We start from the raw sequence: 144,179 nt of genomic DNA, 5'->3' as shown, positions 1-144,179 counted from the left end.
TATTGTTGTTATACTTTTACATGGATATATTTCTTCATGCAATTCATACTCTACAATTGTTTATGCTCTATTTATCAAGCTTTGGTGCTTACAGTATGTTTGTGCACCCTGCAGGTTGATATGCATCTGATGCGTCTGCTAAATGGTATTCCCGGCAACGTTCTCTCGCGGGTACTTACAGGCTGAAAGGCCATGCGGTTCTAGTGTTAAACATTGGATTTGCCTATTTCTTCTGCATCCGTAGATACCAAGTCTGTGTGATTAATGGGGGCTGACCTAGAGCAGTATTTTTTGAGACAAGGGCAGATCCCGAAGGGGGCCGGGTCTTTTATACAAGATGTCTATTGAGTTCAAATGGTTTGAGCTACAAACTATTAAAAGCTATCTATGAAAATATGAGACTCTCACAAACAAGCACATGTAACACAAGTCATTATAAGGTAAGGGGTTGTTCTACATAGAAGATAATTGGAAATAACATGATATTGTTTTTATAATACTGTAATAAACTCACAATCTTCACACATTTGTCACTGACTAGTTGGATATGAATTTCGCATTTAGCAAATAATTGATGTACTTACAGCATTCATATAAATTCATTTTATTAGGTTTATACTTTGGCAGGCCTTATTTTCTATTGGCATTTGTCAATAAAACGAATTTATGCAACTATCTATGTCAAAATGTTTTGTGTTCTACTTGTTCTGAAAATAAAATGGTAAAACACCTAATTGTTAGGCTAAATATAAGGGCTAGACATGCAGATGAATGAAAGTCAGATAAATTAAAAGACCATTTTTGCTGGAATCTCGGGACTGATAGTGTTGGTGGTGTGCTTTGGGAAAGAGTCTTTGTCGATGTCTCATTAAGTCAGAAAACACCACAGTGCAGTACACCCAGATTGAACGTGCTGCTTACAACCAGCTGCTTTTCCATAATGGTTTACTATAATCATACATAAAAACAGACTTAAAGCAGGCAGGTAGATATTCTCAGATTGTCAGTAGCAACTGTTGGGCTTTAGAGAAGCGCCTGGAATTTCAAGCCTTGGAGGTAATAAATTGTCTCCTATCGTGATGACCTTGACTGGCAGTAGTGGATTACAGTACGATGGTTGTAGTTTCCTAATTTCCCGTGATAAATTGTAACATTTTCAATATCTGACTTTCTATGGGGGGGATACAATATAAATTACCACCGTGGCTTGTCAAGGTAATGTCATTTTTGGATGATTCATCCTATTCATCATTGGAATATTCTCAAGATTGTGTGATGTCATAGTTAAGTCACTGTAAAACATAAGTAAGTAGCAGGCAGGATAAATAATAACATGAGTCAAGTAGACAGTTGTGACGCTCATGACTTCATGCATGCAAGTTGACGTTACCATGGACTGAGATGATCTTTGCAGGCAGTTCCTGAGCATTTGACACAGGGAAAACACAGTCAATGTCTCAGGGCCCTCAAGAATCATGTATGTCTGTTACTTTGTCAAGATGGTGGATGACTACTTCTTTAGAAATCAATCTTTACTTGCCAAGAGGAAAATTGATAAGCCATTGATGATTAAAACCATGGCTGAAATGTTGTCCAAGTTGCAATAAACAAGTATGTCCTTGCTCTAAATGGTGTATTGACGCCAAGGATAGTGAAGTGGTTGTGTTCTGTAAAAGCGATCACTTTGATATGCTATTACGGGCTGCTTTGTAGATGGACAGCGGTGATGACTTGTCTAGCCGAGACTCAGAGCCACTGACATGACAACCCAGGGGAACTATACACCACCCATCCTCCTCTCCCTTCCTGAAGGGATAGCAATAGATAGCTTTTGACAGTTACACTCCCTCAATAATATATATACACATATATATATATATATATATAAACTCAGCAAAAAAAAAACGTCCGTTTTGCAGGACCCTGTCTTTCAAAGATAATTAGTAAAAATCCAAATAACTTCACAGATCTTCATTGTAAAGGGTTTAAACACTGTTTCCCATGCTTTTTCAATGAACCATAAACAATTAATGAACATGCACCTGTGGAACAGTCGTTAAGACACTAACAGTTTACAGATGGTAGGCAATTAAGGTCACAGTTATGAAATCTTAGGACACTGAAGAGGCCTTTCTGCTGACTCTGAAACACACCAAAAGAAAGATGCCCAGGGTCCCTGCTCATCTGTGTGAACGTGCTTTAGGCATGCTGCAAGGAGGCATGAGGACTGCAGATGTGGCCAGGGCAATAAATTGCAATGTCCATACTGTGAGACGACCACGTGTTACAACACCTGCACAGGATCGGTACATCCAAACATCACACCTGCAGGACAGGTACAGGATGGCAACAACAACTGCCCGAGTTACACCAGGAATGCACAATCCCTCCACCTGTGCTCAGACTGTCTGCAATAGGCAGAGAGAGGGTGGACTGAGGGCTTATAGGCCTGTTGTAAGGCAGGTCCTCACCAAACATCACTGGCAACAACGTCACCTATGGGCACAAACCCACCGTCACTGAACCAGGCAGGACTGAAAAAAAGTGCTCTTCACTGACGAGTTGTGGTTTTCGGATTCACGTTTATCGACGAAGGAATGAGCGTTACACTGAGGCCTGTACTCTGGAGCGGAATCAAATTGGAGGTGGAGGGAACGTCATGGTCTGGGGCGGTGTGTCACAGCATCATCGGACTGAGCTCATTGTCAGTTCAGGTAATCTCAAGGCTGTGAGTTATAGGGAAGACATCCTCCTCCCTCATGTGGTACCCTTCCTGCAGGCTCATCCTGACATAACACTCAAGCATGACAATGCCACCAGCCATACTGCTCGTTCTGTGCATGATTTCCTGCAAGACAGGAATGTCAGTGTTCTGCCATGGCTAGTGAAGAGCCCGGATCTCAATCCCATTGAGCACGTCTGGAACCTGTTGGATCGGAGTGGGAGGGCTAGGGCCATTCCCCCCAGAAATGTCTGTGAACTTGCAGGTGCCTTGGTGGAAGAGTGGGGTAACATCTCACTGCAAGAACTGGCAAATCTGGTGCAGTCCATGAGGAGGACATGCACTTCAGTACTTAATGCAGCTGGTGGCCACACCAGATACTGACTGTTACTTTTGATTTTGACCCCCCTTTGTTTAGAGACACATTATTCCATTTCTCTGAGTCACATGTCTGTGGAACTTGCTCAGTTTATGTCTCAGTTGTTGAATCTTGTTATGTTCATACAAATATTTACACATGTTAAATTTGCTGAAAGTCAACTCAGTTGATAGTGAGAGGTTTCTTTTCTTTGCTGAGTTTATATATATGTCCTTCCTTATTGTTTTGTCAAAGTCAGTGAGTTACAGCTGTGAAATAGAGTAATAGGAAATTATGGTCTGGAAATTGCGTTCACTTACAGTGGGGAGAACAAGTATTTGATACACTGCCGATTTTGCAGGTTTTGCTACTTACAAAGCATGGAGAGGTCTGTAATTTTTATCATAGGTACACTTCAAATGTGAGAGACGGAATCTAAAACAAAAATCCATCAAGATTTTTAAGTAATTCATTTGCATCTTATTGCATGACATGAGTATTTGATCACCTACCAACCAGTAAGAATTCCGTCTTTCACAGACCTGTTAGTTTTTCTTTAAGAAGCCCTCCTGTTCTCCACTCATTACCTGTATTAACTGCACCTGTTTGAACTTGTTACCTGTATAAAAGACACCTGTCCACACACTCAATCAAACAGATTCCAACCTCTCCACAATGGCCAAGACCAGAGAGCTGTGTACTCATCCTTCTTCTTCCTCCAAACACGGCGAGTGGAGTTTAGACCAAAAATCACCATTCTCCATAGTCTCCATCCTCTCCCCAGAGTCCAATAATCCACTCTCTCCAGTGTCACAGATGGTTATCCACTCTCCCCAGGGTCACAGATGGTAATCCACTCTCCCCAGGTTCACAGATGGTAATCCACTCTCCCCAGTGCCACAGAGGGTAATTCACTCTCCCCAGTGTCACAGAAGGTAATTCACTCTCCCCAGTGTCACAGATGGTAATCCACTCTCCCCAGTGTCACAGATGGCAATCCACTCTCCCCAGTGTGACAGATGGCAATCCACTCTCCCCAGTGTCACATATGGTAATTCACTCTCCCCAGTGTCACAGATGGTAACCTTTTACCTTTGGACCTTCCTGAATCTACTGATGTGAGATGGATAGGGCTGGACATAACTTGTGCTTGTTATCACCGGATGATTCATTGCCTCAACACAGAACACAGCGATGGCACCAAAAATCTGTTTCCAAGCACAATCCGCCCGCCGCCCTTACCATGATCCATCACTACTACCCAGCTGCAACCCTGCCCACAGTGTTAATCAAAGTGGCCAACTATAATTAAGCATTTCCAATTCTGTTTTCAGCACTAGAATTTTAAACACAAGTATATGTCTCAGCACAGCTATCCAAAAAGAGTCTCTATCTCAATTAGACTAGCCACAATGATAATGAAGGTCGCTGGTGTTGATTGCTTAAGTGGCGTCACTTGGAGGTAGGGAACTCTTCATTTTGGGCACATAAAGTAGTACTACAATAGCAAGGTAAGTGTTAGACATTGAACAGAAGACTCAAATCCAACTCAATTGCAATGCAACCTAGCATGTCCCCATGCTGGTTTCGCGCTGGTTTTGCTATTACAGCAGAATCAACATGGGGATATTTTGTTATCCCAGAAGATATTATGTGATCCTTTTTAAGGAGGATATATTATTTTTCATTATTGTATACCACTCAGTGTTGGATTTCCCTCAATTATCCATAAGATGTGTTGTTAATCTTTTAATGCAAAGGGACACTGCTTACATTTAATGTTAGCTCATCATGACTTCCAAATTCATCTTACCAAATGTCTACAACATATTATGAAAACCAGGGCAGCACACATTTGTCTGTTCATTATTTATATTGATCAACATTAACAAATCCTACTTAAGAGGGATGTAAATTAGAAACATATATCAAAAAGTGATTCATTCTAAGATGAATGTTGGATCTAGGGTTTGAAAAATAACTTGCACTCATGCATGACATAAGGTTCTGTATTTATGTTCTTGTGTCAACCTTGTGTTCTGTTTCTTTGTGTTCTTGAACATATCCCTGTCTTTCATTGTTCATTGATTTCACCTGTGTTAGTTACTCACCTGGTCTCATCAGCTCCTTATTATGTTCAGTTCATTCTGTTTGTGCCTTTGTGAGGTATTGTTCATTTTGACTCTACTAAGCCTTTTTCTAGCTCGTTTGCGAGAACGAGTTATAGCCTTCAGTCCTAGTTTTGATTCACCTGCCTGTTTGCCTACCTGTGTAGGACCATTGCCGGCCTGGGACCACGATTCCTGCCTTCTGCGAAGGCGAAATAAACACATGCCGTGCTCTGTCCGTGAATCTACACATTTTTCTCCCTGAATATTCATTACAGAAATGGTGCTAGACTTCCATCTGACCTTTGTACTGTATGTATTCATTTCTATTAAATACTTTTTGAATGAAAGGCATGTTGATTGTAGAATTAGCCCTGTCTCAAGAATGGGACTAATAACTCAGATCTCAGTGCAGTTATAAAGTCAATAAAAGCTCAGCACATACAGTGTATTGGCTTGTGGTTGTTTCCAGTGTGGATATGAACACATTTTCATTCAGACAAGAATGAATGAATAGTACGTTGCTCACCACCTACTCTCTTTTTGATTTTCTTGTACACAAAGATGCACCATCTTGTCTTGGTGATGAGATGCAACCAATGGATGTGATCAGATGCAACCAGCGGTGCAAAATGTCCCAGGAAATCCATAGAGTTCAGGGCAATGTGAAGCTGTGAAGACCCCAAAGGACCCGGTGGATGGGGGCAAAGGTGGCTGCGGTGATGCCTGTCTTGGTCAAAGGGGTCCCAGGAGTTTATCTTGGTTACTGTTCAGTCTTATCATTCCTCCTCTCTGACTGTAGAGCAGCCACCGTTGGCCTCCTGTCCTCTCCCAGTGCCCCTGTATGTGACTCTTCAATTCCCTTTTCTTCACAATAACATCGTGACAAATTGAGCCTGCCATTGAACGATCTATCATTGCCTTACATCTCATCCTCCTTTGCCCTCTGCTCTCTCCCCCGCTCCTTCTTGCAGAGTTTTCCTTTTTCCAACAGATGGCTCTTAATGTAATCACCCTGTTGCAGGAGAACTTTCCTGCATGCAAGAAATGTAAAACTTATGGTGTATTTGTAATTTCAGAATTAGATTTTTTATCAAACCCAACAAAAATGGCCGTTAATTATAATCCACATAATAATTCACTTTTCCTGTTGCTGCAGGATTATTTTCCTGCTGTAGAAAACTGGCTCAAATTAAGATTCCACATCTGTACATTCTTCAGAATGGTTTCATGTGTCGCCCTCTGTGCTTTGTATATTTCCCCTTCAATATTGTGATATTGTTTTGACTCTCGTCTCCTTTTGTATCAAACTTTCTCATATCCCTCTCTCTCTCTCACCCTCTCTCTCTCTCGCTCTCTCTACACCTCTCTTTCTCTTGCTGTGTCTCTCGCTGTATCTCTCTTACTGTCTTTCCACATACATTACTGCATATTATACCACTCTCTACCTCTCTATTTCTCTCCCAGTTTCACCACATCTCTATTTCATTCTCTCTCTCTCTTTCTCTGTCTCAGCACCCCCTTTGGCCTCAATAAAACACGATAAGACAAGGTCAATCTCTATCTCACGGTATAATATGTGGTATTCATCATCTTGCACACTGTAACCTGGGGAGAGGCTGACATAAAGGGAGTAGAAAAGACACACAGATAAAAAAAAAATGCAGACATTGTGGAAATCAACCTTTGGCCTCCATTAGTTTCAGCCTTCACCATTCTGAGAGAAAAACTATTTACTTCCCCAAAATGTTAAAGTCCATTATGCTTGTTCAAGAATAATGGATTTTTGTTTCCATTTATATCTGAGTGGGTGTCCAGTGTCATATAATTCTACCTGAGTCCTGCGGATATTATCAATACCCTAACATGTGGTGTAAATATAATTTTATAATTATAATAATTTCTAATAAAGCAGGAGTTGCCTATCTGCATGATATAGACAGTCAAGTTGTTAGTTGCATAGTCCCGTGTATAAAAATATGAAATGAACATTCTCCTATGCTGTTTATTTCTCAAGTGGGGAGCTATAATCAAGAAAAATGATAGTATATTCAAGTTCTGGTATTAAAATGGAAATGGCTGCAGTTGGAAAGCTGTTTACATGATGGATTGCTATTACTTATGGTATTATGAATCATATGGGGAAGTAAAATAACTTTTCATAAATAATTTGCCTTTTCTTAAGTAATCTCTTAGAACTGCGTGAGAGGCCTGTTTCATACTGTTCATTTAGGGGAAAGGGTGTGGCCAAAAGCATGATCTTAATAGGACAGGGGACACTTCAGTGACATATGTTATGGCTTATCATCATTACGTTGTGATGATGGTGATTTGTAGCAGTAGAAGTTATTTTGACATGTTGATTTTGTTCTGTTTCACCCTTAGACATACCTGTTATACTAACTGTACTGCCCCCCATGTGTCCCCATTGATTATGGCTTCCAGGTATTGTTTATGGGAAGGAACTAGTGCACCAGGGGGCAAAGACAATTTTCAACCATCACCAGTACATTACAGTGATATACCAATCTTTTTTTTTTTAATGTATATCACTCAATGGGATCTCACTGGTCTACAACCACCATTTTCATCCATTAAGTCACATACAGTGCCTTCACAAATTATTCATACCCCTTGACTTATTCCACATTTTGTTGTGCTACAGCCTGAATTCAAAATGGTTCAAATAAATAAAACGTCTCTCACCCATCTACACACAACACCTCATAATGACAAAGTGTGAACATGTAGAAATATTTGCACATTTATTGGAAATTAACAAAAATCTATGTAATCCATTTTGAATTCAGGCTGTAACACAACAAAATGTGGGATAAGTCAAGGGGTATGAATACTTTCCAAAGGCACTGTACCTGGTCCCTATTTTAGAGATATCTGTCATATCATAAATCCTCTTTCATAAAGGGAGGGGTAAATGTCACCCCGTCCTATATCACAGTGTTCAGTGCACAACATGAACTCATGTCCGGTGAATTGAATTTGTGCATCTCCATGGCGATAACCAAAAGGTATTCACATCTTGACAGAGGGTGATACATTCTCATGGATGTGTGTGATTTCCAGACATCCTTAGTGTTATTCTTAGTGTTACCTCTTGGACACCTTTTCTTTATTTTTTTGAACCAGGATGGACCTTCACAGTCAGCACCAGTGGCGGATTTAGGTATAGGCGACATGTCGGCTATACCGACACGTCAATGATATCATGTAACCGTGTGGGATTGTGGGTCAATTAACCTTGTGGGTGCCCTGATTCTAGTTTGTGAGCTAGACAGGCTACTGCCTGGGAAGGTCTCCCATTCAGAATTACGAGATGGGGAGGGGGCCGGGGGTAGGTTGACCTCAGGTCTCTCCACTGAAAGCCCGAGGTAGGGGGAGCGGGGTAATATATCAAATAGAGCTCCTCTAACTTTGTACAGTACTAATGCAATTAGTGAAATCAGTTACACTACGAAATGCTACCAAAAAACACACAATTCATTCATAATACTGTGAATATATAGTTTCACAGACATATTGTTGCATTTTTTTCTGGTTTGTGCGAAATCGTAAAGAATAATATAAAATCAGCTTTAAATGTTATGATTATTTATTTGTGTTGTTCCAAATGTCTGAATAAAAATGACAGTTAGTGCAGAATGGTGCTTTGTTTTTGTTAAGTGGGAGACTCAAAGTAAGAGTTCTCAGGGTAATTGCTAATCTAACCATTTGGTCCCTTACTACTACATACTCTGAGCTCGTAGGAAAAAGGTAGAATCAGTTGAAGGTCACTACAGCTACGGAATAAAATAAAGACTTGCATTAGATGAGATCTACTCTCTACCACCAGCTTTGATTCTTCTATTGATGTTTAAAGTCTGTTATTTCTTGTTAGTTAAACATTTCTGTGAAATTTTTCTCAAACATTGCTGTATCAGAGACCGTAAGATCCCTATGTAGAGGGAATATAACACTACACCAAATCGCCAAATGTAATTCAGTCATATCATAACTTATTGTACCAACATCTTAATTCCCCGAAATTACACTAATTTGATAACACTCCGTTATTTAAAAACTGGGAGCTTTCCCATAGAATCTCTAGAATCAAATGATGCTCATTTTCACTTGGGTATGGCTGCTTTGTAAGTAAATGAAGATGAGCTGTGCATAGCGGATGATTGAAATCCTTAATTGGTCTCCATGAAACTCTGATTCCAAGCCTCATGTGTGTGAGAAACACGGTAAATGCTGACTGTGTGAGCCAGAACTTAAATTCAGATTTATCACACTCAGTATATAAAAGTAAGCTTAGATTGTGATACCTTAAGTTCCCTTAGGTACCTTAAGCTACTTGTAGGCTACGACTGTGATTATGGCTGGTCTTTGACGTTTATTTTTGACATTGTTCAATCTGTGCAGACAGTTCATAAGCATTAGTTATAGTTTTGAGGGCTTATGAGGACATGGCATATGAGGTTTGCTCACTTATTATTAAGATCGTGTGTGTGTGTGTGTGTGTGTGTGTGTGTGTGTGTGTGTGTGTGTGTGTGCGTGTGTGCGTGCGTGCGTGTGTATGTGTGCGCGTGTGCGTGTGCTTTACTGTAGGTAGGGAAAGTCGTGCTCAAGATCTATGATATTCTCATCAACTCACCCACTCACTCACTCAGGTCACATGTTCTGGAAAACCTCCTGGCCCCAGAAGACATTAGAAACACGACAAGAAGTCTAACTCCTCAACCCTGTAATTTAGCTTAAGCATACTCCTAACTTGGAAATGTCCAGGGATCATGCAAACAATGCAGAAAGGATTGCAAAGGCTCCGTCCGAATCATTTTCAGTGTGGTTTGTTACAATATTTTTTTTCCAGGACCCCCACTTAAGACTTGCTAATACACTAATACTGCACACTAGCCGCTGGCTGTTCCACACTCCTTCTCTTAAAACCAATCAAAACAGTTAGGCATGTAAGTCCCTAATTTTGAGAAGTAGAGTACAGTAGTCCCCTGCTATTGTAATGTTTTTAGAACAGCCTTATTGTTTAAGGCAACACTATAGAAGAAAATGATATGTCATGTGCCACTTTTCTTTTTAATATGCAGGAAACAGTATGTCAATGTATGTCACTCAACATTTGTTTACATTTATGCCATTCAATATACTGGTAGGAAGGTGAGATGGTCAAACTACCTTTGGGAAGGGGGTATAGTTGGATGGAGGGATGAAGACTTTGTGGGCGATGGAGAGATGGTTGAAAAGGGAAAGCATTCTCTCCAGGATGCCCTGTAGACTCTCCTCCAGATACTGTACCTCTCTCCAACAGGCCTTTTCATTCCCCCATTCAAAAAGCTGTAATTGCATCATTTTTCAAGGCCCTTGCCTCTGTCTGGGGACTATGCTGGCCCCATTAATCAAACTAATGGAGAAGTAAGTGATTTCAAAATATAGGCTTTGATCATGTTTCCCTCAGCCCACCCTCCCATCACTCACTTTCCTCTGTCTCGTCGTATGCCCCTCATGTATGCGTGCTGAAGCGCTTTTATAAAGTCTATATGGGTTGTCATTAAAAGGGAGATCATATGGTATGCTATGCTTTGACAGCACCATGTTTCTCTGGCTTGATGGGAGTCTCTTCCATGGCTGTACGCTGTTGCATAGGCTTCACAAAATCACTGTCCTAAAAGCACAGTGCAATATTAAAGAGCATAATGTCCCCGAGAGCCACAATTCAGACCCTTTTATTGATCATGATGAGAAAGGTTGAATGAAAGTGCTCCTCAGGTGTATTGAAACGTTCATTGCTAGCAATAAAGCCTTGTAATCATTACTTACGGCCTCTTCTAGAGCATACTGGAAATGAGATTCTGCACAAGCAGGCATTGGACCACAGTTCAAGAAAAACTATATATCCTACTGTTTTTTGTCCTCTCTTTCTCCCTCTCTCTCTCTCTCGCTCTCTCTCTCTTACACACACACACGTGGAATAGATACTGGATGGCCACTGTTTTGCAAGCTCTGACCCAGCTTTACTATTTTGTGATTCTTTCGTCGTTTATGTTTACTTTACTTTCACGGAATGTGACCCACCTCCTCGATTCGGTACTATGTAGCAAAAAATGTTTTTATTTTTATTTTTACATTGGATAAAAGTAGAGACACAGAGCTACAAAATGGTATATCATACACTGCAGTTGAGGAACAATGGGGAAGTAATTCTACTTTTAAAGTTGATAAACTTGTAACCCTACATTTGAGAAAATGGCACTAGAATTATTGGGTACACCTACTGGAGAGCTCGTCTTTGTCGACACCCATTCAGCATCGTTTACACCCTCTTAAGCCTTAGCCCCACCCATGTCTTTAAGGATTCACGTGAGGCCATGTGCTAAACACAGGGAGTAAGGTAGTGTAATAAACAACCTAAGATTATGACTAGAAGTGGTGAAAGTAGTAGCCTACAATAAGGCAAAACTCCAGGTAAAAATGCACTTGATCTAGTACCTTGACTATATCTTAATCTGACTTTGGTGCAGGTCATGTTATTCTTCACATTACAGTCTCTGTAAAAACACACTATATCAAATCAAATCAAAGTTTATTTGTCACATGCACAGGATACAGAAGGTGTCAACAGTACAGTGAAATGGTTACTTGCATATTTGCATAGGAGCAATATCAACAATATAAAGTGTCCAGATAAAATATTTTATAAAAATGTTATAATTACTAGATGATGCCTACCCAGACACACTTGTCTAAATTGATGGGTCATGTTGAAAGAAATACTGTAACCAACCCCCAGCCACATGTAAGTGGATGGGTCTCTACAGAAGGTGTCAACGGTACAGTGAAATGGGTACCTGCATATTTGAATGTGTATAAAGGCACTGCAGATAGTCCAGATGACTGGGAACTCGGCCCCAGTAATTATCTGGTCCGTCAGTTCCATGCATGAACAAGGGAATCTAAACTCAGCAATTAAAGAAACGTCCCTTTTTCAGGTCCCTGTCTTTCAAAGATAATTCGTAAAAGTCAAATAACTTTACAGATCTTCATTGTAAAAGGGTTTAAAGTTTAAACTCTGTTTCCCATGCTTGTTCAATGAACCATAAACAATTAATGAACATGCACCTGTGGAACGGTCGTTAAGACACTAACAGCTTACAGATGGTAGGTAATTAAGGTCACAGTTTATGAAAACTTAGGACACTAAAAAGGCCTTTCTACTGACTCTGAAACACACCAAAATATTGATGCCCAGGATCCCTGCTCATCTGTGTGAATGTGCCTTAGGCATGCTGCAAGGAGGCATGATGACTGCAGATGTGGCCAGACTTGTTGTTAATCCCACCACAGTGTCCGATTGCGATTATGTTAGCACCTAGTCACAGAAAAACACAGCCATTTTTCCAGCCAAAGAGAGGAGTCACAAAAAGCAGAAATTAATCACTAACCTTTGATGATCTTCATCAGATGACACTCATAGACTTCATATTACACAATACATGTATGTTTTGTTCGATAAAGTTCATATTTATATACAAAAATCGGAGTTTATATTGGCCTGTTATGTTTAGTTCCAAAACATCCAGTGATTTTGCAGAGCCACGTCAATTTACAGAAATACTTATAATAAACATTGATAAAATATACAACTATAAAATATGGAATTATAGATACACTTCTCCTTAATGCAACCGCTGTGTCAGATTTCAAAAGAGCTTTACCGGAAAAGCACACCATGCAATAATCTGAGTACAGCGCTCAGACAACAAATCAAGCCATACAGATATCCGCCATGTTGTGGAGTCAACAGAAGTCAGAAAAAATATTATAAATATTCACTTACCTTTGATGAACTTCATCAGAATGCACTCCCAGGAATCCCAGTTCCACAATAAATGTTTGATTTGTTCGATAAAGTCCATCATTTATGTCCAAATACCTCCTTTTTGTTTGCGCATTTAGCCCAGTAATCCAAATGCACAATGCGTGATCGCTTAGTTCAGACTAAAAGTCAAAGAAGTTATATTACAGTTCGTAGAAACATGTCAAACGATGTATAGAATCAATCTTTTGGGTGTTTTTATCATATCTTCAATAATGTTCCAACCGGAGAATTCCTTGTCTTCAGAAATGCAATGAAACGCAAGCTAACTCTAACATGAACGCGCATGACCAGCTCATGCCACTCTATCAGACCACTGACTCATTCAGCTCCCATTCCCCCCTCCTTCACAGTAGAAGCATCATACAAGGTTATAAAGACTGTTAACATCTAGTGGAAGCCTTAGGAAGTGCAATTTGACCCCATTTCCCACTTCCTGGTTGGATTTTGTCTCAGATTTTTGCCTGCCATATGAGTTCTGGTTTACTCACAGACATCATTCAAACAGTTTTAGAAACTTCAGTGTTTTCTATCCAAATCTACTAATAATATGTATATATTTGCAACTGGGCCTGAGTAGCAGGCAGTTTACTCTGGGCACCTTATTCATCCAAGCTACTCAATACTGCCCCCAGCCATAACAAGTTAAACATAGATGGGACCTGGCTGCATAGGGTCAGAAGGATAACGCACCTGCAAACAACAACAAAAGAACATTAGAGAAATGTACATTAATTGTCAGCCTACACAGGTCATTGAAAGATGTATACTGATTCTCATTTATAAAAATGGGAAGCAGGCTCGCGTCAGGGAGTCAAACTGAGACCAATGTCTATTTTGCAGATCAGCCCTGGATTACAGAAATAACTGAAAATACACATATCAATATAAATACTAAATGCAAGCAGGAAGAAAAACACTGTCATCAAAAAACAAACACATTCATCCGTAATAAGGTCCTCAATTAGTATAAAGGAGAAAATGTTGCTTACCTGTTGAGCAAAATCAAAGCTGTAATTGCTGGGTCAGTAGGTCCCCCCAGAGGTAACCATCTTCTGGTAGACAGGCCGCTCACTCAGAACAAGCAGGAGATACTGCTCTTGCTTCTTTAGCTTGGCTGATTTAACAGCTTCTGACAGATTGGCAGATCTGAAGACCTGATAGTTGTTCCTCTGGCACTGCCAGCAGAGGTCTGTCCTGGGCTTAGTGTTTGAGATGTGGGGCAGCAATTTTCTCCACAGATTCCTGAAGACAGCATGACTGCACATTCCTCTGAAAATAATGTAAGATCAATACAAGTAGTGCCAATCATGTCGGAGGTAAATTAAATAATACATAACGTGTTGTTTATGCTAATAAATACCAAATGTTGTCATTGATTCCTTGTGGAGACGCCACACCGCTACTATTGTCACCTGAGATGTCAGAAGCTTTCCACCAAAGTGTCACGTTTTGACCTTTATTTCCTTTGTTTTGTCTTTATTTAGTATGGTCAGGGCATGAGTTGGGGTGGGCAGTCTATGTGTGTTTTTCTGTGTTGGAGTTTTGAGTTCGGCCTAGTATGGTTCTCAATCAGATGCAGGTGTCGTTAGTTGTCTCTGATTGAGAATCATACTTAGGTAGCCTGGGTTTCACTTTTGGTTTGTGGGTGTTTGTTTTCCGTGTGTGTGTTTGTTGCCACACGGTACTGTTTCGTTTTTTTGTTCGCGGCACGTTTATTGTTTTGTAGTGTTCAGTTTATGTCTGTAAATAAACATTATGGACACTTACCACGCTGCGCATTGGTCCTCCGATCCTTCTCCTCCTTAGAGGAGGAGGAATGCCGTTACACAAAGTGTTTGTGTTCTGGGTGGCATCCTGGTAATACTATTGCATTATCCTCTGGATAGTTGTTGTTGAAGTTCACAACTCGCTGTAAGTACTCATGCTTCAAGTGTAAACCTGTGCTTGCTTGGGCCGGCTCTCTTTTTGAAGGGAGGCATTAGACCATTCTCCTTGTATGACTGGTGGAGGAGAGTCTGGCCACTAGCCGAAAGGGTCAAATATCAGGTAATATCTTAATCGCTGTATATTCAGATAAAATAAGTTTTTATTAGAAATAAGGACTACACATGCTTCAGATACGCATGTCCTTCATTTCATATATTGAGATAGGATGTTCTCTGTAAATACTCTGCATGATTTCAATTCGAACCTCAGAAATCTGCCTTCTACCGTATGAGTCCAAGGAGATATCTGGGGTGAGATCCCTTCAAGACACGCCCCATGCACCACTTACATATTTATAGAATATTTGTGTCAACATGCTGACATATCTAAGCCTTTATACATAGGCATGAACAAATCCACATACCTACAAGGCAGAGAAAAGCAAACATCCTCATATTTAGTCCAAAGCACGTCTCTGCTATTTCTGTTTTAAAAATGAAGCATAACAAATCCAGAGCTCCAATCACATCTGTTTTCTGTAAAGATGCAAATGTTGGCCAATCTTTGCTAAAAATGCATTTGAATTATTTAACAGAAAATAAAAGTTGCACATCAATACCCCTGCCGGCACTTTGTTAAGGGCGATGGATGCAGATTGGGTTGTCAGCGGCGCCGGGGCAGTCACTCGCAGTCCAGACCAAACGTGGTTGTAGTTTTGGTCTATGATCCACTCCAAACTGTCAATGCATGCGTAAATCATTAATCAAAATTGTGTTAATATTGGAAGAAAATAGCTGTAATTTCAGGTAACCATACCACAAGGTAGCTACTCTACCTGCTTCATTCATGATGAGAAAATTGACTGAAACAAGCTACCTATCCAATTGGCTAGCTAGCTATATTATTCACCTCATTTTCAACAGAAATATGGGTGGGGTCTGTATTTTTTTTTGTGTTTTTTTAAACTTCCGGTTAAGCACTTCCGACCAATAGTTTGCAGCTAGCTAGCAATATAACTTAGTGTCGCTTCTCACAACTTTCCAAACATGGATTCATGTAAAACAGACCAAGAGGGAAGACCACTATTTACGAAATGCCAGACTTGTTTTCTTAATGTGTGCCATTGAAAACCAAACCCACAATAAAACTGAATGTCACACCCTGACCATAGTTTGCTTTGTATGTTTTGTTTGGTCAGGGTGTGATCTGAGTGGGCATTCTATGTTGTGTGTCTAGTTGGTCTGTTTCTGTGTTTGGGCCTGATATGGTTCTCAATCAGAGGCAGGTGTTAGTCATTGTCTCTGATTGGGAGCCATATTTAGGTAGCCTGTTTTGTGTTGGGTTTTGTGGGTGATTGTTCCTGTCTTTGTGTTTGTTACACCAGATAGGGCTGTTTTTGGTTTTGCACGGTTCTTGTTTTTGTATGTTGTTCAGTTATCTTCATTAAAGATGTATCAAAATAACCACGCTGCGTTTTTGTCCGCCTCTCCTTCAACAGAAGAAAGCCGTGACACTGAAAACACATTTGAAACCCTTAGACATGCTTCCTCGTCCTTCATTTGAAAATGTTAAGTATCAAAGAAAATGTCAACAAAGTTGAATTTCTTAGTGTTTTTATAAACACCATTTGCCAAGTGCAAGATGCATTATGGTATGCTTAGATAAGTTCAGGAAGTGTCATATGAAAAGCGCTATACAAGGTACAATAAAAATATTCATAAATCATAAAGGTAGGTATCCGTAGGCATTAGCTGTACAAGAAAAAATAAAAAACACCAAGAATTATGCAAATGTTATCAGGTAAATGTGCATATGAAGAGAACTGTGAAAGACCACACCAATCAAGAGTTATGCTTAGATACTAAGGTAGCGATGACAGAGCTTTACAAGGCACAACATATAGGAACTATTTAAAAACACAAGTATTAGGCCACTACATACCACATAGATTAACACATTTGGAGCACAGAATTAGTCTGCCTGACTGGAACTCATCTACTATCCTTGTTAGCATATGTGTGAAATAGAATGGCTTCAGTTTAGGGATAACATCAGCACAGAACTTCACATCAAAAGGCACATCAATAAAAACCTGCTCGGAAGAAGCCCTGACAAGCAGTTTGCATCTCTCCAGTCCTGTGCAGAACATGAAGATTTTCACCTGCATGTAGTACCCACTGGCTCATTAGGTTCCAGCTGAGGAACCCCATCCACCAGCTTTACGTCAGTGAATTTACCAGAGAACAGTTCAGTCAGAGACACACTTCTTACTCAGAACAGGACATTTGATATCTAGAAGTTCTTGAGAGTTTAACACTCCATCTGGGCTTGGAGAAAGCCATGGCTCCTCGACACTCACTACATTGCCTCTCTTCCCAGACTAAACCCACAACTCTCCATCCATGTGTAGGCCACCTGTTTGTTCTCCTTGCCATATGACATATGGCATATGTGGTTGCGGAGTTCCCATGGAACCTGGGGATAAGATGCTTCCTCACAAAGTTGTTGGGATTTGTTGAGGTGCACACAGGGACCTTCTTTGCTGAGCTAGCAGTGATCCAAAGTTTATGCGCATCATACCACGCATGGGAGGCAATCTGTGCTTTTTTTATTTCTCCAAACTGGCAGAATTATACTCCTCCAGCTTAACATAAACGTCATAAAATGACAAGCATTTCTGACACGGCATGCTGATGCCGTGTTCACCATGAGGCTGCTGTAGAAGGCTCCCCTTCCAAACTCTTCTGAAATGCGTTGTGGGAGTGATACGCAGCAGTTGGAGGTAGAGATGGAGAAGCGGCTGGGGTGCTGTCAGAGAACTCATCACTTGGTTTGTGACGTTTGAAACACATCTCGCTCAACCTTGGCATTGCACATCTGTACAGACAGGACACCCCTGTCAATCCTCCATACACAGCATTCTGTACCTTCAACAAAACACTACTGTTAGAATAGTCAATTATAGCACAGAGCACTAGTATACATGGTGTTCACAGCTGACTCGTTTACACAGTTTCCTTTTAACTAGTAGGTTTAGGTTATGTTGGTATTTTCCTATTTGATTGTAAAACTCACCTTGATTCTGTACCTACATCTTTGCCATTTGAGATTGGACTGATATACTTACAATGAGCCATTGAAACCAAAAACTGTGTGTGCCTGTTGTAATAGTTAACATTATCAGTTCTGGTCAGTGATTTGGTATCATCACAATTAGCTAGCTAGATAAGTAACTAGCTAACGTTAAACGTATCAGTCATAGGAAGGGTTATGATAAACAAAAAGCCAGCAAGCTAGCTACCTTCCATAGTATTGCAGCTGCATGACTGCAAGACTTCCCCTGCCCTGCAACACAAGAAGACCCTGCCTTCTCTACCATGCCTACAGATGATACAAGAATCCCGGCAGAATGATGGTGTGTTTTGCTCTGACTGAGCTGGACATCTGCTTTGAAGAACATCAGGTGTCATCCTCAAGATAGTGAATAAGCACCCGCCAAAATAGGCCGCTGTGGAGGTATTGATATGCCTCTATGCTTTTGTAGCTCCTCCGCGAGATGAGACTAAATAATTGAAGATGTCTTCGAAGGTGGTGTGTGGCCATTTTTTCATATTGTCCTCCCACTCTTGAATAATCCGCGGATGTTGCACAGACTTGCCATTTGATTTTGAAAGGTTTTTCTTGGTATGATCCCACAACATTTTGAGCTAGCTAGCTAACGCTCGCAAAATGGCAAGAGCGCCATAACAAAAATCCTCCACAAAACATAACGTTCGGACATTGTTTTGTTTCAGGGTTCTTAAATAAGGTGAATATGAACCAGTAATATAAAATACACCCAAACGTTTTAAAACGTTATATGTCACATTGAGGCTTGTTAGCTAGCTAGGCAACACTGCTATCAAGCCTAGCTGGCTAGGTATCCCTACTGGCTGCTGGCCAAATTAGCTAAACATTCTTGATTCGAGTTACTAAGATAATTAAAACATCTCCAATTAGCTACTCATTTTAGCGTTAACCTCTGAGGTATTTTCTGAAAATATTCTCACCTCTTTGCTTCTCCAATTGTCAGTTCGAACTCTAATTTGTGGCATCCAAATTAAAAAATAACAGTTGGAACTCCACAGCAGAAAATATGTGATTCTTGTTTCTAGGCCACCGGTTACAGTGCTTTTAGCCTGTGGTTTGCACGTGCCTTTATGCAGATGGAATACAAACATTTAGCCTATGTCTGAATTAATTATATGGATTTAATATTTGTCAAATTATTGAACATGTTCTCAAAACTCAAATATACATAAAAAATGTACATTTGCCATATAAAATGTAAATTTTTTAGCATATCAGAAAGCAGTGGTGGAAAAAGTACCCAATTGTCATACTTGAGTAAAAGTAAAGGTACCTTAAAACCTGTTATGGCAAGGCGATCCCCGAAGGGAACTCCACCCCCCCATTCGGCTGAAAAGGTGGCGCAGGGATTTCAAAAAATATTATTTTGAAATATTTAACTTTCACACATTAACAAGTACAATACAGCAAATGAAAGATAAACATCTTGTTCATCTACCCATCATGTCCGATTTTAAAATGTTTTACAGCGAAAACACAACATATATTTATGTTAGACCACCACCAAATCAAAGGAAAAACGCAGCCATTTTTTCCAGCCAAGGATAGAGTCACAAAAGCAGGATTAGAAATAAAATGAATCACTAACTAATCATCAGATGACACTCATATGACATGTTACACAATACATTTATGTTTTGTTCGATAATATGTATATTTATATCCACAAATCTCGGTTTACATTGACGCCATGTTCAGAAATGCCTCCAAAATATCCGGAGGAATTATAGAAGCTACGCCAGATAACAGAAATACTTATCATAAACTTTGACTAAAGATACATGTTCTACATATAATTAGAGATACACTGGTTCTTAATGCAACCGCTGTGTCCGATTTTTAAAAAAACGTTACGAAAAAAGCCTACCATGCAATAATCTGAGACAGCGCTCAGACGTAAAAGTATTTCTCCGCCATGTTGGAGTCAACAGAAATACGAAATTACATCATAAATATTCCCTTACCTTTGATGATCTTTCATCAGAATACAGTGCAAGGAGTCCTAGTTCCACAATAAATCGTTGTTTTGTTCCATAATGTCCAATACTAGTGTCCAATTAGCTGCATTTGCTATCACTTTCAGCTCACGTGCCCAAAAGCTGACGCTGGTCCAGGACAACTCGCACGAAAACTTCAAAAAGATATATTCCAGGTCGAATAAACTGGTCAAACTAAGTAGAGAATCAATCTTCAGGATGTTATTTTCATATATATCCAATAACGTTCCAACCGGATCATACGTTTTCAGCTGCAGCCAAATGGAACGACGATGGCACCAACACAGAAATGCATCACAGGGAAATTGTATTCTGCCAAGACCGTGACTATTTCCCCTCCCATTCGGTCAAAGTTCACACCAAAAGCTCCATTCCACGTGCAACTGAATGAGGACATCTAGTGGAAGGCGTAGGAAGTGCTACGAGATCCATATCTTGTTGGGAAAGGAAGGGGCGATGACGTCAAAGTTGACCCACATTCAGAATTTCACTTCTTGTTTGGAAGATTGCCTGCCCTATGAGTTCTGTTATACTCACCGACATAATTCAAACAGTTTAAGAAACTTCAGAGTGTTTTCTATCCAGTAGTAATAATAATATGCATACATTAGCAATCTAGGACAGAGTAGGGGATGCAGTTCACTATGGGCACGCAATTCATCCAAAGTGAAAATACTGCCCCCTATCCTCAACAAGTAGAAAAGGACTTAATGGAAAATCACACAGTAAAATATTACTTGAGAAAAAGTCTAAAAGTATTTGGTTTTAAATATACTTTTAAATATACTTAAGAAGGAACCTGTCTTTTTCCATGGCTAAACCAACTAGGCCTGTAATTTTTCCATTTTATTTTTATTCACAAATGGCATACACGTTTCTTATTAAGGCACATGAAAGTTCACATGTTCCAGAAGACATTTCTGCTGAAAAACGAATTTTGTTCAAAAATGAAAAGTTTACGTTCAAATGCCTCTCCTTTGTAGTGCAGTGCAACACATGCCAAGCTTGCTGAAACGGGTCACCAATGTATCCGCTATAATTTCTTACAACCGACAATAACTTTTGAACATCTGATCGGCAGTTTCTTTACCTCAATTCCGGCTTCAACTTCGACTCATCTGCCCTGGGCTCTTTCTGTTATTCTGACCCAATTTTCGGGCTACCCGATAGGAAACGCCAATTTTACAGAGGCAAGAGAGGGGGATCCTGGCGAGATTAAGGCAATGGGAGAACAGGCCACCTCTTCCTTCCATTTTACCGGCCAGTCACTTGATATGCCCTCCAATAACGGATTTGCTACCAACGGGATTCTCAAATCTGCAATATTCTCTGCTTTTTTGAAACATGGCTCTTAAACAAGATACACCCCATGGCCATCCAACTCGATGCACTCTCTAATCACCGTGCGGACAGGACAGTGATGTCGAGGAAATCGAGGGGGGAGGGGTTTGCCTCTTCATCAACAAAAACTGGTGTGCTGACTTGAGAGCGGCGGAAGTGTCATTCCATTGTTCACCTTTCTTCTTTCTACCTGTTAGTCAAATGCAGACCCTTCTTCCTCCCGAGGGAGTTTTCATCTGTTATTGTTACTCTTGTAAACATTCCAAATCAGGACAAGAAGAATGACAAGCTGGCACGAACGGTACAAGGCTATAACCAAGCAGGAAAACCTTTTTGGGTTCTTTGTAGAACCCTTTCCACAGAGGATTCTACCTGCAACCAAAAAGGGTTCTCCTATGGGGACAACTCAAGAACCCTTTTGTCACGCCTGCTCCCGCTCCCCCTCACTGGAGTTCTAGGGTGCCAGGCTACCCATCATCATACGCACCTGTTACCATCATTATGCGCAGCTGCGCTCATTGGACTCACCTGGACTCCCTCACTTTGTTGATTGTCCCTGCATATATATCTGCTCCTCTGTTGTTCCCAGTAGTAACATTGTTTGTCATGTCTTGATTATGTACAGATGCTGTTCCTGTCTCGTTGCAGGTCTGTCTATATTAAATGGTTCACTCCCTGTACCTACTTCTCATCTCCTGGATTGGGCGCTACACTTTTGGATCCATTTTTTCTAAGAGTGTAGGGCTGGAGAAATGTAACCACTCTCAAATTCATAGACAGCTATGGATGCAAGGACTGACCATCTTTGATATCAAAAGTGTAGTTTTAACCATGTTGAGGCTATGCATTGTTTGTTTACATTGACTTTGTTTGCAAAGTGTTCTGATGGGTTGCGTCAGCTGAACTAAGCTCCTGAGGCATTCATACTAGAGGTCGACCGATTACGATTTTTCAACGCCGATACCGATGTCGATTATTGGAGGACCAAAAAAAGCCGCTACCGATTAATCTGCCATTTTTAAAAATATATTTGTAATAATGACAATTACAACAATACTGATTGAACACTTATTTTAACTTAATATAATACATCAATAAAATCAATTTAGCCTCAAATAAATAATGAAACATGTTCAATTTGGTTTAAATAATGCAAAAACAAAGTGTTGGAGAAGAAAGTAAAAGTGCAATATGTGCCATGTAAAGCTAACGTTTATGTTCCTTTCTCAGAACATGAGAACATATGAAAGCTGGTGGTTCCTTTTAACATGAGTCTTCAATATTCCCAGGTAAGAAGTTTTAGGTTGAATTTATTATAGGAATTATAGGACTATTTCTCTCTATAACATTTGTATTTCATTAACCTTTGACTATTGGATGTTCTTATAGGCACTTTAGTATTGCCAGTGTAACAGTATAGCTTCCGTCCCTCTCCTCGGTCTTACCTGGGCTCGAACCAGGAACACAATGACAACAGCCACCATAGAAGCCGCTTTACCCATGCAGAGCAAGGGAAACAACCACTCCAAGTCTCAGAGCGAGTGACGTTGAAACGCTATTAGCGTGCACCCCGCTAACTAGCTAGTCATTTCACATCAGTTACACCAGCCTAATTCTAGGGAGTTGATAGGCTTGAAGTCATAAACAGCTGCTGGAAAACGCACGAAAGTGCTGTTTGAATGAATGCTTATGAGCATGCTGCTGCCTACCATCGCTCAGTCAGACTGCTCTATCAAATCATAGACTTAGTTATAACATGATAACACACAGAAATACGATCCTGAGGTCATTAATATGGCCGAATACGGAAACTATCATCTCGAAAACAAGACGTTTATTCTTTCAGTGAAATACGGAACCGTTCCGTATTTTATCTAACCGGCGGCATCCATAAGTCTAAATATTCCTGTTACATTGCACAACCTTCAATGTTATGTCATAATTACGTAAAATTCTGGCAATTAGGCGGCCCAAACTGTTGCATTTACACTGACTCTGCGTGCAATGAACGCAAGAGAAGTGACACAATTTCACCTGGTTAATATTGCCTGTTAACCTGGATTTCTTTTAGCTAAATATGCAGGTTTAAAAATACATACTTCTGTGTATTGATTTTAAGAAAGGCATTGATGTTTATGGTTAGGTACACATTGGAGCAACGATACACACCGCATCGATTATATGCAACGCAGGACATGCTAGATAAACTAGTAATATCATCAACCATGTGTTGTTAACTAGTGATTATGATTGATTGATTGTTTTTTATAAGATACATTTAATGCTAGCTAGCAACTTACCTTGGCTTCTTACTGCATTCGCGTAACAGGCAGTCTCCTCGTGGAGTGCAATGTAATCAGGTGGTTAGAGCATTGGACTAGTTAACTGTAAGGTTGCAAGATTGAATCCCCCGAGCTGATAAGGTAAAAATCTGTCGTTCTGCCCCTGAACGAGGCAGTTAACCCACCGTTCCTAGGCCGTCATTGAAAATAAGAATGTGTTCTTAACTGACTTGCCTAGTTAAATAAAGATAAAATGAAGGTGTACATTTAAAAAAAAGAAATCATCCAAATCGGTGTCCAAAAATACAGATTTCCGATTGTTATGAAAACTTGAAATCGGCCCTAATTAATGGATCATTCCGATTAATCAGTCGACCTCTAATTCATACGATATTTTCTTCAACAATCAATGGTCATGTTTCATTAATTCAGACGTAAAGAAAAATGGATGAAGCCCCTTTAAGGTGTATTTGAAAGATCTTCTCCAGTCTACTCTCTGACTGACATGCTTTTGGCAAGTCACCTGAAAACACTTGAATACATTAAAAACATCAATTTTATCATTCATTCCGAAGGAGAAATTAAAACAAAAACACTTAAATATCAGCCATGTCTAAGGGTGTTATCTGTGGACTTGGTTTGGCATTTTGCTGGCAATATGCTATCACCTGACCTCTTCTCTCCCAAAACTCCCTGCTTGGCCAACTGTCAGCTCAGTTTCATATTACCAGTGGGAAGAACTCTAGTTTTCACACTCCCACTCTCCTCCAACACCCACAACTTGTGCTTTTCACACTATCCTTGCATCTCGCCCATACAACTGTATGTAATTAATATCAACTTATTGTTGAACTTTGGTCCCCCACCCTGCTACATCATTTCCTCTGTACTTGTTAAACCCACTCATCCATATGTAGCGAAGCCCACCATCCATATGGACAGCATGTCTTCTCTGGGGGAGCAGAACAACTAGACCTGAAGGCCACGCTGTGTTGATCTATAGTACACAATAGTTTAATTTAATCTGGAGGACATTTTAAGAGAGAAAAGCAGAACATCATGTTCTCAGTCTACCTGTTCATCAAGCATAATGGACACTACTCTTTAGTATCTGCATCTTAATGTTCATTTCATTCAACCAATATTGGGTGTTTTTTCCACCGAAATGGCCTTGTTTGTGTTATTGCCGACTATAATGGCTATTTTGAAGTAGAGTTATTCAGTGCTCTGTTCTAACTCCTCTTAGCACTGCCTTTATAGGTGTGATGGAAGACACTATAGATGGTTCATACACAGGTGGTTCAAAGGAAGTGTTGAAAAGGAGAGAGAAAAAGAGGTGGTGGGGACGCCAGGAGTCGTCTGAGCCTTAGGAGTCTGTCTGACGCTGTTCTACTCATCACACCCTGACAAGGCTGTCACAATTTAATAGCACCTTCCCTTTTCCCTCTGTGCTTCAGCTCTGTGCTTCAGCTTTGTTTTTCCTCTGCCTCTCCTGACAGCTCTATGTGGTGCATTGACTTCTTGGCAGTCTCACTAGTGAGAGAGTGTGAGTGTGTGAGCCCATAGCCTGCGGCAAAGATTAGAAGACTACCTATGCCTACCTGGTGGGTAGTGTTGTCTCCTCAGAGGCAATGTGAGAACTGTCCCCCAGTGCATGATGGGATTGAAAGGCTTCGACAGCCACAAGTACTCTACAATGACACAGAAGCACAGGGGGGCTTTGAATCCCCCACATCACTGCAATGAAAAAACTCCCCAATGTTGCCGCTAGTATCTTCACCGACACAAGCACGAGGCAAGTAGGCACATTTTAGTGCTGATTAAATGTAGGAATGGAGTGAGACTCTAAATTGGTATTAGTCAAAACTTTTCTATTTCATTAGCTATACCAGTGTTGTTCAACTTTCTGCAGAGCAATCTCTTTGTCCATTGGGAATCTATCCCATGCCATTCTTCACTGAATGCTGTTGTGTCAATTAGAATGCTGTTGTGTCAATTAGTTGTGTCAATTAGATAGCGTAACATCCTTATAAAACCTTTAGATTACTGTTTATCTGCCATAAGCTTTTTTAAGAGGCTTCTCATGTGTATTACCCGCCATCCCCCACCCCCCCGGCAGTTTCAGGAGAAGAAGATGTCTTTGTACCGCTGATCCGTTATTCCAGATGAATGGCTTTAAAATAGGGAGAGTGCCTGGGAAACAATTACAAGGATCAACTCACCTGAAAGCACTCCACCAGTTCTGTATACTGATGGTAGAACATTTCATTTTAGCCTGTTGTTTTTCTGTTGTCTATGCTGCTGCCGTTGTTGCTTTGTGGCAGTGAATGCTCATGATTACTTTTTCTTGTGAATCGTGAATGACTGAGCAAAGTCATTGTGTTTGTTTGAGGCTTGCTGAACGACCATTTCATTGGTCACGAAGATAAGGCCTTTACATGTAGGTATGTACAGTATGGAATCACTATATGTGATATCAGCATCATATTTATTGGGTAATTTCGTAACACTTGTAACTAGCTCCCCTATGTGTAGCTGTCACGTTCTGACCTTTATTTCCTTTGTTTTGTCATTATTTAGTGTGGTCAGGGCGTGAGTTGGGGTGGGCAGTCTATGTTTGTTTTTCTATGATTTGGGGATTTCTATATTTCGGCCTAGTATGGTTCTCAATCAGAGGCAGGTGTCATTAGTTGTCTCTGATTGAGAATCATTCTTAGGTTGCCTGGGTTTCACTGTGTGTTTGTGGGTGTTTGTTTCCGTGTCTGTGTTTTTCACCACATGGTACTGTTTTGGGTTTCGTTCATTCCACGTTTATTGTTTTTGTATTCAGTTGTTCATGTGTACTATTTCTTATTAAAGGAACCATGGACTGTAAGGGATTTCCTCCTCTTCTTCCGAAGAGGAGAGGCGAAAAGGATCGGAGGACCAATATGCGGCGTATTGGTCCTCCGATCCTTTTCGCCTCTCCTCTTCGGAAGAAGAGGAGGAAATCCCTTACAGTAGCATTATATCCTTTTCAAACTAATTACAGATAAACACAAGGTATTGGAGTATTAATGTGTAAACCCATCAATTTTTTCAATAAAAATTCAATTGATGTAGCATCATAGATTCACAACATAAACCCCTTGCCGGTGTAATGCAAAGTTTATGTTCCAGCTGTACGAAAAGGCACCTTGTTGATGTGTTATGTCTATCTTCCTACTGTGCCAAGACACTTTACATGTTTATCTTCGAGGTAAGTCTGACACTTTACATGTTTATCTTCGAGGTAAGTCTGACACTTTACATGATATCTTTGAGGTAAGTCTGACACTTTACATGTTTATCTTCGGGGTAAGTCTGACACTTTACATGTTATCTTGGAGGGATGTCTAAGACACTTTACATGTTTATCTTCGAGGTAAGTCTGACACTTTACATGTTTATCTTCGAGGTAAAAGCCTGACACTTTACAGGTTATCTTGGAGGTATGTCTAAGACACTTTACAGGTTATCTTGGAGGTATTTCTAAGACACTTTACATGTTATCTTGGAGGTAAGTCTAAGACACGTTGTTAAAATGCAACGTATGTTCTTGTTGCTACAGATCAGCAAGTTCGACTTGACATTGAAGTCACAGCAGCACACGTTTTACACCATTAAATAAAGAATTTGACAACAGAGGGGTGCTAAATGACTGCGGTCATAGATATGAGAAGATCGAATTTCAATATTGAAACTATGTTGCAAATGTCGAGTGACAGACAGCAATGTTTGTACAACCCAAACGAAATGTTAGGCTAGAAGCAAGGGGGAATAATGTCTAGATGCCTGTTACAGTGGAGATCAAGTTAATGAATTGGCTGGATGGGAAAGTGGATGACCAGGGATTTCTCAGATGGAACAGAAAACCAGATTCCCATTTTTGTATCAATTTTTAGTATAGCTTAAAACGCGTCTTGTTTTGACCGACTCATTGTAGAATGATGTTTAAGGACGGCTCTGTGTTTGATATACAGCCTTTCTCTTGTCACGTATGCAGAAATGATCCTTAATAATGTGCTTGGAGGGTTAGAAGGCACACATGGTCAAGACTTTTGTTGTGGCATGCATAAACAGTCATATCGGTGTTCAATCTGCCCACAAACACGCAGCAATCAACTCAGTGTTTGAGATGCAGTTTTCTGACTGTGTGCGTATCAGAGGAGATCGGGGCTTCTCTTTCGCCACCATAATTGATCACTATTGTGTTTATTGAGGGAACATTTGTTATTGTATTATCGTCCTTTTTGTTTCCACTGCTCATGTTGTTTATCATGAGAGGGGCTTTGGTTTTCATTTTGAGGCTGACCTGCCAACAGACAGGTCTCTTGTTACTGCATTGAGAGCAGAGCATTAGGGATTCAGCTCAGGTGTAGCGTCACGAGCTACAAGCTGAGGGGAAGAATGCCTGAATGCAATGACAGATGGGAGCAGTGATTCTGTTTAATGTCACATGTGCACACTCTTCATGGGAGGCCTGGGTGGTCTGGAATACTGACAGGGAAGGACGTGGGTTGTCGCCACAAGTAAGCTATCACATACAGTGCCTTCAGAAAGTATTCACACCCCTTGACTTTTTCCACATTTTGTTGTGTTACAAAGTGGGATTAAAATGGATTTAATTGTCATTTTTTTGTCAATGATCTACACACATTCTTTGAACAATGCTTGGGTCAACATACACGTTAGTCCAGCTTCTCTCACATGAATGCCATTAGAAACGAACACTCGTTCCTCCATATCAAACGTGAATCTTCATCACTGCCAGCGGGTTGTCCTGACTTCCTATGTGCCAAACATTTCTGCTCTTTCCCAATCTAAAAGTGCAATTAGAAGAGAAGCCCTTGTGTGTGTGTTTCTTATGTTGAAAAGGTGTAAGACAGGAAATAATTAAATGAATAGATATAGAACAGAATGGCCATAATGATGGTCATTATGGCCAAACAGTTATATTTTTGTTTCATCAGACCAGAGGACATTTCTCCAAAAATGTCTCTCTTTTTATGGTGGTTGTGGAGCAGTGGCTTCTTCCTTGCTGAGCGGCATTTCAGGTTATGTTGATATAGGACGAGTTTTTACTGTGGATATCGATACTTTTGTACCTGTTTCCTCCAGCATCTTCACAGGGTCCTTTGCTGTTGTTTTGGGATTGATTTGCACTTCTCGCACCAAAGTACGTTCATCTCTAGGAGACAGAACGCGTCTCCTTCCTGAGCGGTAGGGCGGCTGCGTGGTACCATGGTGTATTGTTTGTACAGATGAGCGTGGTACATTCAGGCATTTGGAAATTACTCCCAAGGATGAGCCAGACTTGTGGAGGTCTACAATTCTTTTCCGAGGTCTTGGCTGATTTCTTTTGATTTTCCCATGATGTCAAGCAAAGAGGCACTGAGTTTTAAGGTAGGCTTTTAAATACATTCACAGGTACAACTCCAATTGACTCACATGATGTCAATTAGCCTATCAGAAGCTTCTAAAGCCATGACACCATTTTCTGGAATGTTCCAAGTTGTTTAAAGGCACAGTCAACTTAGTGTATGTAAACTTCTGACCCACTGGAATTGTGATACAGTGAATTTTAAGTGAAATAACCTGTCTGTAAACAATTGTTGGGAAAATTACTTGTGTCTTGCACAAAGTAGATGTCCTAACCGACTTGCCAAAATTATAGTTTGTTAACAAGAAATTTGTGGAGTCGTTGAAAAACAAGTTTTAGTGACTCCAACCTAACTAAATCCGTCTGTGCGCGTGCCCCATTGTGCGCTATCGTGCATAAAATAAAATAAATCCCCTTACATCAAACGCGATCACGATACGCAGGTTAAAATATCAAAACAAACTCTGAACCAAAGACATTAATTTGGGGACAGGTCGAAAAGCATGTATAGCAATTTAGCTAGTTAGCTTGCACTTGCTAGCTAATTTGTCCAATTTAGCTAGCTTGCTGTTGCTAGCTAATTTGTCCTGGGTTATAAACATTGAGTTGTTATTTTACCTGAAATGCACAAGGTGCTCTACTCTGACAATTAATGCACACATAAAACGGCCAACCGGATCGTTTCTAGTCATCTCTCCTCCTTCCAGGCTTTTTCATCGTTTAACTTATATGGCAATTGGCATCTAAACTCATAGTTTTACCATGACAACCGTCAACAGTTTGTCTTTCAATCACCCACGTGGGTATAACCAATGAGGAGATAGCACGTGGGTACCTGCTTCTATAAACCAATGAGGAGATGGGAGAGGCAGGACCTGCAGCGCGATCTGCATCATAAATAGAACTGACTTCTATTTTAGCCCTTGGCAACGCAGACGCTCATTGGCGTGCGCGAGCAGTGAGGGTACAATAATTGAATAACATGGATTACTAAATGTATTTTGTGACGCACGCGACCTGTCCGGTCTGGTCAGCATGTAAGTGTATGTAAACTTCCAACTTCAACTGTGTGTACATGTTTACATTATTATTTTGATTTTCGACTGTTTTCTAAGTCAGAAGACATCCATCTAGAGTTTTCTATGACCGTGTAGTAGTGTGTCCCCCCCATAACTACTACTGTACATTAATAAAATATCTCTTGCTGGGATTAATGACTAAAACCATAGCGAAACAGTGCAAAACGACTGTCAGCTCAACTTTAAAGCACTTCAAATTTAATTTTCATAAGTGTTTTTTTAGATTATAATTGTGTTTGTGCATTGTTTTTTATACCAGTCTTAGGAAGAGTAATCAATCCCAAATGTGTGTCCCCTGTAATTAAATAGTTGAATAGCCCTGCGCTAAGTTAAATAGGCTTTTCACTATACTAATGGAGATGAGTAGGCTCAGGTCTGAGCTCGTTTCCACAGCAACAGAGGACTATAGGAGATAAGGCCAGGGTCCCAACCATTGTGAGTATTTCATGAAGGGCCTCATTACGGCTTGGGTGCCTTTGTAAGACTGGCACAGAATTAAACAGTGAGCTTTTGACAACTCATCCTGGTCTATCCTTTCAAACGACTGTCTGATCTAAAGTTCTCCTGAACCCTTGGGATCACTGAATGGCTTCATTCAATAGAGAGATCCTCTCATTTACATTACATTTACATCCTCTCATTACTATATAGCAATACCAACGACCTATGTTCCAATTACTAGTAATACTGGTTGTGCCGTGTTACAGCGCATCATTACAAAACAGTTCTCACACAAAATCTACATTAATATGATAGGAGTAACACAGTTCACGTGCCGTAGAAGAACCATTTATTTTATACCAAGCCTAGTATCCTAATGTGTATTTTTTTTTACCAACAGTACTAACAAAACGTTCATTATAACATGTTGTCAGAGTAAGATGGATTTTTTTTGCCTGTTGAATGCTCCAAATGAGGCGGAATACCTCTTAGCTCAAGGTGGAGACCATAACCCTTTATTCCAAGAATATTCTAGGAATATAACAATAACCTCCCTGGCTTGATTTATAAAGGTCCAGTAAATCCATTATTATACTATCATTATTATCATATATTATCATTATTATACTTCCAACATGAATAAGCTTACTGTGCTGTAATGTGCCAGATAACAAATAAATAAAGAAGTAAACGTGTTAAACTTTATAAATTGTTGTTTGAGTCTAGACTGTGTATTCATACAAAAAAAAGGATTCACAACAGATCCTAATTTGAGCTAATAAGAAACTTTAAACAGTTTGATTGACACCATATGGGAAAGCAAAACATGTTATTTCCACAATTATTGCCAATTAGACCATTTGTTTTGCTAATTGCCAATAATGAAGGGAAACTGTGCTTGTCTCTATGTGTGAAACAAAGAAAAACAAACATTTTCCCTGCTTTTGGCAGGTAGTTTAATAAGCTCTGAGAACAACAAATGTTGCTGCTGAAATGCATCTGTTCTGACACTAAATAGAAAGTATGCAGCAGAGTTGTGCCCTTTGCCTTTTGTTTAATCAGGTTTCCTCTCAACCATGGGATGCAGTGATCCAGTTTCATTTGTAGGCATAATGACTTGTTGCACTTATTGACCAAAAGCAAAACACAGACAGCCTGAGTGATTCTGGCTGTGTTTACAGATTAGACAAACAATCTGGCAGGGTTTTGTTTTTATACTCAAACAAGGGATCCACAAGACACAGAGACATTTAGAATGTACAGTACATTCGCTGCATTTACATAGGCAGCCAAGCTCTGATCTTTTGCCCAATTAGATCTCATTAGTCAATAGACCAATTAGTGGAAAAGGTCAGAATTGTGCAGCCATTGCATAGTGAATATGGACACAATTGAGGATTCCGTACCATTATATTCAATGTGAAGATGCTTCATATATAATGTTATAGCTTCACTCACCAACCTTTGGGAATTCATCTCAGTGCATTATTCCATAAGGAGGTCAAATACATACAGAAATGTGAGTTACCATCCAACTCTGAAGAACAATAAATATTTGCTTTCCTGAGACCTTATATCCTCAAATGCTCAAATCCGCCGAACATTAATTCTCTTTTTAAATCATGGAGTTCTATATGATGTTCTTCTTAGTGTTGACTAGGTGTAAAGCCAAGCCTCAGAGCCCTCACTTATGTCACTAGATCTAACTGTGAAACTCAGTTACATTAACATTATAGCATATAATCATTCTCTGATGTTGCTTCTCCTGAGTATGCATTTTATGCCAAAACCTTATTTCTCTACAAAGCTTAATTTAGAATAATTTCCTCAAGTGGATGGAAAAATGTAAAACACAACTGAATTCTCGACAAGATGTGTTGCTGAGATGTGACGGGTAGGTCACTAGTTCGTGTTGTTGCCATAGTGTGATAATGTGTGAAACTAATCAAACTGACAGTATAAAGGACAAACCACATAATGATGTTTGAGTCCTAGTTGAAGTTATATAGACAAACAGCTGTCAATCCCACACAGATCATTTGTCCCCCAAAAAGTCCATGAACCTCATAACCTTTTAACTTGATGACGTCAAATTCCTGGTGTGACTAAGGTCGACGTTGTTTACCATACTGTTGCTATTGCTGGAGCTGAACTGAGGCTAAACTAGGAGGACCGTTTGCCCCAATCATAACCTTTACCCAGCTGGCGCACTAACATAGCCCCCTTCACTTTGTTATTTACATTATAGAATGTGACAGTTTTCATAAGAAAAGTACAAAGAACTGTCTGCTCGTTCTAACATCAAGGTTATCCTTGGGGACCAGACCAAGGCTTTTGCTGCCAGGCTTTCATACGCACCAAACAGTATGTATTGCATGTGCCTAAATGGATTACTCAGATGCACAAATGGGTTTGTTGATTTCTTCTATGGTAAGGACTGTTTCACTGCAATTTATGTTTTTCCTTCTGGAACACTCGAGCATTGTGAAATCACTTATATTGTCTGGTGAGTAGCATTGTGCTGTGTAGGTCAAACTATGAGAACCTATGTGATAATCTACCTGCCTGTTCCAAGACCCTATTGCCTACATCTGGGTGGGAGATAGTTTGGCTCCAACTCTCAGACACAGGATATGATCCAATGACACAATGTTCATTGTTTGTACATTGCTGAATAAGTCTGTAGAGAGTCACTAACTCCAGCAGCTGTTTGCTATATTTCTTGTGTTTCTATCGATAGCGACGGGCTGTCTGTTTGAATGCAGGTGTGTTTGAATGGCATATGGCCCGTTAATTTCAGAGTGAGTAAGAGGCAGACCACTTCAATCGTGTAGGTAAATATTACTCTTGTGTTCAGGTGTCTCTGCAATATTCACAGAGACCAAGCTGGAAATGAGGGACATTAAAATCAAATTATGACTCTTGCAAGGTTAGAAGATCGATCGGCAGCTTTCGGGCTGTGCTGGGTGCTGTTATTGATGAGCACACTGTTGTTAGGTAAAATGGTGAAAGCTTTGCAGTTATATGTAAGGATGATATGGGGCTATCAATCTTAGTTGCAGTATAGCAAAGGGGATCATTTGGAAGCTAATGACAGCAATTTACAGAAGAGGACAAGCGTAGAGATGGTAACCATGACAGATGTCATGCGTGAATAGTCATGTGATATGTGATAGAGCCATTACGACGGAGCACTCACATTATGAGTGCACATACAGAATATTGTGAAGAGCCTAAGTAACGGGGAATGAGTAACCATGGTGAACCATTTGAGCATATGCACTTGAGTTCGGACTCACTACTCTTATAGTTGTTAAAATAATATTTTGTGAAACACAGAAAATATTAATGTCCCCCCCCCCTTCTTCTCTCTGTATACAGGCTGTGGAAACCAACCTGGCATCAAAGGACAGCCACTGGGTTTATGCCAACGAGGTGAGACCAAAACCAATACAGCATATTTATACATTTCATATGGATGAAAATCAATAATGCTCTCACTCTGTTCTCCTCCATATTTAGACTCATAAACAGCATTAAAGCTCTCACAACATGCCACTTCTCTTCTGTCTTTCTGAGGACATTTATACAATATTGACACAATCACTCTTGTTTATTGCGTATTCACAGCACTTTGGAAGCCAAAGTCGGTTTTTACATGTTATTTGTTGATATGAGATTGGCCTAAATGGTCTTCCAAATGGACTTTAACATCACTAAATGCCAAGCACTTTGTGACTGCTAAACACTCTCTATCCTGCCTGAGAGCAGCTGGGTACATTGATTCAGGCTGATTTGCAGATAAGGACCATAATCCATCTGATGTCCCAATGCTAATGGGAAAAAACATGTTCCTACCATACCTGGATGTCTTTTATTAGCATGTATGTACTTACAGAGTACACTGTAAAATTGACCTAACCACAAAACCACAGTGAACTCACCCACACATACACATGAGCACACACATGCACACACACACACACACACACGTGTTCTTGCGTGCGGACGCACGCATGAATGCGTTACAAATAAAGTAAAACAGGAGGTTAGTAAGCACCTTAGTTGGATAGGAGGGGCTCGTTGTAATGGCTGGAGCAGAATGAGTAGAATATCATCAAATACATCAAACATATGGTTTCTAGGTGCTTGACACCATTCCATTCGCTCCATTCCGGCCATTATTATGAGCCATCCTCCTCTCAGCAGCCTCCTTTGTTATAAACATTGACAAGGTGCACAAACGGGCTGATCTTCATCATTATACGAATGACAAGTCCTTATCTTGCAACTCGACTCCAACATCCTAATCATGATGCATGTATTGATCTTACATTCATCTTGTGAATTTGATTTATTAATGTACCTCATAGTATCTTCCTATTTAGGCTGCCGTAACTCCTGTTAGACGAAGTGGTAAAAAATTAAAAGTTAATCTGTTATTTATTTTGTGGCAGGCAAACACATTCCTTTTTCCTTTAAGACAATTATGATAGTGTCACCACCAAGACATTAGATTTAATAGCATCAGACAGCAGAATGTATGAGCTAATTGCATGTTAATTTCTCCATCACTTCCTTAATGATTGACACGATGTGGCATATTGTTGAGTTATCACTCCTCACTATATTAATGAATAGGACAGGCTGTACCTGAGTACTTTGAAATGACACCCCCTCTTTCTTTCTCGATGAAAGTCAAGCGTACACTACCGTTCAAAAGTTTGGGGTCACTCAGAAATACAGTGTAGACATTGTTAATGTTGTAAATGACTATTGTAGCTGGAAACGGCAGATTTGTTATGGAATATATACATAGGCGTACAGAGACCCATTATCAGCAACCATCACTGTTCCAATGGCATGTTGTGTTAGCCAATCCAAGTTGATAATTTTAAAAGGCTAATTGATCATCAGAAAACCCTTTTGAAATGATGTCTGCACAGCTGAAAACTGTTGTTCTGATTAAAGAAGCAATAAAACTGGCCACCTTTGAAAAAACAAGTTTTAATGACTCCAATCTAAGTGTATGTCTTCCGACTTCAACTGTAGATATTCCGTTAACAATCAGCAGTTTCCAGTTACACCAGCCATTTACAACATTTAAATTTTATTTTACCTTTATTTAACTAGGCAAGTCAGTTAAGAACAAATTCTTATTTTCAATGACAGCCTAGGAACAGTGGGTTAACTGCCTGTTCAGGGGCAGAACGACAGATTTGTACCTTGTCAGCTCGGGGGTTTGAACTTGCAACCTTCCGGTTACTAGTCCAACGCTCTAACCACTAGGCTACCCTGCTGCCCCATTAACAATGCCTACACTCGGAAATAGACTATTATGCTATTTTAATGGACAAAACGGTAGTGTATCTGATGCCGCTGTGATCACCTTGAGGAGGGAACGACAAAGGCAAACTATTTTTCAATCGGCCTTGTTCGATGCTGGCAATGTATTTTAGCATGGAGTACACAACATGTTCAACTTGGAAGAGAAAAAAGGAGGTGGTGTAATACTGAATACTGTAATACTGACGTAAAACCTGTAAAAAATACAGTGATTGGCTATTTACCCCAAAAATACCATATGATTTGATTGACCTTCTAATTAGGAGAGTGGGAGCTGAAATGGTGCACTTAATAAGCCTACTTATAGTTCACTCTCAATCACTATATACAGTGCATTCTGAAAGTATTCACTTAATAAGCCTACTTATAGTTCACTCTCAATCACTATATATAGTGCATTCCGAAAGTATTCACTTAATAAGCCTACTTATAGTTCACTCTCAATCACTATATACAGTGCATTCCGAAAGTATTCAGACCCCTTCACCTTTTCCACATTTTGTTACGTTACAGCCTTATTCTAAATTGGATTAAATCTTTTTCCCCCCCATCAATCTACACACTATACCCCATAATGACGAAGCAAAAACAGTTTTTTACAAATGTTTGCATACGTATTACAAATTTTAAAAACTGGAAGACTTGTCCCGAAGCCACTTCGCGTTGTCTTGGCTGTGTCTTTAGGGTCGTTGTCCTGTTGGAAGGTGAACTTTCGCCCCAGTCGGAGGTCTGAGGACTCTGGAGCAGGTTTTCATCAAGGATCTCTCTGTACTTTGCGCTGTTCATCTTTCCCCTAATCCTGATTAAAATATATTCCCCATGCCCCAGTATGATTACTATGTGTTGTGACTGGGCGGGGGCAACCATTTTAGCCAGGCAATCTCCAGGCCCTGTGTTCTACGCTTCTGTGTTCCACTGGTCCCTGTGATGCATTTAAGCCAGACAGGCTGGCATCAGGAGAGGAGGGGTTGTCTCTGTCAGTTCTCTGCCCCCTGGGCCTCGGCGCTAACTAGGACATGGAGGCTGCAGCGAGGTCTCATCAGCCACCACAACCAGCTATGATAATCTATTGTCACTGCTAACAAAAGTCCGTTCAGAATGAGTTCATATGAAGAGTTAAAGGCCAATGCAGCCATTTTTATATCAACATCAAATAGTTTCTGGGTAACAATTAAGTACCTTACTGTAAGGGGCGGCAGGTAGCCTGGCGGGTAGGAGCATTGGGCCAGAAACCGAAAGATTTCTGGATCGAATCCCCAAGCTGACAAGGTAAATATCTGTCATTTTGCCACTGAGCAAGGCAGTTCACCCACTGTTCCCCAGGCGCCAGTGACATTGATGTCAGTTAAGGCAGCCCCCCGCACTGCTCTGTTCAGAGGGGTTGGGTTAAATGCAGAAGACACATTTCAGTTGAATGCATTTAGTTGTTCAGCTGACTAGGTATTGTATTTCCCTTTCCCAATTGGATTTAAATTAAAATGGGCTTTTTAGCAAAATACTATTTCTCAAGCAAGGATTTAGCTAGCACTGTCTGGGAGTATTCTGAGTGGGAAGGGGAAAACTGAAAACAAGCTGTTATTGGCAGAGAGTTTTGGAACTCTTTTGTTATTGGTCTAATCAATTTAACCACGTGTCGATGTCACCATGGAAAGCCGAAACCCATGCAAACCTGCTGATTTAGAAGGTCCTGTGTAGATTGTATTTTCAACCAGCAACTATCAGGAAATTACACTTATACCTTTACAGTGTTAGTTTCATCAGCTGTTGTACAATATGATATAAAACACAGGAAAAACTGAATTAGGACTGCACTGGGTCTTTAACTGGTGAGAAAGGCACTGATAGGAGAGCTGAAGTAGAGAATGGATGGAGAGGAGAGAGGGAGAGAGAGAGAAAGATAAAGAAGAACATTTACTGAAAAGTTTTGAGAATTATAAAAAGAATGGTGCAGAGTAAAAGAGATGGTTTGTCATGTTATACTTCAGCAATTGTTGATACCAAATTTGGTCAATCTTCCACTTTCTTCACCACAAGACAGGATCAGTTACAAATCATTGATTGATGTTTGTGGGAGGAAGTAACAAGGCATCCTTCTCTCTAAATCATCAGCCAAACCAGGGTGTGATGTTGGCACAGGGGAGGGTGGTTGACACTCTCTGGTGGTTCTGTCTGGATGGATGGATGACGCAGTCAAACAGGATTTGTTTTTTTTCACAAAAAAAGAGAGGAGGTGACACCTGAGTCTGTGTGTGATGGATTAGAGTCACGCGGCGTGACAGCCAGAGTCAAGGAGGACAGGGATGATATGACTGATTGTCCGTGGTAACTGCCCGATAATAATGTTGACACTATCTGTGAAACAACAGTGGGCATAGTAGAGGGAAATAAAACAAATTCTACTATCCAAAGACATTATTTTTTTATTAGGTATGTGTATTTTACATTAACATAGTTAGACAAAAAAACTGTAATAAATCATTGAGTCGGAAATAGACAAGCACTTTAGTTAACCATAGTAATGTATGCTCCATTACATACTGTAATTATCCACTGCTTTGAGTTGCACAATATATATATATATGAGAGAGAGAGAGAGAGAGAGACTAGGGTTGAGGGATCATCCTGGCTAGGTTAAGAGTACATCCCAGAGATCCCCTCCCAGTCCTTCCCTTAGTCTCTGAGCTGCTCAGCATACATGTCTAAAGTTGAAGAACAAAAAGCACCTTAACTCCTAATTAAATCTCCATGGTGATTACCAGGATTTCTTTATTTATATATCTTGAAAGATTAATAACATGATTGAGCGGCTTATTGAGGATAATTTAGCTGTCAGCCAGGCTTGATTTGATTAATGTATTTAGATGATGTGTGTCATTGAAACTACCCTCTGTTGAATTTTGGGTTTCCTGTCTTGACTAGGTCAATTTACCTAGGTCATTTCTAGGTCATCTGAATGTTGCTATTGTTTTCCCCTCAAAGTGTATGTCCACACTGAATGCATAAACAGCTGATCTCTCTCACATTCATCCATTCTGCTATGTATTAGCTCTCTAATAACGGTTTTGACCTGTACTGAAATTGTATTACAGAGTAACACGATAGTGGATGTTAGTCACATTGTGTTAGAGTGGTGCCATACGAATCAACAAACTCAAAGGGTAACCCACCAATGTTCTTTCCTTGCATACCCAAACTTCCTCCCACCCCGTTAAAAATACTAAGACCTTGCCATTTGAAGCATAAAGCGGCGATCAGCAGTGGAAACAATAGCAAAGCGTTTCCCTGCACTTGTTTGGGTAAAAAGCTGAGGGACGGGGCTGGAAAAATGGAACCGCTCATCAATTCATAGACAGAGCTATTGATGCAAGGACTGACCATCCGTGATATAAAAATTAGAGTTGTAACCATGTTGAGAGGCTAGATAGTGTGTGTTTACATTGACTTTATTTACAAACCTTAGAGTAAAACAAGCCGTTTTACAACAGTTGAACTAAGCTCATGAGGCATATATAATAATCGCTTGTTTGTAAACAATCAATATTTTGGTTCTAATGGGGTACAACACTTGGACTAAGCTCATGAGGCATTTATCATTTATATTCTTCATTAATTAATGGGTACATATCATTCATTTATAAGTCCAAAAATGGACAACTGAGTGCCCCTTTAATGATCCATGCATTTATGTAAAACCCCTAATCTATGGTCATTGTTGTCTTGTTAGTAAAATGGCTTCATCAAGGTCACTGCAGTGTCAAGTGATGTCACAGACGTAACCTGTGGTGGTGGTGGAACGTTCTGACAGGTCAGGACAGGAAGGACGGCCCTGAACGTGAAGTCATACCTCCATCGATCCTGCGGCATATTCCACCCGATTAATGCAACACAGCACCTCATGAATAGCCATTGTTTACAGTTGACTGGCTGTCAAGAGGAAACTTAAACACTTAACACCTACAAAATTCTGTTTGTATGACTCATAGTGTAGTGTGTTTGTGCTGTATAAAAATACATGTACATCTTTCTAAAAGCAGTAAAGTACACAACCAGTAAATTATTGATGAGGTTGTATGCTTGTTGCATAACAGTTATGCATTTCTCGAAGGAATGAATGAGCTTGGATGGTGAGATAGAGAACAAAAGGCCAAGGAGAGCGAGATAAATCGACACAAAGTTAAAAATAAAAAAAGGGAGAAAGCGAGACAGAGAGACAGCTAACGGGAAACAGAGGCTTGGAGATGTCTGAGAGAGAAAAATTTGACTTGGCCAGATCGAGAGCGAGAGAGAGACGGAGAAGCACAAATACGTTTGAACTGTCAGTTGCCTCATTACTGTGGTGTTTGACCCCAATGCTGGTTGATTGGCAAATCATTGACTGCTGTCCTGCTCTGGCTCTCATTACTATTGATCTGACCCTTCATAGGTCATCCCCTGTCTGGCCCTGTACTCATTCCTCTCACCCATAACTGTATCACCCCTGTCTGCATACATGACTTATGAGTTTCCTTCATACCCACAGCTGTTTGGTGTATGCTCTATGATTCTAAGAAATTGAAGGAGTGTTGATGTTTATTTGTCAATTGATCAAAGCAGTGGTTCCCAAACTTTTTATAGTCCCATACCCCTTAAAACGTTCAACCTCCAACTGTGTACCCCCTCTAGCACCAGGGTCAATGCACTCTCAAATGTTGTTTTTTTGCCATCATTGTAAGCCTGCCACACACACACAATATAAGTTTGTCACAACCCAGCTCGTGGGAAGTGATAAAGAGCTCTTATAGGACGACGGCACAAATAATCATATAATAATAATCAATAATTTTGCTTTTTATTTAGTCATCTTCGATATAAAACTTTATTTGTTATTCGAAAATTGTGAATAACTCACCACAGGTTAATGAGAAGGGTGTGCTTGAAAGGATGCACATAACTCTGCAATGTTGGGTTGTATTGGAGAGACTCTCAGTCTTAAATCATTTCCACACACAGTCTATGCCTCATGCTAGTGAGGGCTGAGAATCCACTCTCACATAGGTACATGTTTGCAAAGAGCATCAGTTTCTTAACAGCGCGATTTGCCAAGGTAGGATACTTTGAGCGCGGCCCAATCCAGAAATCTGGCAGTGGCTTCTGATTAAATTCAATTTTCGCAGAACCGCTTGTTGCAATTTCAATGAGGCTCTCTTGTTCAGATATCGGTAAGTGGACTGGAGACCGGGCATGAAAGGGATAACAAATCCAGTTGTTTGTGTCATCCTTTTCGGGAAAGTACCTGCGTAATTGTGCACCCAACTCACTCAGGTTCTACGCTATATCACATTTGACATTGTTCGTAAGCTTTAGTTCATTTGCACACAAAAGAATCATACAATGATGGAAAGAACTGTGTGTTGTCCATGTTAATGCAGACAGAGACAAGCTCCAACTTTTCTTGATCATAGCCTCAATTTTGTCTCGCTCATTGAATATAGTTGCAGAGAGTCCCTGTAATCCTAGATTCAGATCACTCAGACAAGAAAACACATCACCCAGGCAGGCCAGTCGTGTGAGAAACTCGTAATCATGCAAACTGTCAGACAAGTGAACATTTTGGTCAGTAAAGAAAACTTTAAGCTTGTCTCTGCTTTAACGAAGTTAACCATTTTCACTGTAGTGTCCAAAATGTCTTTCAAGCTGTCAGGTATTCCTTTGGCAGCAAGAGCCTCTCGGTGGATGTTGTAGTGTACCCAAGTGGCGTCAGGAGCAACTGCTTGCACGTGCGTTACCACTCCACTGTCTCCCTGCTCCAACAGTACAGCTACCAACACATCTTGACCACCAAAGTCCATTTGATGTCACAAAGCTGTCCAGTACATACAAAATATCCTCTCCTGTTGTCCTGGTTTCCAGTAGTTTGCAGAAGAGGATGTCTTCCTTAATTGACCCCCCACAATAGTATGGGGCTTGCCTGTCCTAGCCACTCGGTAGCTCACCATATAAGACGCTTCTAGCCCCTTCTTATTAATGGTATCTGTTGCTTTTATACATGTCTTCCTACTCGGAAGTCATCTTAATTCTCGCTCCAAAAACCCCTGTGGCTTATTTTTCAAGAGTGAAGGTTTCATCGAGTTGTGAGGTAGTACTTTTGCACATATAACACACTGTGGATGAGGAAAGGCACTACTCCCAAGATAAGTGAACCCCAAATCAATGTAGTTCTCATCATATTTGTGCCTCTTTGATGGTCCGACGTTCCTGTCTGTTGTTCGGTGCTTTCCCGGGTAAGGGGCCAGTAGCTCTTTGGCTGCATCAGATTCACAGCTGTCAGTGTCCATGCTAGCTGGGCTAACAACAAATGTAGAATTACTGATGTTAGCTTTGGACGTGCTCGTGGAAGTAGAACAACTTGTGTCGTCGACAGGTGAAGGTGTAGTACTGCTGGTAGGAGCAGTACTACCAGTAGAGCTGGAATGTGTCTCTATGGACGTGGGCCTTACTTTTTTTTTAAACCAATGTTCAAGCAAACGGAATGAGCAGCAGCTACGTTTGGCTACATGCGGACCGTTAGTGGAATTCCCGCGAGAGAGTAAAGATTAATGTGGTTGGATGTTAATTATTTGACTAGGCTACCTGTATTTGACATTGTGTTGTTATTTCTCTGAACACTAGATCATTTTTTATTTTTTGGGGCAGTGAAACGAGGCTACCAAAATGTATAGCCCAATGTATAGCCCCATTGGAAAATATAAAAGGACTGTCTGAAAATGTGAATCACATTTTTATTTGGCACCCCCCTGAACGCATTGTGCATACCCCAGTTTGGGAATACCTGGATCAGAGGAACGGAGAGATATCAGACAGTGATGATCCCAATCCATATTCAGCTGAAAACTAATTGAAAACCTGACTTTGGAAAGAGTGTTTATTGCTTGCATTTATTGATTGGTCTATTGATTAATCCTACTAATATTCAACTGTTACACGAACTGGTAACAAGATTCACTTTATAATCAATACCTGCACTATGGTTACCATGTACCTAGTCCTATAATGAATGTGTGAATAGACCGTTTTTTAGACCACTTTCTACAGAGTGTGAACGTTTTAGTAAATTATTAGATTTCTTTTCATGGTTTTGACCATGAACCCTCCTACCCCATCCTCTCTTCTTTGCCGCAGGAGGTGAGTGACACAGAAATCATGGAGTTGGTCCACAGTTCATTGGGCCGGATGACCGTCATACGTCAGATCTTCCCTCTGTGGAGAGACACCAACATCCGCTGCATGAGGAACAACCACCGCATCTCGTCCCTGCTCTGTGACCCCCAGGAGGGCTACCTGCAGTCCCTGGAGGTCAGTGTGACTGAGATTACTTTATTAATGACCGTCAGCCACACCATATATCCACACCATCAGTGAACTCCACAGAGTACTTTGTCATTCACCCAATATCACCCCACGTACTGATGAAACATGACCATGACCAAAACAATACTGAAGGGCGACCAGAGCGAGTTGCCTGTCAGCGCCATGACAACATTGAACGCTGTCATCATTCTAACACGGTGTCATTTCCTTCAATGTTAAAACCCTCAGTCTGTCACCATCACCAGATTACACAGGGCTGCACAGCCACACAGATTTCCAACATTACAAATGTCTTAGAAATGTTCTCTGTATTCCATCTAGTGTGCAGTGACCGTGACTTACTATGCAGGCTCCATAGCTAGTGTAGAACACTGTTTAGGACAGATAGTAGCCAGGCTATATACAGTAGCAAGGCTATAACAGTAGCCAGGCTATATACAGTAGCAAGGCTATAACAGTAGCCAGGCTATATACAGTAGCAAGGCTATAACAGGGGCCAGGCTATATACAGTAGCAAGGCTATAACAGTAGCCAGGCTATATACAGTAGCAAGGCTATAACAGTAGCCAGGCTATATACAGTAGCAAGGTTATAACAGTAGCCAGGCTATATACAGTAGCAAGGCTATAACAGTAGCCAGGCTATATACAGTAGCCAGGCTATAACAGGAGCCAGGCTATATACAGTAGCAAGGCTATAACAGTAGCCAGGCTATATACAGTAGCAAGGCTATAACAGTAGCAAGGCTATAACAGGAGCCAGGCTATATACAGTAGCAAGGCTATAACAGTAGCCAGGCTATATACAGTAGCAAGGCTATAACAGGAGCCAGGCTATATACAGTAGCAAGGCTATAACAGTAGCCAGGCTATATACAGTAGCAAGGCTATATACAGTAGCAAGGCTATATACAGTAGCAAGGCTATAACAGTAGCCAGGCTATATACAGTAGCAAGGCTATATACAGTAGCAAGGCTATATACAGGCACCGGTTAGTCGGGCTGATTGAGTATGTACATGTATGTTTAAAGTGACTATGCATATGTGATAAACAGAAAGTAGCAGTAGCGTAAAAGAGTGGTTGACAGGTGGTGGGTGGCAGGACATACAGATAGTCCGGGTAGCCAATGTGTGGGGTCACCGGTTGGTCGGGCTAATTGAGGTAGTATGTACATGAATGTCTGGTTAAAGTGACTATGCATATATGATAAACAGAGAGTAGCAGCAGCCTAAAAGAGGGATTGGGGGGCAGGGGACACAATGCAAATAGTCCAGGTAGCCATTTGAAAACCTGTTCAGGAGTCTTGTGGATTGGGGGTAAAAGCTGTTGAAAAGCCTTTTGGTCCTAGACTTGGCGCTCCGGTACCGCTTGCCATGCAGTAGTAGAGAGAACAGTCTGTGACTGGGGTGCCTGAGGAATGGTGGCATTCAGCAAATATTTCTCATGTTGTTGCTGTTCCCTGCCATTCATACATGCCATTGTTGGTGTCCCTCATATCGAAAGCATGCTGTGGACTCAGGCATCCATTGCGCCTATTTGTATACCAACTGAAAATTCCAGGGAACGTGTTTGGGCTCGTCTTTGTCCAGTGTTCCTTCAATAAATCCCAATCACAATTTCCTACAGACAAGTTAGAAAAGCTGGACCACAAATGCTCTGTGGCATTTCAACAGACATGTATTTTTCTATCATAAAAAAACTTGTGGTCTTTCATATCTCTTGTCTGTAACATAAAAGCTGTCGTTGCAGTGTCAGACCGGGTGTGTTCTGCTCCCCAGGTGAATAGCACCATGGGTCTGTCTCTCCCTTTCATTCTGTGGCCATGCTGGGAAAAGTGTATATTCCCTACTGAGAACTTAATTTCCCCAAAACCTCACAGGGGCAGTGGCAGAGAGGAGCCGCTTTTATGTTGGTCTTGTCAACCTTCACACGGTTCAACAAGTACTTTTGAGTATCTCGTTTTGGGAGTTTTTCCCTACAAAGTCTCAAACTAGGATAATAGTTGCGTGTCACTGCTGATTCTGCTCAACACCTTTCATAGAATATATTTTGATGTGTTGTTTCTCCCCAGGTCTCCAGCTTGTACCTGTATGACAGTGTGCTGATGTTGGCCAACGCCTTCTACAGTAAGCTGGAGGACAGGAAGTGGCATAGCATGGCCAGTCTGAACTGCATGAGGAAGTCCACCAAGCCTTGGAATGGAGGCTGGTCTATGCTGGACACCATCCAGAAGGTAGGGCAACACACGACATTGCAGACTAAGTCATATTACATAGAAATGGATTCCTTTCGTTCTCATGTGGCATTCTTCTCACATGAATCTAAGCTCTTTGAAAACAGATATACAAGCAGAATGATTCTGTCTTTTGAGTTGATCCAAATTAAGAAAATATTGGAACAAAATATACTTGATTACATCAATTTAGAGGCTGTGATTTAAAACTTCATAAAGTGAATAATTTATAAATTAACAAAAGTGTTTTCATGAAAATGTTTAAAAAAGTCAACCACTTATTGTAATAATAATGGTTCTCTTTTGAAGTCATGATGACTAATCACAATTTCACTCAAACACTCACTTCCAATTTAGTCATTTAGCAGGAGCTCTTATCCAGAGCGACTTACAGTAGTGGGGGCATTCATTGGTTTGTATTGGTCCCCCATGGGAATTGAACCCACCACCCTGGCATTGCAAGCACCATCAAATCAAATGTTATTTGTCACATGCACCTAATAGAACAGGTACTGTGAAAACTGTTAAGACGACTTTTGGACCTAGACTTGGCGCTCCGGTGCCACTTGCTGTGCGGTAGCAGAGAGAACAGTCTATGACTAGGGTGGCTGGAGTCTTTCGCAATTTTTAGGGACTTCCTCTGACACCGCCTGGTATAGAGGTCCTGGATGGCAGGAAGCTTGACCCCAGTGATGTACTGGGCCGTTCGTACTACCTCTGTAGTGCCTTGCGGTCGGAGGCCGAGCAGTTGCCATACCAAGTGGTGATGCAAACAATAGGAATGCTCTCGATGGTGCAGCTGTATAACCTTTTGAGGATCTGAGGACACATGCCAAATCTTTTCAGTATCCTGAGGGGGAATATTTTTATTTTTTTATTTTACCTTTTATTTTACTAGGCAAGTCAGTTAAGAACAAATTCTTATTTTCAATGACGGCCTAGGAACAGTGGGTTAACTGCCTGTTCAGGGGCAGAACGACAGATTTGTACCTTGTCAGCTCGGGGATTTGAACTTGCAACCTTTCGGTTACTAGTCCAACGCTCTAACCCCTAGGCTACCCTGCCCTCTTCATGACTGTCTTGGTGTGTTTGGACCATTCTAGTGTGTTGGTGATGTGGACACCAAGGAACTTGAAGCTCTCAATCTGCTCCACTACAGCCCTGTTGATGAGAATGGGGGCGTGCTCAGCCCTCCTTTTCATGTAGTCCTCGATCATCTTTACCACTGAGCCATTTTCACTTACTTTGCACATCATCAAACGCACATCATTTTGCAACCCAGTAGATGTCCTTATCAGCACATGTTCTTATCATTGACTTACAATCAGGTTCTTAATGTTATGTATGGGGATTGAGCTGGTAACCTTGGTCCAGCTAGTAGTAGCTATATTATAGGCTGTTCAGTACGAGTGTATAAAGTATCCTGGCCAAACCACCTCATTTGAATGGTTCTTGATCCATTGGTACTAATGCATAGGTTGTGTTGTAGTGTACTTCACAGAAATGTTAAACAATCAACTTAGATGATTGCTGAACATGTTATAGACTTCTCAAAGCATATTAAAGCGTTGAACTTTCCTAGGTTCCTGCCTTCTAGGAAGGCATTGCTTGGGGTTTTAGGCTGGGTATCTGTAAAGCACTTTGTGACAATTGCTGATGCAAAAAGGGCTTTATAAAATACAGTACATTTGATTTTTGATTGTTTGATTAGAGACCACTTAAAATATCCTTGTTATTATGTTGTTGCCATAGAGACGGATCACCGGGCTCACAGGAATGATGGACTTCCGTGCAGGAGGTTCCAACTCCCACGTCCAGTTTGAGATCCTGGGGACCAGCTACAGTGAGACGTTTGGTAAAGATGTCAAACGGGTGAGTCAATATTGAACAACACAAATGGACATCCTGTTTCACTCGCAGTTTGTTTGTCATATTGATACGTTTTGTTTCGTTTCATGAAAGAAAATACGCAATCAGTGCCTTCAGAAATTTTCCACACTGCTTGACTTTTTACACATTTTGTTGTGTTTTATAGCCGGAATTAAAAATGTATTCAATTAAGATTGTTGGCATAGACACAATACACCATAATGGCAAAGTGGAATTATGTTTTTCAAATGTTTTACAAATTAATTACAAATGAAAAGTTGAAGTGTCTTGAGTCAATAAGTATTCAACCCCTTTGTTATGGCAAGCCTAAATAAGTTCAGGAGTAAAAATAGCTTAACAGGTCACATAATAAGTTGCATGGACTCACTCTGTGTGCAATAATAGTGTTTAACATAATTTTTGAATGACTACCTCTTCTATGTACCCCACACATACAATTACCTGTAAGGTTCCTCAGTCGAGCAGTGAATTTCAAACACAGATTCCAAGAAGACAGTGAATGTTCCTGAGTGGCCAAGTTACAGTTTTGACTTAAATCTGGTATAAAAACTATGGAAAGACCAGAAAATGACTGTCAAGCAATGATCAACAACCAATTTGACAGAGCTTGAATAATTTAGAAAAGAATAATGAGACTTACCCAGAAAGACTCACAGCTGTAATCACTACCAAAGGTGCTTCTACAAAGTATTGACTCAGGGTTGTGAGTACTTATGTAAATGAGATATTTCTCGATTTCATTTTCAATCGAATTTTGAATTCAGCCTGTAACAGCAAAATGTGGAAGAAGGCAAGTGGTATGAATGTAGTTGTCAAGTGTCAAGAGGAAGAGTGCCCTCTACTGGAGATCTCCATCAGGCAATAGAGTGGAGCTGAGACCAAGACAACGAAACCAGCTTAAAGAGATACATACTATGTTGTGCAGATACAGTGTGGTGCAGTGTTTCAATAGCTATCACAGATTTACTTCTGATACTCATTAGTGGGTCAGTATCTCAATTGGAAGAGCCACAAGAGGAAATTAGACAGCATTCATTTGGAGACCAAACGTCAAGGTGTGTGTGTGTGTGTGTGTGTGTGTGTGTGTGTGTGTGTGTGTGTGTAGGGAGCTCTTTCTGAATATTTTTTTCAATCCCATGGTTACCTTTGTGTCTCTTAACTGGGATAAAACGATGTGACGGTGTGCGAAAACGAACTAACCCAAACCAGAAAATTGTATGCTTTGTTTGTGTGTACTGTGAGAGTTGTTTGCTGTTGGTTCAGTCATAAAATTACTGCAGAATAAAGAGGAAATTAGTTTACTGGCAATCTATGTGGAGCAGGGAGAGACTGGGCGCTGTAATGAAGATTTAATCACTAGACTACCTAACTGGAGTTATGAAGCCAATTCATCATAATATGGCCATTAGCAAATGCGGAAATCATACACACTCACACACACGCTCACACACACACACACACACACACACACACACACACACAGTATAGGTAAAAAATATATACCTATATTTCTATTTAATGCACTTTTGAGATTATTCTGTATAATGAAATGCGCTTTGCAAATGTAATCAATTATTATGATTATTATTGTTACATGCATACTACACACATGGTCAGATGAGGACACTACCTGTGCTGAAAAACAGGTGCAGACACAAAAGAGACAGCATGCAGAGAACACACAAACACTGGAACACTGGTTTCTTGAAATCATTAGAGGCAGGGCACGGGAGGGTCAGCTAATGGTATGCCAGATGCATTCAGTGTTGTTGTTCATTATCAGTATTCCTGTCTGCCTTCCTCTAGCAGCATGACCATTTACTGGGGACAATAGACACAAACACAAGTAGCTCTCCTCTTTCCCCTTTAATGGCCTGTTCATATGTTCCTGGGGTCTCATTTGTCAATCATGCGTAGGCAATCATTTGTACGTAAAACATGCGTAGGATAATTTCCATGCAAAGTGTGAGATTTATGAATATGAACGTTTGCATGAGAGTGTGCATAAATGCATGCACAGCCATGACCATACGCACTCACAGTGCAAAGTGATGGAATAGGGGAATGGCTTGTCAAGCGTAGGATGGGGTAAATACAGTGCATTCGGAAATTATTCAGACCCCTTGACTTTTTCCAAATGTTTTTCGTTACTCTCTCATTCTAAAATGGATCAAATACAATACCCCATAATGACAAAGCAAAAACAAGTTTTTAGAAATGTTTGCAAATGTTTAAAAAAAATATTAATTTAAAAAAAAAAAAACATATTTACGTAAGTATTCAGTCCGTTGCTATGAGACTCTAAATTTGGCTTAGGTGTATCCTGTTTCCATTGATCATCCTTGAGATGTTTCTACAACTTGATTGGGGTCCACCTGTGGTAAATCAAATTGATTGGACATGATATAGAAAGACACACGGACTTGAACCCAATCAAACATCTCTGGAGAGACCTGAAAATAGCGGTGCAGCGACACCCATCCAACCTGACAGAGCTTGAGAGGATCTGCAGAGAAGAATGGGAGATACTCTCCAAATACAGGTGTGCCAAGCTTGTAGCGTCATACCCAGGAGTACTTGACACTGTAATCGCTGCCAAAGTGCTTCAATAAAGTACTGGGTAAAGGGTCTGAATACTTATGTAAATGTGATATTTCAGTTTTGTATTTTTAATACATTTGCAAAAATGTCTAAAAAACTGTTTTTGCTTTTGTTATTATGTGGTATTGTGTGTGGATTTAATCCATTTTAGAATAAGGCTGTAACATAACAAAATGTGGAAAAAGTCTGAATACTTTTCAAATCACTGTATATATTGAAAATGTAAAAAAGAGTAAAAATTTAATAATATTTCAAATTCATTGTATTTCCATTGTGAATTCATGCAACATACCTTGACAGTCATATCATTTGACCACATCAGTGTATTTCTTACAATAATAATCCATATAAAGTACAGTATTTGTTAAATTAGAGGCACATGTGAAAGTGAAACACCACTATAAAAGACTGAGATAATGGGATATCGAATGAGAGGCTGATCTTGCTCTGTTGGAAGATTTGGCACACTCTGCATTTCACAGAGAGAGGGTTTTTAGAGACAGGTGAGACTTTTTTTGCAGAAAGTATAGATTGGCTCATCAGATATTGCTTCCCAAAACCAATCTACTAGGATTTTTGCGAGGGTTTAAGACCTACGTATGCCATTCCGGTGCACATCCAAGTGATCTCCACCCTCAGGTTTTTGGCAACAGGCACTTTTTAGCGGGGGTTTGCCGGTCGGCATCTCACAGCCCTCGATTAGCCAATGTTTTGGATGCCATACACCAAGTCCAGAGGAGTTTCTTTGCCATCCAAATATGAACGGAGCAATAGACGACACCAACATCACCATAAGAGCACCATCCCAAAACGAGTTCAACAGAACAGGCCACTCTTAATGTGCAGGTGATAGGTTATGTGATGCGCAAAAGATTGCAAATGGTGCTGTTGAACGTGGTGACAATGTGGCCAGGTGGTACGCGCGATTTGTTCATTCTGCAGATCAGCAAAATCTGCCTTTTTTTGTTTGCAACTTTGTATTTCATCGTAAGGCGTTGTATATTCCCCACATGGTTTAAAGGGAGGATTTATAGCATAAATTATTAATTAGGGGTGTTTCGAAATGCAAATAGCCAAGGTTGCGCACAGAGCACCAAGGCTGAGAACAATTGGTATTTAACAATGGTTATCTCTTGCCTGTGTGGGTGTGACGCTCACAGGAATGTTTGATACAAAATTCTAAATTCCATTCACAAGTAGTATTTTAAAATAGTTTCTACACAATATTGGTAAAGAGGCCCCTGGTGATGAGTGTGGGACTGATTCAGCTTTCTCATGTCGGACATCACAAACAACAGTCTCACTTTGGAAAATAATATTGAGTAGGATCTAAGGACATTATCATGTTACTTTTCTGGTCCTCTCGGTTACCTCTCCTACATCATCATGTATCTGCATTCAATCCATTGCTTCAATGACCTGATGCCTCTCAGTTGAAGTAACTATTGGGGTCTGAACCAAATGAAGAGTGAAATACTATTTCCTAGTTGCTATATGTACACTTAGTTTCCTCTAGCAATCGCTCAGTGCTGCTGAGCGATGTATGTTGTGGTTCTTGGTTCAGTCAGCAGATTTAGTTAATGAGTTCCTACTCATGTTTCTCATTTAAAAAGCTATTCATTTGTCTGTTAGTCCTCCTGAATACATATCGTACACAGATAGAAATAGACAGGAAGAGAAACAGATGAAAAGAGAGAGTGAGTGTAAGAGAAAGAAGTCCCTTAGGTAACATAGGACTTCCATCCTAGCCATATGCCATGACCCTCATTGGCTCTTCTCTGAGCGATGTAATCTTTGCAGGGAAGTCGATAGGTAATCTCTCTTTACCACCCTCTCTTTCTCTCTCTCGCATTCCTTCCCTCTCTTATTCTCTATTACCATCTAACGCAGAGATAGAGTAGTGGAAGCTCGTGGGAGGCTAGAATGACAGACAGGCACCACATCTGCCTGTCTCTGCTTTGGAGCTCTTTAAAATGTAATTTTGTACGCTAAGATTGTTTATCATATATTCCAGGGGGAGTGGGGTAAAGCTTCAGACCCCGCCCCATCGTTTTATCCCAGTTAAGGGACACAAAGGTAACCATGGGACTAAAAATATTCAGAAAGACCTCTCTACGCACACATACACACTGCACGGCAGACTACGAGGGAGTAAGAATTTTGTGGTAAATTAGGATCTTGGTGGTGTGATGGGGATGTCGATATGTAAACATCAGGCTTTTGGTGCTGATGGTGGAAATTGCTCAAACAAGGCAAACTGTTTTAATGAGGCCTTTTGGAGGGGACTGTGAAAATGAACAGTATATTCACTTGCCAACTTGGAACTGATGCTGAAGATCATTATGTAGTTTTGAGTGTAAGGTGTTTTGACATCCTTTGCATAGTTCAGTGTTGTGGAGTTCTGTTATGGATAGTTATAAACTAGATAAGCCTGCAGTTACCATATCAGTGTCAATAGCTGTCATAAACTATAGTCGTCACAGCAGCATTTCCTTTCCAAGAAGAAGAACATTACAAAATCATTAGTCATTTATTCATTTGTGTTTCTCTACTTTTCTCAATTCAAAAGGCAATCGCACACCTCAGTAACCTTCGTTGCAGGTGCATGGTAACAGTTGAATAAGATGAGAAAAAATAAGAAACCCGCACACTACTCTTGCTAGTATCACTGCTCTTCATTAAGCTTTACGTATCGGCCTCAAGGCCTTCGTCAGAGCTTTTCTTGAAATACAATCCTATATGGAGAAAAAATCATGCTAGGTCAAAGTGTAACGATCTTCGTCTTCATCGGATGAGGAGTAGGAAGGATCGGACCAAAACGCAGCGTGGTAAGTGTCCATGATTATTTATATTCACAGAACACGAAAATACAAAATAACAAAGTGAATGTAAGAGATGAATATCGAAACAAACAAAACAGGAAACAACTACCCACAAACACCAGGTGGGAAAAGGCTACCTAAGTATGGTTCTCAATCAGAAACAATGATAGACAGGTGCCTCTGATTGGGAACCATACCAGGCCAAACACATAGAAAAGAAAACATAGAAAAACAACATAGAATGCCCACCCCAACTCACGCCCCGACCAAACCAAAATAGAGACGTAAAAAAGGAACTAAGGTCAGAGCGTGACACAAAGTTAGTCATTTTGTGTTGATCTCTGCACTAAGACACACGCGGGCATGCAAGTGCACTCTAAATGTATTGTAAAGTGTTACAAATAAACAAATCTAATTGAAAATAGTTTTAGACATTACAGTACATCTTGTAGTCTTCTTATCTCCTTCATGTGTTATCTGCATGTCACAAAGGACATGGTTGTGTTCTTTTGTATGACCTTTGTATGCGGAGCTTTGTGTAGTAGAAGTCTTTAGTAAAGGGCCTGGAGAGAGTTCTCTGTGGTACCCAGAGGACCTGCCCACTCATGGGGAAAATAGCCCCATGTGAAGCAGGGAGAAAGCAGTGACATTTAGCGTAAACACACACACACACACACACACACACACACACACACACACACACACACACACACACAAGCACACACACAAGGACCAAATGAATACGGACGTGTTAGACTAGATTGTAATAGACATTGACCAGGTGCAAAGACAAGCTGATCTTCATCATCATACTTTTTAATGACATTTTTTTACAATTATTTCACCTTTATTTAACCAGGGAGGCCAGTTGAGAACAAGTTCTCATTTTCAACTGTGACCTGGCAAGATAAGCAAAGCAGGGCAACAAAACAACAACACAGAGTTACACATAAACAAACATACAGTCAATAACACAATAGAAAAAATCTATGTACAGTGTGTGCAAATGTAGAAGAGTAGGGATGTAAAGGCAATTAATAAGCCATAGAGGCAAAATAATTACAATTTAGCATTAACACTGGAGTGATAGATGTGCAGATGATGATGTGCAAGTAGAGATACTGGGGTGCAAAAGAACAAAAAGATAAATAACAATATGGGGATGAGGTAGTTGGGTGTGATTGGCTGTGTACAGGTACAGTGATCGGTAAGCTGCTCTGACAGCTGATGCTTAAAGTTAGAGTTTAGAAGACAACCGAATGTTGCTTTCTGGCATGTAGCTTAGCGATTATGAGCGTTAGGCCAATAACCATCCCTGAGCCGACTAGGTGGAAAATCTGTTGATGTGCCCCCGAGCAAGGCACTTAACCCTAATTGCTCCTATATGTCTCTCTGGATAATGACTAAAATGTCTAATATCCCACCCACACACCAAATGAATTCCCTATAGAAACACAGAAAGATCATTACACTGTCTTTGGAAGTCAGAGAACCAATCAGACTTTCTTTGTACAGTGATTAAGTATGAGTAAGAGAGTCCCCTGTTTTGCAGCATAATCTGAAGGTCTTCAAGAAGAAGCAGAGGCTGGACCATGAGAACGGAGTTTTGAGGGATAAAGGAACATCAGATCATCACTATCCTGTTGTCTGTCGTTTCTATTTGGACATACAGTAGTGTTTGTACACTCACAGAGTATGTTCTGTCCTGAATGTATTGACATTGATCGCTAGATGTTTCTGTTTAGGCTTACATTGGCGGTAAATGATAAACAAAGGCTTCTCACAGAATCCACATTACTGGCATTGATCCTGCTTTGTACACTGCACAGTAGGCATATATAAACAAATGTGTTTACCCAAAGTATACTTTCATTGAAACATTCTTACCATGCTTTCCACAACCACTGATACAGTATACAGTGCCTTCGGGAAGTATTCAGACCAATGGACCTTTTCCACATTTTGTTACGTTACAACCTTATTAAAAAAAAATCTCAGCAATCTTCACACAATATCCCATAATGACAAAGTAAAAACAGGTTTTTAGAATTTTTTGCAAATTTATTACAAATAAAAAACAGATACCTTATTTACATAAGTATTCAGACCTTTTGCTATGAGACTCGAAATTCAGCTCAGGTGCATCCTGTTTCCATTGATCATCCTTGAGATGTTTCTATAAGTTGATTAGTCCACCTGTGGTAACATAAATTGATTGGAACTTGATTTGGAAAGGCACACAACTCTCTATAAAAAGTCCCACGGTTGACAGTGTATGTCAGAGAAAAACCAAGCCATGAGGTCGAAGGAATTGTCTGTAGAGCGTTTTGTCTGAGATAGGTTTGTGTCGTGGCACAGGGAAGAGTACCAAAAATGTTGGCAGCATTGAAGGTCCCCAAGAACACAGTGGCCTCCATTATTCTTAGATGGAAGAAGTTTGCAACCACCAAGACTCTTCCTGAGCAATAGGGGGAGATGGGGGTTGGTCATGGTGGTGACGGAGAACCCGATTGGGGATAGGAGAATCTTTCAGAAGGACAACCATCTCTGCAGCACTCCACCAATCAGGCCTTTATGGTAGAGTGGCCAGACAGAAGCCACTCCTCAGTAAAAGGCACATGACAGCCTGCTTGGAGTTTGCCAAAAGGCACCTAAAGATTCTCAGACAATAAAAAACAAGATTCTCTGGTCTGATGAAACCAAGATTGAACTCTTTGGCCTGAATGCCAAGTGTCATGTCTGTAGGAAACCTGGCACCATCCCTATGGTGAAGCATGTTGGTGGCAGCATCATGCTGTGGGGATGTTTTTCAGAGGAAGGGACTGGGAGACTAGTCAGGATCGAGGCAAAGATGAACAGAGCAAAGTACAGAGTGATCCTTGATGAAAACCTGCTCCAGAGCACTCAGGACCTCAGACTGGGACGAAGGTTCAACTTCCAACAGGACAACAACCCTAAACACACAGCCAAGAAGAAAAGCCGTGCAGGGACTCTCCCCATCCAACCTGACAGAGCTTGAGATGATCTGCAGAGAAGAATGGGAGAAACTTCCCATATACAGGTGTGCCAAGCTTGTAGCATCATACCCAAGAAGACTGGAGGCTGTAATCGCTGCCAAAGGTGCTTCAACAATGTACTGAGTAAAGGTTATGAATGCTTATGTAAATGTGATATTTCAGTTTCTTATTTTTAATAAATTAGCAAACATTTCTAAAAACCCGTTTTTGCTTTGTCATTATGGGGGTATTGTGTATAGATTGATGATTTTAAAAATTCTCTAGAACAAGTCTATAACCTAAGAAAATGTGGAAAAAGTCAAGGGGTCTGAATACTTTCCGAATGCACTGTATACACAGCATGAAAAACCTGTCTTTTCAAACTACGCAAATAGATGTTTTTTCCTTCGTCTTTTTTTCTCGCTCTTTCAAACCCAACAAATCATGTTCAATTTGAGAGAAAAGGAAACAGGGAATGAGCGAGGGAGCACTCAATATTTCATAACGCTATCAGCGTTCAAAGTTTAGAGTTGGGCTTGTGATGAAACCCCAAGTATTAAAATAACCCATGGCTAAGAGTTTTGATCTCCCATTCCTCTTTCTTGTTCTCCTCTCCAGGGTTACTGAAGTCCTTTGTTGTGAATGGAAGTTGTAAGGTCTCCTGCACTGGGAGGTCCACTCTGTTGCACAGGATTTTACACAATCCAGACAATAGACAACACCACAGTATACGATTGTGTGTCATATTAAAGCAGGGAAGGATCTCTTTTATTGGCACAGAACAAAGACTCCCAAGGTCTTAACTGACCTTTTGTATTAATGGGTTTGTGTGAATAGTGGACTACTGGGAATAGTGCTAAAAGGGATTAACTGTGTGAAATTAAGTTTTACTGTAATGAGTTAATAAATTAATTTAAATTTCCTGGTCTGATAGAAAGTGGAAGAAAGTATGTGATTGGAACAAACCCAACAAACCAAATAACATTTTTTATAAACATGATTTGAAACAAGCTAATAAGAAAAGTGTTTTATATTAGTTTTGAAACATTCAGCCCACCATTATTGTAATAGGCTGTAGGCAGCAGGACGGCCATGAGAGAGGGCATGCTGCATATGGAAGACTGAGCTATGCTCTGTGTAGATACAGTCCTGGTGTCTGGCCTGAGGCCAGCTCTCTTGTCCTGTCAGCTTGGTCCCTGGGCTGCTACCAAAGAGCTGTCAGTTCTTTGTCCAGCTAGCAACTGTGATTAAGAACTTAACAGTAAAGACAACTTCTACTTCCCCAGTGAGGTGCAAAGGTAGCCAGAATAGAGCGAGGGTTGATATTCGTGAGGGGATTGGGATTCGGTGAGGTGGTTAAACCAATGGGATGTGTGTTATCTGCTTTCATTAGCTGTCATTCTGTCAAACTGACATTCACGTCGTTGTATTAGTTGCATAATACATTGAGTTGCACTAGCTGAAGCACATTGAAGGACAAGGATTTGTTTCCATAAAATATTTGAGAAATAACTTTTCACACAGCAGATGTTGTATTTTTTTCTCAGATGAACATAATAATGTTTCTGTTTTATTTGTAACCCTTGCAGTGCATTGTTGTTGGCACCACCGTCAAGGTCTACATCATTATCTCCATTCCCATCATCATTATCATCATCAATGTCATCACCACCAACTCTAGCAATCAGCATCTATTGCCATGATAAGTTGCTCAGTCCGTACTCCCTCAGTATGGTTGCAAGCTGTGCGACTGATGTAGCATTTAGATAGAGGACCCTGTTACTGTGCTAGAGGCAGCTCTTGTTGCCTTGGTGACCAGCTCATCTATTTGTATGGCCAGTTCCCCGTGCTTCTTAAAAGTGAGTGAGTCATGTGTGCCAACTACGGTGATTAGATTTGTCATCACACACCAATTTGTGTTTTCATTGAAGATAATAGATTGTTTAATTATATTGCTGACACTCCCTCTCCCTTCTCGCCTCACTTTCCCTCTCTCTCTCAGTTGGCAACTTGGGACTCAACTCGTGGGCTGAACGGTAGTCTAAAGGAGAGTCGTATAGAAAACGGCATGCAAGGAGTGACGGTCAAAGTGGTAACATTACTGGTAAGTGCCTTCTCCCTACCAACTCACTGCCATCTCCCTACCAACTCACTGCCTTCTCCCTACCAACTCACTGCCATCTCACTGCCTTCTCCCTACCAACTCACTACCATCTCCCTACCAACTCACTGCCTTCTCCCTACCAACTCACTGCCAACTCACTGCCTTCTCCCTACCAACTCACTGCCAACTCACTGCCATCTCCCTACCAACTCACTGCCAACTCAATGCCATCTCCCTACCAACTCACTGCCATCTCCCTACCAACTCACTGCCAACTCAATGCCATCTCCCTACCAACTCACTGCCAACTCAATCCCATCTCCCTACCAACTCACTGCCAACTCAATGCCATCTCCCTACCAACTCACTGCCAACTCAATGCCATCTCCCTACCAACTCACTGCCAACTCAATGCCTTCTCCCTACCAACTCACTGCCAACTCAATGCCATCTCCCTACCAACTCACTGCCAACTCAATGCCATCTCCCTACCAACTCACTGCCAACTCAATGCCATCTCCCTACCAACTCACTGCCAACTCAATGCCTTCTCCCTACCAACTCACTGCCAACTCAATGCCATCTCCCTACCAACTCACTGCCAACTCAATGCCATCTCCCTACCAACTCACTGCCAACTCAATGCCATCTCCCTACCAACTCACTGCCAACTCAATGCCATCTCCCTACCAACTCACTGCCAACTCAATGCCATCTCCCTACCAACTCACTGCCAACTCAATGCCATCTCTCTACCAACTCACTGCCAACTCAATGCCATCTCACTACCAACTCACTGCCAACTCACTGCCAACTCACTGCCAACTCAATGCCATCTCACTACCAACTCAATACCAACTGTCGACTTTGATGCTATACTCCGCCTGGTCACTATGTCATTTCTTGTGTAGTAGGATTAGGACATAATGTGAGGTCTTCTTCTCAATCTGGCTCTGTAGATCTTACGAAAAGGCCGGCCCTAACCCTTTGAGGGCCCGAAGCAACATTTTAGTGGCCAAAAATTGTCATCTTGACTTATGGTAGAGAGACATTTTTGCACTTTTATAGATAATTTCCTGCAGTTATTCTACTAATTTTGCAATGACTTATGCCATGTTAATATGATATCTGAGTGAGAGTGACTAACAAAATCAATGGGGGACCTCCGGAGGTCAGGGCCCCTGGGCACGTGCCCTGCGTTCGGAATTCAACCATCATTACTACAAGTTTGTGGCGAAATCCTGCACTTCTGCACATCCTGCACTACTTTAGGAACACACGAGCTGTCAGGAAGGAGGAAATAAATATCGCTCTTCCGTCTCTGTGTAATAGCTCTCGGTTGGCGCGGCAGTTTTGATGGTGTGCGCAACTGTTTGCAGAAGTCTTGTTTATTTTCGCCACACTTCGTTTCTGAACGTTTTAAGTCAGGTCGCCGTGTACAGCTCTACTGTGTGTTTAGAATCTGTTGGGACCACTCTTTCCATTGATCGCATGGATCGTTAGCAACATTGTTGTGGAGTTTTTATGAGACAAACTAAACTAACCAAAGTGTGTGTCAGGCGGAGGAAGGTACGAATGAAGCTTCAACACTGGAGTAGCCTTCAACAGCTAAGCCCTCTCTCGCTCTCTCTATTTCTCTCTTCAGTCCTTTACACTGAAAAATGTTTTTCTCTCATTGTGCTGTGCTCCTTTTTTTCTTGTGCTGCTGTGGATCTTTTGCACAGCAGTACTTACTGTAAGGGAGGTTGCGTGTGAGTTTATCATTTTTTATACTTTTTTGAACTGTATTGATTTTTTGTGGGACTGCTGAAATTTGGTTTATACAGTCATGCCCCACTCACTCCTCCACTGGCAGGTAATACAGATTATTGCAAATCCCGTATGGTTGATAACTGGGTTCTTTCTGGTTGTGTCTATGAAGTTGCCTCTGAGTTGCTCTAACATTCTTATTGTATGAGGTATTATTGGTTGGTTTACCTCTGTGCTGTGACTGGTGTTCATGTGGTGTGTGTTATCCATTCTCTCCACTGGCTACCTGGCAAACAGGTAGGGCCAGTGACTGACATAACTAGAGAAAAACTGCTGATGTACAACCAAATTTCGAAATTGTGTATTCTACCAATCTAACCCTCAACAGTAAATTGAAGCCCCGACTGAGTTCTTAAAAACTAGCAGCCACAAGGGCCCTAAGCAGTCATTTATGTCACTTAGTGGCTAGAGCCGGCCCTGATCTAGGACATCAGTAAGACATAAACTCCAACCATACAGCTCTTCCTTAGCTGCTGGTCCAGTAACATTCTGTTCTCTCTCTTCACACAAGATTTACCTGCTCCATATTTATTCAAATAAGTTCTGCTCGGCTTCCTCTTGGCAGTGCCATTTAATCATGTCGTTTTTCCAGTCCACCCCAGCAGCTTTCCTCCTCAACTCACTTTTCCACCCATTCAGTTCAGCCCTGACATTCTCTCCCATAAAGAAGAGCCATGGTTTACCGCAGTAAATTTAGAGTGGTATTTTCTGCCTGATGAAGTGTCACATATCCACAGTAATGGGTGTTACAGGTCAACAACCACCCAGAAGACTTGTTATGAAGATGAAGTTTGACTTAGAAACTGCATCTAGTCTTCAGAAAGTTGTCACACAAAAGTCCTAAATGACAAAAATACTGTTCTACCTGTCGGTTGAATTGGACCAGTTAATGAAACTAGGCTGGCCTTTTGGCAAATGATGGGACTGTGATTTAATGCACACAGACACAATTCTGTAAAATGTACAGTAGTGTTTTAACTTTAGGCTACACAAGGATGTTGAGCCAAGTCATGTAGTTAAAGTTAAGTTGTACTTCTAAGACCAACTGATGTCTTGTTATTTACGTTATCCAACAGGAGGATCCCTTTGTGATGGTAGCTGAGAACATCCTTGGGCAACCTAAACGCTACAAAGGCTTCTCCATCGATGTTCTGGATTCTCTGGCCAAGATTCTGGGCTTCAAGTATGAGATCTACCAGGTGGCTGATGGAAAGTATGGCTCTCCTACCTCAAATGGCTCCTGGAACGGCATGATCGGAGATCTCATCAGTAAGGTAAGTCTGTCAATCACAACTGGAGTTTGTACTGTTGATCGATGGTTTGCTGTTGACTGCTCTGGGGACATCATCTTGCATATTGCTGCAGTTCTCTCAGCCCTTGGAAGCTGACTGTAGTGGAGTAGAGTCCATTAGAGTTTGGGCCTTCTTGGAAAGATACTTCACCGCACATGTTCTTCAGTGTGATGGCTCGCTTTTTTGACAGATCTGTTATGGCCAAATTATGTTTGCATCAGAGTGGGTCACTATAGTCTGGCCATCAGGCTGACAGTCAGGCTGCTCCAGACAAAGCAGTCCCACCAGTGCAGGAGGGACTTCAACTCAGCAGGCGGACAATGCTAACAGTAGGGGAGTAAGTGGGCAGGGGGGGAGTGAGTGTGCAGGGGACAATTATATCACCCAATGGAGTAGAGAATAACCAGTAGAAATAAGACTGTTGTTGGCTTTTTTACGATCGTTTGCACAATGTGCAAGTCCCTGTCATTTCCTGTAAGTGAGCTTGCTGCAGAGAATGTAGTCCAGGTGGGCTACTTTTCAGCCCTTCATGCTAACGATAATCTGCGGACAACATCACTTAATGGAGGGAGAACTTATCTTTGATTATGGCCTTGAGTTAGAGAACTAGTGTTTAACCCAACAATCCAGACATATGATTTGTGTCATAGGGTCCCACTCTAGCGGCAGGTGTCCAAAACCATGCCATTACCAGAGTGGTGACAATGCTGTGAAATGAGGGGAAAACATGTACACCACCACTGGATACGAGCAACATATGATAGTGTACTGTAACTCTGTCATTTGAGATCAAATTTTACAATAAAGCTTTACAATAAAATGATTTAGTTGTTTTCCATGTGGAATGTCTGACCTCTAAAGGTCTGCGTTAGGGCCAGGGACCTCATTATCACAATACTTAGGTGCCAATATGATATGTATTGTGATTCTCACACTTCTATATGTATTTTGATTCTCACACTTCTATATGTATTGTGATTCTCACGCTTCTTTATGTATTGTGATTCTCACACTTCTATATGTATTGTGATTCTCACGCTTCTTTATGTATTGTGATTCTCACACTTCTATATGTATTGTGATTCTCACGCTTCTTTATGTATTGTGATTCTCACGCTTCTTTATGTATTGTGATTCTCACGCTTCTATATGTATTGTGATTCTCACACTTCTATATGTATTTTGATTCTCACACTTCTATATGTATTGTGATTCTCACGCTTCTATATGTATTGTGATTCTCACACTTCTATATGTATTGTGATTCTCACGCTTCTTTATGTATTGTGATTCTCACGCTTCTTTATGTATTGTGATTCTCACGCTTCTATATGTATTGTGATTCTCACGCTTCTTTATGTATTGTGATTCTCACGCTTCTTTATGTATTGTGATTCTCACGCTTCTATATGTATTGTGATTCTCACACTTCTATATGTATTTTGATTCTCACACTTCTATATGTATTGTGATTCTCACGCTTCTATATGTATTGTGATTCTCACACTTCTATATGTATTGTGATTCTCACGCTTCTTTATGTATTGTGATTCTCACGCTTCTATATGTATTGTGATTCTCACACTTCTATATGTATTTTGATTCTCACACTTCTATATGTATTGTGATTCTCACACTTCTATATGTATTGTGATTCTCACACTTCTATCTGTATTGTGATTCGATACTGCATTTTTTTTTGGCAATATGATGTTCCAAACTTATTGCTCACTATATGTCTGCTGAGGAGAGATGAGAGAGAGCATGAGAAAACATGGTCTCATCAGTAGGGAAATAGAAGTGCTGAAAACATGTTGGCTCACTGTTTAAAAAGAAGATGGAGAACAAGCTATAGGATGACAAATACCAGAGTTTTGACGCAGGTACAGCTGACTAGCGCTAACTAACCCTACCTATAGTAGAACTTCTATAGTATAACCCTACCTATAGTATAACTTCAATAATATAACCCTACCTATAGTATAACTACTATTTGCATACCACCCTGACTTGCTTCTGAAGCTAAGCAGGGTTGGTCCTGGTCAGTTCCTGGATGGGAGATCAGATGCTGCTGGAAGTGGTGTTGGAGGGCCAGTAGGAGGCACTCTTCCTCTGGTCTAAAAAAATATCCCAATGCCCCAGGGCAGTGATTGGGGACACTGCCCTGTGTAGAGTGTCGTCTTTCGGATGGGATGTTAAATGGGTGTCCTGACTCTCTGAGGTCATTAAAGATCCCATGGACTTATCGTAAGAGTAGGGGTGTTAACCCCGGTGTCCTGGCTAAATTCCCAAATCTGGCCCTCAAACCATCACGGTCACCTAATAATCCCCAGTTTACAATTGGCTCATTCATCCCCCTCCTCTCCCCTGAAACTATTCCCCAGGTCGTTGCTGCAAATGAGAACGTGTTCTCAGTCAACTTACCTGGTAAAATAACAGATAAATAAATATAGTATAACCCTACCTATAGTATAACTTCTATAGTATAACCCTCCCTATAGTATAACTTCTATAGTATAACCCTACCTATAGTATAACACTACCTATAGTATAACTTCTATAGTATAACCCTACCTATAGTATAACTTCTATAGTATAACCCTACCTATAGTATAACTTCTATAGTATAACCCTACCTATAGTATAAATTCTATAGTATAACCCTACCTATAGCATAACCCTACCTATAGTCTAACTTCTATAGTATAACCCTACCTATAGTATAACCCTACCTATAGTATAACCCTACCTATAGTATAACCCTACCTATAGTATAACCCTACCTATAGTATAACCCTACCTATAGTATAACCCTACCTATAGTATAACTTCGGAGGATTTTTTATTTTTTTATTTTATTTTATTTGACCTATTTTTATTTATTCATTAAATACAAAATGATACTTGGAGTCAAATATTGACATAATATCATCCACAAATAATATTGCGATATATAAATGTATCAAATGTTTTCCCATCCTTTTCTGCACGGCCTTCTGTTGTGTGAAATAGAACAAGTGTGAAAGAAAGAAATAACAGAGGGCAAAATCTTGTCGCTTTCATTTCAATCCCATACAAAGAACAAACGAAAAAGCCACAACACAGACATTTTACAGTGTTATTACATCCACTTTTTTCTGTGACTTTGGCCTCAAGATAAAATGAAATGGCAAACATCAACAAACAGATTATTATCTCTGAACCAACATCTTAAATGTCATGGTTGTAACTGATGTATCTCTCTATCTATCCACAGCGAGCAGACTTGGCAGTATCAGCCATCACCATAACTCCAGAGAGGGAGAGCGTGGTGGACTTTAGCAAGCGCTACCTGGACTACTCCGTGGGGATTCTGATGAGGAAGTCAGAGGAGAAGATCAATATTTTCTCTCTCCTGGCGCCCTTCGACCTGGCTGTGTGGGCGTGCATCGCAGCCGCCATCCCCGTGGTTGGGGTCATGATCTTCATCCTGAGGCGCGTCCAGTCAGTCCGCTCCCAGAATCCCCCAGGAGGACACCAGGCCACCTCTGTGTCCACCTCCCTCCAGAGCGCCATCTGGATTGTCTACGGAGCCTTTGTACAGCAAGGTGAGCTTGGTAATGGGGCATCAAAAGAAAAATAAATAGGGTACACCAGCATCTTGCAGCAAAGTTGCTTCATATATAGTGAAATGCTTACTTGTTACAATATCACCAACAACAAGACAGCGACTTTTTACCATTGTGGTTCCTCAGTCCGTTGGCAGCAATATGACACCAACATAGATAGATCCATAGATGGCTAGATGTATATATATACAGAACCTGTCAAAAGTTTGGACACACCTACTCATTCCAGGGTTTTTCTTAATATTTTACATTTTTCTACATTGTAGAATAATAGTGAAGACATCAAAACTATGAAATAACACATATGGAATCATGTAGTAACCAAAAAAGTGTTAAACAAATGAAAATATATTTTATTTTAGAGATTCTTTAAAGTAGCCACGCTTTGCCTTGATTACAGCTTTGCACACTCTTGGCATTCTCTCAACCAGCTTCATGAGGTAGTCACCTGAAATGCATTTCAATTAACAGGTGTGCCTTCTTAAAAGTTAATGTATGCATTAGTTTTGTTGTGACAAGGTAGGTGTGGTATACAGGAGATAGCCTTATTTGGTAAAAGACCAAGTCCATGTTATGGCAAGAACAGCTCAAACAAACAAAGAAAAATGACAGTCCATCATTACTTTTAGACATGAAGGTCAGTCAATCCGGAAAATTTCAAGAACTTTGAATGTTTCTTCAAGTGCAGTCTCAAAAACCATCAAGCACTATGATGAAACTGGCTCTCATGAGGACCGCCACAGGAAAGGAAGACCCAGAGTTACCTCTGCTGCAGAGGATAAGTTCCTCAGAGTTACCAGCCTCAGAAATTGCAGCTCAAATAAATGCTTCACAGAGATCAAGTAACAGACACATCTCAACATCAACAGTTCAGAGGAGACTGCTGAATCAAACCTTCATGGTCAAATTGTTGCAAAGAAACCACTACTAAAGGACACCAATAATAAGAAGAGACTTGCTTGGTCCAAGAATCATGAGCAATGGACATTAGACCGGTGGAAATGTGTCCTTTGGACTGATAAGTCCAAAATTGAGATTTTTGGTTTGCAGAGTATGTGAACGGATGATCTCCGCATGTGTCGTTCCCACCGTGATGCATGGAGGAGGAGGTGTGATGGTGTGGGGGTGCTTTGCTGGTGACACTGTCTGTGATTTATTTAGAATTCAAAGCACACTTAATCAGCATGGCTATCACAGCTTTCTGCAGCGGTACACCATCCCATCTGGTTTGCGCTTAGTGGGGCTATCATTTGTATTTCAACTGGACAATGACCCAACACACCTCCAGGCTGTGTAAGGGCTATTTGACTAAGAAGGAGAGTGATGGATTGCTGCATCAGATGACCTGGCCTCCACAATCACCCACCCTCAACCCAATTGAGATGGTTTGGGATGAGTTGGACCACAGAGTGAAGGAAAAGCAGCCAACAGGTGCTCAGCGTATGTGGGAACTCCTTCAAGACTGTTGGAAAAGCATTTCAGGATACTACCTGATTAAGAGAATGCCAAGAGTGTGCAAAGCTGTCATCAAGACAAAGGGTGGCTACTTGGAAGAATCAGTTTAACACTTTTTTGGTTACTACATGATTCCACATGTTATTTCATAGTTTTGATGTCTTCACTATTATTCTACAATGTAGAAAATAGTATAAATAAAGAAATACCCTTGAATGAGTAGGTGTGTCCAAACATAACTGGTACAGTGCATAACCAGACATAAAATAAATCAAAGTAGCTTTTGTTATGTCCCTATGAATGCCACACATACAGACAGCAGCACAGAGGGGTTTCATTTGAAGCATGGAGCCCATTTTCCGCTATAGCATTTTTAGGGTTCCTTTGACTGAAGGAATATCAGGTATTTGAGTCTGATCTGGATCCAGGCATCTAAGATATGAATAACCGACTCCTTCAGCAACCCCTGTCAAACCCTCAACAACATCTATCAAAGTAAGACACTTTGCCGGCAACCTTTTTAAGCCGAATCGGCAACTATATTTTAGGAAAGCTGGATCCTTGCATTTTTTCCTTTTCACTTGTTGACCTTGGGCACTTCTATTGGCACTTTGTGTTTCACTCAGGGGCATGGCATATCTGTCTCTCTTTAGAGAATGATGCAATTGTGTTGATAAATATGGATTCTACTGTAGAGTGGAGGATTGTGACAAGGTGTAAATCTTTATAATGTCATTCTAAATCTTGGCAGAGCTTTCTTGTAATATATATTTTATATATATATATATATATATATATATATATATATATATATATATATATATATATATTACAAGAAAGCTCTGCCAAGAATAGAATGACATTACTTTTGTATATATAGTGTGTGTATACAGTGTATATATATATGTATATACTGTATATATATATATATACTGTATACACACACTATATAAACAAAAGTATGTGGACACTCCTTGAAATGCATTCTCTGGAGTGATGAATCACGAATCCATATCTGGCAGTCCGATGGACAAATCTGGGTTTGGAGAACGCTACCTGCCCCAATGCATAGTGCCAACTGTAAAGTTTGGTGGAGGAATAATGGTTTGGGGCTGTTTTTCATGGTTTGGGCTAGGCCCTTAGTTCCAGTGAAGGGAAATCATAACCCTATCGAACACCTTCGGGATAAATTGGAACGCCAACTGCGAGCCAGGCCTAATCACCCCACATCAGTGCCCAACCTCACTAATGCTATTGGGGCTAAATGAAAGCAAGTCCCTGCAGCAATGTTCCAACATCTAGTGGAAAGTCTTCCCAGAAGATTATTAATTATTATAGCAACAAATGGGAGACCAACTCCATATTAATGCGCATCATTTTGGAATGAGATGTTCGACGAGCAGGTGTCCACATACTGGTCATGTCGTGTGTGTATATATATATTTATAAATATACATTTTTACATTTAAAAATATATATATTTGACCCTATGACATTGTGCCTTTAGATCATGTTCCACAAACGCCTCTCGGAGACAAATCTCCTGGAACCTCTTGACCTTGGCATAAGTGCCTCAAAGCCAATTTAATTAAGCTCACTGAGGCTTGAACACAATATTACTCCGGATGTGTCTTCTTTTTATAAACAGTTCTAAGGTATATCATTGATAGTGACACTTGGAGTCAAATTAATGGGCTTTTTTTCTCACACCCTGAATCTCTCAGATGACATTTCTGTGGTTTTAATCTTCAAAATCAGAATTCACATAGATATTTCCTCATTTTCTTCCTGTGTAGTTAAACAGAGTGCTTAGACGTCTGCTACAGGGAGAGAGAGAGACGGATATGAAAAAGCTTGTCTCGTAGATGGATCTTCCTCTAGCTGCCTGGGCAAACAGTGGTATTGTGAACGAAAAGCCGTTGGTAGATGGAGGGTTAAAGAGAGCAAAATTGAGACAGAAATGGACAGAGAGAGAGAGATACAGTGAGACGTTTAGAAATAGTGAGATGAAGTATCTTGATACAGAGACAGGTGAGAGAGAGAGCAGAAGAAATTATTGACATTTTCAAGGGGTCCTGAAAAATACAGAAACATTATAAATATACACCAGATCAATAGAACCAACAGGCTAAAATATAACCGACAGAACAATGGTGCAATAAGTTGCGATATCACAAACAATACATCTAATCAGCATAATGTTATTGTTCAAGACTTCATACAGTACAATATATCTTATGTTGTTGTGTTCCTAGGGGGAGATTCCATCCTGGGTTCTGTGGCGTTGCGTATCGTCATGGGCAGTTGGTGGCTCTTCACACTCATTGTGTGTTCCTCCTACACGGCCAATCTGGCAGCCTACCTCACTGTGTCCCGAATGGACAACGCTGTACGGTATGTTATCAACAGTTTTCAACTCTGTTGCTCAGTGTATCCTTCCATATTCAAGACTCCGTGTCTGATGTCATGATTTCCTGGTGGTAGGATACTGGTATGTCTTGCCTTTTCAGGCATTGCCCTGAACTCCCAATTCCCTGGTGTTATTTGTCTTTGTGGGTTAGATCTCACCCATGTATGTGGATTTAGACATGCCAAAAACTCAAGTTGGGCAGGCTGTTGACATAAATTTGGACTAGGGCTGCATCTAGACAGGCAGCCCAAATCTGATCTTTTTTTCACTAATTGGTCTTTTGACCAATCAGATCAGCTCTGATAAAGATCTAATGTGAGAAAATCTGATGTGATTGGTCAAAAAACCAATTAGTGAACCAAATGGCGGAAAAAAAGATCAGAATTGGGCTGCCTGTCTAAACGCAGCCTATGACACACAATTGTAATTCATGACCCACTCCTTATAACAAGTTTGCCCTCCTCAGTCCAAATGTTATTTGTCAATAAATCCAATTTAGCACACTCCTTTCCTGAAGGGCAGGCGGAGAAGTGTTTGATTGTGTTTAGTCTGTCCGGTGTCGAGCAAATAGCACATGTGGGTTACGGGGAAGAATGCTAAATAGATATTTTATATAATGGCTTATTGTTCAAGAATCTGTACCCACAATCACAGTGCTCATTAGTACAAGACTGGAATATTAGTGGACAAAGTCTTTCTTCTGCTCAGATGTAATGAGTGTGTTTCTGTACAGATGTGGAGAGTGGAAGTAACACAGTCAGAAGATGGATAAGATTACAGAAGATATATTTATATTGTCTTGGGGCCAAATCCAGTCTCGAGACGGCAGGAATGATTTCAACAATAAATGCTATCAGCCCCATCAGCCAACATTTGCTCGCTTTAATCATTCCATAAACTCAATGTAATGAATATTGGTGTGATAATTCCCTCGCGTTCTCTATTGAAAGAAGATAGACTGTAATCACCATGCCTCAGGGTGAAGAGGTGACATTAAAGGACTGGGATTCAATTTATCGCTTCAGATTGTTGTCGCTCTGCAGAACAATATGACAAACTCTTCTAATCTTCACACTAATTGACTAATTAACTCATGTATCATAGTAACCAGGGTTTGTTTGTTGGGCAGACAAACATATAATAGACAGTTGGCAAGTTATTAGCTCTGGGCTTGAGTACAATCAAATATGCACTGAGGAAAATCTGCACAGCAAAATGTCCCTTTGAATCAACCCTTAGAGAAATCACACCAATATAAATAGTATTGTGTCACTTCATGATAGCAACATGGTCAAGAATGTTTTTGCCAAAACATTTCCTTAATGCTCCTTTAAGGAATTGAGACGCAAGTATTCAGCGGAGCCCATCTCCTGATATTAGCACATCCATAAAAATGTGCACTACAATTGACAACCAATTTATAAAATCATCAGCACCTAGACAAGCACCTTTAGACTAGAGCCAGAGATCACAGTAAGTCATTTAGCACTGTCAAGCTGATGTGATTCCTACAACACATCAGAAGGCATTAATGACATTAGAGACAAAGACATAGGAGGAGAGGGTGAGGGGGAAAGGGGGAGAGAATGTAGCAGTGCCCCCCTGAAATGGATTTGAATCTCCACTCAACCATTACACCTAATGACGGTGTCTGCTGTATTCATGTTGGCTTCAGGGGGGGGCTGAATGGAGGGGAAACAGGGAGTGCATTAGGAAGTGGGCATAGGGCGTATCAGATATATGTGCCACACCAAAAAAAATCAGACACACAATAGGTGTTCCATTAGCAAACTGTCAATCACTTTCCATAGTGTTTTTAAAGGAAGCATGCCCACAGTCCATTGTTTGACGATTCAGTTATACAGTATGTAGGCATACGTGTGATATCATTAGCAAACTACACATGACATTGAATTGTCAAAATGAGAGAGAAGCAAAATACACTTTCATGTTTTTGTAATCTCTCGTGTTGCTCTCACCTGTCCAGTTCTCTTACTGTAGATCCTGGAGAGGGGGGGGGGGGGGGGGGGGGCAAGGTCAAGAAGGCCACAGAGAAGGGAAGAGAGATACTGGATTTGATTCCACAGTCATTGTAGCTAATAATTCTGCCTTATCTGAAGGATCTCAGTTTTTCTGCCAATGATGTACTGTTCATGTTATAGAACTCTACGTGGAGGGACATGGAACACAGAAGCAACAGTCCAATCCAGACTCTCGTTCATGAATACAAACTGAAAATAGAACTGAAATAAACTACAATGCAGCCTATCAGGTCTAGTGATAGGGATTAAGAAATACGTCAGCATCCTTGCCAGATAGTTGGTCTAATGTCGTAGTCTCGAAATGTGCAAATGGATTTGCTGGTTCTTAAGTAATTGGAGGGAACACAATTAAATATGCTTAGCCTAGCTGAGACACATACAAATGTGAGTGTTGGTCACTAGAGTTTTGAAATGCACAAACAATTCTCAATGCCTCATACATTGCATAACGTAAATTCTCAGGTAACATAGTCAGTATGTTAAGTATACAGTATACATGGATATCAGCATGAAGAATAATAACTATGATAAGCAACACAAAATACACCCACCTTCTTAAGAAACGTAACATTAATTGGCAAAGGCTGTTAACCCTTGGCTGGTTATGTAGGCAGTTACCTATGGTGCCTTATCAAGGTTCATCAACACAATTAACACATTATGTGGGTTATATGGTCAATACTGGCCATGGTCATAAAATACAATGTTTTGTTTATTACCTTTATCTCAGGGGAAACACTGAAGACAAAGCAACAGTCTGTTCCTCTGGTGATTGTACACGATGCAGCATAACTGTTGCATTTTAAACTCGCCATGAAATACTGCACTGTAGATAATCGTCATTTTTGCGTATTTCTATTGATCTTGCCATTTTAAAGAGTGCTGCTTCAATGCATTGTCAGAATGTTACGTAGCAATGTGTTTTGTTTGGGGGTGGAATTGGCCATCCAAAGCAATTACGGCCTCACAAAGCCATTACTGTGAACGGTTTAGTGATGCTAGACAGAAATAAATGTGACTATAACATGAGTAAATCTGTGTCACATTTACTGTACAGACACTCAAATGAGCTATTTTCGATCAATTATAATGAAGACATTACTTAAAAGAACTAAGGAATGTAATATTTCCCAGATGTTCCCAGACGTGTTGCACAATAAACCAACAGTAAAATGAAAATACAGTGAAGTCATATTCCATAATAACAAATGCTAACTAAATGTCACTGTGACATGTTTTAATTCTTGTGACCTGTGCATCAATCTAAGTAGCATAATAAAAAAATCCCCCAAAATCCCCATCAAAATCCGTCAGTTTAAGCTACAGATATCAGGACGTCTGCATCTGTGGTGGCAGGTGGTGCCTGTCAGACCATGAGACATCCTGAAAATCAGTCTTCTCACAAAAACGTCTGTAGCCTCTGAACGGTTTGGCCTACAAACCACAGTATTGTGAAAAGGGGAGACTCTCACAAACACGATGGTGTTCTCTGTTTTGCTCTACGACCCCCACAAGTGTCACGGGACTCGTCTGAAGTCGGTAATGCTGATGTGCCAACTTCTGACTATAGGGTCTGAACCGTTTGAGCTACAAACTAATATGACCCCACTATGGAAAGGGGAGATGCTCATGAACATAATGGTGTTCAATCGTTTTGTTCTATGACCCCCAAGTGTCACAGGACTCGTCCGAAGGTAATCCATAAAAACAAATGGAAGTGTGGAGGTAGTTTTGTGCCAACAAAAATAAGGGGTTAAATATATGTGGGTGTTGTTTAGCACTCTCACAATTCATTGTGACAGTAGCTCTTATTTTCAGCAGTGTTTTTATTTCTGCCACCGCAACAGGCCAGCAAGAGAGTGAGTTGTAGTTACAATCTAACAAAGAAATCATTATTAACATTGAAGAAAAAAGTCAGTAAACATGGACAGTCATGGACACGTGTTCCTAGGCCGTCATTGAAAATAAGAATTTGTTCTTTAACTGACTTGCCTAGTTAAATAAAGGTCAAATAAAAAAATTAAAAGGTGGTACTGGCAAAGGGCTACTTCCCGAAATTCTCACATGATGTGCCACCAAAAACAAAAGATGAAACCATGTGTTTGATGTGCCAATACCATTCCATTTATTCCATTCTAGCCATTACTGTGAGACTGTTCTCCCCAATTAAGGTTCCACCACAGCCTGTACTACAGCAACACTTAATTATAGACTGAAGCAAGTACATGGTTGCTTTAGGCAAGGTGTTGGTGCATTCAGAAAGAATTCAGACCCCTTGATTTTTTCGAAATGTTGTTTGATTCGATTAAATAGTTTTTTCCCCGCATCAATCTACACACAATACCCCATAATGACAAAACAAAACAGTTATTTTTGTATATATTGTTTTGCAAATGTATGAAAAATAAAAACTGAAATATCACATTTACATAAGTATTCAGACCCTTTACACACTACTTTGTTGAAGCACCTTTGGCAGCGACTGCAGCTTCGAGTCTTTTTGGGTATGACTGGGTATGACGCTACAAGCTTGGCACATCTGTATTTGTGGAGTTTATCCCATTGCAGATCCTCTTAAGCTTTGTCAGGTTGGATGGGGAGCGTCACTGCACAGCTATTTTCAGGTAAAAGTCTGGGCTCTGGATGGGCCACTCAAGGACATTCAGAGACTTGTCCCGAAGCCACTCCTGCATTTTCTTGGCTGTGTGCTTAGGGTCATTGTCCTGTTGGAAGGTGAACCTTCACCCCAGTCTAAGGTCATGTGTCCACTGGAGCAGGTTTTCATCAGGGATCTCTCTGTACTTTGCTCCGTTCATCTTTCCCTCGATTCTGTCTAGTCTCCCAGTTCCTTCCGCTGAAAAACATCCCCACAGCATGATGCCTCCACCACTTTGCTTCACCGTAGGGATGGTATTGGCCAGGTGATAAGCGGTGCCTGGCTTCCTCCAGATGTGACGCTTTGCATTGAGGCCAAAGACTTAAATCTTGGTTTCATCAGACCAGAGAATCTTGTTTCTCATGGTCTGAGAGTCCTTTTGATGTCTTTTGGAAAACTCCAAGTGGGCTGTTATGTGCCTTTTACTGAGGAGTGGCTTCCGTCTGGCCACTCTACCATAAAGACCTGATTGGTGGAGTGCTGCAGAGATGGTTGTCCTTCTGGAAGGTTCTCCCCTCTCCACAGAGGAACTCTGGAGCTCTGTCAGAGTGACAAAAGGATTCAAATCATTGCACCCAAACTGCTCGCGTGCATCAGTGAGCGTCTTCGTGTCCATACGCTAAAATAGAAATTGGTTATATTTGTGACGCTCAATGTGCTGCATGTCCGGCCTCTCAAATCAAATCAAATTGTACTGGTCACATACACATGGTTAGCAGATGTTAATGCGAGTGTAGCGAAATGCTTGTGCTTCTGGGTCCGACAGTGCAGTAATATCTAACAAGTAATTAACAATTTTACAACAAATCCCTTATACACACAATGTAAGGGGATGGAATAAGAATATGTACATATATTCTAAATATGGATGAGCGTTGGCTGTGCGGCATAGGCAAGATGCAGTAGATGGTATAGAGTACAGTATAAACATATGAGATGAGTAATGGAGGGTATGTAAACATTATATAAAGTGGCATTGTTTAAAGTGACTAGTGACTAATTTATCACATCCAATTATTAATTATTGAAGTGGCTAGAGATTTGAGTCTGTATGTTGGCAGCAGCCACTCAATGTTAATGATGGCTGTTTAACAATCTGATGGCCTTGAGATAGAAGCTGTTTTTCAGTCTCTCGGTCCCAGCTTTGATGCACCTGTACTGACCTCGCCTTCTGGATGACTGCGGGGTGAACAGGCAGTGGCTCGGGTGGTTATTGTCCTTGATGATCTTTTTGGCCTTCCTGTTACATCGGGTGATGTAGGTGTCCTGGAGGGCAGGTAGTTTTCCCCCGGTGATGCGTTGTGCAGACCGCACCACCCTCTGGAGAGCCTTACGGTTGTTTGCGGAGCAGTTGGCATACCAGGCTGTGATACAGCCTGACAGGATGCTCTCAATTGTGCATCTGTAAGAGTTTGTGAGTGTTTTTTCTGTGACAAGTCACATTTTTTTCAGCCTCCTGATGTTGAAGAGGTGCTGTTGCGCCTTCTTCACCACGCGGTCTGTGTGGGTGGACCAATTCAGTTTGTCCGTGATGGGGACACAGAGGAACTTAAAACGTTAATCTTCTTTCATCACCTTCTCCACTACTGACCCGTCGATGTGGATAGGGGGTTGCTCCCTCTGCTGTTTCCTGAAGTCCACGATCATCTCCTTTGTTTTGTTGACGTTGAGTGTGAGGTTATTTTCCTGACATCACACTCCGAGGGCCCTCACCTCCTCCCTGTAGGCCGTCTCATCGTTGTTGTTAACCAAGCCTACCACTGTAGTGTTGTCTGCAAACTTGATGATTGAGTTGGAGGCGTGCATGGCCATGCAGTCGTGGGTGAACATTGAGTACAGGAGAGGGCTGAGAATGCACCCTTGTGGGGCCCCAGTGTTGAGGATCAGTGGGGTGGAGATGTTGTTACCTACCCTCACCACCTGGGGGTAGCCCGACAGAAAGTCTAGAACCCAGTTGCACAGGGCGGGGTCGAGACCCAGGGTCTCGAGCTTGATGACGAGCTTGGAGGGTACTATGGTGTTAAATGCCGAGCTGTAGTCGATGAACAGCATTCTTACATAGGTATTCCTCTTGTCCAGATGGGTTAGGGCAGTGTGCAGTGTGATTGTGATTGCGTCGTCTGTGGACCTATGGATGCGGTAAGCAAATTGGAGTGGGTCTAGGGTGTAGATAGGGTGGAGGTGATATGATCCTTGACTAGTCTCTCAAAGCTCTTCATGATGACAGAAGTGAGTGCTATGGGGCGATAGTCATTTAGCTCAGTTACCTTAGCTTTCTCTGGAACAGGAACAATGGTGGCCCTCTTGAAGCATGTGTGCACAGCGGACTGGGATAGGGATTGATTGAATATGTCCATAAACACACCAGCCAGCTGGTCTGCGCATGCTCTGAGGACTCGGCTGGGGATGCCATCTGGGCCGGCAGCCTTGCGAGGGTTAACGCACGTTGGCCACGGTGAAGGAAAGCCCACATGTTTTGGTAGCGGACCTTGTCAGTGGCACTGTATTGTCTTCAAAGCGAGCAAAGAAGTTGTTTAATTTTACTGGGAGCAAGATGTCGGTGTCCATGACGGGGCTGGTTTTCTTTTTGTAATCCATGTCTGAGCTGTTGAATTGCGACTCTACTTTGTCTCTATACTGACGCTTAGCTTGTTTGATTGCCTTGCGGAGGGAATTGCTACACTGTTTGTATTCGGTCATGCGTTTGCGTGAATGCTGCCATCAATCCACGGTTTCTGGTTAGGGAAGGTTTTAATAGTCACTGTGGGTACGACATCACCAATGCACTTGCTAATAAACTCGCTCACTGAGTCAGCGTATACATCTGTTGTCTTAGGATATCCGGAACATATCCCAGTCCACGTGATCGAAGAAATCTTGAAGCGTGGAATCCGATTGGTTGGACTAGTGTTGAATAGACCTGAGCACGGACGTTTCCAGGTTTAGTTTCTGTCTATAGGCAGGGAACAAAATTAAAAAAATGGAGTCGTGGTCAGATTTGCCAAAAGGAGCGTGGGGGAGGGCTTTGTATGTGTTACGAAAGTTAGAGTAGCAATGATCCAGAATTCTGCCAGCTTGATTCGCGCATTCAATTTGCTGATAAAATTTAGGGAGCCTTGTTTTCAGATTAGCTTTGTTAAAATCCCCAGCTACAATAAATGCAGCCTCGGGATATATGGTTTCCAGTTTACATAAAGTCCAGTGAAGGTCTTTCAGGGCCGTCGAGGTGTCTGCTTGGGGGGGGATATACAAGGCTGTGATTATAATCAAACAGAATTCTCTTGGTAGATTATGCGGTTCTATTTGATGGTAAGGAATTGTAAGGAATTCTAGGTCAGGTGAACACAAGGACTTGAGTTCCTGTATTTTGTTATGATTACACCACAAATCTTTAGTCATAAGGCATACACCCCAGCCCTTCTTCTTACCAGAGAGATGTTTGTTTCTGTCGGCGCGATGCGTGAAGAAACCGGGTGGCTGTACCGACTCTGATAACATATCCCGAGTGAGCCATGTTTCCGTGAAACAGAGAATGTTACGATCTCTGATGTCTCTCTGGAAGGCAACCCTTGCCCGAATTTCGTCTATCAAGAGACTGGACATTGGTGAGTAGTTTGCTCGGGAGCGGTGAGCGATGTGCACGTCTATGGAGCCTGACCAGGAGGCCGCTCTGTCTGCCCCTTCTGTGGCGCCGTTGTTTTGGGTCGGCTACTGGGATTAAATCCGTTGTACTGGGTGGTGGTCCAAACAGAGGATTCGCTTTGGGAATGTCGTATTCCTGGTCGTAATGTTGGTAAGTTGACGGTGCTCTTATATCCAATAGTTCCTCCCGGCTGTCTGTAATAAGACTTAAGATTTCCTGGGGTAACAATGTAAGAGATAATACATTAAAAAAACAAAATTCTACACAGTTTCCTAAGAACGCGAAGCGAGGCGACCATCTCTGTCAGAGCCATCATGAATGAATTCTTGGTCACCTTCTTGGTCACCTCCCTGACCGAGGCCCTTCTCCCCTGATTGCTCAGTTTGGCCGGGCGGCCAGCTCTAGGAAGAGTCTTGGTGTTTACAAACTTCTTCCATTTAAGAAATATTTTGGTACCCTTCCCCAGATTTGTGCCTCGACACAAACCTGTCAATTGGCTCTACGAACAATTCCTTCAACCTCATTGCTTGGTTTTTGCTCTGACATACACTGTCAACAGCAGGAAGCCACCCAACAGCCTGCAGCAGGTAGCCTAGTGGTTAGAGCATTGGACTAGTAACCAAAAGGTTGCAAGATCGAATCCCTGAGCTGACAAGTTAAACATCTGTCGTTCTGCCCCTGAACAAGGCAGTTAATTAATCCACTGTTCCTTGGCCGTCAATGAAAATAAGTATTTGTTCTTAACTGACTTGCCTAGTTAAATAAAGGTTAAAAAAATATATATTGACAGGTGTGTGCCTTTCCAAATCATGTACAATCAATTGAATTTACAACAGGTGGACTCCAATCAAGTTCTTGGAACACCTCAAGGTTGATCAATGGAACCAGGATGCACCTGAGCTGAATTTCGATTCTCATCGGCAGATGGTCTGAAAACTTATGAAAATAAGTTATTCAAGATTTGTTTTTTGCAAGAATTTCTTAAAACCTGTTTTCGCATTGACATTATGGGGTATTGTGTGCAGATTGATGAGGAAAATGTTATATTTCATTCATTTTAGAATAAGGCTGTAACGAAACAAAATGTGGAAAAAGTGAAGGGGTCTGAATACTTTCCAAATGCACTGTACATATATTTGCAATAATCCTGTCCAATTGGCGTTCTTAACTTTTCCTGTCATGTATCTGAAAATACATTTATTGTACAGTGCACAAACAACACTGGAGAACATACATTATTGAGTCTTATTTTTCAATTCTTATTTTTCTTTGACAAGGCATCAACACGGCATTTAACATCACCTATGCATTATTTTCTTCATCCCCTTCCAGCAAGTTAGAGGACTTGAAAAGATACAGAGGCACAAGTTCAAGTGCTAAAGGCGATATTTGTCTGTGTGGTTAAATTCCAGTTTCAGTTTTCTACTGGTATGCATTTAGAGGTGCTGTGTCCAAGTTACCCTGAAAATAGAACGTTTGCATAGCTGAAGTAAGAGAACATGTGCATACCTGAAGTTACGCATTAGATCACAAATGCATGTAAGAAGCATAACTGGGGTGAGTTGGTTTACAATGAATCCAGTGCACTGTGTATTCTTGAAAACTAAAAATGTATTGACAAATGCATCATTCTGGTCGCATAGGGCGACCTCCAACAGCACATGACTACCTTACCCCACAGGTAACCCATTTCCTTTGCTCCCTTCCATAGGACGTTCCAGGACTTGTCCAAGCAGATGGACCTAGCCTATGGAACAGTGAGAGACTCAGCCGTATACGAGTACTTCAGAGCCAAAGGCACCAACGCTCTGGAGCAGGACAGCACCTTCGCTGAGCTCTGGAGAACCATCAACAAGAACAACGGACATGAACACTCAGTCTCCAGCCCCTCTGAAGGCATCCGCAAGGTGAGCTCAGGAACAGCCATGTCTGAATTCATCGATTTCAGCAAAGTGGAGCCTCCTAACAATGTTTTTCCAGATGAGTGAAAATGATTGGTAGACGTTTTATTCTAAATCATTTCAGCTATACCAGGGAAAGTACTTTCAGGACGCACACAAAAACGGAACTATGCAGGGCATATTATGATGTCCGTAGAGAGACAATAGAATGGTGTGGCTTTTAAACATTTTCCAGATTAAAGTTAATGGTTCAGCTGAAATGAATATCTCAAAGCCTAGCACAAACATACAGCAGTACACAGACAAATCAACCTTAGAAATGTTTTAGTAATTAAACAAATGAGTTATAACAGAGTCTAGTCACACACGCTTGTCATTAAACATCAGGATGTTTTGAGCTGCTAATTGGAATTTGTTCAGCCAAAACCCGTAGTGTTCTGCAGATACTTGGTGTAATGGTCAATTAAACCAGATTCTTAGTGAGGGAAATTGCTTAGTGTTTTTTTGTGCTTAAAATTAAATTATTGATATTTGTGTTGACAAGAGTAGAGTAATTTAACCAAATGTATAAGAGTCATTTGAACTGAGATGAAGTTCAGTGTGAATGGTAATTCAGAATAATCACAGTAATAAACAGACACACACACACACACACTCCCAGCAGGACACAGACAGAGTATCCTGAGGTATCTTCCATGAATTAAACCAGCAGAAAAACGTGTAGTGTGTTCAAGGTTTAAAAATACTTCTTAAGTTTGCCCAACCAAAAAATGTATCAACCCCTACAAAAAATGTCCATTAATTGTAATCCACATAATAGTTCACATCACAGGAGGTTGGTGGCACCTTAATTAGGGAGGACGGGCTCGTGGTAATGACTGGAGCGGAATCAGTGGAATGGTATCAAATACATCATACACATGGTTGTTTGATGCCATTCCATCCGCTCCGCTCTGGCCATTATTATGAGCCGTTCTCCCCTCAGCAGCCTCCACTGGTTCACATTTCCTGTTACTGCGGGATTATTTTCCTGCTGTAGAAAACTGTTTCAAATTAAGATCCTACATCTGTATAGCCATTAAACCAAAAAGTATCTTAGTGATTTGAACTGAGATACTGTTCAGTGCGAATGGTAAATGAGAAGATTTAAGAATCCGATGGGAAATTACTTTTTTCTTTTGGAGTTTAGTTTTGGAGTTTTCCTTCAGGACCTTGTGCAGTTCAACAAATATGTCTACAGACAGGCTGCTTAGATTTCTATTTGGGAAATAATGACATTACCTTGAAATATCTGGGACTATTGGGAAAGCGCCAGGATAAACAGAGCAAAACAAATTCACACTCAGCAAGAATTTAAGAGATTCTGTTGCTGTTCTTGTTAGTCTGGATAAATTTCATGGTCAAGCGATCTGGCCAGACTACCGCTTTGTACCCTGACAACGCAGATGTGCCATGATCACTCCTACTGAAAACTACTTTGTTCACATTAGCTAATGCCAAAGTGAACAGCACTGACTGGCTATGACTGACTGTCATGGACTTGAAAATAGACTCTGGTTAAGTTTGTGCTTAAGGCTGGTGATGCATGTGTGTTTCTGTGTACATTTCTGTTTCCCCCATTTAGTCCGATCTCCCCTCAATGTAACCCCTGTGTATATCCTTCCCCAGGCAAAGAGAGATTCCTTTGCCTTCCTGTGGGACATGGCTGTGGTAGAGTATGCTGCTCTGACAGATGATGACTGCACCCTGACGGTGACCGGCAACAGTATGAGCAGTAAGGGCTATGGCCTGGCCCTGCAGCACGGCAGCCCCTACAGAGACCTCTTCTCCCAGAAGTGAGTGCCCCCTTCCACCCAACCCACCCTAACAGCCACCTACAGAATTTCTGTTGCTGTACTGTAGATTGGTGCATTTGATGTCCTTGTGACATTATATGTGTAGTTTTTCATAAACACTCAATTTAACAGTTGGATTACATACATCTATGCTATAACAAAGCTAAACCATGTCACAAATTCCAATGGTAGTTTTTCATTCAAATAAAGGCAGAGACTGCAGTTCTGAAGGAAACCACCCCATTCCCTGTCTCGCCCCCCTGGAAGCCACTTCCCAGAGCAAATCTGCAATCTGTATCAAGTTCTGCGCATCATGTTTCTTTAAATCCGTATCATGTTTCTGTCAAGTTTTTCCAGTGAAAAGTCCACGCAGCATCTTCATGCCAAACATTTGATTTTAATCAGTTTCATTGGATTAGGCATTTAGATCTTCAGTTATGTACAGTCAATCAATCAAATGTATTTATAAAGCCCTTTTTACATCAGCCAATGTCACAAAGTACTGTACAGAAACCCAGCCTAAAACCCCAAACAGCAAACAATGTAGATGTATAAGCACGGTGGCTAGGAAAAACTCCCTAGAAAGACCAGAACCTAGGAAGAAACCTAGAGATGAACCAGGCTCTTCGGGCTGTGCCGGGTGGAGAGTATAACAGAACATGGCCTAGATGTTCAAACAGTCATAGATGACCTGCAGTGTCAGATAATAATAATCACAGTGGTTGTAGAGGGTGCAACAGGTCAGCACCTCAGGAGTACAGTGTTGTTTCAAAGTACAGTGTTGTTTTAGTTATGTACTGTGAGCAAATTTGAGCGGAGATTATGTTAACTGACATGCCTAGTTAAATAAATGACGGTGGAAATGTTGATTAAAATCTTCCTAGAAGTTAGACAAACATGATGTGGGACATGCCAAATTGGTAAACTAATTTAACTTGAAGGAGTGGCTGTGGAGTGGAACCCTTTTTGATTGCAAAAAATCCTAAGCTTCTGCACGGCATGTTCGGAATTCTCAACTTTACACACGGTCTACTTGTTCGGCTTCCGAGAGAACAAGCCACTCTGGCGAATTTCAGCGATGAATGGAGAATGATACTCAGTAAATAAAGTTAGGTCAATGCTGAATTAATGTCTGTAAGATCACATAATGATAGTATTCTACATAACAGAACATAATATAATAGCATAATATAACATTACAGTAAGACAAAAAAAAAAACTTAATTTCTTATGAGATTTTAGGATGATTGTGTGAATGGTCGCACAAAAGTCAACAGTGCGTCACTAGGCAAAATATGTACTTTGATTAAAACAAAACACAGTTATTCTATAGTTTGTTAAGTCAGTTCTTATTTACAATGACCACATATCCTAGCCAAACCTGGATGACACTGGGCCAATTGTGCACTGCCCTATGGGACTCCTAATCACAGCTGGATGTGATACAGCCTGGATTTGAAGCAGGGACTATAGTGACACCTCTTGCGCTGAGCTGCAGTGCCTTAGACCGCTATGCCACTCAGGAGCCATCATTGTAAAGCCCTAGTTATTTTGGGGAATTGCCTAATTTATTTCTAAAGGTGATTATTTATTTTATGTGATTAATAATAAATGTACATTTTTCCTTCAGGTTTAAGGGCAACCCTGTTACGTAAACTTAAACGGATAGTGCAAGATTTTGGCAATTAAGCCCTGAACTGATAGATAAATAGGGTATGTTTCTGCTTGCAGTTTGAAGTAAGTTAAAGGTAGTTTCGCGAGCCATTTCTGACTAGCATTAGCACAATGACTGGAAGTCTACCAGGACAGCTAGAATGCTTCTTTAAAAATTAACATTGAACATCTTATAGTCAAGTCATAGTGTAAAAGCCGGGGACTGGTGCTACTTTTTTTTGTGCAAATTTCTGGTGTTTTGTGGTGAGAAACTGAGTGGATTGAGCATAACACACCAACCCTGTTACCCATAGGTAGATAGGCTAGAAATGTTTTAAACTAAGACGGTGGCCTGGAAAATGGTGACTCTTTAAAATGAATTGGTTTCGAAACGAGTTAAACAAGCACTGCCAGCCTGATGATGAAAGACTACAGAGAGCCCATTAGTAAGCTTACAGTATAGTTGAGAATGGATATAAGAGAATAATGGCAAAGTGGCTGAAACGTGAAGAAAGACAGTTAATCTCTCCCACCCAAGGTGATGGCTTCTCACAGGATCTTTATTTATCCCCCTTCACATCCACACACACCACATAAGCTAAACTGAACTGAACTGTATATGCACACTTACCTGTGTCATTCCACGAATTCAGTGCCTTTTAGGTAGTATATTGGTAGTGTAATTGTATCAGAATCATCTATTTATTTCACCTAATTTGAATATTCTATCATAAAGAGTATATGTTCAACTTCATAACAAACATGTTTTCCCATCTCCATAGGTATAAAAACATACTATAACAGACAACTATTAAAGTGACATGGTTTACCATAATAGAGTTGGTAATTTCACCTTAAATCAGCAATAACTCCCCTTGTGACAGAGGGGACGGGCGTTTGATGTGAGCAACAGGGAGGGGAAATTGAATGCAAGCTTAACACAAACATTGACCTTGCTAAAACATTTAGGACTATTGTTAATCTTCTCATATGGCCAGTATGATATAACACAACATGGTTTTTACACTGGGTACAGTTTAGGGGTAGGTTAAGGGCTGTTACGGTGACCGTATTACCGCCACACCGGCAGTCATGACCGCAGTCAAATTCCATGTGAACTTTTAGTCATGGTAAATAGGCTTCTCCAAGCTCTGATGCTGCTGATGGTCATAGTAGCCTACCTACTAACTGCCTGGTACTCAGCACTCTATTGTCCCACTAATCACTCTGACATCAATGAAAACATAATCGAAAATCAAATGAAACACTTCATGAGAGCCTATGAGCTCATGCTCTTGCAACATTTCTATAGGCAATGCAGTTGCGTGAGAAAACAGAGTTTGATGGCCTCTATTAAAAAGAGGAGGATCCCATCAGCTTTCTATAGTCTAGGCCTACGATATTTATTTCTCAACTTTCTTAATATTAAGCACATTGCTTCGCTTTACAACAGGAGTATATTCTACCTGGCTGGCATGAAAATTAACAACAGGTTAAGTGCCCTCCATTCGCTATTTAAGTACATAGATGACAGTATTTTTCCCCCTGCCCCTGTTCCGAGACAGGTGCATGAAAATGGTCCATTCTAAATCAAAACTAATTCCACACATATATTATTTAGTACATTAATTAAAGAATGGTCTGATGGCTTACAATTTTAGCCTTTTACTTGAAGGATGTAGCCTTTCATTTAAATGGCTATTATGTCTTGTGAATTATGTCCAGCCTGAGGCAATAAAGAGTGCATGCCTTTTTTTGCTACTTTTTCAAATCATAGTCGCACACCTTATGTAGCCTAGCCCATAGGCCTATATGTTTTAATAAGGTTTGTATCACAACTAAAGTGCCCAATAACTTCTTAAAATTAAGCACTTGAATCGACTTTACTACCGGTGTAGAGCCTAACTGGCATACATAGGTGGCGCGTGAGTTTCAAGTTAGGGGAAAATCCTTTTCACCATAAAAATGCACCTTTATAATAAAGCATTACATGCATAATCGCATTTGCGGTCACTTTTGAGTGATTTCCCTCTAATTGATTGCACTTTGGAACATTTGGGCTTATAGCCTACTGCCTGATGAGCATTGCTGTTCTTATAGTTGTGAAGAAATAACCTACTAGTTTATCAACATTTTAAGATAAACAGTCTGATCTGTTGCATCAGTCTCATTGCTTTTAAAATGTTTTTTTGATGCGAGTGGAGTGTATTAATTTGGGCCGACTCATCTTGTTGGCTGACAAAAAGTGAATGTGGACAGTTCTTCTAACATCTTCAATATGCGCCTTGGAATTCAATAAGATGGATGCAGCAGTTGCATCCCCGATGTGTCTGTCTTCACTTGTAGTGTACTTAAGATCTCAGATGCCTGTGAGAAGGACCCGATCACATGACGGGCACTGGCTAATAGGAATTGAGATATCTGAGAGAGCCATGTGAGTGAGAGGTGCTTCGGAGCACAGCGATTCGCAGCCGGGAGAAGGGAATTATAATTATTATATTATGCCCTAGGGCACAATGGCCACTTTGGCCGCTAAAGGCGTGGATTTTTTTAGGGGGCAATACAGCCACTCAAGGGGGATGCCGCCAGAAAATTCAAGGCCAGGTAAGAATATTATCAAGTGCTTGTCAACTTGGGAATGAGAGACTGATGAGGTGTGCAGCCTACGTAAGAAACAAAGCAGAGCTCATTTCTTTCAAGTCACTTTATTCAAATCATCATTAGAGTCACGTCATGCAGCCTTAGAATGTTTTAAAAATCAAAACAAGTAGCCCAACGTTTGTATCACAACTAAACAACTCTTAAATGAAGCATAAAGGAGGACCTGTTTGTCTGTTAACCGCTCAACACAGAATAGCCACCGCATATGAGCACTTCCTCAGAAATCATTTGGAGAAAATATCCTTTCTATTTGATTCAGCTATGTTCAATTGTATTTTTCATGCTATAAAATAATATAAAATAATGCCACGGAATTCAAAGCAAATCTTGTCTGGTAAATGAACTAGTGTAGCCCACAGCCAAATGGCATTGCCAGATTAGGGCCTAACATAAGGACAACTCGTGACTTGTTATTCTGAAATAGACTACATTTTATTCATATCATGCTTTTTAAAATGTAGATGTTCCAACGGTCTGCATCAGTGGCTAAATGTATTAATGTTAATTAACGGTCAATTACCACGAGGTCGGCAGTTATTTGCTTGACAATCACCGGCTGACCAAATTTCATGACTGCCACAGCCCTAGGTAGGTTACACAGTAACTTCTCCACATTGCATTATTTTACATGAATTAAACATCCCTACTGAGCAACCACTGGTTGAATTTACATTGTTTAAACATCATTTCAATGAAATGACATTGAAGCAACGTGGAATAGACATTGAATTGACGTCTGTGCCCAGTGGGTCTCCTCTACCAGTAATCTGTCATTTTCACAACTGAGTCCAATGTAATTCTCTCTATTTAATTTAATCCTATCACAACTGTTTGAATAGGGAATTCGCTCTAGCGTGCTACTCACCCAAGTGCTTTCAGTGCAGACAAAGAACAATAAAACTCTTCTATCTGTGTTTGTCAGGATCCTGGAACTGCAGGAGAAAGGGGACCTGGACATCCTGAAGCAGAAATGGTGGCCCAGGAAGGGCCGCTGTGACCTGGACAGCCACTCAGAGGCCCAGCCAGAGGGCAGGGCTCTGAGGCTCCACAGCTTCGCTGGGGTGTTCTGCATCCTGGCAGCAGGGCTGCTGCTGGCCTGCCTGGTGGCCGCACTGGAGACCTGGTGGAGCAGCAACCACTGCCGGCGAGAGCAGCCCAAAGAGGTGACCGAGAAAGCAGCCCCGACCCAGGGCCCAGACTCACTGCTGCCCCTCCCCAGGCCCAGGCCGAGACCCAGACCCCCGGGTCCCCCGGTCCTGCCCAGAGATGCCACTGCCACACTCTACTTTATGGATCCAGGCACAGACACCAGCCACGATTTAGTAGAGCTCCAGTACACACAGTTATAGGTGTGCCCTAACAATAGTCCAAATTGATGTGATCGTTTCATCTTGTCTTTGGGTGGGAGAGAAGTCAGTTTGGGTAGCCTGTTTGAAGCGCTTCCTCTCTCCATTTTTTGTATTGCAAAAGAGCCTTGGAGGGATTATTCAGAAACGTAAACATGCAATTAATTGCTTGTTTCTGCTGAAAAGTGAGAATTCATTATCATCATCATTTTCATGGATGGCAATAATGATGACAGCAAAAAAATGAAAAATGACAACAATTATGTTGGTCAACTGATTCAACAACGTTGTACTTCTGGGTAGATATGTGCTGCCTCAGTCATGCAAACGCTCCCTTTAGCTCATCCATTCAAGTCTTACTGCTTTCAAATAGCTTTATCAAAGCACCTGCAAGAGACTGAACAGCCTCTGTGGATATGGTGTCCAGAGATCAAAGGCTTGACATGGATCCCTAAACTAAAGTGTGAGCAAACAAGATGCTAGCTTTGACTTGTCTGTTTGATTGGACGATACAATAATGCAACAAGAGAACATTAAAAAAAGCACTTAATGTAAGAATATTGTTATGATTGCTACATATTATTAATGGAGTATTAGATTAAAGAGTGATGACCTAAACGGTCCCACTTTATTTGAAGTGCATCATATGAAGGCTTCACAAAGCATTCATATAGGCTTTATAAGCACTACTACATAAATGGGTCACAAATAATTTCTAACTGTATTTCATGCTCTATACAGGATTTCTAAATGTGAACAAATAAATGGATGGTTATGTCACACAGTTATGCCACATTATGAATCTTTATAGAGCATTGTAATGTAGCATGGCCTTTTTAATAAGAAGGTCACATTCAAGATCCCTGAGCGAGAGTTAAAAAAACGAGGCTCTAGGTTTGATATGTATCACTGCAGTTGTTCAGTAAAGCAATATACTTACTTTGGTATCAAAGTGTGAGTGTTCAGTCATTACAAGCATGATATACTGTTTGTGGTGCTTTATGAAGCCTTCAAAAGATGCACTTCAAATAAAACGGGACTTTTAAACATTACCCATTTAATGTCCGATAGTGTAATACTCCATTATAAATTTGCCATGAGATGTCATAACCTATCATGACCTTCAATGGCAGGTGTTCTTTCAGTCTTATGACAGCGACAGCATATGCAGGCAATATGACAACAATTTGCAGTACATTGTGCCCCGGTACATAATAATCCCTGGTAATTCTGAGTGACGTCTTATTGCAATTATATGTCAATGTCCGGATTCACAGCCATGCTGGTTATTTACGTACTGTATGATTGTCTGTGATCCTGTACAGGTCACTAAGGACTACAGTCTGGAAAGGGTTTCTGGTCCATTGACATATAATGGTATTACAAGTGCTTCACCGGAAGGCAGGCGTGACATGTGGACAGACAGAGAGAGAGACTGGGAGGAGGCAGAGACTTTTGACACAGGTCAGGAGAGACCTGAGATATATGGGGCACTGTATGGGGTTGGGGAAGTGGGGGGTCAGATAGGGTTGGGTGGGGCATGGGCAATGGATAGGAGTAGATATGTATCGCTTCACCAGTCATCTCACTCCATGGTCTCTCCTGTTGTTTGGTGTTTCGTCTTTTTGGTATGATTTAACATCGTGAGAAATGTTGGAACAATGAGAGGAAGGAGAAGCAGCCAAGAGGCCATATGTTTGGCTGTGTTTTCCTGTGCAGTAGATTTTTCTGCAGAATCTATTACCCTTAACATTTCTTTTGGCACTTGTGGCGGCTTCTCACCCCCAAATTACACATTACGGAGTATTGAATGACAAAAAATACAGTCAGACTTTCAACAAATGATTTATTGAAATGATTGAAAGTCCTTAGTCATTTAGTCTCTCCTGTTCCATAAAGTGTGATGCATTGACATTGTACAGTATGACCATCTGAACCAGTCATTTTATAAGGATGCTTTCTGTGCAGTAGTGTGCTGCATAGATACATGCATTTCAAGAAAGGCTTTCTACTGGAGGAGACATGTTTAGAAATTACACATTAAATCATTTGGTTTTATGTTGTACCATTACGCCTTGATTTTGCAGCTTAGCTTGTGGTTGTAGCATAGTGTTGACGTTGAATAATATGGATTTGAAGTAATTCAACATTCAAGTTCATAATATTCAAATTGGAAATGTAGTGTCAACAATGTGGATAATTAATCATGTTGTTAAATCAAACAATTTCTGATCACTGCTTCTTTTTTTCTCAACCCCATCTCACTTTTCACATTTCTTGCACTTTTCATCCCTTACAACCTGTGTATCTCTCTCTCTCTCTCTCTCTCTCTCTCTCTCTCTCTCTCTCTCTCTCTCTCTCTCTCTCTCTCTCTCTCTCTCTCTCTGTCCCTCTCGTTCTCTGTCCCTCTCTCTCTCTGTCCCTCTCTCTAGGACAAAGAGGTGAATCTAGAGCAGGTCCACCAGCGTTTGAACAGCCTCCTAGACGAGGACATGGCGCACAAGCAGCTGGCGGGCCAATCTATCGAGATCTCTGCCCTGGACATCAGCAGCATGCAGCCCAGCAAGTCCCTGGAAGGCCTGCCTTCACGGGACCACTACCCAGGCCACCACAGGGGGTCGCTCTCTGTGACCACCTTCCTCCAGGAGGGACATGGGGCAGGAAGGACACTCGGCAGGGGCACTGGCAGAACCCTCCCCCTACCCCTCAGCAGCGCCACCATGCCCTCTATCCGCTGCAAACACAGGGCGCCCAACGGGGGGCTCTTCCGACAGAGCCCCGTCAAGACGCCAATGCCATACCAGTCAGTGCCCGGAGGACCCATTCCAGAAGCCATTGATGGAAACCACGGGACTTCCATCTGAGCACTCAGCCTCAGCCCAATCACAGACACTTAAACCCCATTCATATCTGGTTCTAACATGCATTCTTTGTTCTGATGCTGTCCACATTCTGATTGTGCCTACATTTTTAGACAGGTGTAGACGATTAAAAGACACATTGAGATCTGATCGTGATCTGGATATCTTACAAATGTAAACAGATCTGGACAGTGTCTTAGAATTAAAAATATATATATTTTGAAAGAATATCTGTCATATAATTTGCTTACATGGAGGGTCCAGGAAGTCTGGTCACAATGCAGACACAGTGGATGGATAAGAGACACATTTTAACACCATGTGTAGATGCATGTCTGAAAATGTGGGTCCAATCAGAATGTGGACAAGATCAGGACACAGGACGCATGTTAAAACCAGGTATTAATGGGGCTTCAGTCTCGGCTGTGGTGAGCTATACAGAGTGAATGGTGAGAGGGAATGTAAATATGGATGGCAAGAAAATGTTTTTTTACCGCTGAAGAAATATGTAGGAAAACAATTTGTGGAAAATGACTTTCATGTACATATTTGTAATTATGGACATCAAGAGTTGAGGTAAAAATAAAAAATAAAGTGTATTTTGAATATTCTCAATTTTTTAAGTTGAGTTTAAAAAACAGATACAAAAGTATTAAAACATGACTGTTTGAATGGATTTGTAAATTTTGTTCTAAATTAATAAAGGTGATAATTCCTTGTGGTTGTTTTCTAAGTGCCAAGTTCAAAGATGTTTTCTTTCAAATGAACATTATATGAATGTATCCAATTTATGAAAAGACACTAACTTCACACTTCAAAGACAGTGGAAAGAGTTGATTTGTTTAGTATGAAAACAATAAAAAAACATGATAAAGTTCAAACTGTGTAGGCTACTTTGAGCCGTGTTAAGCATGTTGTTTTTTGTAAAATCATAATTTATGAATGTATTTATATATGTATGAGTGAGTGGCCATGTCTGAATACCCATACCTGCATTCCATATAGTAAACATTTTAAGTAGGCCTATGTGAAAATATTACGTTTTATAGTATATTACATGCATAGTAAATACATTTTTTCTCAATAAAGTAGCTATCGCCACCTGACTGTCAGAAGGGGGGAAGGAGAAAAGTAGTTGAGTGTCATCTGCATAGAAATTATAGGAAAGACCATGTGAGGATGACAGAGACGAGTGACTTGGTGTATATAGAGAAGAGTGGAGGGCCTATAACCAAGCCCTGCGGGACACCAGTAGTGGGAGTATGTGATGCGGACACAGATCCTTTCCAGTTCACCTGGTAGGAGTGGCCTGCCAGGTAGGATGCAATTCAAGAGTGTGCAGAGCCTGAGACGCCCAGCCCTGAGAGGGTGGAGAGGAGGATCTGATGGTTCAAGGTGTTGAAGGCAGCAGATAGATCTAGGAGGATGAGAACAGAGGAGACAGAATCAGCCTTGGCAGTGTGGAGAGCATCCGTGACACAGAGAAGAGCAGTCTTGTTTGAGTGACCCATCTTGAAGCCTGACTTGTTTGGGTCAAGAAGATCATTCTGAGAGAGATAATTAGAGAGTTGATCAGGGACAGCACACTCAAGTGTTTTGGAAAGACAAGAAACAAGGGACACGGGTCTATAGTTTTTGAAGTCAGATAAGTCGAGTGTTGATTTCTTGAGGAGGGAAGTGACTCTGGCCATTTTGAAGGCAGAGGGGACGCAGCCAACGGTCAGGGAAGAGTTCATTTGTAAGTCGCTCTGGATAAGAGCGTCTGCTAAATGACTTAAATGTAAATGTAAATGTTAATGAGGGAAGTGAGGAATGGGAGAAGGTCTCCAGTGATGGTCTAGAGGAAGGAGGGGGGATGGGGTCGAGCGGGCAGGTTGTCGGGCAGCCAGACCTCACCAGTCACAGGATTTCATCTGGAGAGAGAGTGGAGAAAGAGGTCAAGGCATAGGGTAGTTCTGTGTGAGTGGGACCAGTGGATTCAATAGGCTGAGTGAATGAGGAGCCAATGTCGTCAACCTTCTTTTCAAAGTGGTTGACAAAGTCGTCCGCAAAGAAGGAGAAGGGAGGGCAAGGGTGTGTAGGAATAAGGAGGGAGGAGAAGGTGGATAAGATTTTCCTAGGGTTAGAGTGATATAAAGTGGCTTTAGCAGTGTATACAGAGGAAGAAAAGATAGAGAGCTGGGAGTAAAAGGATGATAGGTCCTCTGGAAGTGTAGTTTTCCCTCATTTTCACTCAGCTACCCACAGCCCTGTTCTGTAAACTCTCAATGAGTCACTCAGACATGAGGCAGGAGGAGAGGGTCGAGCCGGCCAAGAGGAAATGGGACAGTGTGAGTCATATGATGCGGAAAGGCAGGACAGTAGGGTCAAAGAGGCAGAATCAGGAGACAGTAGGGAGAAGGATTTAGCAGAAGGGAGAGATATAAGAGTAGAGAGTAGTGGGGGAGAGAGCCCGAAGATTGCTATGGCACATGACCATCTAGATAGTGGCAGAGTGGCTAAGGTTGGAGGAAAGTGAGACCTGGAGGGGGTAGGGGCTGAGTGGCTAGGGTTGGAGGAATGGGAGACAGAAAAGCAAACAAAGTAGTGATCAGAGACCTGGAGGGGGGTTGCAGTGAGATTAGTAGGTGAACAGCCTCTTGTAAAGGTGAGGTCAAGCGTATTGTCTGCCTTGTGAATTGGAGGGGATTGGGAAGGCTGAGGTCAAATGAGGCAAAGAGGGGAAAAAGAGAGTTGAAAAGAAATGAATTGAAGGCAGACGTTGGGAGGTTGAAGTCGCCAAGTACGAAGAGCGGTGAGCCATCGTCAGGAAATTAGCTTATCAAGGTGTCAAGCTCATTGAGGAACTCTCCAAGTGCACCTGGTGGGCAATAGATGACAGCAATGTTAAGCTTGAGTGAACAAGTGACAGTGACAGCATGGATTTCAAATGAGGAGATGGACAGGTGAGAGAGGGAGAAAATAGAAAATCTCCAGTTAGGAGAAATGAGTAGCCCTGTGCGAACACCACAACGACCAGATGATCTTGGGACTATGAGAGAAAAAGTCAGATGAAGAGAGAGCAGCTCCTTGTCTCTGGCAGGGCAAAAAAAGTCAAGGGACTGAAGGGCAGCACAGGCTGAGATGAACTCTGCATTCTTGACCGCAGATAGGCAGCTCCAAACACTGCCAGAGACCCGGAATTCTAATTGGGTTGTCCGCTCAGAGTACACTAAATTAGAAGAGTTGTAGCCAAGGGGTGGGAAGCGCCTGTAAAGCCTACAGGGAGAGGAGAGAACATGTATAGAACACACACACACATAGTTGCCAAAGCTACAAAAGAGGAAAATTAGATCACCTAAAAATAACTAGATAAGATACTCAAGTGATAGAGTGGCGTGGAGCCTTCCTCCCTTTCCTTCCTCGAGGAACTCCGCAGAACAACTCGGGGGGATGCACTGGACCCAAATTAACAAAGGCAGGAATCAACGCAATTGCACATTAGATGACACATTTGTAGGATAGGTAAGGCTACTATGTTGATATTTGACACTTACTGGATTCGCTTTATCTAAACAGTATGTTCTACAGTAAATAGTATGTAGTACAATTTGTAGGCTACACAGTATGTAGTAGGTGCCTAACTTGAAGGGGGGGTCATGACCCCCACAATATTAGAGGCCAGCCAATTTGACCCACTAACTAATATACAGTACCATGATGAATTTGATGGATTGGAAATTATTTTCCCACGGTAGCTACTGGCTTTCTGTGGCTTTACAGTATACAGTAATACTCCATTCATTCCTCATTTTATAAGTGATCCCCCCCAACCAACAATTATGCTTTTGGTTTTGCCCGGTCCTCAAAGGCCGTGGTTTGTGAAGGGAAAAAAGTTGAGCAAGAAGAACGGAGCAATAGTTTCACTCTGTCTTTCTCTCTCCTCTTTCTTCTTAACAAAGCCTTAATTCTGTGTGCTAACGTGTAACAAAAGGAAGTAAAGTCACATTTTACAATTCATAAGCACAAATAGTAATTATATAGAAAATTATATTTGGGGGAAAATATTTCTTTTGTGAAATGACTAGATGTGTAATCGTGTGGAAGCACTATTTCTCAAAATGAGCGATAATTGGTAACATTATATTAGCCTCATTTTTGTGAATTCAAAGACAACTTTGGTTATCCTTCCTGTTTGGCCCTGTCCGGGGGTGTCCTCGGATGGGGCCACAGTTTCTCCTGACCCTTCCTGTCTCAGCCTCCAGTATTTATGCTGCAGTAGTTTATGTGTCGGGGGGCTGGGGTCAGTTTGTTATATATGGAGTACTTCTCCTGTCCTATTCGGTGTCCTGTGTGAATCTAAGTGTGCGTTCTCTAATTCTCTCCTTCTCTCTTTCTTTCTCTCTCTCGGAGGACCTGAGCCCTAGGACCATGCCCCAGGACTACCTGACATGATGACTCCTTGCTGCCCCCAGTCCACCTGGCCATGCTGCTGTTCCAGTTTCAACTGACCTGAGCCCTAGGACCATGCCCCAGGACTACCTGACATGATGACTCCTTGCTGTCCCCAGTCCACCTGGCCATGCTGCTGCTCCAGTTTCAACTTCCACCTGACTGTGCTGCTGCTCCAGTTTCAACTGTTCTGCCTTATTATTATTCGATCATGCTGGTCTTTTATGAACATTTGAACATCTTGGCCATGTTCTGTTATAATCTCCACCCGGCACAGCCAGAAGAGGACTGGCCACCCCACATAGCCTGGTTCCTCTCTAGGTTTCTTCCTAGGTTTTGGCCTTTCTAGGGAGTTTTTCCTAGCCACCGTGCTTCTACACCTGCATTGCTTGCTGTTTGGGGTTTTAGGCTGGGTTTCTGTACAGCACTTTGAGATATCAGCTGATGTACGAAGGGCTATATAAATACATTTGATTTGATTTGGTAGTATTATAAACTTAGAAACAGCTACATAATTAGAGAAGGGCTGTTTCTCTGAACCTCAGGCAGTAGGTTCAAGCGAGCCTGTTTTTCTCCCCAGTCAGGTGCAGCCTGCCTGTCTCATAGACTCTGACTAGCAGCAGAAACCTATGCTCCTTATTTATTTAGAAAACAAATGCGAAAGCCCAAATTGTGGGGGGAAAGCACTCATCATGTTTATGCAACATAATAATCACCCTAACAACATTTCCAGGGCCACATTTATATTTTATTTTAAATCTACAAAATAAATCCCCCCCACCCTAGTCTTTAGTGATAGAGATGCATTTGTCATTGCACAGCAGTAAGCTGCTAATTTCTCCTTTATTTCATTTTTTTCTTGATTTCAATATAGAAGGGAAACCAGGTACTGGTGTTTGTATGTACTGTTTCTTGATGAGTAAAAGCTATTCTTATACCATCTTTTTTAGTAACAATAGTAGCTGTTCCTTCAATTGGGGGAGGTGAGGGGCTTGGAGGGGGTGCATGACTGAAAAGGTTTGGGAAGCACTGATCAACTTATCACAAATACAGATGGGAAACCCAAATCTTCAGCCTACTGTATTTATATATAGCCTTTATGCTTTATTAGTTGGGCTACAGGTGATTATGCTTATTGCTAAATAACAAACCAGTCTGATAATATACACCAATATTTAGTTAGGCAAATTTTTGGAGGGGGAAATTATATTTTAATGGTGTCACCAGAATTGTATTGTAATTCATTTCGGAGTAGAAAAGTCACCAGGGCTACGTTCAGTACAAAAAAAACATAATGCAACGTCCATTTAAATGCTGTTCTGAACGACCAGTTGAAAAATGGGGAGGGAATGGGTTGTGTGTTCAAAATGTACCGCTACCCTTCAAATATGTCACTCGTTGCTTCAAGCGACACCCTGCCACACCCATCAAACATAGGCTAACAAAGTCTGTTCAAGAACGTTGAAGAACGTTTTGGGAAAACGTGTCGTTCAGTACAAGCCATTACGCAATGTAGCAAAGGTTGAATGGAACTGGGCTCACCCCAGAATTGAGTTTCTCACAGTCATCCTACAAAAAAATTGTCAAGTAGACCAACAGTTTAAAGTAATGCAGAAATTATTGGTATTTCAGTTCTTATTTGGATATATTGACCAAATTATCAGGAAAGTTTAGGATGCGTTTTCCCTTTAAAAGATACCCCAAAACAACCATTTCATAGCTATATTTTTTTTTTGCATGTCCCCGGACCACCTTATGAGGTTGTTGACCCCGGAACCCTTTGCCAGCCCCCCAATATGCAACAGAATGTTATGACCTTCGTATACAGTTTTAGTAGTTAGTAAGACCGATTTCAGATATTGCCTATGTCTTCAAGATTGTGAGATGGGTTGTGATATCAGGTCTGTCCTCAAAATATCTCTTCATGCAACATGTTGTTATTTATTTGACCTTTATTTAACCAGGCAAGTCAGTTAAGAACAAATTATTATTTTCAATGACGGCCTTTAGGAACAGTGGGTTAACTGCCTGTTCAGGGGCAGAACGACAGATTTGTACCATGTCAGGGGGTTTGAACTTGCAACCTTGCGGTTACTAGTCCAATGCTCTAACCACTAGGCTACCCTGCCAAACATAAATGTGTTTTAATTTAGATCAAGGTTTAATATTCATAGCACCACCAAACAATGTGTTTCTGTCCTATTTACAGTATGTCACATTAATCGGCTCTCAGAAGCTGTCCAAATATACATCATGATATCGCTTTTCTATGGGTGTATACATTTTATTTCACACATATGGCTTTTCTATGGGTGTATACTGAACACGTACACGTATGTACGTATTCAGTATACACCCATAGAAAAGCCATATGTGTGAAATAAAATGTTGAAACCTATACATTTTTGCACTCAATCTGCTGTAAACAATATTGTACTCAATACAGAGGCAATACTGTACACACTGGAGTGTGAGAGTGGAGCTGCATTCAGGTATTTGAGAATGGTTTCAGCATGAGCAGCATTCCACTATATCCAATTATCATCAGTACTCATCAATATAATGGGTAAAAGGCAAACAGTTTACCATACCTGCCTTGGAATTTATACAAAAAAGTTTCTAGCTATGTGCATTGATCCCCACTGCATGTGGAAGTTTTCTTCAACTACAGATGGAAAAGATTCAACGGTAGTGATATGGGAACCGAACGGCTGAATGGCTGTTTACCAATGTGGAATGGAAAGTCCTTGAGGAGTAAAACATTCTTTAACTGTCAGTCAAAGAGGAAAACAACATGTTCTCATTTAGAAATCCATTAGAGGGCCTTGCTTTACAGTAGTAAGGAGTAGTCCCCAGTCTCCACCAGTTTCAATGGGATGCTTTGGCAAAAGTCTATTTGGACATAACCCACATTAGTGAGGGATGAAAATATGGAAATCATGGTGTACTTTTGTACAGGATATTGGTTAATGGTTGCTTTATCCATTTAAAGTGTTATTGGGAAATAGGGCCTTGGCGAAGGGAAAGACTCAATGAAATGAAGAGAACACATTTATCTGATTTCTTAGAACCATCCATCTAGTATAATTTAGTCTAGATAGTTTCCATGGGGACATAACATTGGACAGGGATGTTCAACTCTCTCTGAGACCTGAAGGCAACTCTTATTATAACAGGCTACAGTATTCAACTGACTTTGGTGCACTTAACCTCTAAACTGCACAGTGTGGGTGGTGGTGGATGCATGGGATCGACCCAGGCAGGGTCATATTGTGTGTGTGTGTGTTGTTGTTGTTGATTTGCCCTTCCTGACCTCAGGCTGATTCTGTCAATCAGAAGTGCAGCTGACTCCAACTCAGAACTTTATTTTTTACATCTTGAGGGATCAGTGACGCAGTGTACCCTGTCACAGATTGGTTTCCTGCTTTCGCCAAACACAAATGCTCCATCGCCACCACTGTGTAAGGAGAGTGTCCCCTCTCACCTCTGGGTTGAATGCCTGGAATATTGATTATTTGTAACCTTTATTTTATCAGGGAGTCACACTGAGACCAATATCTCTTTTACAGATGAGCCCTGAATTACATCAATTACAGAAAATACACACAAAATGCAAGCAGAAAGAAAAACACTGTCAGTAATAAGGTCCTCAATCAGATTTCTGAAAAACATCAAATTTAAGAACATTTTGAAGATTGTTCGACAAATAAGGTGAAAGGAAACAAAAAGCTGATTTGCAATAACTAAGTAAAGAGCAAATAAATGTCCAGAGTTAGCCATCCCTGAGACCACGTGTGGTAAAGTTCAGTAATGATGTTACGGACAATGGGACCTTTTGTAAAAGTGCTTTATAAATGAAAATATAGCAATGTATCAACCTACAGTATGTGACATCAAAGAGGGCCAACCAACTTTCTGGTAGATAATGCAGTGATGAGTGCTAAAACTGTCTCCCTTAGTAAAGCTGCATCTAACTGCTTTAATGAAGTGGCAGCTGCGTTCATATAGATGATGTCATCATAGTCTAGGACCGATAGGAACGTTGACTGAATAATCTGCTTTCTACTATTTAGTGAGATGCAGGACCTATTTCTATAGAAGCCCATTTTTATTCTCAGCTTCTTAACTAACTCATCAATATGCTTTTTAAGAGACAGCTTTTCATCTATGAAGATGACCAGATATTTGTAAGCAGGGACACAATCAATATGGACACCATCCAAAGTACATGTGCTTAAATCAGAGATATTTTTATACGCTCTAGAGAACAACATATACTTAGTTTTACCTAATTTCAGGTCAATAAAGGTTTTCTGTAATACAATGAATGCAGACTGTAGTTCAGGTAGAGCCTGGTTAACAGTGGGGGCAATAGCACAAACAGCAGTCTCATCGGCATACAAGTGCAGGTTAATTTTTTTTTACAGACAAGTCGATATTGTTAATATAAACAGTAAAAAGTACAGGACCCAGAATCAACCCCTTGGGGACACATTTCGTAATATTCAGGAAACCTGATTTAACACCATCAGTGGATACTGTACACATTGAGTCAAGTAAACCAGTTACATGCAGCCTGGTCCAGGCCAATTGAGGAAAGCCTCTGAATTAGCATCGAGTGATCAACAGTATTGAAAGCCTTTGACGGGTCAATGAAGAGGGCAGCACAACATTTTATTCACACAGCTAATGCCATCATCTAACGCCACCAACTAGCGATGCAGCAGCTACAGTGCTAGGACCTGGTCTAAAACCCAAATGATGTACAGTACCAGTCAAAAGTTTGGACACACCTACTCATTCAAGGGTTTTTCTTTATTTTCTTACTGTTTAGAATAATAGTGAAGACATTAAAACTTTGAAATTACACAAATAGAATCATGTTGTAACCAAATAAGTGTTAAACAAAGCAAAACATTATTTATTTGAGATTTCCACCGGTCTAATTTCCATTGCCCGTGTTTCTTGGTGTCCTTCAGTAGTGGTTTCTGTGCAGCAATTCGACCGTGAAGGCCTGATTCACACAGTCTCCTCTGAACAGTTGATGTTGAGATGTGCAGTTAACTCTAATGAACTTATCCTCTGCAGCAGAGGTAACTCTGGGTCTTCCTATCCTGTAGCGGTCCTCATGAGAGCCAGTTTTATCATAGCGCTTGAAGGTTTTTGCCACTGCACTTGAAGAAACTTTCAAATTTCTTGGAATTTTCCAGATTGCCTGACCTTCATTTCTTAAAGCAGGGGTGGGCAACTCCAGTCCTTGAGAGCCTGATTGGTGTCACACTTTTTCTCCATCCCTAGCAAACACAGCTGATTAATCAAACTGCATTCTAAACTGACGATCCTAACTGGTGATTATTGGAGTCAGGTGTGTTAGCTGGAGTTGTTGCAAAACTGTGACAACAAATCAGGCCCTCGAGGACTAGAATTGCCCACCCCTGTCTTAAAGTAATGATGGACTGTTGTTTTTCTTTGCTTATTTGAGCTGTTCTTGACATAATATGGACTTGGTATTTTACCAAATAGAGGTATCTTCTGTATACCAGCCTTACATTGTCACAACACAACTGATTGGCTCAAACACATTAGGACGGAGAGAAATTCCACAAATTACCTTACTACAAGGCACACCTGTTAATTGAAATGCATTCCAGGTGACTACCTCATGAAGCTGGTTGAGAGAATGCCAAGAGTGTGCAAAGCAGTCATCAAGGGAAAAGGTGGCTACTTTGAAGAATTTGATTTGTTTAAGACTTTTTTGGTTACTACATGATTCCATATGTGTTATTTCATAGTTTTTATGTCTTCATTATTATTCTACAATGTAGAAAATAGTACAAATAAATAAGAAACCCTGAAATGAGTAGCTGTGTCAAAACTTTTGACTGGTATGGTAAATGCATCAGCCTACTAATTATACAATTAGGTCCTATTATATTTCAAAATTGAAATCAAATTTGCTAGTCTAACTTTGTTGGCAGCATGTGCTCCTTTAGATTCAAATGTTCTCTTTTGCTTAATCATGGTTTGAACGATGTGATTCCAATCTATAAAATACAGGACAATACAATATAGTACAGTAATACAGTTCCAACTCAAAACTATTAGCCTACTGGAGCTTGTTTCATTCATTTATTCAAGAGAGCATATAGCTAGCTATATCTATGGACTTTTATGTTTTTCTGTAATGCTTAATGTGCAGTAGCCTATCATTGTCACGCCCTGACCATGGAGAGCCCTCGGGGTTCTCTATTGTGTAATAGGTCAGGGCATGACTAGGGGGGGTTCTAGGTATTATATTTCTATGTTGGTGTGTATGGTTCCCAATTGGAGGCAGCTGATGATCATTACCTCTAATTGGGGATCATACTTAGTGTGTCCTTTTTCCCACCTGCGATTTGGGATATTGTTTTGTATGAGTTCCTATATGCGCTCACGATCGTTATAACGTTGTTGTTTGAAAGTTTCACTATCATTAAAATGTGGAACTCTACTCATGCTGCGCCTTGGTCCAATTATTCATACGATGGTCGTGACAATCATATACAGTATGTATTGGATAACGGTACAGTCATTTGGTATTTTGGGGGGCCTGGGCTCCTTAAACATTGTTAATTTAGGGCTCGTAAAAAGTATTTAATTATATGGCTCATGTAGCATCAGGTTAGAATTTTCATACTAATCAAAGCCTTAATCAAATCCAGACATATGTATATGCTTTTGAATGACACTTCTGTTTTTGGAGGGAAATACAGTGTTACCCAGGAGAAAAGTGATTTATTCTAGGGATGGAACATTTCTAAAACACCGGGAAAATATTCAACCGTAGTTTGTATGGGCTAATAGCAGGTGTACATTATCCTGTACAAAAAATGTATTCTCTAATATAAACTTTCCATTGGATTCCATCATTAATAAAAAAGTCTGGTTTCTCATCAGGTCTGTGGAGTGATAGGAGTAATTACAGGCTGTGAAATGGGGATGTGGGACTCTTTGTAGAGCGGATGGTGGTTGCTGAGAAATTCCTGCTTTAGCTCATGTAGCTCCTTCTGCAGGTCTTGAATGCGGCTGGTGTTGACTGTTCTGGGCAGTTCCCTTCTAAGTCTGCACACTGTCCTCAACATTTTTCATTGCACACTACAGCGCCTTGATCTCATCCCTATGCTGTGATACTGCAGGTGTCACGTGTGAGAGACTCATGCTCAGGGCTGTGTCTGCTGCAGGCTAGAGAGGGACACTGGGGACTACATATTGGGGCACAGAGGGTGTGGAGGCTGTTGTAGGTTGTGACAGTGTAGAGGTTTTAAGTTCAGCAACAAGAGGTTTTATCTGGTCAAAGTAGTGGAAAAATTGATCCAGTCTGGCCTCTGAACCTTGAATCATCACAGTGCCAATATTATAAATATTGTAATGAAACAGCAGGGAGCAGGTCTCGAACCCTCGACCTTCGAGCCCGAGGTCTGGCGCGCTATCGACTGTGCCGCAAAAGCATGCTTGTGCGGCAGTCGATTTCTGCGCTTATAAACACAGGGTCATTACAATATTAACATTACATTTGTGGGTGAAATTAATGTAAAATTGGGTCATTGTTCTGTTTTCTGACATTTGAAGTTCCTTGTTGATCTTGTGGAGAGCTGTGTGCCAAGTATTAGGCTCATCTGTGTAGAACAGAAGGTCTCATTTTATTTCTTTGTTCGCTTTCAGGAGGAAGTTTGCCCTCTGAGTCTCTGGGGATTGTATTACCAATTTATTTTTGAATTAATTTTTACCTGACTCAAGACTTTTTCCTTGTAGCATTTTTAGGATAGGTGATGGCAAGGTCTCTGAAACAATGCTTAGAGAATGCATCCATCTTCATCTCCATGGTGACCTGTTTACACATTGCACTCTGTTCTAGAATGATATGCATGTGCCTCTAGATGAAAGCACTTATTTAAATAATGCACCTATAAGTAAATGTGACTTTTAATGTGCAGAACACAGCAATGAACTAAAAATAACTAAACTGTTAACATATAAAATAATTTTAAAAGAAATTGCAATTTAGGTAGGAGCTCTGAAGTGCTGCTGCTTGTGAATTGGTTGCTAGGAGTTTTTGTTGCACAGCAAGTACTCTATTATTTGGTTTTAATAAATAAGAAAGGAGTTAAGTGATTTGAATGCTAATTTCTCCAACTCAGAAACAGTAGGAACAGACTCAATACGTAAAACATTGGCTATAACATGTACTATTATCAGATTAACATATTTTTAATTATGGAATCTACCAGATCAGTTGCATCCATGGTCTGTATAATTACAGGGTGGCAAGTAGCCTAGCAGTTAGAGCGTTGGGCCAGTAACTGAAAGGTCACTGGTTCAAATAACCGAGCTGACAATGTGCCCTTGAGCAATGCACTTAACCCTGATTTGTTCCAGGGATGACATACTACTATGGTTGACCCTGTAAAAACACATTTCTCTACACCAATCTGGTGTATGTGACAAAACCTGCTTTATTGGGCACCGTGCAGCAATCTGATGAAAAATGGCACTCATTGTCTCTCTGGGATAGATCACCTACAGTACCGTCTGTCACTTCTGCCTTTAACTGACCAGGGTTCAGTTAACCTAAAGCTTCGTAGCTAATGTTGCTCATAACAACCCCAGACCAAGACTATATGTAGTAAGCAAAGTGCTTCATTTGGGGAATTTCATTCAAACTGTGAGACTGGGTTTGTATTATTTTTTGAGCCCTAATAATTCATATTAATTTATATTCATATTATTTGAAAAACTGTTGTTTCTCATTGAGGCTGTATCTTGAGTTTGAGTTCATTTTATTTTTACAGGGACAGTGCACATTAATCAACTTTTCAGTAAAAGTGCCGGTTTTAGCCAGCCGGCTAATTTTCAACCGCAGTCCCTGGGCAGGTTATTAAAAACAATTACAATATAGACAATCACTGAGCAGTGAGCACACGCAGAGCAACATAGGACAAGCAAGACGTAGCATATAGACAGAGCAACATAGAACAAAAAGCAGCAAGACAAAATTCATTAAAGCAGCAAAGTGTTTCCACACCTCACAAGCTACAGACAACATGGAAAGTGGCAATACACAGCTAGGGATTATGATCACAAATCTGATTGACCTTTAGCCATGTATTCATACATTTTGTGAAAGTGTGATAGGTGGTGCAGTTGTGTGTCTGAAGGCAGTGTATTCCAGACATGGGAAGCTCTCACAGAGAAAACAGATTTACTAAAGGAGCTTTTCCTTAAGGGAACTATACATTCACCTCTCATGGCAGAACTTGTGGATCTGCTGCCATATGTTTGGGGTTTCTGTTTAACAAAAACACTGAGTGGAGGGAGAGCCAGGCCATTTAGGATCTTGAATACAAGACATACGTCGGTGTAATTCACAAGATTTTCCCAACTCAGGAGCTCATGCTTTCTGAGGATGTAACAGTGATGATGGCTATTGGGCTTCCTATCAAGCACTTTGAGAGCCTGTTTGTAGACAGACTGAATAGGTTTTAATGTTGTACAGCAAGCTTGGGCCCAACTAGTCAAGCAGTATGTTAAGTGGGGGAGTATCATAGATTTGAAGTACAGTTTTGCTACCTCTGTAGTCAAACAATTTTGTAAAAATCGGAAATGAGCTAGGTTGAATTTGTTTATCTGAATGACCTTTTTTCACATGCTTTTTAAAAGAGAGGTTGGAATCAAGTATGATGCCAAGGTACTTAAAATCAGATACCACCTGGAGCTTCTCACCTGACACATAGACATCTGGTTCAGTAGCATCTGTTGCCCTCTTTGTGAATAACTTCCAAACAGTTTTTTTCACATTGAGATGCAAACACGAGTCACTGAACCATTTTGTAACTTACAGTAGTGAGTTCTTGTGCAGCTTATTGTTTGCTCTTTGCATGCACATATATCACTGTATCATCTGCATACATTTGAACTTCAGACTCAGTACAGACAGAAGGCAGATCATTAATGTGCAGGCTGAACAGGAGGGGCCCCAGTATTGACCCCTGGGGCACACCCACATCATAGCTAAGAGTGGGCGACAGCTGATTGCTCACTCTGACACACTGAGTTCTGCATTCAATGTATGATTTTATCCATCTCAAGGCATTGGGGGAAAAGTTGAACTTGGATAATTTTGTGATGAGAATCTCATGGTTAACCTCTCTAGGGTAGGTGAGACGCTAACATCCCACCAACATCGGGTGAAACTGCAGAATTCTTGTGAATACATGTATTTTACATCATTTAAAAGATGAACGTCTTATTAATCCAGCCGCTGTGTCAGATTTCAAAAAGCCGTTACTGCGAAAACAAACATGCTATTTTCTGAGGACGGCGCCACGCACACACAAGTATTACTGCCATTTTCCAACTAAGCATTAGCGTCAAGAAAGTCAGAAATAACAAAATAAATTGCTTACCATTGAAGATATTCCTATGGTGGCAATGCTAATTGTCCTAACTACACAGTGAATGTTCGTTTTGTTTGGTAAAATCAATTTTTATAGCCTAAAACGAAACATTTGTAAACCACTTGCGTCATGATTTCCTTCTCATTCAACTTTGGACGATGTGTTCGTGGTTTACACACACCAAACAAACGTTTATCCAGTCATGGTTGGTTCCATTGCAATCCTCTGGTTGTTATTAACACAACCATACTTGATGGTTATTTTCCCGGGACGTATTGACCGAAACAAACCGATTTGAAGACACCAATCAATGACATCATTGCGCACCAATGGTAGGACCGGTCTATCGTTGATTGACTGTATTTTGGCCCAATGACCACTGATCATCTAGCTTGGAAGATAGCCAAAGAGCTGAGGTAAACGGCAATATGTAATGGTTATACGTTTGAAGACCAGCCTTTGTCGTAAACTATGGCGTAAAAGAGGTTCATTCGCCATTGCAAATCCTACTTGACGGAGCCACGGGTGTTAAGCATAGCAGTACATATTTAATAGCATTTTCAACAAGTTTATATATTTAAAATATGGCGGATAAATCAGGAAAAGCTAGAACAAAGTCTAGGTATACAAATTTAACCCAAATTTATAGAGGAAATAGATAGACACAGCGAGACCGAGTTGCTTCAGGAGGATGAATCTTTCAGCGAAGCTAGTTTTGACTCCCAGGCAGAAGACATGTTTCTGCATGGCGAGGATGCCATGCTGGATTGGTAAGTTCTAATGCTAATGTCATTGTTTGAAATTAATAATATCAAATATTCTATTTGTAATATATAAAAATATCATCTGTAATGAAATGTGTAAAGTACACATTGGCTATACTGTGTGTGTGATATATTTTTAAATGTATTTTACATAAACATGGAATGGAACAGCCCTTCAACACTTCACCATAGTGATTATGTTCCCTGTACTCTATATATATCTGTTTATTTTACGTGTTGATACAGGGCTCACACGTGAAAGTATTGTTACTGATTTTTTTAAATCTTTCACAGTGGCAGTGATTCTGATTATGAGCCGCCAATGTCAGGGTGTCCATCTCCCTCTGAAGCTGGTTCATCCAGCCGGACCCCCGCTGTGTCCGGCTCCACATCTACCTGGCCATCTAGAGATGTGAAGTCAGTGACAAAGAAGTGGAGGTGGAGAAGAGAGAAACCTGCAATGTTCTCCACAAGACCATGAAATGGTACAAGACATTTTTCTATCATTTCATTGACATTGCTGTGGTGAATGCCTTTATCCTCCAGAAGGAAATGGCTAAGAGCTGTGGACAGCCCCCCATCTCACAGCTAGCCTTCAGGGAGCTGCTCATAAGGGAGCTTGCTAGCTACAGCAAGACCACTGTAGCACGTTCTGTCCCCTCTACCTCTGTCCCTTCTGCTCCAACCAGTGGTGTTCACCTGCCCAGATTCAGCTCTGCAGGCATGAATGTGCCTCAGGGCAAAAAGTGCACAGTAGGGAGACGTCGTTGTGCCCTTTGTCACAGGAAATGCCCCATCACCTGCACCACCTGTTCAGTAAGCCTTTGCTTTACAGCAGAAAGAGACTGCTATAGGCCATGGCACCAGCAGCACAATATTGTGTAGAGGACTGAGGGTCTTCACAATATTGTAAATAGAAAATATGTAAATAGTTACCCTTGTTAATTGTTTGTATTATTATTTATTTTTTAAATATTTTTTTTATATATAAAGTATTTAGTCAGCCACCAATTGTGCAAGTTCTCCCACTTAAAAAGATGAGAGAGGCCTGTAATTTTCAACTATGACAGACAAAATGAGAAGAAAAAAATTCCAGAAAATCACATTGTAGGATTTTTTATGAGTTTATTTGCAAATTATGGTGGAAAGTAAGTATTTGGTCACTAACAAAAGTTTATCTCAATATTTCAAAATCAATATCTCAATACGTTTTCTGTAAGTCTTCACAGGGTTTTCACACACTGTTGCTGGTATTTTGGCCCATTCCCCCATGCAGATCTCCTCTAGAGCAGTGATGTTTTGGGGCTGTTGCTGGGCAACACGGACTTTCAACTCCCTCCAAAGATTTTCTATGGGGTTGAGATCTGGAGACTGGCTAAGCCACTCCAGGACCTTGAAATGATTCTTACGATTCGTACTCCTTCGTTGCCCGGGCGGTGTGTTTGGATCATTGTCATGCTGAAAACCCAGCCACGTTTCGTCTTCAATGCCCTTGCTGATGGAAGGAGGTTTTCACTCAAAATCTCACGATACATGGCCCCATTCATTCTTTCCTTTACACGGATCAGTCGTCCTGGTCCCTTTGCAGAAAAACAGCCCCAAAGTATGATGTTTCCACCCTCATGCTTCACAGTAGGTATGGTGTTCTTTGGATGCAACTCAGCATTCTTTGTCCTCCAAACACGACTAGTTGAGTTTTTACCAAAAAGTTATGAGCTACGAATATTTTGGTTTCATCTGACCATATGACATTCTCCCAATCTTCTTCTGGATCATCCAAATGCTTTCTAGCAAACTTCAGACAGGCCTGGACATGTACTGGCTTAAGCAGGGGGACACATCTGGCACTGCAGGATTTGAGTCCCTGGCGGCGTAGTGTGTTACTGATGGTAGGCTTTGTTACTTTGGTCCCAGCTCTCTGCAGGTCATTCACTATGTCCCCCCGTGTGGTTCTGGGATTTTTGCTCACCTTTCTTGTGATCATTTTGACCCCACGGGGTGAGATCTTGCATGGAGCCCCAGATAGAGGGAGATTATCAGTGGTCTTGTATGTCTTCCATTTCCTAATAATTGCTCCCACAGTTGATTTCATCAAACCAAGCTACTTACCTATTGCAGATGCAGTCTTCCCAGCCTGGTGCAGGTCTACAATTTTGTTTCTGGTGTCATTTGACAGCTCTTTAGTCTTGGCCATAGTGGAGTTTGGAGTGTGACTGTGAGTTTGTGGACAGGTGTCTTTTATACAGATAACAAGTTCAAACAGGTGCCATTAATACAGGTAACGAGTGGAGGACAGAGGAGCCTCTCAAAGAAGAAGTTACAGGTCTGTGAGAGCCAGAAATTGCTTGTTTGTAGGTGACCAAATACTTATTTTCAACCATAATTTGCAAATAAATTCATTAAAAATCCTACAATGTAATTTTCTGGATTTATTTTCTCATTTTGTCTGTCATAGTTGAAGTGTACCTATGATGAAAATTAAGTGGGAGAACTTGCACAATTGGTGGCTGACTAAATACTTTTTTGCCCCACTGTATATGCTTTTGGGTGTATATAGTTCTTTCCTTCAAAATGTATCACTGTACCAATTCGGCCACTTGGGTACATTTAGGTACATTTGTGTGGGACACCTGGGTGACTTCATGCTCAATGTCATGTAGCTCGCTCATTTTTTAAGTTATCTGTCCAAAACTCTGCTCAGCTATTGTTGCCATCTTATGTTCTTCATTTAAATAATCCACAGCATCCTATCTGTATGTTTGGCTGTTCTTGGTCATTTGAAAGATGATGCAGCAACAATAAAAAACAGAAAACGTATGTTTATTTCCTTGTATTGTCTTCTACCATATCTATTGTGTTATATTCTCCTACATTCAATTCACATTTCCACAACATTCAGAGTGTTTCCTTTCAAATGATCCCAAGAATATGCATATTCTTGCCTCTGGGCCTGAGCTACAGGCAGTTAGATTAGGGTATGTCTTTAGGCAGAAATTGAGAAGAAGGGGGGGGTACCCCAAAGAAGTTAACAGTATCAAAAGCCTTCCTTAGGTCCAGAAACACAGCCCCAACAACGCCCCCTTTGTCCATCTTGGATATCACATTTTCCAGAAGAAAGCAGTTGGCTGTTTCTGTGGAGTGTTTCGCTCTGAAGCCAAACTGCATGGAGTGTAATGTGAAGGAGCTGTTGTTGAGGTGGGCAATCAGTTGTTCTGCTACACACTTTTCAACATCCTTTGACACCACAGGTAGCATACTAATGGGCCTGTAGTTACTCAAGTCAGCAGGGTCGCCCGATTTAAAGATGGCCGTTATTATGGCCGACTTCCATACCCTTGGAAACACCGCGAGACCAATAGATGTGTTGGTGACCTTAGTAATGGGGCCAATGAGTGACTCTTTTGTAGTTTTTAACTTCTTGGATTTAGGGGCGAACATTTTTGGGATGAAAAATGTTCCCATTTTAAACAAGATATTTTGTCACGAAAAGATGCTCGACTATGCACATAATTGGCAGCTTTGGAAAGAAAACACTCTGACGTTTTCAAAACTGCAAAGATATTATCTGTGAGTGCCACGGAACTCATGCTACAGGTGAAACCAAGAGGAAACTCAAACAGGAAATGAGCAGAATTTTTGAAGCTCTGTTTTTCTATCGTCTCCTTATATGGCTGTGAATGTGCCGTGAACGAGTTTATGCTCTCTGCCGTTCGTCCAAGATGTCTGCAGCATTGTGACGTATTTGTAGGCATATCATTGGAAGATTGACCATAAGAGACTACATTTACCAGGGGTCCGCCCGGTGTCCTGTGTCGAAATTATTGCGTAATCTCTAGGTCCATGTGCGTTCCATTTCTTCAGAAGAGAAAGTCAACTGCCACGATGGATTTATCATCGATAGATATGTGAAAAACACCTTGAGGATTGATTCTAAACATCGGTTTGCCATGTTTCTGTCGATATTATGGAGTTAATTTGGAAAAAAGTTTGCGTTTTAATGACTTAATTTTCGTTTTTTTTCTTACCCAAACGTGATGGAGAAAACGGAGCGATTTGTCAACACAAATAATATTTTTGTAAAAACTGAATATTTGCAATCTAACTGAGAGTCTCCTCATTGAAAACATCTGAAGTTCTTCAAAGTTCTTCAAAGGTAAATGATTTTATTTGAATGTTTTTCTGGTTTTTGTGAAAATGTTGCTTGCTGAATGTCAGGCATAATACTATGCTAGGCTATCAATAGTGTTACACAAATGCTTGTTTTGCAATGGTTGAGAAGCATATTTTGAAAATCTGAGATGACAGTGTTGTTAACAAAAATCTAAGCTTGAGAGCTAGCATATTGATTTCATCTCATTTGCGATTTTCATGAATAGTTAACGTTGCGTTATGGTAATGAGCTTGAGGCTGTATTCACGATCCCGGATCCGGGATGGCTCGTCGCAACAGGTTAAGAAAGGTAAAGTCCAGCCCAAACACATCTTTGGTTTTAGAGTTCTTTAGTGAGCTAATCACCTTGTTCACCTTTGACTCAGAAAACCTCCCTTATGATGAAGACATCTTAACCCCTCTGCGCACGGAACCCGCTAGCGCCTGAAATTCCACAACATACGGTTATCGCTACATAAATAGTCATATTAAACTAGAGTAAATTGGCGCACCCATGAATCACGCGGTGACTTCATTTTAAAAATTGAATATTGTGTTTATGCTAGAGACTTACCTTTTCTTCTAGTGGCTGCAGCTCAATCTACTCTTTATATAAAGTGTATGCCTATTCCACAACATGGGGCTACACACGAGGATCCGGACAAGAAAATGTCTGCGGTGGATACTGCTAGCTAGCATGAGGATGAAAATGGCAGTTTCCGGGGAAAATTAGTAGCCTTTTAATCTTCTCGATAGAGCAGTGTGGCTAAAGGTACAATTTAGAGTACAGTGGCATATCCCATCCCGCATTGAGGTATGTTTTCTGATCTATATCTTGCAATGGCTCCACTGTGTCTTACAGTAAACTTCTTCAGTCTAGGGTCTATTTTTCTCCACTTCCTGTCTGACTGACGTGCCCAAAGTAAACTACCTGTTACTCGGACCCAGAAGCCAGGATATGCATATAATTGGTACCATTGGATAGAAAACACTTTGCAGTTTGTAGAAATGTTAAAATAATGTATGAGACACACAATTGATATGGTAAAAGAAAATCCAAAGAAAAACTGATGGTAATAGAAGCTGTGCAACCAAATCAGATTTTTTTTTTGAGAGCCCATGCTCTTACAATGGAAAGCTATGGGTTATATGCAATTCCAGCTCCCAGATTGCAATTCCTCTTGTTTCCACTAGATGTCCACAGTCTTTGTTCAAGGTTTCAGACTTGGTTCTTCCCAAGCGAGGAAGAATTTTGAGTTTTGGTATTGGGAGTCAGAGTTGCTTATTTTGCTTTTCTATTGAACATACTTCTTTCTGTATGAAATATTACAGGTTAGTTACATTTTAGGGTAGCTGAGGATTAAATCTAAATGTATTTTGACTTGTTTTAACAAAGTTTAGGGTAGCTTTTTGGATTCCTTTCTCTGCGTGTTGAACGAGTGGATTACTCAAATTGATGGCACCAACTAAACAGACTTTTTGGGATATAAAGAAGGATTTTATTTAACAAAACTACAATGCATGTTGTAGATGGAACCCTTTGGATTGCAAAACAGAGGAAGAATTTCAAAAAGTAAGTGAATATTTAATCGCTATTTGTAATTTTATGAAGCCAGTGCTGGTTGAAAAATATTTTGATGTGGGGTGCCGTCGTCAAACAATCGCATGGTATGCTTTCGCTGTAAAGCCTATTGTACATCGGACAATGTAGTTAGATTAACAAGAATTGAAGCTTTTAACTGATATAAGACACTTGTATGTACCTAGATGTTTAATATGCATAATTTTTATGATTATTTATTTGAATTGCGCACCCTCCAATTTCACTGGAAGATGTCGACTGTCCCCGAGAGGTTTTTAATGTAACCTTGATTATGTTCCAACCTCAGTCTAGGTCAGTGGAAATAAGCATAACGGTAGGGTCGGCATCTTCTGGCAATAAGTCTAATAATTCCCCACTATTCAATGATGAAACTCTCATGAACACAACAGTGTTGGTTGTTTCGATTTCCGGCAGTCGTCTGAACTCTCTATCACGGACGTTCTAATTTCAAAAGAGGTCTTCTCGCAAAACTGACTGAAGGTAACCCAGTACCAGGCTGTAAAAATGTGTCATGAATAACGTGACCAAACACGGGTCTATAGGACAGACACTTCAAAACCTTATTCCTTATGATTTGACTGTATGTTTTGCTGTGTACAAAAGTTATTCAATGTGTTTCTATGGGCTATGGCAGTAAAGGACAATTTCAATGTTTAATTAAATAAAGACATATGTTATACTTTTATACCAATACTGCTCCTAAAACTCTAAAACAAATTCTAAAACAAATGGCTAAATTATACAATTTTAAAGTACAGATACCCCCAAAAATGATTTAATTAAGTACTTTACACCACTGAAAAAAGTAATTAAATACTGAAAACACTTGTAGTTTAAATCACTAGTTGAACTACATGTAGTTCACTACTCACCAACACTGCATTCCTTGTTATCTGTCTTCTAGTTTTGTGAACAAATGTGTTGGAAATTGAGGTTCTGTCTCCCATTGTAAGTTTGTCTCCAGCTAGTCTGTTGCATGCATGAAATGTTCCTCAGGTATTACATTTGAAGAAATGTAGATATAAAATTTGTTTGAAGATTCACCATGGGAGAGGCTTCAATTCAAAAGGAGCAATGGAGCAAAGTACAGTATATGTAGGAAATACTCAAAACACAGCATGACCAGTGTATTTCCAATTCCAGGCACGGGAAACATGAGAAATGTTGTAGATGAGTATTACTTTTGTATATTGTACACATGTTGAATGCTACCGTAAGGCAATCCGGAGAAAGGTAAAGGGGGGTGACACATAATATCTCCTACAAAGCACTGACAGCTCTTCTCAAGTCCTCTGACCTTGGGGAGTAATTTTGCGGATCAATATTTGCCCGTATAGAGTGTGTGGACTGAGAGAACACACCAATACTCAAGATATGATGGGAGACAGAGACAATCTCAAGGACTAGTGGAGGGGAAAGTATTGGTTTTCAAATCATGTTTGGGTGAAACAAAACGTTTCTATGAATGTGCTAAAATATTTATGATTATGTGCGCTTCTACCGGGAATGTACACACATGGTTTAATAAATAAAAGAGTTAGTCGTTGTTCCTGTAAGGGCAATATCATGGCACAGAGGACTTTGTTATGCTGGTAATAATACCCCATAGGCTTCCTTAACATACATATCAAATCACCCTGTGAAATGGTTTCTTTACTGTGAGGGGAAATGCAGTATTGGAATTCAATACACCACAAAGTGGTTGAGAAATGAACTCTTGCATTGGTGATACTTGTAGTCTCAAAGCTTACCGTATGCTTCCCAGTCGAAACAGTTCCCGCATATATTATGACGAAATGTTGTGACGTTTTGGTCATTTGGGCTAGGGCAGGATTTGCTGTTCGCATTTTGTTTATTTTCTTGAGGAAAGTCGAAATTCGGTAGCCCTTCATTTGTGATTGGTCAACAGTACTACTCCTACCAGGAGTGGGAATTATGGATGGGATCCTTCAATTAAGTGTTTGTTGTCATCCACTTGAGAAATAACTGCACCAAACATTTTAGTTAGATGTAGAAAGACCTCTTCAAAAAAGTTAAAATTAATTACAGGTTTCTTGATTTATCTAAGATTAATTCAGACTATTTTGGGAAGTGTTTCTGGCTATGTTGTTGCTATGGTGACTAAAGCAAAAGTTTTTAGGGAGTATGCGAGCACAGACGGTCGCTTCGCCTAGGAGAAAAACCTAACCTATTTATGAGGACACCTTTAGATGTGGCATTTAGTTGACCTCTAACTTCTCACCACCTTACAGGATCACACTTTATTATGGATAGTCCAGATTGCCCATCTGTCATAGTATCAACAAACTATCTGTTGATAAGCAACTGCTTTGTAAGGTTACAGTTTTGGTTACGGTTAAGTTTAGAGTAAGGTTAAGGGCCAAGGTTAAGGCTAGGGTAAGGGTTAAGTTTAGGGTTTGGATAAGGGTTAGGGTTAGGGCTAGGGTTAGGATTAGTAGCAGTGGAGGCTCCTCAGAAAAAGGACTATCCTCAGTGAATTTCATAAAAATGTAAATTGTAAAACATTTTAAAAAGTTATCCTTTTTAGATAAAACTATACTAAATATGATCACATCACCAAATAATAGATTAAAACACACTATTTTGCAAAGAAGGTCTACAGTAACCTCAACAGTATTCTGTAGGGTAGCACCATGGTGTAGTCGGAGGACAGCTGGCTTCCGACCTCCTCTGGGTACATTGCCTTCAATACAAAACCTAGGAGGCTCATGGTTCTCACCCCTTTCCATAGACTTACATAGTAATCCTGCAACCTATCAGAGTTCTTGCAGCATGAACTGACATGTTGTCCACCCAATCAAATGATTAGAAAATGTTGTGTTAGCTAGCAGGCTATGACTTTCAAACACAACACTGGAACTCTTTCAAGTCAAGGAAAGCTTTTGGTTTTACTAATTTATTGCCACCGAGGCCCACTGGTGTAATTGCTTACTGACTGTACACTGTAATTTTACTGCATGATTGTAGTGGGTATAGTAACGCGTTAGTTCTATTAGCTATGGTGACAATCACATTACTAATATAGTGACAACGATGTAGGCTGTGTATAGAAGTTCGGCTTGGAAAGTTTTTTTTGCCTGGTCACATACAGCTGATGTATTGTTCACAAGCAAAGGGAAGAGGTGAGAGGAGGAGAGCGCATAGATGCGAGAAGGAATACAACGTGGCTGCTATGAAAGTGAACTGTGTTTACACTTGATCAGGGGTGTATTCCTTCTGCTGATTTTGTTGAAAAACATTTCGTAAACAGAAGCAAACGGAACAAAACAGGGATAAAAATACCCGAATTTGTCCAATGGAAACTCTTGTTTGCAACTGTTGGACTAATGATTGCACCCTAGATCAACTAGATTCATGCAAGAGTGTGCAAGGCGGTATTGAATGACACAGTTTGGCCGTGTCACTGTCTGTCACCTCAAATTTGTCTATCGACCTGTGTGCACCTATGTTGTAAACTGTCATTCATAGGCTAGGTTGTAGCAACCTCATGATGGGTACAGTGAAAATTTGAGTAGTAGCCTAAACCTATCGCTGTTACAATATGAATGACAGTCATCCAATATGCCATAATAGAAATAAAAATGTTGTCCTCCCTCATCTTAAATGGCACTGACCACCACTGGTTAGTAGATAGTTGAAATGTTACTGATAGCCCTTGCATTTGTTGAGGCATTCCAAAAAGGTTAATGTAGATGGATGATATCAGTTTATGTGCAATTATTGGTCAACTAAGTTTAGCAAAAATGCTGTAAAGCTACAGTTTCATTTGAACAACTGCAAACACTGCCCAGAAAGCTTTAAAGAGAAGCCACTACAGCCCTCAACTGAACTTTCAACTCTCAGTACAGACAACCAAGATGACACAGGATCAACATCTGAGTCAGCAGCAACTACCCATGGTATTGATTGGCACACCAAGCAGAAAGCAGATTAATGCCTGGCTTGAGCCATCTTTGCCACTTCTGTCAACATGAAGTGCTTAGAGAGGCTAGTTAAGGATCATATCACCTCTACCTTACCTGACACCCTAGACACACTTCAATTTACTTACCACCCCAATACATCCACAGACGATGCAATCGCCATTGAACTGCACACTGCCCTATCCCACCTGGACAAGAGGAATACCTATGTACGAATGCTATTCATTGACTATAGCTGAATGAACAGGCTGCCCGCAGGTGGTGAAGGTAGGAAACAACACCTCCACTTCACTGATCCTCAACACAGAGGCCCCACAAGGGTGCGTACAGTCCCCTCCTATACTCCCTTTTCATCCATGACTGCATGGCCACACACGCCTCCAACTCAATCATCAAGTTTGCAGATGACACAACCATAGTAGGCCTGATTACCAACAATGACGAGACAGCCTATAGGGAGGAAGTGAGGGACCAGGGGGTCTGCGTTGCCAAGGGCTAAAATAGATATCAGTTCTATTTGTGACGCAGATCGCGCTGCAAGTCCTGCCTCTCCCATCTCCTCATTGGTTTATAGAAGCAGGTACCCACATGCCATCTCCTCATTGGTTATACCCAAATGGGTGACTGAAAGACGAACGAGGTCAGTGGCGATAATGCACCTAATGTATGAATGTTGCCAATCGCAATATAAAGTCAAGAGAAGAAAAAGCCTGGAAGGAGGAGAGATGACTAGAAACGATTCGGTTGACTGTTTTATGTGTGGATTAATTGGCAGCGTAGAGGACCTTGTGCATTTCAGGTAAAATAACAACTCAATATTTACATCCCAGGACAAATTAGCTAGCAACAGCAAGCTAGCTAAATAGGTCATATTAGCTAGCAAGTGCAAGCTAACTAGCTAAATTGCCATAAATGTGTAATGCTTTTCGACCTGTCTCTAAATTAATATAATTGGATCAGAGATTGTTTTGATATTTTAACCTGCGTGTCGTGATCGTGTTTGGTGTGGGGGGACAAAATACATTTATGCACGATGGAGCACGCACGCAGCCGGTTTGGGTGCAGTATATGTAATGTATATGCAGTGTATGTCAACTTCCGACTTCAACTGTATATACTGTATTCTATTCTATTGTATTTTAGCCAATGCCACTCTGACATTGCTCATCCGAATATTTATATATTTCTTAATTCCATTATTTTCCTTTGAGATTTGTGTGTATTATTGTGAATTGTTAATTAGTATTGCACTGTTGGAGCTGGGAACACAAGCATTTCGCTACAACCACAATAACATAAGCTAAATATTTGTATGTTTCCAATAGAATTTGATTTGATAAAGCAGAATGTATTGCTGTGATCTCTGATGGATGGTACAATGTACGTGGTGAAGGTATTTTCAATTACATTGTCTGCACTCCCCAGCCAGCGTTTTACACAAGCAAATTAATTGCAGATGAGCTGATCAAGATCATCAATGAACTTGGTTCCCCAAATGTTTTTTTTTGCCATAGTTACTGACAGTGAGGGAAATATGAAAGCTTGAGGTCAAGTCGAAGTAGCCTTCCCTCACTTCACTCCAATCGGCAATGCAGCTTATGCTCACAATCTTCTCCTGGGAGACATCATGGGCCTGATAACCATGCGGATACTGTACAATAAAGCCAAGTTGGTGGTGAAATATGTCCAAAGGAAATGGGTGGCCTCAGCCAAGTTCAGAGAAAAACACCTCTCACAAACAGCCTTGTAAAACCAGATGGGGCTCTTCTGTAATAATGCACTGTCGTGTCCTTGGCTATGCCGGATTAAGTGATATGACATGCTATTCTATAAAATAATTTCTCCGTAATTAATATTACCTGATTGAGCTAATCATGTAAATGTAATTAACTAGAGAGTCGGGCACCACAAAATAATATTTATAGAGCTGTTATCTTCCGAAAAAACTCTTAAAGACCTTGTAATATTTTACATCAATAGCAGTCAATATTAATCGTCATCTTAATTCAGTCTCATCTGAAAGTTGTAAATTCTTAGTTATCTGCACGAACCCTGGCTAACAAGTTGAATCAGCAATGCATAATTGGGTTTAATTATTTATTGACTAAATACCTAACTAATCACACAGAATTACACATACCCAATTAATCATAACTTGATTACAAATTACGTCATAAAGGAAAACATCCCTGGCGGGCGGAACAGATATGACAGCTGGTTACACAAAAGAAAAGGGGCTGGGTTTGAGTGAAAGAGCGGGAAGACTGAGGAACAAAGGGCGAAGCTGTGCTATCGGAAATACAGTATCTTATGCATTCTAAATGACCGCCCGTTTGGAAAAGGAAAATGCAATAAATATTTACTCTGACATGCGCTTCGGTAGGTTGGTGGTAGATGGAAGGCCGTGTTGCCCAACCGAGTCCTTTGTCCTTTGAAGAATGTCTCTGCTGGTAATTGAGTACGTTGTAGTAACGTCGTTGTGTGGTAGACGGGATATTCTGTCTGTTCCTTCCTAACCCTTGTTTGCAGCGGCTGTTGCTAACTCAACAGCTAGGAGGTATCACTTCTGTAGTGAATAAGAGTTCAAAGTTCATACCATTCGCAACCAAAGCTCACGCTGATGTTGGCATCGTTCTGTAGTTATTATCTGAACCATTCTGACATCGGACCGTCGTCCTCACATCCTCAGAACAGGAGGTTATATTGTCGTCAAGGGCTTATATAGGAAGGGAGAGGAGGGCGTGTTTGAAAAGTTTTATAGCCCATGTCCCTTCACAGGGGCGTGCCACTGATTGATCAGGGCCCTATCTTCTGAAAACCCAAATCTCACATTTTAGAAGCTAAAATCACATTTCAACCCATCACAAATAATTTCATATTCAAACATTTAAATTAAACAACAATTCCACATGAATCCGATAACTCTGATGTGTAGACTTTCCACTGTAGAGTTTGTGTCATCTTATCATTGATGAGAATGTCTCAGATGACAACCGAAGTGACATCATATTCATTAACCTGTGGTGACGCCCAGCCCGTGAACGGGACCGTTATCATCATCTGACACTAATTAACATAACGCAACGGACATAAATCTTCCTAGAAAATGTCCTATTCATGAAAATCACAAGTGCAATATATTGGAACACAGCTTAGCCATTTGTTAATCACCCTGTCATCTCAGATTTTCAAAATATGCTTTACAGCCAACGCTAGACAAGCATTTGTGTAAGTTTATCATAGCCTAGCATAGCATTATGCCTTGCTAGCAGCAGGCAAACTTGTCACGGAAATCAGAAAAACAAATCAAATTAAATCGTTTACCTTTGATGAACTTCGAATGTTTTCACTCACGAGACTCCCAGGTAGACAGCCAAAGATCTTTTTTTCCCAAAATATTTTTTTTAGGCGAAATAGCTCCGTTTGTTCTTCACGTTTGGCTGAGAAATCACCCGGAAATTGCGGTCACCACAACGCCGAAAAATATTCCAAATTAGCTCCATAATATCGACAGAAACGTGGCAAACGTTGTTTAGAATCAATCCTCAAGGTGTTTTTCTAATATCTATTCGATAATATATACGTCGGGACAATTCCTTTTTCTCTAGGACCGATTGGAGTAATGGCTACCTCTGCACTTTACGCGAGAATCTCTCTCTGAGCCACCATGTGACCACTTACGCAATGTGCCCCCATAAGGCTATTCTTCAACAGAAATGCGTAAAACTACGTCACAATGCTGTAGACACCTTGGGGAATACGTAGAAAGTGTAAGCTCGTTGATGGTACATTCACAGCCATATAGGGAGTCATTGGAACGCAGCGCTTTCAAAACCTGGGGCACTTCCGGATTGGATTTTTCTCAGGCTTTCGCCTGCAACATCAGTTCTGTTATACTCACAGACACTATCTTTACAGTTTTGGAAACGTTAGAGTGTTTTCTATCCATATGCATATTCTAGCATCTTTTCCTGACAAAATATCCCGTTTAAAACGGGAACGTTTTTTTTCCAAAAATGAAAATATTGCCCCCTAACACCAAGAGGTTATTAAGTACCACCGCATATATGTTCAATTGGTCGGATTACCAGAATATTGTTAATTTCCCCCCACCTTCTGATGTTCCCAGAATCTCTATGTTAACCAAGGGTTTGCAAATGCAACATCAGTAGGGTAGAGAGAGGAAAAAGGGGGGAAGAGGTATTTATGACTGTCATAAACCTACCCCCAGGCCAACGTCATGACAGTACACAAGCCTTCTAGAAGGCAATGTCCCTGTAAGAGTTCACCTTCTCAGTGTCCAAAGAAATGAATTCAACCATCAAGAAGACATTCCTTGAAGATGTGTTTTGGGAGCATGTTGGCAACTACCTGACCTTATTCACCCCAATTACGTCAGCCATTAACCAGGTGGAGGGAGATGGGGCAGTCTTGTCACAGATCTGCGTGAGAAGGATGAAGCAGAAGAAGAGGCAGTTTTGGAAATTATTCACAAAAGGCAAGACTTCTGCGCCAAGCTCATCCATGCAGCTTTTTGCTAAATCCAAAATGTGCCAGAAAGCCTCCAATCCTATCTGCGGAGCAGATAATGTCAGCATACGACATGACTTCAGTCATGGCACACCACCTTCAACTGGATGAGGGGAGTGGGGAGTTTGGCCAAATTCAGGACGTAGGATGGCTTGTGGAAAGATGATGGGATTTGGACTTCCGCTGAACACATCATCAGTGTGTCAACCTGGTAAAAGATACTCAGCAGCTTTTAAGCCCTGACCTCCATTGTCTCAGACATACTGCAGATACCACCTACATCTGCCGTGTTGGAGTGCAATTGGTCACTCTATGGGATTGCGCACACCAAGGTAATTTTTCTTTTTATAATGCATTGATGATGTCCCGGTTTTATTGTCTCTGTGTATTTAGTGGTGTATATGTTGTATGCATCTTCTATTAAGGTGTGCGATAGGCTGACCAACAAAAGGGTCTAGCAAATGGTGGCATTTCGTTCTGAATTTGAAACTGTTTGAGCCAATAACAGATGTCACAACACAAGATGAAAGTGGCTCAGAATAATATAAGTATGACGGCGGCCAGTTTTCCATTCAAGAAAGAGTTAAGAAAATATTTACCAAATAAAGTAAAGTAAAAAATAATAAAAAGGTACACAATAAATAACAATAACGAGGCTATATACAGAGGGTACCGGAACCAAGTCAATATGCGGGGGTACAGCTGAGTTGAGGTAAATTGTACATGAAGGTAGGGGTAAAGTGACTATAAATAGACAATAAACAGCAAATAGCAGGGGGGGGTCAAAGTAAATAGTCCAGGTACCCATTTGATTAAGGGTTCAGCAGTCTTATGGCTTGGTGGTAGAAGCTGTTAAGGAGCCTTTTGCTTCAATACTTTGTGCTCTGGTATCGCTTGCAGTGCGGTAGCATAGAACAATCTATGACTTGGGTGACTGGAGTGTTTAACAATTTTGGGGGCTTTCCTCTGACACAGCTTAGTATATACAGTAGGTCCTGGATGGCAGGAAGCTTGGCCCCAGTGATGTACTGGGCGGTACGCACTAGCCTCTGTAGCGCCTTATGGTTAGATGCTCAGCAGTTACCATACCAGGTCAGGATGCAGCTGTAGAACTTTTTGAGGATCTGGGGACCCATGACAAGTCTTTTCAGTCTCCTGAGGGGGAAAAGGTGTTGTCGTGCCCTCTTCACGACTGTCTTGGTGTGTTTGTATCTGCTATAGTTTATGCTTGTAAGCACGAATCAAGAGGATAGAACTATGGTCGGATTTGCCAAATAGAGGGCGATGGTAAGCTTTGCATGCATCTCTGTGTGTGGAGTAAAGGTGGTCTAGTATTTGTTTCCCTCTGGTTGCACATGTAACATGCTGGTAGAAATTAGGTAAAACGGATATGTTTGCCTGCTTTAAAACTGGTTAAGGATAGCCCTCTCCATTTTCTCAATTTTTGTTTTGTGAAAACATACCCTAATCTAACTGCCTGTAGCTCAGGCCCAGAAGCAATGATATGCATATTATTGGTATCATTTGAAAGAAAACACTCTGACGTTTGTGGAAATGTGAATTGAATGTAGGAGAATATAACACAATAGATCTGGTAGAAGAAAATACAAGGAAATAAACAGATGTTTTCTGTTATTTTACTGTTGTTGCGTCTTTAAAATAAACAAGAACAGCCAAACATTCAGATATGATGCTGGGGATAATTTCAAATAAGAACATACGTAGGCAACAGTATTTGACCAAAGTTTCAGACAGATACCTTCAGGAATTAGTGAGGTACATGCCATTGAGCATGAAGTCACCCAGGTGTCCCTCACAAGTTTCCCAAATGTACCCAAGTGGCTGAATTGGTACAGTGATACATTGATGCAAATAACTATATACAAAATACAAAAAATGTATTCTAACATACCCAAAATGATATATATTTGAAGAATTTGAAGAAAAAAATGAATATTTCAAAAAATGTAAAATAACAAGGGTAACTATTTACACTTTCAATTTACAATAATGTGAAGACCCTCAGTCCTCTACACAATATTGTGCTGCTGATGCCATAGCCCATAGCAGTATCTTTCTGGTGTGAGGCAAAGGGTCACCGAACAGGTGATGCAGGTGACAGGGGATTTCTTGTGGCAAAGAGCACAATGAAGCCTCCCTACTGAGCCCTTTTTGCCCTGAGGCACATTCCTGCCTGCAATGATGAATTTTGGCATGTGAACACCACTGGTTGGAGCAGAAGGGACAGAGGTAGAGGGGACAGAAGGTGCTACAGTGGTCTTGCCGTAGCTAGCAAGCTCCTGGATGAGCAGCTCCCTGAAGGCTAGCTGTGAGATGGGGGGCTGTCCACAGCTCTTAGCCATTTCCTTCTGGAGGATGAAGGCATTCACCACAGCAATGTCAATGAAATGATAAAATAATGTCTTGTACCATTTAATGGTCTTGTGGAGAACATTATAGTAGCCTATCAGGGCATCTGACAGGTCTACACCTCCCATGGTCTTTTTGTAGTCCTTCACAGCAGCTGGAATGGGGACATTTTTGGTGGTCCATGCCCCAGTAGGGCCCTTCACACGCCTGATGACTTGATCACCACTGAAGGACTTGTGGATTGTTGTGCACATCATCACCTCTCTGGTATCCATCCACTTCACAAAGAGCAGGACATTTTCACAGATCCATCGCATGGTACCCCGATCAGACCGCTTAGGCATCGCATGGTACCCCGATCAGCTCGCTTTGTCTCGTTGTCCTCATCAACTTTTGGGTCACTGATATGAAGCGCCAGTGAGATTGTCAGAAACCTTTTGCATGACATGACCGTGGTAGGAAAAGGCAGTTGATGGGGTGCAGTTTTTCAGTAGTCCTTCAGGGTTTTTAGCTTTACAAGACCCATGTAAATGACTATAAAAAGGTAACAAAAAAGATCTGACATGGAAATGGCCTTCCATGTCTCTTTCTTGCCTTCCTGCTTCTTAGCTCTGTACTTATTTGTGTTCAACACCAGGGAATCAACAACTGCCGAGGTGAAAAACAACTGAACAAGTTGCATGGGGCTGTACTTGGAGGTCATGTCCAGCTGAGGTCCTGGTAGCCTTTTTGGTCTGAATATTGGAGGTGGTGGGGCCACATCCTCCTCCAGCACAGAGTGCCAACGACCCTCCTCCGCTCTGCCAGCAGGTTCCACACTTCCCTTCCTCCGCTTCTTTGTCACCGACTTCACACCTCTTGATAGCCGGGCGGGGGTAGTTGTGGTGCCGGAGACAGCAGGGGTCCGGCTGGATGGACTAGCTTCAGTGGAGGATTTGCACCTTGGCAGTATGGGCTCCCAATCAGAATCGCTGGGACTGTGAAATAAAGACACAGACATTATATATAGAGTAGGGAACCCAATCACTATGGTGAGGAGCTGATCCATTCCATGTTTAGATAACATACATGTAAACAATATCTAATATATACAGACACACAGACGTCCACCCACCTACAATGTAGATGTACTTTACACATCTCATTACTGATTATATTTTATATATGGCAAATAAAATAAAAAATATCTCCAAAACAACTCAAATGAATAATATTTGATATTATTAATTTCAAACAAAGTTACTCACCAATCCAACACAGAATCTTCTCCATTCAGGAACATCTCCTCAGATTGAGAATCAAAAGTATTCTCACTGTCCGAATCATCTTGGAGTAATTCACTGTCACTATCTCTGTCAATTTCTTCAATAATATCGTGTAGATCTGTATATTTTGTCTTTGATTTTAAAGATTTACTCGCCATAATTATTTTCTGAGAATGCTCTCAAAACAGAAATGCTGCGCGTAACCAAATCAAATCAAATGTTATTTGTCACATACACATGGTTAGCAGATGTTAATGTGACATTAGACATCGCGCACCAGCCGTTATTGACAACTAGACACACATCCCTGCCCCTCGTCTTACCAGACGTAGCTTCTCTGTCCTGCCGATGTATAGAAAATCCACCCATCCATATTAGTTCAGCCACGACTCGGTGAAACATAAGATATTACAGTTTTTAATGTCCCGTTGGTAGGACAGTCTTGATCGTATATCATCCATTTTGTTTTCCAATGATTGCACGTTGGCCAATAGAACAGATGGTAGTGGAGGTTTACTCACTCGCCTACGAATTCTCAGAAGGCATTCCGACCTCCACCCCCTTTTTCTCCATCTTTTCTTCAAGCAAATGACAGGGATTTGAGCCCGTTCCCGGGAAATCAGTATATGCTTTGTGTCGGAATCGTTAAAGAAAATATATTTGTCCAGTTTGAGGTGAGTAATAGCTGTTCTAATGTCCAGAAGTTATTTCCGGTCATAAGAGACAGTAGCAGTTAAAAACAACTTTAAAAACGAACAAAATAGCACAGTTGGTTAGGATCCCTTAAAATGTCAGCCATCCCTTCCGGCACCATTATATAGGGGTTATTATATAGTGGTTATTATAGTGGTCTAAGCCACTAGCGATTCTGGGTTCGCGACCAGGCTCTGTCGCAGCCGGCCGTGACCGGGAGACCCAAGGGATCGTCCAGGTTAGGGGAGGGTTTGGCCCGGCAAGGATGTCGTTGTCCCATTGTGCACTAGCAACTCCTGTGGGCCTGGTGCAGTGCATGCTGACACATGCTGACACCATACCAGGTGTATGGTGTTTCCTCTGACACATTGGTGTGGCTGGCTTCCGGGTTAAGTGGGCAGTGTGGCTTGGCTGAGTTGTGTTTCGGAGGATGCATGGCTCTCGGTCTCCACCTCTCCCAAGTGTGTATGGGAGATGCAGCGACGAAACAAGACTACAACTACCAATTGGATACCATGAAATTGGGGAGAAAAAAGGGGTAAAATATATATATATTTTTAAATAAATACCTATATATTTCTAAAAGCTATTTTTATTTTACTATGTCAATGCGCTGAATGTACAAAACATTAAGGACACTTTCCTAATATTGAGCCCTTTTCCATCAGAACAGCCTCAATTTCTCAGGGCATGGACTCCACAAGGTGTTGAAAGCGTTCCACAGAGATTCTGGCCCATGCTGACTACAATGCTTCCCACAGTTGTGTAAAATTGGCTGGATGTCCTTTGGGTGGTAAACCATTCTTGATACACACGGGAAACTGTTGAGAGTGAAAACCCAGCAGCGTTGCAGTTCTTGACACAAACCGGTAAGCCTGGCACCTACTACCATACCTCGTTCAAAGGCACACATATTTTGTCTTGCCCATTCACCCTCTGAATGGCATACATACACAATCCATGTATTCAGTTGTCTCAGGGCTTAAAAAATATTATTTTAACATGTCATCTTTCAACCTGTTTAACTTTGATTCATCTACACTGATTGAAGTGGACTTAACAAGTGACATCAGTAAGGGATCATAGCATTCACCTTGATTCACCTGGTCAGTTTGTGTCATAGAAAGAGCAGGTGTCCTTAATGTTTTGTACACCCAATGTATATCTTTGTTGTAAATGCTTTGGGGTGGCACTTGTGGCAGTTGAGAAAAATAAATAAAAATGTTTTTTATTTTAATTCATTATGTTCTCAATGATCTTTCCAATAAGACAAGATTATTTTTATTATACCTTTATTTAACTAGAAAAGTCAGTTAGAAACAAATTCTTATTTTCAATGACGGCCTAGGAACAATGGGTTAACTGCCTTGTTCAGGGGCAGAACGACAGATTTTTTACCTTGTCAGCTCAGGGATTTAATCTAACTAACCGCCCCAGTGTGGCAGGTAGCCTAGGATTGACAAAGATGTAAAGAATGTGACGATTAAATTTGAATTACCAAAATTACAACATATTACCATAAATGTCATGTTAATTACCAGTTACTGAATGTTCCGTTAACTTTGGTACACTACCAGTAGCGTTGCAACTCTACTCCTGACTATTTATCTCTTATCATTTTATGACAATAGGCTTCATCCAATTCAGTCTAAATGGATATGATTAATATGAAAGAGAAGCATAGCATGGGAAGTAGGGGTGCTGAAGGTGGTGCAGCAACCTCTGAATAATAATAATAATAAATAAAAAATACAGATATTTTCTTATAATTATTTTATTATAAAAGTGGTGCACTGGGCCTTTACTAGTCCAGTAATAGCAGACCAATATAGCCATCTGAGGCACTGGCAAAGATGCTTTGTTGTTGTTTTTTATATGACTTTCCATTCAACATCAGTCATATGTCAGTCACCATTATGTCACCGTTATGGTGGGCCACAGGAGGTTGGTGGCTTCTTAATTGGGGAAGACAGGCTCTTGGTAATGGCTGGAGCGGAATCAGTGGAATGGAGAAGGGTATCAAACACATGGATTCCATTGCATTCGCTCTGTTCCAGCCATTATTATGAACCGTCCTCCCCTCAGCAGCCTCCACTGATGGTGCCCCAAGTATAACACAGAATTGTGATGGAATTCTGTATTGTTGGCTTGCTTTGTTTTTCATATGTTCACAAAACCGTGTTTAATGTTTTCTATCTGTGTTGTGTCACAATACAGGGTTACTCTCTCCACAGTGTATCACTGTCATATTCTAATTTCTACCACATACAGAATGTTATTTGAGTAGAACCAGAAGAAGTGCTCACGACTGCACTGCATTCATTGTGTTATCTTTGTCTCATACTTCTGTTGAATGAACAAATGAACATGACACTTCCATTCTTCTACTTTGCTGTTGGTGAAAAGAAATTCAAATTCAGTGTGTGGCCTATATTGAACGGCATCCTTCTCTTACCTGAGAAGAACAGTATGATCAGTGTGATAAACAACTTCTCTCTATTTGATAAATAATCCAGGAGAAACACAGCATACCGACAGAGCCATGAAATGTTTATGCCGTCCTCTGCAAAACCCTTCAGAATATCAAGCAAAAAGAACCAAGAGTGATGAAAAGACACTGGAGAGAGTAGACCTGTATTACTTACATATTTTTTTCATAGAAATGGAAGTACTCTTACAGAAAAAAGCCATCAAGTCCTCTGACTCTGCTGCTGTCGCACAGGGTGACCCCCAGAGCAATGTGCTGGGCCCCTTACTCTTCATTATCTACAATTTAACCTTGACTACCACACCGAGATCCACAGAGCATTCGGAAAGTATTCACACCCCTTCACTTCTTCCACATTTTGTTACGTTACAGAATTATTCTAAAATATATATACAGTATATCACAAAAGTGAGTACACCCCTCACATTTTTGTAAATATTTGAGCATATCTTTTCATGTGACAACACTGAAGAAATGATACTTTGCTACAATGTAAAGTAGTGAGTGTACAGCTTGTATAACCGTGTAAATTTGCTGCCCCCTCAAAATAACTCAACACACAGCCATTAATGTCTAAACCGCTGGCAACAAAAGTGAATACACCCCTAAGTGAAAATGTCCAAATTGGGCCCAAAGTGTCAATATTTTGTGTAGCCATCCATCATTTTCCAGCACTGCCTTAACCCTCTTGGCTTGACAGGATGCCACTGGAGTCCTCTTCTACTCATCCATGACGACATCATGGAGCTGGTGGATGTTAGAGACCTTGCACTCACTCCTCCACCTTCCGTTTGAGGATGCCCCACAGATGCTCAATAGGGTTTAGGTCTGGAGACATGCTTGGCCAGTCCATCACCTTTACCCTCAGCTTCTTTAGCAAGGCAGTGGTCGTCTTGGAGGTGTGTTTGGGGTCGTTATCATGTTGGAATACTGCCCTGAGGCCCAGTCTCCGAAGGGAGGGGATCATGCTCTGCTTCAGTATGTCACAGTACATGTTGGCATTCATGGTTCCCTCAATGAACTGTAGCTCCCCAGTGCCAGCAGCACTCATGCAGCCCCAGGCCATGGCACTCCCACCACCATGCTTGACTGTAGGCAAGACACACTTGTCTTTGTACTCCTCACCTGGTTGCCGCCACACACGCTTGATACCATCTGAACCAAATAAGTTTTATATTGGTCTCATCAGACCACAGGACATGGTTCCAGTAATACATGTCCTTAGTCTGCTTGTCTTCAGCAAACTGCGGGTTTTCTTGTGCATCATCTTTAGAAGAGGCTTCCTTCTGGGACAACAGCCATGCAGACCAATTTGATGCAGTGTACGGTGTATGGTCTGAGCACTGACAGGCTGACCCCCCACCCCTTCAACCTCTGCAGCAATGCTGGCAGCACTCAGTCTATTTCCCAAAGACAACCTCTGGATATGACGCTGAGCACGTGCACTCAACTTCAAATCAAATCAAATCAAATCCAATTTATTTATATAGCCCTTCGTACATCAGCTGATATCTCAAAGTGCTGTACAGAAACCCAGCCTAAAACCCCAAACAGCAAGCAATGCAGGTGTAAAAGCACGGTGGCTAGGAAAAACTCCCTAGAAAGGCCAAAACCTAGGAAGAAACCTAGAGAGGAACCAGGCTATGTGGGGTGGCCAGTCCTCTTCTGGCTGTGCCGGGTAGAGATTATAACAGAACATGGCCAAGATGTTCAAATGTTCATAAATGACCAGCATGGTCGAATAATAATAAGGCAGAACAGTTGAAACCGGAGCAGCAGCACAGTCAGGTGGACTGGGGACAGCAAGGAGTCATCATGTCAGGTAGTCCTGGGGCACGGTCCTTGCTCAACTTCTTTGGTCGACCATAGCGAGGCCTGTTCTGAGTGGAACCTGTCCAGTTAAACCGCTGTATGGTCTTGGCCACCGTGCTGCAGCTGATACCTTGTAACACTAACGAGTCACATAACACCGGGGAGGGAAAATGGCTAATTGGGACCAATTTGGACATTTTCACTTAGGGGTGTACTCACTTTTGTTGCCAGCGGTTTAGACATTAATTGCTGTGTGTTGAGTTATTTTGAGGGGACAGCAAATTTACACTGTTATACAAGCTGTACACTCACTACTTTACATTGTAGCAAAGTGTCATTTCTTCAGTGTTGTCATATGAAAAGATGTACTCAAATATTTACAAAAATGTGAGGGATGTACTCACTTTTGGGATATACTGTATATTTAAATGTCCTCATCATTCTACACATAATGAGAAAGCGAAAACAGGTTTTTAGATTTATTTTTTATTTTTTATTTTGACAAAAATGAAATACTTTATTTACATAAGTATTCAGACCCTTTGCTATGAGACTCGAAATTGAGCTCAGGTGCATCCTGTTTCCATTGATCATCCTTGCGATGTTTATACAACTTGATTGGAACCCACCTGTGGTAAATGTAATTGATTTTATTTGGAAAGGCACACAGCTGTCTATTTAAGGACCCACTGTTGACCTTATGTGTATCTTTTTGTCAATAACACTTGGTGCGCGATGTCTAATATTAAAGAAGTCTCGAGGTATTGCTTGCCTGAGGTAGAGTACCTTATGATAAGCTGTCGACCCCACTATCTACCAAGAGAGTTATTCGTAGCCATCTATTTACCACAACAAAGCAAAGCTGGCACTAAGACCGCTCTCAACCAACTCTATAAGGCCAAAAGCAAAGAAGAAGATATTCACCCAGAAGTGGCGCTCCTAGTGGCCGGGGACTTTAATGCAGGAAAACTTAAATAATTTTTACCAACTTTTACCAGCATGTCACATGTGCAACCAAGGCTGAAAAAAATCCTAGACCACCTTTACTCCACACACAGAGATACAAAGCTCTCCCACGACCTCCATTTGACCAATCTGACCACAGTTCTATCCTCCTGATTTCTGTTTACAAGCAAAAACTAAAGCAGGAAGTACCAGTGACTCACTCAATACAGAAGTGGTCAGATGACGCAGATGCTACACTACAGGACTGTTTTGCTACCACAGACTGGAATATGTTCCGGGATTCATCCAATGGCTTTGAGGAATACCTCACCTCAGTCATTGGCTTCATCAATAAGTGCATCGATGACGTCGTCTCCACGTTGACTGTACGAACATATCCCAACCAGAAGCCATGGATTACAGGCAACATCCGCATCGAGCTGAAGGTTAGAGCTGCCACTTTCAAGGAGCTGGAGACTAATCCGGACGCTTATAAGAAATCCCACTATGCCATCAGACTAACCATCAAACAAGTAAAGTGTCAATACAGGATTAAGATTTAATCATACTACACTGGCTTTGATGCTCGCCGGATGTGGCATGGCTTGAAAACTATTACGGACTACAAAGGGAAACCAAGATGCGAGCTGTCCAGTGACACGAGCCTACCAAACGAGCTAAATGCCTTTTATGCTCCCTTCGAGGCAAGCAACACTGAAGCATGCATGAGAGCACCAGCTGTTCTGTATGACTGTGTGATAACGCTCTCAGTAGCCGATGTGAACAAAACCTTTAACCTCTTGCTTCTACTCGGGACGCTTGCGTCCCATCTAGAGCTCTGGAAATGCAAATGCGCTACGCTAAATGCTAATAGTATTAGTTAAAACTCAAACGTTCATTAAAATACACATGCAGGGTATTGAATTAAAGCTACATTTACATTACATTTAAGTCATTTAGCAGATGCTCTTATCCAGAGCGACTTACAAATTGGTGCGTTCACCTTAAGACATCCAGTGGAACAGCCACTTTACAATAGTGCATCTAAATCTTTTAAGCGGGGGTGAGAAGGATTACTTTATCCTATCCTAGGTATTCCTGAAAGAGGTGGGGTTTCAGGTGTCTCGAAAGGTGGTGATTGACTCCGCTGTCCTGGCGTCGTGAGGGAGTTTGTTCCACCATTGGGGGCCAGAGCAGCGAACAGTTTTGACTGGGCTGCGCGGGAACTGTACTTCCTCAGTGGTAGGGAGGCGAGCAGGACAGAGGTGGATGAACGCAGTGCCCTTGTTTGGGTGTAGGGCCTGATCAGAGCCTGAGGTACTGAGGTGCCGTTCCCCTCACAGCTCCGTAGGCAAGCACCATGATCTTGTAGCGGATGCGAGCTTCAACTGGAAGCCAGTGGAGAGAGCGGAGGAGCGGGGTGACGTGAGAGAACTTGGGAAGGTTGAACACCAGACGGGCTGCGGCGTTCTGGATGAGTTGTAGGGGTTTAATGGCACAGGCAGGGAGCCCAGCCAATGCAGTAATCCAGACGGGAGATGACAAGTGCCTGGATTAGGACCTGCGCTGCTTCCTGTGTGAGGCAGGGTCGTACTCTGCGGATGTTGTAGAGCATGAACCTACAGGAACGGGCCACCGCCTTGATGTTAGTTGAGAACGACAGGGTGTTGTCCAGGATCACGCCAAGGTTCTTAGCGCTCTGGGAGGAGGACACAATGGAGTTGTCAACCGTGATGGCGAGATCATGGAACGGGCAGTCCTTCCCCGGGAGGAAGAGCAGCTCCGTCTTGCCGAGGTTCAGCTTGAGGTGGTGATCCGTCATCCACACTGATATGTCTGCCAGACATGCAGAGATGCGATTCGCCACCTGGTCATCAGAAGGGGGAAAGGAGAAGATTAATTGTGTGTCGTCTGCATAGCAATGATAGGAGAGACCATGTGAGGCTATGACAGAGCCAAGTGACTTGGTGTATAGCGAGAATAGGAGAGGGCCTAGAACAGAGCCCTGGGGGACGCCAGTGGTGAGAGCGCGTGGTGAGGAGACAGATTCTCGCCACGCCACCTGGTAGGAGCGACCTGTCAGGTAGGACGCAACAAGCGTGGGCCGCGCCGGAGATGCCCAACTCGGAGAGGGTGGAGAGGAGGATCTGATGGTTCACAGTATCAAGGCAGCCGATAGGTCTAGAAGGATGAGAGCAGAGGAGAGAGAGTTAGCTTTAGCAGTGCGGAGCGCCTCCGTGATACAGAGAAGAAGTCTCAGTTGAATGACTAGTCTTGAAACCTGACTGATTTGGATCAAGAAGGTCATTCTGAGAGAGATAGCGGGAGAGCTGGCCAAGGACGGCACTTTCAAGGGTTTTGGAGAGAAAAGAAAGAAGGGATACTGGTCTGTAGTTGTTGACATCGGAGGATCGAGTGTAGGTTTTTTCAGAAGGGGTGCAACTCTCGCTCTCTTGAAGACGGAAGGGACATAGCCAGCGGTCAGGGATGAGTTGATGAGCGAGGTGAGGTAAGGGAGAAGGTCTTGAAATGGTCTGGAGAAGAGAGGAGGGGATAGGGTCAAGCGGGCAGGTTGTTTTACGGCCGTCACAAGACGCGAGATTTCATCTGGAGAGAGAGGGGAGAAAGAGGTCAGAGCACAGGGTAGGGCAGTGAGCAGAATCGTTTGACTTAGCAACGAGGATCGGATGTCGTCGACCTTCTTTTCAAAATGGTTGAGAAGTCATCTGCAGAGAGGGAGGAGGGGGGATTCAGGAGGGAGGAGAAGGTGGCAAAGAGCTTCCTAGGGTTAGAGGCAGATGCTTGGAATTTAGAGTGGTAGAAAGTGGCTTTAGCAGCAGCGACAGAAGAGGAAAATGTAGAGAGGAGGGAGTGAAAGGATGCCAGGTCCGCAGGGAGGCGAATTTCCCCCATTTCCGCTCGGCTGCCCGGAGCCCTGTTCTGTGAGCTCGCAATGAGTCGTCGAGACACGGAGCGGGAGGGGATGACCGAGTTGCCGGGAGGATAATAGAGAGTCAAAGGATGCAGAAAGGGAGGAGAGGAGGGTTGAGGAGGCAGAATCAGGAGATAGGTTGGAGAAGGTTTGAGCAGAGGGAAGAGATGATAGGATACGGGGGAGAGAGAGCAAGGTTGGGACGGCGCGATACCATCCGAGTAGGGGCAGTGTGGGAAGTGTTGATGAGAGCGAGAGGGAAAAGGATACAAAGACTTGGAGGGGAGTTGCAGTGAGGTTAGTGGAAGAACAGCATCTAGTAAAGATGAGGTCGAGCGTATTGCCTGCCTTGTGAGTAGGGGGAAGGTGAGAGGGTGAGGTCAAAAGAGGAGAGGAGTGGAAAGAAGGAGGCAGAGAGGAATGAGTCAAAGGTAGACGTGGGGAGGTTAAAGTCGCCCAGAACTGTGAGAGGTGAGCCGTCCTCAGGAAAGGAGCTTATCAAGGCATCAAGCTCATTGATGAACTCTCCGAGGGAACCTGGAGGGCGATAAATGATAAGGATGTTAAGCTTGAAAGGGCTGGTAACTGTGACAGCATGGAATTCAAAGGAGGCGATAGACAGATGGGTAAGGGGAGAAAGAGAGAATGACCACTTGGGAGAGATGAGGATCCCTGTGCCACCACCCCGCTGACCAGAAGCTCATAATGAACACGTGGGCGGACGAAGAGAGAGCAGTAGGAGTAGCAGTGTTATCTGTGGTGATCCATGTTTCCGTCAGTGCCAAGAAGTCGAGGACTGGAGGGAGGCATAGGCTGAGATGAACTCTGCCTTGTTGGCCGCAGATCGGCAGTTCCAGAGGCTACCGGAGACCTGGAACCCAAGCCACGCGGTGTGGAGCGTTTGTATGGTCTGTGCAGAGAGGAGAGAACAGGGATAGACAGACACATAGTTGACAGGCTACGGAAGAGGCTACGCTAATGCAAAGGAGATTGGAATGACAAGTGGACTACACGTCTCGAATGTTCAGAAAGTTAAGCTTACGTAGCAAGAATCTTATTGACTAAAATAATTAAAATGATACAGTACTGCTGAAGTAGGCTAGCTGGCAGTGGCTGCGTTGTTGACTTTGTAGGCTAGCTGGCAGTGGCTGCGTTGTTGGCACTGCGTTCATCCACCTCTGGCCTGCTCGCCTCCCTACCACTGAGGAAGTACAGTTCCCGCTCAGCCCAGTCAAAACTGTTCGCTTCTCTGGCCCCCCAATGGTGGAACAAACTCCCTCACGACGCCAGGACAGCGGAGTCAATCACCACCTTCCGGAGACACCTGAAACCCCACCTCTTTAAGGAATACCTAGGATAGGATAAAGTAATCCCTTCACCCCCTCCCCTTAAAAGATTTAGATGCACTACTGTTCCACTGGATGTCATAAGGTGAATGCACCAATTTGTAAGTCGCTCTGGATAAGAGCGTCTGCTAAATGACTTAAATGTAAATGTAAACAGTGCTGCTATTCGGGGCTAGCTGGCTAGCTAGCAGTGTTGATTACGTTACGTTGCGTTAAAAGAACGACAATAGCTGGCTAGCTAACCTAGAAAATCGCTCTAGACTACGCAATTATCTTTGATACAAAGACGGCTATGTAGCTAGCTATGTAGCTAGCTACGATCAAACAAATCAAACCGTTGTACTGTAATGAAATGAAATGAAAATGTGATACTACCTGTGGAGCGAATGCGACCGGGTTGTTGAGTGAGGAAGTTCTATTCGGTAGACGTTGGCTAGCTGTTGGCTAGCTAGCAGTGTCTCCTACGTTAAGGACGACAAATAGCTGGCTAGCTAACCTCGGTAAATTAAGATCATCACTCTAAGACTACACACTCTAAACTACACAATTATCTTGGATATGAAGACAGCAAAGACAACTATGTAGCTAGCTAACACTACACTAATCAAGTCGTTCAGTTGAGTGTAATAGTTTTTTACAGTGCTGGTATTCGGAAGACGGTGGATGTTTGCTAGCTGGCTAGCTGGCTAGCTGCTGGGCAGATAGCAGTGTAGACTACGTTAGGACGACGAAATACGATAATTACGCAATTATCTTTGATACAAAGACGGCTATGTAGCTAGCTAAGAAGAAATTGCTAAGATTAGACAAATCAAACCGTTGTACTATAATGAAATGTAATGAAATGTAATGAAAAGTTATACTACCTGCAGACCAAAGCGCTCGGATGCGACCGCTCGCTCCAACCCGGAAGTAACAAGCTACACTCGTTGTGAATCCAGGCAACAAGTCAGATTTTTAAAATGCTTTTCGGCGAAAGCATGAGAAGCTATTATCTGATAGCATGTAACACCATGTAAGACCCGCAGGGGACTTAAACAAAATAATTAGCATATTCGGCGCTACACAAACCGCACAATAAAATAGAAAACATTCATTACCTTTGACCATCTTCTTTGTTGGCACTCCTAGATGTCCCATAATCACTATTGGGTCTTTTTTTCGATTAAATCGGTCCATATATAGCCTAGATATCGTTATATGTAGACTGTGTGATCAACGAAAAAAAACAGCATTTCATAACGTAACGTCATTTTTTAAAATTCAAAAAGTCGACGATAAACTTTCACAAAACACTTCGAAATACATTTGTAATGCAACTTTAGGTATTAGTAAACGTTAATAAGCGATCAAATTAATCACAAGACGAAGTATATTCTATAGCTGTCCGTCTGGAAAAATGTCCGGCTAGAAACTCAACCAAAATATCCGGTCCTAGACCTGAAGAACTGTGCTGCCTTGTATCTGTTTGACCAAGAAACAAAGAGTAGGCAAATGACAAGACTCTAGACACCGTGTGGAAGCTGTAGGTACTGCAACCTCACCCCCATTAAATGCGGTTCACCTTTATCAATGGGTTCAAGTCGCGCAGGGATATATTTTTCCATTTTCAGTGATCAGTTTTTCCTGCGCTTTCCGATGAAACGCACGTTATGTTATAGCCACAGTCGTGATTTAACCAGTTTTATAAACGTCTGAGTGTTTTCTATCCACACATACTAATCATATGCATATACTATATTCCTGGCATGAGTAGCAGGGCGCTGAAATGTTGCGCGATTTTTAACAGAATGTTCAAAAAAGTAAGGGGTAGGAGTAACAGGTTAAACAGGTCAATATTCAGAAAGATGCTGGGCCCGGCGGATTACCAGGACGTGTACTCAAAGAATGCGCAGACCAACTGTCAAGTGTCTTCACTGAAATTGTCAACCTCTCCCTGAGTCTGTAATACCTACATGTTTCAAGCAGACCACCATAGTCCCTGTGCCCATGGAAGTGTAGGTAACCTCTCTAAATGATTCCCGCCCGTGGCACTCACGTTGGCAGCCATGAAAGGCTGGTCATGGCTCACATCAACATCATCCTCCCGGACACCCTTGACCCACTCCAATTCGCATACCGCCCCAACAGATCCACAGATGCCGCAATCTCTATTGCACTCCACACCGCCCTTTCTCACCTGGACAAAAGGAACACCTATGTGATAATGCTGTCATTGACTACAGCTCAGCGTTCAACACCATAGTACCATCAAAGCTCATCACTAGGCTAAGGACTCTGGGACTAAACACCTCCCTCTACACATGGATCCTGGACTTCCTGACGGGCCACCCCAGGTGGTAAGAATAGGCAACAATATGTCTGCCACGTTGATACTTAACATTGGGGCCCCTCAGGGATGTGTACTTAGTCCCCTCCTGTATTCCCTGTTCACACACAATTGCGCGTCCAATCACGACTCCAACACCATCATTAAGTTTGCTGATGACACAACGGTGGTAGGCCTGAACCCCCGACAATGATGAAACGGCCTATAGGGAGGATATCAGAGAACTGGCTGTGTGGTGCCAGGACAACAACCTCTCCCTTAGTGTGAGCAAGACAAATGAGCTGATCGTGGACTACAGGAAAAGGCAGGCCGAACAGGCCCCCATTTACATCAACGGGGCTGTAATGGAGCGGGTCAAGAGTTTCAAGTTCCTTGGTGTCCACATCACCAACCAATTATCATGGTCCAAATATACCAAGACAGTCGTGAAGAGGGTACGACAAAAACTTTTACCCCTCAGGAGACTGGAAAGATTTGGCATGGGCCCCCAGATCCTCAAAAGGTTCTACAGCTGCACCATCGAGAGCATCCTGACCGGTTGCATCACCGCCTGGTATGGAAACTGCTCGGCATCTGACCATGAGGCTCTACAGAGGGTAGTGCGAACGGCCCAGTACATCACTGGGGCCAAACTTACTGCCATCCAGGACCCATATAATGGGCGATGTCAGAGGAAAGCCCATACAATTAAAAACTTTTTATTATTACTTTTTATTTTAGCCTACATTTTAGCCTATATTGTCTTCTTCTTGAACTGCACTTTTGGTTAAGGGCTTGTAAAGTAAGCATTTCACGGTAAAGTCCACACTTGTTGTATTCGGCGCATGTGGCAAATAAAGTTTGATTTGATTTGAAAGTGGATGTCAGTGCAAAATCCAAGCCATGAGGTCAAAGAAATTGTCCTTAGAGCCCCGAGACAGGATTGTGTCGAGGCACAGATCTGGGAAAGGGTACAAAACGTCTGCAGCATTGAAGGTCCACAACAACAGTGGCCTCCATCATTCTTAAAATGGAAGAAGTTTGGAACCACCACGACTCTTCCAAGAGCTGGCCGCCCGGCCAAACTGAGCAATCGGGGGAGAATGGCCTTTGTCAGGGAGGTGACCAAGAACCCAATTGTCCCCCTGACAGAGCTCTGGAGTTCCTCTGTGGAGATGGGAGAACCTTCCAGAAGGACAACCCATCTCTGCAGTACTCCACCAATCAGGCCTTTATGGTAGAGTGGCCAGACGGAAGCCACTCCTCAGTAAAAGGCACATGACAGCGCGCTTGGATTTTGCCAACAGACACCTAAAGGACTCTCAGACCATGACAAACAAGATTCTCTGGTCTGATGAAACCAAGATTGAACTCTTTGACCTGAATGCCAAGTATCACGTCTGGAGGAAACCTGTCACCATATCTACGGTGACGCATGGTGGTGGTAGCAAAGTACAAAGAGATCCTTGATGAAAACCAGCTCCAGAGCGCTCAGGACCTCAGACTGGGGAGATGGTTCCCCTTCCAACAGGACAACGAACCTAAACACAGCCAAGACAGCGCAGGAGTGGCTTGGAGACATGTCTCTGAATGTCCTTGAGTGGCCCAACCAGAGCCCGGACTTGAACCCGATCGAACATCTCTGGAGAGACCTGAAAATAGCTGTACAGCGACGCTCTTCCATCCAACCTGACAGAGCTTGAGAGGATTTGCAGAGAAGAATGGGAGATACTCTCCCCAAATACAGGTGTGCCAAGCTTGTAGCTCCATACCGGAGAAGACTCGAGGCTGTAATCGCTTCCAAAAGTTCTTCAACAAAGTACTGAGTAAAGGGTCTGAATAATTTTTTAAATATGGTGTTTTTATTTTTATACATTTGCAAAAATGTATAGAAACCTGTTTTTACTTTGTCACTATTGGGTATTGTGTGTAGATTGATTGATTTATTTTATAAATACATTTTTAATAAGGCTGTAACATAAAATAATGTGGAAAAAGTCAAGGGGTCTGAATACTTTCCGAATTAACTACCACCCTTCCCCCAATTGGAGTAAACTAATGCACAACAACACTTGACTAAATGGTCTAGTACTCTGTCATACAATACATGCTTTTATTTTTGTTGCCCTTGACTACCTGGCTAAGTACTTGCTCGCTAGCCTAACTTCCATTCATCTGCAACGTTAGCTAGTTAACATTAGCCTTGTACATCTAGCTACATATTGAAATTTCTCCCTCTCAGGCCAGGGGCACAATGTATTAATTCATGTTTAAATTTTTTATTTTTTTTTACCCCTTTTTCTCCCCAATTTCGTGGTATGCAATTGTTGTAGTAGCTACTATCTTGTCTCATCGCTACAACTCCCGTACGGGCTCGGGAGAGACGAAGGTTGAAAGTCATGCGTCCTCCGATACACAACCCAACCAGCCGCACTGCTTCTTAACACAGCGCGCATCCAACCCGGAAGCCAGCCGCACCAATGTGTCGGAGGATACACCGTGCACCTGGCAACCTTGGTTAGCACACACTGCGCCCGGCCCGCCACAGGAGTCGCTGGTGCGCGATGAGACAAGGACATCCCTACCGACCAAGGCCTCCACAACCCAGACGACGCTAGGCCAATTGTGCGTCGCCCCACAGACCTCCCGGTCGCGGCCAGGGACTCTGATGGCACAGCTGGCGCTGCAGTACAGCGCCCTTAACCACTGCGCCACCCGGGAGGCCATTAATTCATGGTTGGTTCAGAATTGCCGTTATAATCATTGGCCAGAGAATTAAGAAACAATTCCTATCTCCATCCATGGCTAATTTAGGAAAGGAACAATTTTAGCTAGCTAGCTAGCCACCGGAGGACAACAACACAACGAGATGGAAAAATTCAAGTGGTTTCTGTCAATGACGTGTTCCCTCAATGCAATTGGCTTTTATTTGATACTTTTTTATCAACGGAGGCCAAATGACTTCCCTTACATTCAATGCTACAGGTGGCAACAATGTCATACTCTTTTCGATCAAACAGCATCAGATAGATGGCCTACACACAGTGACAGAGGGGCGCTGTTTAGCTCAGATGCTTTCTCCGGTGAGATACATTCAGCCTCTTGTGAATTGAATGAAAATTATGAAAACACAGAAACAAAATATACATTATTTTTCTAATTTTCTTAATACATTTTAGGGGGAAGCCTGGCTTCCCTTGGCACCCATGAATACATACCACTGCTTAAATGTTCTGGTACTTGGTAGAGTTCATGATGCCATTGACCTAAACAAGGGCCCCAGGTCCAGTGGAAGCAAAACAGCTCCAAGACCCACCACCATGTTTTACAGTAGGTATTAGGTTATTTTCTGCATATCATATGCATCCTTCTTTCGATGCCAAACCCACCACTGGTGCGCATGGCCAAAGAGCTCTATTTTCGTGTCATGTCACCATAGCACTGGTTCCAATCTAAGTGCCAATGCTGTTGAGAAAATTCCAGGCATTTACATTTGCTGTTTGTTCTCAATAAAGGCTTTTTTTTCTGGAACCCCTTCCAATTTACCGATTGGCATGGAGGTGGCGTGTAATTGTAGATTTGGACTCATGGTGACCTGAAGATGCGCCCAAGTTCTGTAATTCTCCAACTTTGGCCTCTGTGATTTTTCTTTGCGAACCATCTTCAAACCATCTTCCTCACTGTGCGTAGGGACAAGATACACTTGAATCCAATACCAGCCAAGTTTACCACTGTTCCAGTGGTTTTTAATGCCCTAATAGTGGTACAATTATTTGTAGCTATTTTTTGTACCCATTGCCTGATTTATGAAGGTCAACAACCATGTCTCTTTTCATTTGTGAGCTCTTTGCCTTTTCCCGTGGTGACAGATGACAAAAGTATTTTACATGCATGTTACCTAATTTTGATACCCCAGTGAAACATGAAGCTGTGGAAGGCCACAATACAATATATAGTTCTTTAAACTGAGATTAGATTTTTAAAAGTAGAATGTCAATGCAGATTTTTTATTGTTTTTTCATTTATAAGAATCTTCAGGGCTGCCAGTAATTGACAGCTACAGCATTCATTTTTTTACAATCTTTTTTGCTCATCTTTATCAAGGGTGGCAATAATTTTATATTACTGGTTTCCTTTAGGCACCAAAAACACAATTAGCTTAGTTGGCAACCTCACCCTCAACATTGATGACACCATTGTCTCTCCCTTCTCCCACTCACACAATCTTGGTGGAATCCTCCTGGAATCCTTCGAATACCAAATCAGACATACTGTCAAATTCTCATTCTTCCACCTCTGCAACATTACTAAAGTCAGGTCCTCCCTCTCCCATCCTGCCCCTCATACATGCATTCATCTCCTCCCACCTTAACTGTCTACTTTCCAGGCTCAACTCAAGCTCCCTCCATGAGTTTCAAATAATTCAGAACTCTGCAGCCCGACTTCCCACCCATAGGTCCTGGCAGCATTCATTTTTGTCACATACATCGGATAGGTGCAGTGAAATGTGTTGTTTTAGATGATCAGCCATAATAGTAAGTCACCCCTGGAGCAAGTTAGGGTTAAGTGCCTTGCTCAAGAGCTCAGACAGATTTTTCACCTTGTCGGCTCGGGTATTCAAACCAGCGACCTTTCGGTTACAAGCCCAACACTAACTGCTAGGCTACCTGCCGCCCTTGCGAACCCTTTATGGGAAAACATCTTTGTAACCATTTTTTGGCTCTAGGTACAACCCTTTCCTCCAGGGACAGCCGATGGAACCCTTTTCGGTTCTAGATAGCACCTTTTTTCTAAGAGTGAAGCTGGCACAGCCACAAAGTCTTAAAATCTGATTTTAAACCTAACCCTAACCACACTGCTAGCCTTATAAGTCCAAAAAGCACATCTTTGTTTTGATACATTTTTACAATATAGACAATTTTAGCTTTGCAGTTGGCCCATCTAGTGCAAAATCGCTCAGTTCTGCCTCAAGGACAAGACTCAACCTAATCAAATTTGATAAGTCTTTATGACAACATTATTTATTTATGTTTAGACCTTTCAAAACCTTAAATGTAGAAGATGTCTTGATTATCGAAATGCTTTACTTTTGTTATATGCCATCAATACATGTTACACTCAGCTAATGTTTATAGTGTAAAGGCACCTAATACAGATTTCCAACTAGTGAAGTTGTTAACAGACAAACAGGGATATTTGGCAAGTTATGTGTTGTGATTTTAAAGTACATTTGGCATTCAACCAGGCTTGCCAAAATATGTTTACATTTCTCCCTTAGAGTCTATGAAACGACAAAAATTGAGGCCTGCCTATTGTACTGAACTGTGACCGTAAACTGAATATGTAAATTGTGTGGCTTTGAAAACTGAAACACTTCTTATTGGGTGTCCAACTTATGGAGAACATTTTATCCCAGCACATGTTTCCTTATGTTCGCCTGCCATATCACCATAGTAAAACATGATAATTAAAACTCTCACAAATTAACTAGCTATCTCTATCAGTGACTGGGAGTCGGTGCTCTACTCGAAGAGGCTTGTTTTTTAAACACCAGCTGGCAGCTCAGCGAAACAGAGCCAATAAGTTGGAAAAATAACAAATCATGTAGTTATCCTATAACAAAGTGAAAAATAAGTGTTGCACATTGATTTGAATGACTGATATATCTGACTATCAGGGTTAGGGTTAACCTCTTAATTTCCGCCTGAAGACATACCCAAATCTAACAGCCTGTAGCTCAGGCACAGAACCAAGGATATGCATATTCTTGGTACCATTTGAAAGAAAACACTTTGAAGTTTGTGTAAATGTGAATTGAATGTAGGAGAATATAACACAATAGATCTGGTTTAGATAATACAATGAAAAAAAACGTTTTTTTTATTGTTGTATAATCATCTTTAAAATGAACAAGATAAAACAAACATTCAGATAGGATAATGGTGACAATTTCAGTGAAAAACATAAGAGGGCAACAGTACTTGTGCAAAGTTTCAGAATGATAACTTCCAAAATGAGTGTGCTACATGACATTTATTATGAAGTCACCCAGGTGTCCCACACAAGTAGCCCAAATGTACCCAAGTGGCCAAATTGGTGAAGTTATACATTTTGAATGGAATAACTACAGTGCCTTGCGAAAGTATTCGCCCCCCTTGAACTTTGCGACCTTTTGCCACATTTCAGGCTTCAAACATAAAGATATAAAACTGTATTTTTTTGTGAAGAATCAACAAGAAGTGGGACACAATCATGAAGTGGAATGACATTTATTGGATATTTCAAACTTTTTTAACAAATCAAAAACGGAAAAATTGGATGAAAGTACAACAATCTACAAAAACAAGAACCGTGAAAAAACCAAAACAGTCCTATCTGGTGCCACAAACACAAAGACAGGAACAATCACCCACAAAACCCAACACAAAACAGGCTACCTAAATATGGTTCCCAATCAGAGACAATGACTAACACCTGCCTCTGATTGAGAACCATATCAGGCCAAACATAGAAATAGACAAACCAGACACACAACATAGAATAGAATGCCCACCCAGCTCACGTCCTGACCAAAACTAAAACAAGGAAAACACACACGAACGATGGTCAGAACGTGACACACAAATAATATTTTATATTATTAATTTCAAACAACAATTAGCATGAGTAGAACTTACCTGCCCAAAACGATGTCCTCTCCATTCAAAAAATATTCCTCCAATAAGGGAATCACTATATGAATCGTCGATCAATTTCTTATCTGTATATCTAGACTTAGATTTAGCTTTCCCTTAGTCGCCATACTGATTTATATATAAACAGCTGAATATGCGCTTTACCAAAACAATGCTGTGCGCAAAATGCGTTGCTCCTTCCGGTATGAAACTTCAATGGCGAATGACCCTCTTTACCGGAGTTTACTACATGGGTTGGTCTTCCAACACATAAACATGACAACACATACCCCATGGGAAAATGTGTAGAATTCCAGGAATGTTGCTGTAAAACTGCAACCAAAAAAAGGCTCTGTAAAGCAAACATATTTGTTTACCATTTATTAATAACAGATAACAGAACATGCAACAATTTCTAAGATTTTACTGAGTTACAGTTCATATAAGGAAATCAGTCAATTAGGCCCTTAATCTATTGATTTCACATGACCGGGAAATGCCTTGAAAAAAAGTTAGGGGAGTTCATCAAAAAATAAGCCAGTATCTGGTGTGACCGCCATTTGTTTCATGCAGCGCGACAGATCTCCTTTGCATAGAGTTGATCAGGCTGTTGATTGTGGCCGGTGGAATGTTGTCCAACTCCTCTTCGATGGCTGTGCGAAGTTGCTGGAAATTGGCGGGAACTGGAACACGCTGTCGTACACGTCGATCCAGAGCTTCCCAAACATGCTCAATGGGTGACTTGTCTGGTGAGTATGCAGGCCATGGAAGAACTGGGACATTTTCAGCTTCAAGGAATTGTGTACAGATCCTTGCGACATGGGGCCATGCATTATCATGCTGAAACATAAGTTGATGGTGGCGGATGAACGCCATTACAATGGGCCTCAGGATCTCGTCATGGTGTCTCTGTGCATTCAAATTACCATTTATAAAATGCAATTGTATTCATTGTCTGTAGCTTATGCCTGCCCAAACCATAGTCCCACCGCCACCATGGGGCACTCTGTTCACAACTTAAACATCTGCAAACCACTGGCCCACACAACACCATAAACGCTGTCTGCCATCTGCCTGGTACAGTTGAAACTGTGATTAATCTGTGAAGAGTACACCTCTACAGCGTGCCAGTGGCCATCGTAGGTGAGCATTTGCCCACTAAAGTCGGTTACGACGCCAAACTACAGTCAGGTCAAGACCCTGGTGAGGACGACGAGCACACAGATGAGCTTCCCTGAGACTGTTTCTGCTGTGTGAGCAGAAGTTTTTCTGCTGGCTTGTCTCAGACCATTCCGCAGGTGAAGAAGCCGGATGTGGAGGTCCTGGGCTGGCATGTTTACACGTGGTCTGCAATTGTGAGGCCGGTTGAAAGTATTTTGGAGATGGCTTATGGTAGAGAAATTAACATAAAATGATCTGGCAACAGCTCTAGTAGACATTCCTGCAGTCAGCATGCCTATTGCACCCTGCTCAAAACTTGAGACATCTGTGGCATTGTGTTATGTGACAAAACTGCCAAATTTAGAGTGAATTTTCATTTCCCCCAGCACAAGGTGCACCTGTGTAATGATCATGCTGTTTAATATGCCACACCTGTTAGGTGGATGGATTATCATGGCAAAGGAGAAATTATTACAGGGATATAAACGAATTTGTGAACAACATTTTTTGTGAAATAAGTGTTTTGTGCGAATGGAACATTTCGGGATCTTTTATTTCAGCTCATGGAACATGGGACCAACACTTTATACGTTGTGTTTATATTTTTAGACAGTATATTAATATTAGAGTTTATAATCCTCGTGCTGAGTTAATGTGTGGCAGGTAATTGTATAGCTAATAGTCTATATGTTTGTAGATTGACTGAGGTGAATGAAGCTACAGCAACCAATATGATAACGACTAGGGACCTCACTCAAACTCATACCCTGGTTATGGCATAGCCTGGCTATGGTAAAATGTCAATATAAATCATTTATAAAAGCCTTTGATAAAGACAGGTAAACTAGATTATAGGTAAATAAAGCACATTTCTAAAAAATAAGTTCATGATAGGGGTTCATTCCCAAACAGTCTGAATGGAATAATAAATTGGATGTGTGTGTCAACTCTTCCACTAGTACCAAAATTGTGAGATAGTTTTGGAGTCAAATCTAACTTCACAATCATGGGCAGACAGGCAGACACTTAAATCTAATTCTCTGTTTAAGATGGATGTCAGGTAGAAGATGAGGTCTATGATAACTGTCCTGACAGCTGGACAGTCAGTCTGCTTCCATTTCAAAAGGCACCAGCACCAGTGTTG

The 144,179-nt window shown here is 41.3% G+C and overlaps 1 protein-coding gene across 1 annotated transcript; it reads left to right on the top strand.

The window, feature by feature from the left end:
- Positions 1 to 32,838: 32,838 nt before the first annotated feature.
- On the top strand, positions 32,839 to 89,904 carry LOC115135060 (glutamate receptor ionotropic, delta-1-like). The gene is made up of 13 exons (XM_065023163.1): positions 32,839 to 33,105; positions 34,057 to 34,110; positions 43,180 to 43,353; positions 45,441 to 45,602; positions 47,355 to 47,474; positions 57,914 to 58,015; positions 60,901 to 61,098; positions 64,373 to 64,703; positions 68,435 to 68,573; positions 78,642 to 78,837; positions 80,500 to 80,666; positions 85,903 to 86,143; positions 88,759 to 89,904. Exons 1-13 carry the CDS (start codon positions 33,061 to 33,063, stop codon positions 89,188 to 89,190), a joined length of 2,361 nt encoding a protein of 786 aa, XP_064879235.1. The 5' UTR covers positions 32,839 to 33,060; the 3' UTR covers positions 89,191 to 89,904.
- Positions 89,905 to 144,179: the final 54,275 nt, after the last annotated feature.

Source organism: Oncorhynchus nerka, linkage group LG10, assembly GCF_034236695.1.
Source record: "Oncorhynchus nerka isolate Pitt River linkage group LG10, Oner_Uvic_2.0, whole genome shotgun sequence".
Classification (NCBI taxonomy): Eukaryota; Metazoa; Chordata; class Actinopteri; order Salmoniformes; family Salmonidae; genus Oncorhynchus; species Oncorhynchus nerka.
This window is presented reverse-complemented; position numbering and strand designations above follow the sequence as displayed.

Coding starts and splice junctions, on each gene's coding strand:
- LOC115135060 (XM_065023163.1), top strand. CDS start 33,061: ATGGATTACTCAGATGCACAAATGGGTTTGTTGATTTCTTCTATG. Junction 61,099..64,372: donor TCGGAGATCTCATCAGTAAG/GTAAGTCTGTCA, acceptor ATCTATCCACAG/CGAGCAGACTTGGCAGTATC. Junction 86,144..88,758: donor GGCGAGAGCAGCCCAAAGAG/GTGACCGAGAAA, acceptor CCCTCTCTCTAG/GACAAAGAGGTGAATCTAGA.